Here is a 121896-nt window from a genome sequence, read left to right as displayed (position 1 = left end):
TTTGATTGGACCTAGGGATTTGACTTCAAGTCCCTCATTCACATCTCTTTCGTGGGCAGCCAGACCCTCCCATAGTGATCAGGCCTCTAGGAAACTCATTTCACTGTGAAGTTTCTCTTCCTCACTGCTGCCGCTGCAGCTTCTACAGCCCCTGACTAGATGGAGGGGGCCACAGTGTTCAGTCACCCAGGGTGGTGCACGAGGGCAGGAGCCCTCTTCCCCTGGAGCAAGCCCTGGAGGCTGCGGATGGTGAAATCTCACCATTGAAGCTGTGGTGGGCTCAGCAGGAACCTGTGATAAGATGCTTAGCAGTTAGGGTAGCCGCTTTCAGATTGGGAAGCTGGGAGACCACAGGAAGTGACTCAAGACAGAACTGATGCATCTTGGCCCCTGCATGCCTCCTGGGACAGAAGCTTTGGGCTGGCAAGGTGCAGGGCATGTCTGGGGAGTGCCAGGAGCCTGGGCCAGAGGGGCCTGAAGGCGGGTCCCCAGGGTCAGGTGGGTACTCTGGGGCCTTGGGCTCAGGTCAGTGTTCCCATCCAACCACGCCTGCCCCCTGGAGCCTGCCCCGCTGGAGAGCTTATGTGGCCGCGGGGGTGCTTTGCTACACCAACCTCCTGAACTACATGAACTGGTTCATCATCGCAGGTGAGGAAGGGGACAGGCATCCTGGGCGGCCCCTACCCACCCACCCACTGGCTGCCCTGCCACCACAGTGGCCTGCGGTCCAGCAAGCTTTCTTCTTTCAGAGCTTATCCCTGCTGTCCTGCCAATCTCATTTCCCAATCCAGCCCAAATTAGGAGTGTGTACATAGGTGTGGTGCATGGTGGTAGTGGGGTGGGTGAGGATGACAGGGGGGACTGAGTCTTCAGGCAAAGACCTGGAGGCTCTGGGTGGAATGCCAGGGTGAGGCTGTGGAGGACAGGGCAGCCTGGCCCAGCTCCCAAGCAAGAAACAGCTTGCTGGGTATTTGTGGGATAGCAGGCTGTGTGCAAACCTTGCACATTCTGCCTTCCTTCCTGCGGGCCCCAGGACTCAGTCTCCTCTGTCACTCACTCATTCACTTTTCATGTATTTATTCATTCATCCATTCATCAGGATTCAACATTGCCTCCATCACTAATTCATTCAAGATCAACTGAACACTAAATATGGGTAGGGCCCTCTGGGTGGGCCTTGTGGACCCAGGGGAGGGGAAGTCAGTCTTGTAGTTTCTGAACTCGGGAATGACCATCTCATAGGGAGGAAGGAGAAGAAGCTCATTAGCAAGACTCCTGCAAGGCAGGGAGATGCAGCCAGATGAGGGGGGTACCAGCTGGTCTGGGGAGCTCAGAGGTGGCACCTGTAGTCATTGGGCATCCCTGAGACCAGGATACTAAGTCATCAGTTGCCAGCACGGTACACTGGAGAGTGGCTGTGGAATGAATGGGAGTCAGGGGTTGCAGACAGCCCCGGGCCCAGCATCTGCCTTTGATGAGCTCAGAGGGACACAGAACACATGAACCAGTATCTCTAAGACAGGTAGAGTGGGGTGAGAGTCAGCTGAGCAGCCTGGGACCAATGACTGAGGGTTCTGGTAGAATCACAGGGGAGGGAGTATTTGATTTGGGCCTTTGAAGGCTGTTAAAGTTGGCAAGGTGGGGAAGGGGTAAGGCAAGAGCATTCAGACAGAGGGGTCAGCATGTGCCAGGGCACACGGGGCAAAAGGGCATGGTCTGATCAGGTATGGTGAGCAGGGAGAAAGCAGGAAATTATTCTAAAAGGGGGTTGGGGCCAACTCATAGAGTTTTGCTGAAGCAATGGAAAAGGCCAGGAAAATGGGGAGGTGGGGAAAGTGTTTATAAGTGGGGGCGTCTATAATCACATTTGAGGTATATGATGGAAGCACGGTGAAACAGGAGGTCAATACAGAGGCAGCTGCAGTGGACCAGGCCAAGGCTGGGGAGGACTGAATCTGAGTGTGGGAGGGGTGTGTGAAGAGGAGGGGACGGGCAGGCCACAGGCGACAGCAGGGTGATTGTGGGTATAGAGCTCTCTGAGCCCCACAGGCTCAGGTCCCTGCTCTCAACGCCACTTGTCCTGAGAGGCCTTTGGCTGAACCATCAGGCCCTGAGCTCTGTCTGCCTGAGGCCCCTTCTGTGTTGAGACTTCCCCTGGCTGTGGGAGAAGCAAGGCCATTATTGGGATGAAGGAGAAGTGAAACCAAGGACAGTGTGCGGGGACTGTTGGGGGAATGCAGGCAAGTCTCCCGGTGACTAGGGTTCTCCCATGGGAAGCCGGAATGACAGCTCACAGGCAAAGAACAAGGCTGTGCCCGAGCCCCCAGAGCGGCCCCGGCCTGGGAGCAGACCTGGTGTGGGGGTGGGTCCTCATTTCTGAACGTGGAAGGTGAGTGTGGTTAAAGGGAGTTTTTATCTAGCTATTTATTTTGCTTATCTGCTTGTCTGTTTTTTTCTCTTCAGTGAATATACCTTATTCATGTAATTAAAAGTATTAAAAGGGAAGGGAAGGACATATACATTGGTATGCCTAGATGCTCTGGCAACTGGGCCCAAAATAAACATCTGAACAAAAGTCTTACTTTGTTTCTCTGACTCTCTGATTTTTTTCCTCACCTGCTGACAGGTCTTGGAGGTGTGGATGAGGAAGAGGGTTTTATTCCTCTCCCCCCCACCCCATGGGTGATTCTGCAGGGCCCCACTGGGGCGCTTCTGCCCCCTCTGCGACACTGGGCAGGAAGGCAGCCTACCTCTGGCTGGGATTCTAGTTCCAGCTCCTCCATTTCCAGCTGTGCAGCCATGGCTGGCTGGAGCCTCTGTTTCTTCATTTGTGTCATAGAGACAGTGACAGTCCCCACCTCTGAGGGAAGCACTGAAACTTAGTCAGCTCAAGGCCTGGCCCTTGGGCGTCTCATAATTCAATGAGAGTAATGACTGTCCTTTATCATGGCAGGGCCAGAGCCTCACAGCTCAGATAAGCAGGTGCCTAGGACCTGACTAAGTTTTTCTAAAATACACCAGAGGGCTGAGGGGGTTTCAGGGAGCAGGACCTGCTGTCAGGAGGCCCGATTCTTCTCTGCGTTAGGCTGAGCGTGCACTGCACCAGCCCGTGGCCTAGCGAGGTCTTAGAGGGGCTTCAGAGACCTGGCTAGTGCAGAGCAAGAGCTTACCACCCTCAGGGAATCAGGGTCAAGGTCAGGCCTAAATAGAACCTATCACTGAAGCTTTCATGTGCACTTTCATGTCTGTGATCATGCTCCTAGAAGAACATGCAGGGCCATGTGTGCAGGCCAAGGTACACATGTCTTGCATGTACATACTTATGCATGTATAGGATGTCTATGAGTATCTGGAGTTTGTACACTAGCAGGGCTGCTGTGTTGCACAATCCCAGGGACTTCCATTTACACTGTAGTTTAAGCGAATGGCTGTGCATTGTGCAGCAACAGGGAGCTGCCAGTCACTCTGACTAGGATGTGAATGGGAGTCCTGCACACATGCATTTACATGCATGCCTGTGGGTGTGTCTTTATATGTACATCTCAGTGTATATGTGTATGTATGTGTGTCTGGCTGTGTGTGAGGCTGGGCTCACACATTTGTGAGTGCAGGCTCCTGTGTGTGTATATATATCTAGGCCTCTATGAGTATATATCCCTGGGCATTCCTGTTTGTATGTGTGTATGTATGTGGATCAGCATGTCTGTGTGTCCATGACTATGTCGATTCCTGGGAGAGCATGCAGTGTGTGAATGTGTGTGCACAAGTCAGGGCCTTTGGCATGCATGTTTCTGCATGTGTTTGATGTACACTCATCTCTATGTGCCTGCGTGTGTGTGCATGTGTAGGAGCGGGGGAAAGATCAGTGGCCCCCGGTGCCATGACCGTCCTGTGCTGTTCAGCTGTGGTCCTGTCCCAAATGTAGTGGCAGTGGTTTTAGAGGCCCAGTGGGCTACTTCCTGTTTCCTGAGTGCTGTCCGTCTGTCCACAGGAGTGCTGTTGGATGTACAGAAGTTTTTTCGCATCAGTGACAGCAGTGTTGGTTTGCTTCAGACGGGTAAGGAGCGAGTCCTGGCCCTGGAGCTGGGGTCCAGGCCTCCCACTGGGCTGGGGTCTTCTGGCAGGTCCTGTTCTGTGCCCAGCTACAGCTGCTGGGAAACAGGAGCCAGGCTGAGCCACTCTAAGTCCCCTGGCAGAGGAAGGGGCACTGCGGATGGTGGTGATGGGTGTGAAGGAGAGTCCGGGTAACAGGAGATCACATGGGCTGAGACCTCATGCTTGAATAGCCCCTTCAGGTCTGAGTGTAGGTGCTGCCCAAAGAGCAGGGGGAGCTGGGGCTGGGAAGGGCTCCTGAGCTTCTGATCATGGCTGTGGAGTTGCCACTCACTCCTTCCTGTTTGTTCAGCTCCCCTGGGTACCGGAGACTGGCAGGGGTTGAGAAATCCTGACACCTGCTTTCCTCTCGTGGACCTGAACAATCTGGCCATCAGGACAGCCAGAGCCCCCCCTACATGGGCTCAGAGGGGGTCTGGGCTCACATGCACCTTCAGTCCAGCTCTGGGGAGCAGCTATACTTCCTGTTCCAAGGAGGGGGCAGTGGGTCCATGAGCGCCTGCATGGTGACACATGTATTCACCACCTTCATATGTATGCACACACTGTCACAACATAGATACATGTGTGTGAACACACCTGGCCAGCCACTAGCACATGCATGGTTCCTCTTCCTAACAGTCCACTATCTTAACCCTTAGAACGAGGTTCTCAAACCGGGGTAAGAGGACTTCTGGGGAGACGTGAGAACTTTCCAGGGGCTACAGCCCTGGGTGTCAAAACCTCCAGGGTGCCAGACAGAGGGGCTCGGCTTTGGCTGGGGAGCAAGAGGAGCAGAGCAGACAGTCAGTAGAAACCCACTGGGGATGTTTTCTCCAGGCCGAAAACCCATGGCGAGATGCCAAGCCTTATCTAGCTGCCTTGCCGGTGTGTGACAGTCTGCTATTTATCTACGATTTAAAATTCAGAAGCGAGAAGGTTGTCTCCAGGAGAGGTGTCGGCACAGTTATTTCAATGAGAAATGAAGCCAACATTTTAACATCTTTCTTACAGACAACCAGTCTGATTTGTCTGATTGATTTGACAGAACTGCTTTCTTTTAAATCCTCATCCGAGGATGTTTATTGATTTGGGTGAGGGGAGAGAGAGAGATGTGAGAGAGAAACATTGATCAGTTGCTTTCCCTACTCGCTCTGACTGGAGATCAAACCCACGACTTTTTTTTTTGGTGTTTGGGACGATGCTCAACCCACTGAGCAACCTGGCCAGGGCAGGACTGGTTTTGTTCACTAGACTCTATGGCTGGCATTTCCCATAAATTGAATGAACCTGATCTGTAGCCTCAAGTATCTGAGTGAAAATATACTTAAAAATACGATAATGCTGGAAAGCACATCTTTTGCAACTGTTTAAACTGATGATAAAAATGTTTTAAATGTCAGCAGAAAACACGTGAAAGGGTGCATAGTTCTATAAACTTCTTTAGCAGGCACCAAGCAAAGGTGTTAGCAGAGCCCTGCTTTAGACCACGGGTCTTCCCGCTGCTCCTGTCTCAGGCTGGCTGGGGCTGCTCTCCCTTCGTAGGTAAATCTATGATCTTCCTTTGTAGCTAAAGAGAGACCATCTCAGCTCAATGCCTTCAAACTTCTAGATGAAACAGATAATGATAGTTGAGTCAACATTTCCCTTCCCCAGTTCTTACTATGGTGAGCAGGATTATTACTACAAGGTCGCTGATCTGTGAGATACTGTGGAGGGAGGAGGGTGTATGTGTGTGTGTGTGAGAGAGAGAGAGGCAGATAGACAGAAAGAGAAAGGGAGAGAGAAAAGAAAGAAGAAAGAGAGAGAGAGAGAGAGAGAAAGAAAGAAAGAAAGAAAGAAAGAAAGAAAGAAAGAAAGAAAGAAAGAAAGAAAGAAAGAAAGAAGGAAGGAAGGAAGGAAGGAAGGAAGGAAGGAAGGAAGGAAGGAAGGAAGGAAGGAAGAAGTGTGGATGTGGATATGTGAGTGTGTGTGTTTGGGAGTGAATGATGGGAAGGGTCATTTCTGCAGAAACTGTCGCAAAAGGCATATGGAAAGGTCAGTGCGCTGGAGGCCTGATGACCAGGCTTGTCTCCGGTGACCTAAGGTGAGTATTTTTACCTTTCTAAGTCTCCATGCAATGGCCCAAAGACCCGCCCTGCTCTGTGTCCACAGGGCTGCTGTATGAGCTAAGTGGGGGTCGGGTTATAAGAATGCGGTAGAGGGAAGTGGGAACCGGTGGTCAGACCCCCTCCCTCCCAACTGGAATCGAGAAACTGTTGGAGTTGGTTAATTGATTGATAATATTAAAACAAACTCTGGTGTGGCCCTTACCATGTTCCAGGCACTATTCTAAGTGCTTTATAATATTAACTCATTTAATCGTCACAACAGTCCCATGAGGCAGGTATTATTATTAGGCCTGTTTTACAAATGCCAAATCTGAGGTACAGAGTGGCTATGGGGCTTGCTGAAGGTCACACAGCTGGTGAGTGACGAAGCTGTGATCCAACTCCAGGCACTGCCTGCAGAGTCCTTCTCTCCTGGTGCCCCTGAATCTCTCTCTCCCACCTTGTCACAGAAAGTATTTGAATGTGCAGATGCCAGAAGGAAAGGAGTGCCGGTCTTCCCCTGAGGGGCAGGTCTCTTGTCTCAGGGCAACTGCACAGCTAAGCAGATTGTGTCCTTTTGAGGATCCCTGCCCCAGATCTTGTAAAAGTATTAGATTTGGCGAAATGTTTTTACAACCCTTGGGTAAAAAGGATAGGCATTAACAAGACCCAAACAACCTCCCTAGAGGAAGATTATAAATTTCACTACATCAAAGCTGAACTCTTCTGTATCAAGGTGATTGAAACTGGCAGTGCAATAATTAGTAACAAGTAACATTTATTAGGCATTTATATAAAGCCAGTCACTGCCTTTTATATGTTTTATTTTATTTAATCTTATGAGGCAAGCACTCTTACTATTTCCTTGTGCAGTTGGTGAAAGGAGGACAGGAGAGTTAAGGAATTTGCCCAGGGTCACACAACTAGGAAGTGGTAACGTCAGGATGGGAGCCCAGGTAGTTTAGTCTCAGAATCTGCATTTTAAATCCTTAAAACAAATATGAAGGACTGGAGACACTACCTCCAAACAACAAAAGGACCAGGAGAAAAATGGGCAGAGGATGCTCAGCTTCCCTGAGAATAGGCTGCAGATAAAAACATCAGCGAGACGCCATTTGTTTTCCAACCAGTAGATGAACAACAATAAAGGGATTGATCCTATCAAGTGTCACAAGGGTGCTGGCACACGCTTCCACGCAAGTGTAAATCGATACAGCTTTTTTTGGCGGCCTATTTTGGCAGTTAGCTATTAAAATTATAAATGCCATTGACACCAAAGACCATTCTCTGTGGAGTATTAGGTCGAACCATATTAAATTTTCGTTTTGTAGGTCAAAACTGCCCTAATTTCCGCAATTGCAAGAGGCTCCATCCAATACTGGAGGAGTGGGAGGGGCTGGAACCTGAGCTGAGAGGAATCTGGATACTCTTTGCGCTCAGGAAATGTCAATCATATGTGCTCAATGAATGGAGATCCAAGTGGTGGGCGGGACCCTCCAAAGCCTAAGGCCCTTGGATGGTGGGACCAGGTGGGGAGAGTCCAGACATCTCCCCTCGCCGCCTGCGGACTCACGGAGGCCTGGGACACGTCCTCCCGGGAGGGCAGAGGCGATTTATTTAAGGAACAGAAGCGGTGACGGTACCTATCCATGAGGTAGAGCCCGGCAAAAATGTGGCAGTTTCTTTGTCTTCGAAGAATAGCCTATGTATTCATTAATCCAGCTGCCAGTTCTTAAGGATTTACTTAAAAAAAAAAAAAAAAAAAGGTATGCATACATCTGACAGTGTCGGGGGAATGTTTTACCTACTTAGCAAAACCAGTGCATTTCCAGCCTCCAGGAATCGCTGTGCTCATTCTAAATGGCGCTCATCTGCCTTTCCATGAGGGCCCAAGCAGACCCTTTTGCCACCCTCTGCCACCCTCCACCCTCAGCAGGGGTGTGACAGCAAAGTCAGACCAGTCCCAGCATCGGGCTCCCAGAGGGCAGGAGTTCTGGTACAGCTAGGGCTCTGGTGTGCCCTGACCACTGTCCGCTCCATGCCTGGCTCCGAGGTCACTTCTATCTCACCTTTATGCAGCCTGCAAGGGCATATGGGAGTGGGCATGGGGGTTGTTGACTTCACCAGTGCTGGGGTGATGATCAGGGAGGTGGAGTTAGTAGCCCACGGCTGCACAGCCCAGCCCCCTGACTTTAGGCAATGGGTTATGTGCTAGGAGAGGATGGGGGGATTCACCTTATTGTTTCCTCTTTTTGGCCTCAATCCACTCACTGCCAAGGTGCCCTTCTGTGGGCCTGTGGGGCCCATCTGCCCACCTACCATTGGGGGAGATGCAAGGCTGCCCCTTGCCTGTCTCCTCCAGTCTTCACCGTCTGCCTGCTGCTGTCTGCACCTGTGTTTGGCTACCTGGGCGACCGACACAGCCGCAAAGCCACGCTGAGCTTTGGGATCCTCCTCTGGTCAGGAGCGGGCCTCTCCGGCTCCTTCATCTCCCCCCGGGTAGGTGCCCTCACCCCTGCGCAGGCCCCAGGGAACTGTCTCCTGCTGGCTCCATGACAGCTGGGTGGGGCTGCCGCTGTTCCAGTCAAGGCACCAGGCTTGCTGGGGATTGCCTTCCAGTCCGAGACAGGAGCCCATTAGGCTTGACTGATTGATTGATCGATTGATTTGAGAGACAGAAAAACATTGATATGTTGCTCCACTGACTCGTGCATTCATTGGTTGACTCTTCTATGTGCTCTGATGGGGATTGAACCTGCAGTTGTATTGGGACCATGGTCCAACCAAATGACTACCTGGCCAGGGCCGGCCGGTTAGGCTTTCTTAACAGGAAGGAGCCTTCCTCTCTTGCACCTCCCGCTGCTGCTGGTGGCTTCATTTCCGCCCACTGTGCTGGCGGTGGGGGAGGGGTAACAGCTGCGGTGTGGGGGAACTGGCCTGGTTAGCAAAGGCAATGCTCTGGAGAAGGGCTCCGGCCTGGGGGCCAGCGACAGCTGCAGGTGCCAGCAGGGGGCACCCGTGCGATTTCAGGGAACGAGGGCTGGGAGGATAGCGAGGTGCCTGTAGCTCGAGCCCCTCTGACAAATCCTTGAGTCCCTTGCCCTTGGGTGATTTCTGGAACCCACCCTGTTCTTGTGCCTGACTGCCCCAGTATTCCTGGCTCTTCTTCCTGTCCCGGGGAGTCGTGGGCGCTGGAACTGCCAGCTACTCCACCATCGCACCCACCATCCTGGGCGACCTCTTCGTGAGAGACCAGCGGACCCGAGTACTGGCCATCTTCTACATCTTTATTCCTGTTGGAAGGTTGGTATCACCCTGGGTCCACTTCCCGGGGTTGGTAAACCGAGGCCCAAAAGAGTCAGAACTGGGGCTGGGCTGGGGAAGACACATCAGACCAGAAGGGCTGGCATTTAAATCCCAACTGTACCCCTTCCTCACCAGCTCACTTTCCCTTTTTGCGCCTGAGTTCCTCATCTGTAAACGAGGACAGTAATACTGTGGGGCTGTGATGAGGATCAGAGAGAAGAAAGGTGCTCCCTACTTGCTAGTACACTTGGTGGGGGGTGGGGTGAGAAAGAGCAGCCTGGCAGTCTGCCTGTTGAGGGGGGGCCAGCTCTGGGAGATGAGGCAAGGGGGTGCATTAGGGCTAGGCAGTGCACCCCACAGAGGGGAGGACAGAGTGGGATTTACAGCGAGGCCCCCGAGCTCTGACCCTGGTTTCCTGAAATCTCTGACTCAGGTGGGGCTGAGCCTGGGGTGAGGGAGGGAGTCCTCATCCAGGGAGATGGGGGACAGGGGCACTGGGGATGGGCCAGGAGCCAGAGGTCACCGGTGACCTGACCAAGGGCAGTGGACATCTGGGCTTCACGTGGCTCACTTTTCCCAGCAAAAGGGCTATGAGCTGAAGAGAGCCAGCTGCCTGCGTTGAGGGCACCTTGTCCAGGCCAGCCTGAGGGCCCTGGGCCACCGCTCTGCCCTCACCGCCTGTCCCCCTTACCCCTCTGTTGCAGTGGCCTGGGCTACGTGCTGGGGTCGGCGGTGAAGGCGCTGACTGGGAGCTGGCACTGGGCCCTCCGAGTGAGTCCAGCTTCCTTCTCTTCCTTCTGCTTTGCCCCTGGGCCGACGGGGACTTTCCAGCCTCCCGTGGCCTTAGCCACTTGGCATGTCAACCGGCGCCATGGGAGGTGGTCAGACGTCACCAGCTTCAGACATTTGGGGCCTCACGTGGGACGTGGGTGTGGAAGTCATGGCCCTGGGTTCAAATCCTGCTGCTCAGTTTGCTGGCTGTGAGACCCGAAGCAGTCACCTCCCTCTTCGGAGCCTCACTTTGCCGACTTGTAAAATGAGGGAGTAAATGCTGCCTTGGGGACTCCTGAGGATTATTAATGAGACAAGAGATGGACAGATACTAGGGCAGGACCGCCGTGGCCGAGGGGGAGGCAAGGGGGCAGCTACGGCGACCGCAGGCACCCCGGTGCTCAGCCATGTCGGGCTCAGTGCTCAGACAGAGTGGTGTCTGTACTGGACAGACAGCTACTAAATCAGCTCCCGAGACGGCGCTGCTCCCCAGAGAGGCCGCGCTGTCGGAGGTGATGGGGGGAGACACGTGCTGGGTTAGGTTCTGTGTAACCAGCACCCAGGACAGGGCCTGTTTGCCTCCCCGCCCCCAGGGCACAGAGCACCCCAAGGACCCGGACCACAGAGTTCAGTCACCCTGGGATCTCTGGGTTACCGGGACACATGGCACTGAATTCCCTGGGGCCTCCTGTCCCTAGATTATGCCCTGCCTGGAAGCTGTGGCCTTGATTCTGCTCATCGTGCTGGTTCCAGACCCTCCGCGGGGAGCTGCTGAGAAGCAGAGGCAGGCGGCCCTGGGGGCCCTGAGGAGCAGCTGGTGGGCGGATGTCAAATACCTGGGGAGAAAGTGAGTGCTCCTGCTCCTTCCTGCCTGTCACCCCAAACTCCAGCGTCTGCCTCAACATCCCTGGCCTCCCGCTTTCTGTCTCCAGGGAGCACCCTGTGACCAGAGCCCCCTGTGACCGTCCAGCGTTCACTGCCCTCTTCCTCTTCTGAGCTCCCACTCACCAACTGAAGATGCCCCTCTCTCCCTCGGAGGCCCCCGTCCCCCAGCCACGTGACAGCAGCACAGAGCTGGGAGGGAGGCGGGGAGAAGGGAGGGAGGCAGCATGAGCTCCAGCTTTGGCTCTGCCACTGCCTTATCCCTAAGTGACCTGAGACTTGGAGCCTCACTTCCCTCATGTATTCAATGGACAGAGTCCCCCAGCTACGCCTGCTTCTCAGGGTCGCTGGGAGGATGCCTCTCTGAGCCTCACAGGAGTGCATCTATCCTCTGTTCCAGGCCTGGTGGGGGAGGCAGACAGGAGTCAACTGCACTCCCAGGCCTCATGACTTACCAAAATGTGGAGCACGAACAGCACCCAACTCTGTCTGTTCCAGAGCCGTGAGGCTGGTGGAGGGCAGCAGAGGAAGGTGGGGCAGCAGGTTCAGCCTCCTGGCGACTGTGATGCTGGATGTGGGCCTTTCAGGATCAGGGAGCTGGTCCCGCAGAGAGAAGGGAGGAAGGCAAAGCATGAGTAAAGGGGTGGAGATGGGGCGTGCAGGGCTCTCAGGGAATGTTGGGGAGGATGCGGGGCCTGGAGCCCAGGCGACCTCAGTGCCCAGGAGGTGGGAGCAGGGGAGCGCACACGGGCGGACACCCCCTGCGGCCCCGCCCTCTCCCGGCCTCAGCCAGGTGCTTTCTTTTGCAGCTGGAGTTTTGTGTGGTCCACCCTTGGAGTGACAGCCATGGCCTTTGTGACCGGAGCCCTGGGCTTCTGGGCCCCCAAGTTTCTGTTCGAGGCCCGTGTGGTGCATGGGCTGCAGCCTCCCTGCTTCAAGCAGCCGTGTGACAGCAAGGACAGGTGAGGGTCTTCTGGGAGCCCTGGGCACCTGCCCAGGTTAGGGGAGCGCTCCGTGGGGAAGTCTCAGGAGGTTCTGGGTGCTGAAACTCAATCTGTCTGGGCGCACGGTGCTCCGCGAAGAGACCGCGGAGCTGGGGAGCCGGCTGGCAGGCGGCAGGCCGCTTCTGGCTCTGGCTGAGCCCCTGCTGCTCTGGGTGTCCAGGGGCAGCTCCCTTGTCCTCCCTGGGCCCCTGTCCCTGTATCCCCCACTCTTGAGCTGCTGTGGAGGTCCAGAGGGTACTTGGGGTGGGGGCAAGAATGAGGGGACTCAGGCAACCTTCCTTCAAAGGGACCCATCGTGTGAGGTCATCCTATTTTGCAGATGGCACGCGGAGGCCCTGGAGGCCTTGTTACTATTCTGGCTTAGGGATTTCCCCGCGCCGGTGGAGGCACTGTGCGTCCGGGAAAGCTGCCGCGCTCAGAGAATGCCTGCCTCACTGCCTGCCCTCCCCACCCTGTTCTCCAGGGACTCAGTGACCTCCTGAATGACAGGGCACATCTCAGTCCTCTTTGACTTGCTCTATTCTTCTCCTCCGGACCCTTAATCCTCCTCGTTTCCCCCTCCTCTCCAGCAGATGCATCTCAGCCCCCTGTGGTGCCCTCCTTCTCCCTGCCCCGTGGGCTCCTCATGCTCGCTGAGGCTTCAGTGACACCAGTCCTCTTCCCGGAAGCACATGTACCTCCCTCCCCCAGCCTCCTTCTCACGCCCAGGCACCAAGAGTGAGAGCTTCGTGCGGTTTCCAGGATGTCCCATGCCCTCTCCCTTGTTTGTGCCTTTGTCCGAGCCATGCCCTCTGCTCGTAGCTCCCCTCCCTTTTCTCACCGTCACTTCCTAAGCTTCAGCTGTAGTTCAGGCCCTAAGCTATGCATTCTACATGAAGAAAACCCTCTGAGGTCCTACAAAAATTATTCCTGTATTACAGAGGAGGGGATGGAGGATCAGAGAGGTTAAGTGACTTGTCCACGGTCACACAGAGAACAAGTAGTAGAGGTGGGGTTCAAACCCATCTTACTCCAAAGTCAGTACTTCTAAGCTCCACATCCTATTGCCTCTGGCAACTGCCCATATTGCTGTGAACTGACTTGAACATCTCTCTACCTGGCTGGGAGCAGTTCCCTGGCACACATACCACGGGTGCTCCGGGAAAGCGTCCAGTGAGTGAGTGAATGGGGGCATTGGATGAGACTGTGGAGTCTGCCTTGGTGCCCCAGCTAGACTGTTATCCCCCTGGAGGCAAAGGTGGTCCGGAAAGCCCCCAGCAGCTTAAAAAAGTGGGGTTGGGGGGTGTGGAGGGAGAATAAGGCTCATTTCTACCTCAGGCATTAACTGGCTATGTATTCCCTGGGCAACTCTCTGCCCCTTTTCTCAGCTTCATTAGGCTTCCTAACTCATCTTCATAGAACCCGTGTGAGAAACTGACATGAGAGTTTGTGCTATTGTCCTAGGGCTGATGTAACGAATTACCACACTCTGTAGCTTAAAAGAACAGAACTTATTTTCTCATAGTTCGGGAGGTCAGAAGTCCAAAATGGTTTCCCTGGGCCAAAATCAAGTTCGGCAGGGCCACACTCTCTCTGGAGGCTGTACAGGAGAAAGAAGCAGCCTGTCTTGTCTCTTCCCACTTCTGGTGGCTGCAGGCATTGCCTGTGGCTGCATCTCTCCAGGTTTACATCTGCAGACACACGGCTCCTACTCTTCTGTCTCAGCTCTTCCTCTGCTTCCTAAACAAAGAAGAGTAATCTCTCCACCTCAAGATCCTTAGGGTAATCACATTTTGTCATATAAGGTGACATCGCAGGTTCCAGAGAATAGGATGAAGACATCTTAGGGCCATTACTCAGCCTACTACAGAGTGGGCAGAAGGTCCTGGTGTTGAGATTCTGCACAGACCTCAGCTATGCGCCCTCTGTGGTTAGGATAAGCCTTCAGGTTAGGGTGGGGTGAGGGCAGGAAGCCATAGGATGCAGGATTCTAGCTTGGCCAGAGGGAAAACTTCTAACACTCAGAGCTGGCCAAATGGAAGGGGTTGCATGGAGGTAGTGAGTTTCCTGCCACTGGGAGTGTGTAAGTGGAAGTTGGACAGCCGCTTGCTAAGATCATTGTGCAGAGAGTCAACATAGAACTTGCAGGTCTTTAAGGCCCCCCAGTCTTGGCTCTTAGAGTCTGATACTGGGAAGGTGCTGTGGAGGTAGAGGGGCTTGGTGGCTGGGTGTGTCCTTTGGCCACACGTTCTGCTCAGGGCTGTTGGGGGGATCTCCCCTGTCCACACTGCCTGTCTGGTAATCAATCCTAAGTCTCACAAAGGTCTCAAGAATCTGCCAAGAATGGCTCAGACCAAGGGCTCAGAAGTAGATATTACTCATCCAGGATTCTGGGTCACTTGACTGGGCTGAGCTGGAGCCTTGCACAGCTTGGAAGGGTGGGAAGATTCAGTGAATGCCTTTAAACTGCCTAAATACCCACGTGTTTCTGCAGGCAGAGGGCCAGGAGGCCTTGGCCCTGCCCATGGGGGCTGTGTGCCCTCAGGCCGGTTCCTGCCCTCTCGAGGCTCTCATACTCTCTCCCATGAGCCAGTGAGGTGGGGCAGAGGAGCAAACCCACTGGTACTCGGCCTGTGGAATGGACATTTTACAGGTGTTTACAGGAGAGGTGTTTCTGAGAGTGGCAGGTGGGATTCGAGGAGGGAGGGCGTGTGGAATCCCTAGGTAAGGGCTGAGCGTGTCACAGGAGCTCAGTAAATAAATGTCCCCTCGCCTCCATTCCCATTAGCATTAGGGGCCAGAATATTAGGAGGGTGGGGCCAGACTGGGAGCAGAGAATTGAGGTTTTTGAGGGGGACAGTTTTGTGTGGTAAGAGGTTGGAGGTTACTGGAGTTGAGGAAGGCTGGGAACTGGGGTGCTGAGCAGATCACCACCTGGCCAGCGGGATCCCCAGGATGAGGCAGGGAAGGGGATGGAGGAGGGAGAGCACCAGGTTTCCCGATCAGGCTCCCGAGCAGGCAGGGGACAGGGCCCACAGCCCCATTTTATTCGGGTGCCAGATCATACACGGGGGCAGGTGGCTGGGCCCCCTCCCGATCCCACCCACTGACCAACCCCTCTGGGCTCTTTCCCATCAGCCTGATTTTTGGGGCACTGACTGTCGTGACTGGCATCATTGGGGTTGTCCTGGGAGCAGAGGCTTCAAGGAGGTACAAGAAAGTCAACCCGCAGGCCGAGCCTCTCATCTGTGCCTCTAGTCTGCTCGCTGCAGCGCCCTGCCTGTACCTGGCTCTCACCCTGGCTCCGACCACTCTTCTGGCTTCCTACGTAAGTGAGGGCCCCATTGGAGGTGCGGTGGATGCAGTGGGTAGGGCACTCCTGCCTCAGGTAGGCTTGCACTGTGCCAGGTCTCTGCGTATGTCATGTGTATCAGTCCTTCTAGGTAGAGCTCGCTACCCCCATTTCACAGATGAGTAAACTGAGGCTTACCAAGAGTTACGCAGCTGGGAAGGAGAGGAACTGGGATTTAAGCCTAAGCTTTTCCGACTCGAAAGTGTATCCTCTGAGCCCCTGGTTGACTGGAGATAATGAGATTCAGTTATTCCTAGGACATGAAGAAATAGGGTGAGTCTTTCCAGGTTACAGATGAGGTAAGTGAGGCCCAGCTTGGTCCTAGCCAGTGCAGACGCTGCTTTAAATGTGACGTGTCTTCCAGATCCACGTCCCACACATCTCTTCATGCACATCACACTCTGACCGTACCATTGACAGGTGCACACAGCTGCCAGCCTTTGCTCCTGTCTACTCCCTCTGCCAGGGGCACCATTCTCTTCTGTGCGTCCCGAAGCCCCTCTCCTTCTGCAAGACCCAAATCAAAGGCCACCTCCTTCAAATGCCTTTCCAGACTACTCTGTCTACATTCGAATTCACCGTTCCCACTTGGGCTCAGTGCATGTTTGGGGTCCAGCCGACACCATGGCATAAGGGTGGGACTGTGTGGACACACACGTATGTGCGGCAGTGTCCCTGCCTCCCCACAGCCCCAGCCCTGACCGTCCCACCCAATGGGAAGGGGTCACTGATTCCGGGAAGATGGCTCCAGTCTAGCCCCAGCCAGACAGGCTTGAACTCCCCTCCCTTCCCGTCCCCTCTTTGACCCCCCCTCCTCTCCCCTCCCCTCCCCTGCTTCCAAGGCCCTGGGGACCCCCTGCTGTGAACACCACGCCTCTCACCTGTGTGCCGGTTCACTGAGCAGACCGGACTTGGAAAGCAAATCAGTAACAGCTTTATTGTTCTCCTACCAGTCTGGGTGGGTCTCCCGCCAGTGACCAGATCCCATAGCTTTTCCAGTTTCACTCATGGACTAAAAGCCAGTCCCATTTAGATAAAAACTTTGGTTCTATTTCCCTAAAGCTTCTATCCAGGCCCAGAAAATTACACTGGGGAGAGTGGGAGAGGGCTAGCACCAGTGGGTTCCGTTCTGCTTGTTCTATCCCCGTCCCTCATCCCCAACATGCCCCCCGCTAAGATCCTGACCCCTCCAGGGTTGGGCAGGTTAGGAAGGATGACGGAAGACGGGAGTCGTTTGTCAGAGTTGTTTTCGCTGACTGCCAGTGCCCTCCGTGTGGCAGATGCCCAGATGCCGGCTAACTCCTCTCTTGGGGTGTTTTTGCAGTTTTTCAGACCCCTGGCTCTGGCTTTAGCACATTCAAGTCCTTGATGCAGACGACACAGCCACCTCTGTCCTCCTGCATCTTCCCCTCTGCTCCTCTTCAGGCGCTGCCCTTCCAACCCTTTCTGCTATACCCTGTGTCTCCCAAGAGGCACCCTGTCCGGTTAACCCCCGGGGGAACTCAGGAAGTGCAGCTGCCCCCACTCCTCCCTCTCTCCTCACCCGACCCTGCAGGCTGCTCCCTCAGGCACCCCTCAGGCCACGTTCTCCCAGTGCTGGGTGGCTGTGCTTCAAGGAAGCCCCAGGGCTGCCCTTGGTGGATGCCCCTCAGGTGGCCCCAGTGCAGGAGGGTCAGCATTCCACTGGTGTCCAGTCAGGGAGAAAGGCCAGTCTCCTTCCTGGCAGGCACTGTCCTGTCCGTGAGTGGATTGCCCGAGGCCCTTCACTCAGTTCTCTCTGTCTTCAAACAAACCCTCCCAACCCAAGACTCCAGCCTTCCGTACAAGCTGGGGCCCACACAGGACAGTTCCCATCCTCTCTCTAAGCTCTGAGGGTGTCTGGCACCTCTCTTAGGGTTGGTGCTTCTCACCTGAGTCCTCAGCCTTGGTTGGGCTCCTGCTGACATTCTTGGAGAGCTGACAAGTCCCGTTAGCACTCTTTTCTGCCTCTGCTCTTGTTTGGTCTTTATGACACCGTTAGTGGAAGGGTTTTTCTCATGCCCACTTGACAGATCGTAACACTGAGGCCCAGAGACAGCAACATAAATGACAAAACAGACAAAACTCAAACTCAGCCCTGCAGACTATAAAGTCTGTGTCCTTCATGCTGTACTGACTCTTGTCACCCGCGTGGGAGAGACAGCGTTCATACACTAGGCGCCAATGAATGCCTTAATGTTTATTGGCTGAGAGTGCAGAAGAGTGACTGGGACTGTTACCTCCAGCCGGTGGGAGCTGAATGGGCCTGACCTTGCAGGCAGGCTGAGGCCCTGGCAGATGGAGGCCCCTTTGAAGGCTTGTCCCTGCTCATCTGCTGGGGCTGCGGACCCCCACCAGCTCTGCTTCTGCCACCGTCTTGGTTGGCTCTGGGAGGCGGCTCCTTGGCTGTATTTTGGGGACACAGCTGTCCCCCCCCCCCACAGCCTGGCACATTTCCAAGGCTGGATGGCTCATCTAGCAATGACATTGTGTCTTGGCTGACAAAGCCAGCTAGAGAAACTCTTCTCTAGGCCTGTTCCGGGGTGAGGCATGTGGGGCCAGGGCGCATCGGTCTTCCGGTGCTGGGAAGCCTCTCCTTCCTGTGGCTCGTGTTTGGCCCTGGCATGATGCCCAGTGCATGGAGCCCCTGCAGCCGGAACCCCAGCCTTCTAGAAGTGGGGGGCTCCTCTGGTCCTTCTAACAGGCACCCGCCTCCGTGGCTCTGTCTGTACTACCTGAATGTCTTCACTTGAGATTCAGGCTCCAGCTTCTTCCCCTCAACGTGGTCATAAAACTCTTAATACCTCCAACCTACCCTCTTCCCTCAGTCCTCTCTGTCCTTTCCTGGCTCATGGCTTACTGTCTTTCTCCGAGACTGTTCTGGGAGCCACCCACCTTTCTGGTTTTCTCGCCTTCCTGCTCACCCAGCAGTCTATTCTTCCCACAGTGCCAGAGTGACACCGTGGACCTTCCTTGCTCCACAGTCTTGTATGGCTCCCTGGTGCCTCTGGAACCAAGTTGAAATCTTTATCCTCGCAAGCTGTCTCGACCATCTCAGTAGCCTTACCCCCAGGCGGTCCTCCCATGTAGGTCCCCTCTCGATTCCCGGGACACGCCCCACGCTTCTCACACCTGGGGCCTCCCTCTCTTCCCTCTACCCCACCCCTTCTCTGTCTGCCTGAATCACTCTGGGCCTTCAAGGGCCAGGTTGAGCACCATCTCTCCATGGAGCCTTCCCTGATGGGCAGGCCTGACCCTCTCCCCATTCTCGAAGCTCCTTAGCATTGTCTTCCTTGGTTCATGGTTATTTACACTCGGGCCCCTCTCCCAGCAGGTCCAGGGTGGTCCTGATTTGTCTCAGCACTCCAGCCTGAGGCGAAACATCAGGCCCTTGGGGTGGGCGGGGTATCACTGCCTGCTGGGTGAGTGGTTGGGTGACCAGCTATTTTATTCATTTATTTAGCCAACAAATATTTATTGACTGCCTATAAAGTGGCATGCTAGTTAAATGCTATGGATGTAGCAGTGGATAAGACAGACTAAAACGGCCCTGGCCGGGTGGCTGAGTTGGTTGGAGTGCCGTCCCACACACCGAAAGGGCACATGTGGGAGGCAGCCGATCCAGGTCCCTCTCTCGTATTGGTACTCCTCTCCCCACCCCTCTCTCTCTCCCCCTTCCTCCCTCTGAAATCAATAAACATACCCTCAGATGAGGATGAAAAAAGACTACAATATCTCTGTCCTTAAGGAGTGTGCGTTCTAGTTGGGGGAGACAGACAACAGGTAAGCCACCTAAGTACATTTCACAATATTTTAGAGCATCACTAATGCTTAGAAGAAATAGAGTGGAGGAGGGAGATAGGGAATGTATCGGGCTGCGGGGAGAAGACTGAAATTTTATGTAATGTGACCAGAGAGGCCTCACTGAGAAGGCGGGTGTTGAGTAAGACCTACAGGAGGTGAAGCAGTGAGTTACGTGGCCGTCTGGTAGAAAAGTTTTCCAGGCACAAGGAACGGCAACTGTAAAGACCCGGAGGCAGGAGTGTATCCGGGGGATTCAAGGAACAGCAAGGACACTGTGGTTAGTGTGGGGATGGTGAGGAGAGAGGGGGAGAGAGGACAAAGAGGTGACGGGGGTTGGATCCTGTAGGGCCTCGTGGGCCTCAGGTGAGATCGGCTGTCACTGAGAGTGAGACAGGGTCTAGTGCTGGGAGCGGGAGAGCGAGCCTGCGACTTCTGCATCTGCTGAGACGAGCACGGGCCTGTCCTTTATTCTATTAACATGTGTGTTACACTGATTGATATCTGTGTTTAACCAACCTTGCATTCCTGGGATAAATCCTCTCTTGGCCATGGTGTGCAGTTGGCCCTCCTCCACATCCGTGAATTCAACCAATCTCAAATAGAAAATGTTTGGATATAAAAAACATGTACTATGTTAGACCTACAATGGTTGTGTCTACCCTGAACATGTACAGACTTTTTTTTCCGTCCTTATTCCCTAAACAATATAGTATAGCAAGTATTTACATAGCATTTCAGTTGTATTAGGTGTTATAAGTAATCTAGAGATGATTTAAAGTATATGATTTAAAGGACCCTGACTGGTGTAGCTCAGTGAGTGGGGCATCATCCTGCAAATTGAAAGGTCACTGGTTCGATTCCCAGTCAGGGCAGGTGCCCAGCTTGTGAGCCAGGTCCCCAGTTGGGGGCATGTGAGAGGCAACTGAACAGTGTTTCCTTCACACATCCATGTTTCTCCCCCTCTGCTCCTCCCTCCCTTCCCCTCTCTTTAAACCTAAATAAATAAAATCTTTTAAAAAATAAAGCATACACCATACATGGTGTAGCTTATATCCAAATATTACACCATTTTATGTAAGGAACCTGAGCATTCGTGGGTTCTGGTACCTGCAGGGGTCTTGGAACCAGTCCTCTCCTGGCATTGAGAGACAACTGGATAAATCATTTTTATGTGATGCTGAATTTGGCTTGCTAGTGTTTTCTGAAGGATTTTTGCATCTATATTTATTAGGAATGTTGGTCCGTAGTTTTCTGGGTGATGGCCTCATAGAATGAATTGACAAATGTGTTTTCTTATTCTACTTTTTGGAAGAGTTTGTGAAGCACTTGTGTTAATCCATCTTTAGATGTTTGTCAGAATCCATTGGTGAAGCCATCTGGGTCTGGGCTTTTGTTTGTGGGGAATTTTTGATTACTGACTAAGAATTTACTTAGTCGTAGGTCAATTAAGACTTTTAATTTCTTTTTGAGTCAGTTTTGTAGTTTGGGTCTTACTAGGAATTTGTGCATTTCACTTAGACTGTCTAACTTGTGGCATATACTTGTTCTCAGTATCCCTTTGTTCATCCTTTTCCTTTCTGTAAGGTCGGTAGTAATGTTCCTCCTTCTATTGTTCTTGATTTCAGTAATTTGAGTTTTCACTTCTTTATTCTTGGCCAGTTTAATTGAAGAGTTGTCAGTTTGGCTGCCAACTTTTGGTTTTATTGACTTTCCCTATTGTTTTTCTATTATTGGCTTATGTTTTGTAGAATCACTGTGGTGTCTTTGTTGGGAATAGACTCGGGGGGCAAGGACACAATCAGAGAGAAAGTCAGACTACTGCCATAGCCCAGGGGGGAAAGCTATGGGGCTTGGAAGCAGTGGAGGTGGTGAGAATATATTTTGAAGGCAGAGCAATCAGAATCTCCTGATGGATTCAATGTGGTGTGTGAAAGAAGAGCCCAAGGTGAGTTCTAGGATATTGGCCCAAGCAGGTGGAAGGAGGGAGACATCATTAACTGAAATAGCAAAGCAGGCGGGAACAGCAGGGTTTTTTGTTTTTGTTGTTTTTTTGAGGATCGACAGCATGGTTCTGTATGTTCTGAGTTTGTGCTAGGGGGTCAGCATCCAAGAGGAGGTGTGGTGGAGAGTTGGGTACCAGAGTCTAGGGCCCAAGAGATGCGCCATCACCCTCAAAACTTCAATGGGTGCAACTGGCTGCAGGCCGCCATGAAGGACATCACTAGGTTTGAAGAACCCATGAGGGTCAACACCAGAAAGGTGTCTAAAGGGGCTGAGGAACTGGCTTATGTTGAGCTTTAAAACAGGAGGAATCACTTGAGCTTCTTCCATCCATCCATTTAACCCTTCTCCTCCAATACCAGCAACCAGTTCTTACACAATCTTGGCAAGTCCTGGGAAGACTGATGGGGCCCAAGATCTCCTTGGGAAGAGCCCATGGGAATCTGGGCATGTGTGCTAGTGTGGGCGTGCATCTAAGTGTGAATACATTCAGGTCTGTGAGTAGGAGTGCAGATGTGTGCTCTTGTGTGTACTGGTGTAGTCAGTCATGCTCTGTGTATGTTGTATATTGTATGTACATGTATATTCATTCTATATGTACATGGTGTGTATGAGTGTGTGTGTGCCATTTTGTAAATATGTCTGTGGGTGAGTGTGTATCAGGGCATGCAGATAATTGTGTGGGATGTGTGTGCACACATGTGTCTGCAGCCGAGTACAGTTTTTCTTCCATTACTTTTGTGGCTGTAGCTGCACTGTATGGGAAGGAGGGGTTTTGGTGGCCAAATCGTGCTGCTTCTTTCAGGGCACTGAGGTTTCTTGAGCATAAAAAGTCTGCTTTGGGACCTTGCCTGGGGGAGCTTATGCCCTGTACCCCACCTGCCGGTGCAGGGGGGTTCTATCTCTTCCCTCCTTCCAGTCCCCTTGGCAGAGGAAGTGGACTTTTTGGCTGTTAATTGGGATCCAGACATGCACAGCAGGTCTTGGCTCACACCCTCTTCCTTGGCCTTCTTCCCAAAGCGGCTGTCCTTCAGAAGAGAAGGGGTTTGTACGCAGAGGAAGGATGGAGCCCAATGCAGGGGCTCCACTGTCCTGGCCTGGTTGCTGGAGGACATTGCTGAACTCTGGCAGTTGCCCCTTGGGTGGGCTTTGTGGTCCAGATGGGAGGGCAGGATTCGGGATGGGAGTGAGCACTCGCTGAGGTGTCTGCAAGACCCGGACATTGTTCCTGCTTTCTCATTTACTAGCTCTGTGAGCCAGAGTAAGATCTCGGCCCTGCTGGGCCTCGATTTGCTCAGCTATGAAATGGGAGTGCTAGTACTTACCTCCTGGTTTCCTTCAGGAACTAAATGAACTTTTGTGTTTGTTCTAGTTACTATGGATTAAACTTAGCAGTTTATAACTACAAAAACATGCATTTGCTCACAAATTTGCATCTTGGGCAAAGTTGGGGGTAGGAGTAACTTACCTTTTCCCACTGGGCGTTAACTGGGCAGGATGGGGGTGGGGGCTGGACCATCCAAGGCTGGGGGAAGTCTGAGATTAATGCTCTTGATGCTATGGGCCGAGACCCTAGCAGGAGCCGTTGGCTGGAACAGCTGCCTGTGGCCTTTCCACGTGGCCTTTCCAGGTGGCCCGGGCTTCCTCATAACATTGTGGCCGGATTCCAGGGACCAGCATCCCTGAGAGACAGTGCCAATCAAGCCCCGACCCAGCCATGTGCCCTGACTGGGAATTGAACCAGTGACCTTTTGGTTTGTGGGACCATGCCCAAACCACTGAGCCACACTGGCCAAGGGCTAGCCCACTTCCTTACATGACAATTTCAGAGCGGCGTGCCAAGAAAGCAGATGTGAAAGCTGCAGAGTCTCTTAAGACCTAGGTCAGGAACAGCACAGCATCACTTCCACCCTACCCATTGGTCCAAGCCAGGCGCAAGGCCAGTCCAGCTTCACCACCGAAGGGCCCTCCCTCTACAAGAGCGTGACTGACGAGAAGCACGATCCAGTAGGGGCCATTCTGTAACACCTACCACGAGGTGCAACGCGGTCTCTGGCTCCTGCGTGTTCCTGATAGACTGAAAGACAAAGACAGAAGCAGGGAAAACAATTAGGAGGCCTTCCTAAGTGCGGCCGGGACCAGGGCAGTTATGGAGGAAGTGTGGAGAAGTGGTCAGATTATAGGGATATTTTGGAGGTAGAATCAACAGGATTTCCTGCCACGTTGGGTGTGGTGTGCGAGTCAGAGGGGGGAGCGCGCACAGTCGGAAGGAAGCCCCCAGTCGGCGTCTACTGAGAGGGAGAAGGCTGAGGGAGGTGCAGGTTCTGTTGGTGGCGGTTTTTCAGAGGGGCAAAATGAGCAATTCAATTTTAGACATGTTAAATTTAAGATGCCTCTTAGGACAGCCAACTGGACATGTTAAGAGGTGGTTGGATCTAGATGAGTCTGGAGTTCAGGAGACAGGTCTGGGCTGGTTATTTAAAGCCGTGGGGTTGGAGGGGAGCAGGAGGGAGTGAGCACGGGGAGGGGAGGGGACCGAGGACTGAGCTCTGGGCGGCACTGAGACGGACCACCGAGTCCACCTACCACCCTGCACCAAATGCCCTTTCCATTTTCATCTGAGGAAGTTTTAAAAACAAAAGCAAAAGCAAAACAGCACTCAGAAGAGAACAACAATGATCCATTTTCTCATCTTTCAGAATTAATGTCTCTTAATATCTTGGCCTATTTGCATCCACTTTTATATAATCAGGTGATTGTCATTCTAGATTGTCACATAGATTTGTGTGTTTACAGATATTTTCATTAAACTGGGTCGTATGGCAGTGTAATTTTGAAAATGGATTTGTGGATCCGTAATTCACATACTGTACAATTTACCCATTTAAAGTGTACAATTCGGTGGGGTTTTGTGTATTCGTAGAGTTGTGCAGTGGTTGCCACAGCAGTCTGGGAGTAGATCCCCCGCAAAGGAACTTCACACCCACTGCCAGTGCCTCCCTGACTGGCCCTCATCCTGGCCTCAGGCAACCACCGATCTCATTCCTATCTTTACAGACTTGCCTGTTCCTGGTATTTCATATCGATGGACTCATATAATATGTTTAATTGGTTTCTATAGATTTACCTGAAGAAATTCAAGTGAAATCACAGGAATTATTTAGCTTCATATTAATTTGATAACTTGGGACTTACCGATGAACCCCAGCTGTGAAAGAGCATACCAGCCTTCTCATGCTGCCCCTTCTTCTCTTCCCAGCCTCCAGAGTTTTGTTAGTTATATTATTAGTTTTACTTTTTCTACATTTATAACATTCACAGTCTGCTCTCTAAGTACAATTCTTGTAGTTGTTTGACAGTAGTCCCAGACCGAAATGGATGCATGCTCGTCATCCATCTGTTTATGCAGATCCTCCATTCGTGAGTTCTTTATTTTGCTTCAGCTCCTAACCGGGTAGACTTTTGTGGTTAAGCAGTTTTATCCATCGCCTCCCCCCACCCCACGTGCCCCCAGGAAGGCTAGAGAGGTTGCATTCTTTCGGTTCATTCATGTCTGATATTGTCTTCTCTTCGATGCTTTACTGGAGCAACATCTAACTGGCTATAATATTCTTGGCTCACATTTTCTTTTCCTCATTACTTTGCAAACATTTGCTCTGTTGTCTTTGGGCATCAGATGCCGCCATGGAGAATAAAGTTAGCTTGATTTTTAAAAATCTTTCATGTTGAGTCACTTTTTCCATCTGGATACCTGAAGATTTTATTATTCATTTTTTTAAATTCAATAGCTTAGCTAGTGTGTAAGTTATCCCTTGCTATGTGACAAATCATCCTAAAACTTAGCTGTTTAGGACAACACACACTTATCACTTCTCAGTTTCTGTGGATCAGGAAGCCAGGCAGAGCCCCGCTGGGTCCTCGGCTTCAAGGTCTCTTACAGCAGCAGTTGAGGCTAGCTAGGCTGAGACAGCCAGAGGCAGGGGTCTCTGGAGCCCTGCGGGAAGGCGCTCCCCTAGCTAGGCTATGTCTCCGTGTTAAGTATTCTATATCACAGCAAAGTCTCTTCCGAGGAATGTTCTTACCTGCTGACTCGGTACTGAGTATCCTTCTTCCCCATTTCATCTCCGTGAATGTTTATGCTTGTTTATTTGGTTTTTATTTTTTCACTTGGGTTGGATCATCTTCAAGGCTGGGACTAGGGTGAGGCAAGCGGGGCACCGAGGGCACACATTTAAGGGGGCTCACTCTCTGGTACCAACTCTGCACTGGTGCACCCCGAGAGTAAGCAGGTCCTTCCATTTGCTGCCTCAGGTGCCTTGCTGCCGCACACCAGTCCCAGCCTGAACATCTTCATCTGTCTTCCATATCACTTACTTCTCTCTAATGTTTTCTTCTCTGTGTGTTTTTAAAAATCACCAGTCGGTGAGATTATACTAAGTCTTTTCTCTATATTAGTTAAGTCTACTTTCGTTAATACCTATTCTGTTTCTAGCTGTTTAGAATTTATTTGTTCTGTAATGTTGTTTGCTGTTTTGTCCCCCCCCACTTATTTCCTTAGGTTTTCGATATCCCTTTATATTTCATCCTATGTGAGTTCATTGTATCTTTGAGCTCTTACTTGTTTGAATTAACATTCAATGTAGTTTGAAGCAATTATAAGGCATGTTCTTCTGCTTCTGTCATCTATGTTCTAGGTTGGCGGCTTCTCCTCCTCCTCCTTCTTCCTCTCTTTCTTTCTCTTCCTTTTCCTTCCCTTCCCTTCCCTTCCCTTCTCTTTCTTCTCCTTTCTTCCTTCTTTTCCCAACCCTTCCTTCCTCCTCTCCTCTCCTCTCCCTCTCCCTCCCCCTCCCTCTCCCTCCCTCTCCCTCTCCCTCCCCCTCCCTCTCCCTATCCTCTCCCTTTTTCCCTTTCCTCCCTTCATCTCTCTCTTTTTCTCTTTCTCTGTTGAATGCTTTCCTCTGGCTTGGGCCTGGGCAGCTCTGCTCAGATACCAAATTTGCTTCGATGGAGTGTAGGTGACTCTGTTCTTGACTCTCTCCCAGTCTTCTTTGTGACCATTCTCTCCTCCAAAGGAGCTGCAGTTTGAGAGCTGAGCAGTAGGTTTTCTGTCGCCTGGGGGAATTGCAGGGCTCTGGCGAGGCAGTGAGGAGTCTTTGTTCCAACACCTGGGCTCTGCTCTCTTCTGGGATTTAGGTAAATGCTCTACCACATTGTACCTAATTACTGGGTACCTCTCCTGGGATGGGGGCTGTGAGTGGCGTCAGTAACTGGAGCCATTGTTCACTTTCTCCACTTGCACCCATTTTCCCCAGCCCCTTTTCCTACGGTGCTGTCAGGAAGGGGGACTACGGACTCTTCGGTTTTTCTCCCTCCAGTATGGGGCTTTTGGAGATTAGTTTCGGGGGGTGGGGAGCTGAGAAGGGCCATATGCTCTACTCTAGTCCTGAACTGTCTGGGTTTTTATCCTCCTTGTCTGCCAATATTTAATGTTTATCTCATTAAGTTTTGTTCTTTGGTGAAAAACAACTTCTTTCTGATATACTTTTTTTTTTTTTTTTTTTACTTTCGGGGGGAAGGGAAATCTATGTTGCAATTTCATTCTTTTATCTCAACACAGGCACTGTGCCAGATGATCTTTAAGGCCCCTTCCAGCCCAAACTAGATCATAACTCTGATCGAACTAACCAAACTCCGAGTCTCCTGCTTGCCCAAGGAGGAATAGGGCCACCCTCATACAGTGCAGAGCCGGCTCAGTTATCCCGAGGCCTTTACGTCCGGGGGAGGATGCTGCCCTTCTGAGCCTTGAAGGCTCCTGAGCAAGGACCAGGGATGGAGGCCCAGTGTCTGACCAGCCTGGTGCCCATGGGGGAGACTTGAGAGGTGGCTGGCAGGGATCGGCCAGGAGGTGTGCCCACCACAGCTGTAGATGGGCTCAGCTAGGGATTCTGCTCTCTGGCCCCTGGGTGGGGGGGCACAGGCAGTTGGGTTGTGCAGGTGCCCCCAGCTCTGGAGGCCTCTCCTACAACTCAGCCCTTTGGGGGTCTTCTTGAATAAGCTCCTTTTCTCTTGCATCTTGGGCTGGAGTAGCCAGAGCTGCCAGGGGCTGCCTCATAGAGACTGAGAGAGACCCGCCGCCCTTCCTCTGAAGGCCCCACTTCCCTGCCGAGATCTAGCAGGTGTCCCTTCTTGGATGCTCAGTGGAACCCACCCGGAGAGCCCACGGTCTCCGCCGAATTCTCCAGGAGGACCCCAGAGCTCTGCTCGCTCGCTGCCCCACTCTTCACCTGCCTGCCTGCCAGGCTGCTGGGCTGCTGCTGGCCCCTGGGAAACAGGTGGTGCCCTTGTGACCTGAAGCCAGTCCCCACAATTACAGGTTGGCAGGCCCAAAGTCAAAGCGTGCCAGTCATCACGGCAGCCTGCTGGCGGCCAGTCTGTGCCTGGGGCCTTTGTCTTGACCGGCCCAGCCGCACGGGGAGAGGAGTCGCTCCATGAGAGCAGAGGGTTGGCGCTTAGCTCTGCCCCAGTCTCCACGGGCACGTGGGGGGTGTTCGCCTCCCTCCTTACTGCCAGGCCCCGGACTCCATTCCTTGCAGGTCGGAGACCAGTTAGTGCCCAACTGGGAGACTTAGACGGACTGAGGGGAAGACACTGCCCGCTGCACTGCACAGAGGCCGGGCCTTTGTGCGCAGGGGCTTCATCTTCCCTCCTGCTCCTCCCGTGCCACCTGTGCCCGCAGGTGTGCCCAGGGAGAGGTGTGTCCGTGTGTGCCTGTGTGCACGAGTGTGAGGGCACCAGCATGTTCGTGCACATGTGCATGTGTGCACACACGTGATGGGTGTGCTGCCCATATTACGAGACAGCAAATGTGCCCGTGCACACACTAGGCTGTTTTTCACCACGTTCACCCCAACAAGCATGTGCCAGTGTTTACAGGCACTATCTCATTGGTTGGTGCTTTTGCCGCCCATGTTGTAACATTTCAAATGTCAAACATGTTTTCTGCACGTGTACATATTTGTGTTGTATGAGTTTTGTGTGTGCCTTAGGTTACGCGAGTGTCTGTGTGTACATGTGTGGCTGTGCACGTGTGTTGAAGCTCGTGTGCACGTGTGTGAGGGCGAGTGCCTGTGTCACAGTGTGAGCGGGTGTGTGTATGTGTGCCCCCTCTCTGGTCAGGGGTGACTGAGGCCAGGGGTAGTCATCGTCGCTGCCCCGGCTCGATGGGGAAATCCTCTGGAGTCCGAAGTGGAAAAGGCCAGAGGGTGAGGGGCAACACAGTTCTCAGGCTCCAGCCAGCGTTCCCAGGCCCTGTGGCCCAGGGGGACTGAGCCAGGGTGCAGGGGAGCGTGCACAGGCGCTAAGGGGACGAGGGCAGAATCAGATTTCCCGTTTGGAAGTCCCCTCCAGGGCTGGGGGGGTGCTGTGGGGCCTGGGAAACTGGTAAGAAGGACAGAGAAGGGGAGGCCCGGACCGGGCCAGCAGCAATGGAAGGGAGGAGCGGGCTGGCTGGAGGGACAGTCAGGATGCAGAATGGACAGGAGTCAGTGACTGGAGGGCTGTGGGGGGGAGCCAGGCACACAGGAGCTGCTGACTCCCCTGCCCTGCGTTTGGCCCCAGCGACGCTACTACAGGCTGTCCCAGAGAGGCAGCTTTGGCAGCTTGCTGGCAGGAGGTCTGTGCCTGGGGCCTGCGTCCCGGCTGGCTCAGCCACAGTAAGGACAGAGATGTGGGGGGACAGTGAGAGGTGCCTGCGGCCGTCCAGGAGAGGGTGCCCAGGAGGTGCCCGGTACAGTGGGTCTGAAGCAACCTTGCAGGCAAAGCTTTAAACAGGTGGCTAGATTCTTCACGGTGACTTTATTTCCAGCACAGCCCCTTTGGTTAGTTTGTTTCATTTGTAATTGAGGGACTCCAGTCTGAATTGGTCAGGGAAGCCACTGAACTTAAGACCCAATTTGCATGCAGCCCATGGGGAACACAAGGAGTGCCTACTGCTGGGTGAGGATCCTGGCTTTGGATGCACAGGCTGTTGGTGCTGGAGGCGCCTGTCAGAGCATCGCCACCGGATTGTCATGTCATATGATTGGGGAAACCAAGGCCCAGAGGGTGGTGACCTCCCCAGGGCAGCCCAGTATGGCGGGGGGGGGGGGGGGGGGGGGGGGGGGCAGGTCTGTCCACCCCTGGGGGTCACACCCCTTCGTTGGAGAGCCCCTCCCTGAGCAGCCATCTCAGGAGACTCTGTAATTATGGGGTCGGGAGGCTGCCTCTCCCCATTCAGGCCTTCGGCCCCTCAAAACTGCTGTGTGGTGGTGAGGATTTGGTGGCGTGGGGCCGGTTTCCAGGTGTGTCTGGGGAAACCTGGCATCCTCAGGCGGCTTGTTTTGCCTGAATGGCCCCATTGTGGCTGCAGTCTCCCTTTGATCAGCTCTATTTTGGGGTCAGGATCCACCCTGCCCCAGCCAGAGGAAGGAAAAGGTGTATTTCAGTGTGTGCTGGGGGTGGGAGGAAGCAGCACCAGCGGAGAGCTCAGTCGGTCCCCAGTCCCCGTGGCTGGCGCCCCATGGTTTGGGGGGAAGGCAGTAACAAACTGAAGGTGTAAAGAGGGGAGGGCCTGGCAGTCCAGGTGGAAGTGGCTGGAATGTGAGGGGAGGGTGGGTGCGAGCGCAGTCCAAGCTTTCTCATGGCCTCAGGAGGCTTGGAATATGGGTCTGGGGCCTGCCTGGGCCTCACCTGAGACCTACCTGCCAGCAGGTCTGATTCCCACCCCTGTGGGTGCTCGGCCGCTGTCCTAGGCCCAGAGAGAAAACTGCCCGGCCCTCAAAGGTTCCCAAGTTCGAGCTCAGAGGGCCAGGGACTGGTCAGGCTGAGAGAACACACACAGCTGCCCTCCCTCCCCCACACAGGCCACGTTTCTGCCCTGTCCAGCACAGTGGCTGCATTTCAGCCTTTTCCCCTCTGTTCTCATGGGTCCTCTGCCGGCACTGCCACGGGGCTCTTCCAGCCCATCCTGATCCTGCCCATCCTTCAGGGCTTTCCTTAGTACCACCTGCACTGGGAGGCCCATCCCATCCTCCGTTTTCCTCTGGCTTCCCTCCTGCCTGCGTCCCTGGACACTGTGGCTGCTGAGGCATCTATGGAGACTCCCCCTGCCCCCGCACCAGCTTACCGTCACTCACCTTGCCCAGGGCTAGTCACCAGGGTGAGGGGCTTACCAGAAAGTGGCTTGGTGTATGATCTTGGGCTTGAGTCTCCTCATCTGTGAAATGGGTGTAATGGTATCTACCTCCTGAGGTGCTAAGAGGTTAGACGGGTGACCAGATTGGACATGCTTGGCACAGAATAGGTGTGCAGGTGGTGTTCCCTCGGTTCCTCTGCCCTGGGTGCGTGGGCCTTAGGGAGCTAGAGCCTGGGCTGCCCGGGGCACAGCCCCGTGATTCCAGGAATGACTAAGACATTTTTTTCCTCCTCTTTGCTGCTTCATTAAATTCTTCTTGAGTGAGTGGAACGAGGATTGTCCTAATCCTCTGGCATGAGGAGGAGGGTTCAGGGAGCTGAAAGAGACAGGCCCCAAGTGGCCTCCAGTTACCGACAGACATCGGGGTAGGGAGGGGGCCGCACAGTAGGCACAGGCCTTAGGGGAACACAGGAATGATGAGCTTTTCTCTTCTCCGGGCCTGCTTCCCTACCTTTAAATGTGGCCCGGATGTCCTGGCTGCCTCCTACTGGGGCCCTGTGGGTGACCTCAAGCCCTGAACCCTGGGGGCTCTCCACCAGGGACAGTGCTGTTCCCAGGCTCAGGGCCGGCACTGTCCTCTGGGTTGTGGCTGCCGGCTGCCCCGGGAAAGTGTTCGCCCGCCCTGAACTGCCGGCCCAGTACGTCTTACCGGGGCCTTCCTCTGTGCAGTCCCGGCATCCCCATCCACCGTGTGGGGGGACATCGCTTGGAGGGGTCAGAGGTTGAGGCCCAGGGAGCCTCACCCCTGCTGCCCTCTCTCAACAGGTGTTCCTGGCCCTTGGGGAGCTGTTTCTGTCCTGCAACTGGGCGGTGGTTGCTGATATCCTGCTGGTAGGTGGGGGGAGGGTTGGAGTGGGGGGCTGGTCCTGGGGCCTTTTGAGCAGGGGGTGCTGGAGTCCGTCTAGCTCGAGGCTGGAGTTCTGCTATTTGGTGGCCTAGAAGTTGGGAGGGAGACCCTGGGGTCAGGGATCAAGGTCATTGAATAGTTGCCTTGGGCCACGGGCCTCCCTGACACTCCTAAATATCTCCTCTGACTTTCACCCCCATTTTGCAGATGAGCAAATGGAGGCTCAGAGAGGGCAGGTGCCTGGACAAAGGACACACAGCATGCAAAGGCACTGAGCCAGAACTGGAGCTTTTTGATTCCAGGGCTCCCTCCTTCCCACCCTCTTTCTTGACTCCACTTCTTCTCAGCAAGTGGGCCCCTTGGCCTCTACTCTGGGTGTATAGGCGGGGATGCCTGACTTTAGGGTTAAAGCTGCTGAGCCCAGGTGGATCCAGTCTGTACCAACTGCTGCGTCCTGGGCTGTAATGAGGCCTGTTGCTCTCCTGACCACATGACTCTGTTAGGTCCAGAGTCCAGCCTCCCTTCCTCCTTCTAGGAGACATGAAGGAAGGACTTTGAATACAGAAGGGCTGTGCCTTTGCAGATAACACAGAGTCCCAGACCTCAGAGCAACCCAAGAGCCCTCCTCCTGCCTTCTGGCAGCCTGGCAGCAGTGCGAGCCAAGGGAATTGGAGCAGCTTGGCAATTGGCTGAGGCCGGGCCTGAGGATGGTGTGGCAGGGCACGAACTTGGATTCAGGAAACAGACCTGAGTTTCAGCCTGCTTTTGTCACCTCAGCAAGTCACTTGGTGTTTCTGAGCCTCAGTTTCCCTGTGTGGCAAACGAGGATGGAAATGCCTTATGGGTTATTGTGAGGGTGAAATGAGATGACACGTGTGAAGCTGCGGCCCAGCGGCTGGCACAGATAGTGCTGGCTGCGATTCCAAAAGCAACGCAGAGGTTCCCGCTTCCTCGTTTTCCATTTCCCAGAGATACCCTGGTGTCCTAGAATCTGAGTTTGAAAGGGCCGTGGGGAAATGCAGTCGTTCAGTTAGCCAGCAAGGCCTGCTTGGATACCACTGTTGAAGGGACGCTCACCTTCTGCCCAGATGTTCTGTCTCCTCCCCATGGCTCAGCGGGCCCTGTAGACCGGCCTGCCCTGCCTTCGACTTCTGGGTGGGTGTTTCGGCTGCAGGGCTGGCAGGGCTTCTCTCCTCCTCCCTCCAGGCAGGAGACTTGGGTTCATGCCCAAACTCGGCTACAGACCTGCTGAATGGCCTTTGGGCCTCAGTTTCCTTGTCTCTGAAAAGGGAATAATTATACTGGCCTGGCAGGGTAAGCAAGAGAGACTACAGGAAAGCCCTGGGTCAAGGGGAAGGCAGGAAAGTGCTGGCAAACGTTTGCTCTGTAGACGTGCCCACTCTGAGGCGCCGGGAGTTACCCCCTGGCTCCGACATAGCTGTTCTCCCAGGCAGTTGAGGTCGAGCCGAAACCTGCCCCCGCCCCCCACAGCTTCCTCCGCCTGCCCCCCACTGCACTGTTCCCTTTTCCACGTGACAGCACCACAAATATGCGAAGCCTGCGCTTATGTTTCCCCCAGTGTCTGTGTTTGCAAGAATGATTAACCTGGCCAAGCCAGGTCCTTTGTAGAGCACTGTGTGTGTTGGGGGTAGTGGCAGCTGGGCAGCACGGGGGGGGGGAGGCGTGAGGAGGAGGGCCAAGAGGCTGTTCAGCCACACTTGACCCATCCAGCTCTGCTGGGGAGCTGGCTGGAGCTGCCCCACGGGGGTGCAGCTGGCCATAATCCAGACCACCTGGGGTTCCCAGGCTCCTCCCCTGGATCGGAGGCCTCCAGCTCCCAAAGCTTAGCAGGACCCACCACCCCAGGAAGACTTCATGCCTTTTCCTGCCTTCCTAAAGCCCCTTAGCAAAAGATTGCCATTGGACCCTTTGTTGGTGGGAACTGGACCTTGCAGTCCTTGGAGCTCAGTCCCCTGGCAGCGACAGGGGACACACAAAGAGAGAGTGGCCTCAGGGCAAACGCAGGTGAGGCTCAGTTCCCTAGCAGGCTGCGGGGACCCAGTCTGTGGAGTGGAGGGCCAGACGCCAGTGGGAGCAGGGTGAGGAAGGAGTGGGCGGTGAAGAAGGAGACCTGGAGTGCAGACAAGAAGCTGTGCCCAAGGAGAGAGGACAGGAGCTGGAGTTGGCTGTGGATTCTGGGAAGAGGGTGTTACTTTTCCAGAGATGAGGCAGGAGCGGCATCCTGAGCCAGGGAGGGAAGAAGGTGGAGTGAGGGCCAGTAGTGGTCGGGGGGGTGCTGGTGGGAAGCAGCCTGGAGAAGGGCAGGGACAGGAAGTGTGTGAGGACATGGGTGTGGCAGGAAGTGTGGCAGGGTCCCATCTTGCTCCTCAGGCACAGGGGGTCTCATTGGGCGAAACCCAGGGAGTGAGGAAGCTGTGAGGGCAGGTTAGCTAATACCTGCTCCCTGCATCGTGAATGTTCCCGAGGGCTCCACTGGCCTGTGGTTCAGTCCTGCCTCAGAAGCACTGCTGTCTTTGGTCTGTACACCCACAACTAAGAGAAGCCAGATTCACTCCGGTCCAGTGGTTCTCGAAGTTTATTGGTTCAGGTTTGGGGAGCTTGTTGAAAACTCAGATTCCAGGCTCTTTATCCTCAGAATCTGATTTAGTGAGCCTGTGCTGGGCCCAGGGATCTGTCTTTCCAATGAAATTTCCGTGTGATCCTAATACAGATGAGCCTCCGGTCGGAGACTGCTGGTCTGGTGCAGCCAGCTCCTCGGTCCCTGAACCATTCTGGCTCGTGCCGTCCCTCTCCTGGGTCACACAGCTGCTCAGGCAGGGGGCTCCCTCCCCGAACCCTGGGGAGCCCCTGTCTCCTGGAGGCTCTGTTGATGAAAATTTGGCTCCATCGCGGCCAAGTCCCACCTCAGACCCACCCAGGCAAGCTCCCCCTAGCTCAACTGGGCTCCCTGGAAGGCTGACGTTTTGTGTCCTCAGGTTGAGCTTCCTGCCTCCCTAAACCTACTGATGGAGTGGCCAGCTCCCTCCTAACCCTCCTGTCCGCCTGGGCCACACTCGGGGTGGCCCAGAGTCCGCTGGCTCCACTCCAGCAGTGGGGAGTAGAGCAGAAGGGGGGCTTCCCCCTCCCGGGTTTGTCCTCCGAGGCTCTGGAACCCCATCAGGCTCATCTCCCCTCCTCAGCAGATTTGCCCCTCACCCCGGGGGGTTAACACCTTCCTGTTCTGCTGACCCCATCTCAGTGCTTTCCTGCTCTGCCTCCTGCCCCCCAGGTAGCTGTCCACTCACACCCCCAGGGCCGTAAGGGCTGAGTGGGGAGCCCGGGAGGCAGACTGCTGGGGAGTCTGCACCAGGTGTTTGCCACTGTGAATTCTGCAGGCCCTTGGTTGGCTCTGGTTAGACCCCAGGCTATAAAGGGAACAGCTCTTTTAAGAAGGGAGAATAAAAAGAACAGCGGTGTATTTGTCTCAGAATAGAGCAAGCCTGGGTTTTGGGAACCCAAAAGCCTCTTACTTCTAAAATTACCAGCTGGGCTCTCCGGCTGCTGGCAGGCCCAGCCCTGGCCCTTTGCACGTATGGAGACAGTGGGGACCCTGAGTATGCTGGGGGAGACCTACCTCTCTCACCACTCCCAGCGGCGGCTTGGCTGGGGCCCAGCTGGCTGGGGTCCCTGAGAGAGGAGGATAGGGCCGGCTCTCCCAGCTTGCTGGACCTCACTCTGAGGGTCCAAGCAGCCCTGGCCCCCGAATGGACTTTTTTGGACCCTTAGAGCCCCGCCTCTAGGAGTCCCTGCCCTTTTCCCCCAAACTCCTAGTGAGTAATCGCATAATTATGGGGTGAGGAGGAAGCACTTGGGGAAGGTGCAGCGCTGTGGTCATTTCCTTCTCCGGCCTGTTGGCGGGTGCGGTGGTGGGTGGGCCCAGCTTTCTCAGCACCTGGAAAGAGTGGCTCAGCACCCGTGACCCCGGGACTGGCCGGTCACCCACCAGAGTGACCCCTGTTACTCTGTCTTGCCCACCCACAAGGCCCCTCTCACCAGCCCCCCTGTGGCTCCCTGGCCCTGGCCTCTGGCGCATCTTTGCTCTCACTGTCCCTGGCTGGAAAACCCCCTTCCCTAGTCTCTCTGCAGTTACCTGTTTGCAGGGCTTGGGAGGAACTTGTCCTTTTTATCCTTCTCTCCATTTCCCAAATGTTCTAGAACACACACATGGACATTGCTGGAAATATTCCTCCTTGCTCATACAGCAGAGCTGTCCAAAGGCCAGGCCCCGGAGGGAGAAGGCCTGGGATGGAGCTCAGCCTGCCGCTTCCTGGCCGGGCGATCCGGAGCAAGTTACTTACCTTCCCGGTGGAGGGTTTCCTCATCGATGAAATGTGGATAATAACCATTTCTCCCTCGTAGCTTGGTTGAATAGATATATTTATATATATAATATAAAATGCATATAAATTATATAAAATATAAACATACAGAATATAAAATAATGTTGGGAACTATTTTAATTATTATTACTCTCTAATAATAGAGAGGAATAGGGCTCAGATTAGGGACACCTTATGTCAGGAAGCTCCCCTGTGGCTGTCGGGGAGCTTGGGAAGTGTGGCTTCTGCTGGAAGCTCCTTCCTCCACACCTGCGCCCCGCCCACCCCGTCCTGGGTCGCTGGGTTCTGACCAGGTGTTTCCTGGGACCAGTCCCCCAGACAGTTCTACTCAATCTATTTAGCTGTCCAACTTTCAGCTGGCCTCCTCCGTGCCTGGTGCCTTGCCGCACCCCAGGGACCCCAAGAGAAATCAGCTTTGCTGCCCAGACAAGTGTAGGGGTGAGGGGAGGTGGACAGAGAAGGACCCGCCCCAACACGGGGGCTGTGCACACAGAAGGGCTGTGGGACCTCAGGGCAGGTCCCTGAGCTCTGAGAAGGCTTCTCAGAGGAGGCGGCCCAAAGGTCAGTCCTGAAGGACAAATAAGGATGCTCCAGCGGGACCAGAGAGGGCAGGCTGGCCAGACAGAAGGCACAGCATGCTCCAGAGCCCACAAGCATCATGGGATGTTTTTCCATCCGATGTCGCCAGAAGCCTCCAGGCACAATGAACATAACCTTCTTCTTTTTTCTTTTGCGTGTCCTAGGATAGAATGGACCACCTCAGTAGCTCCTGAAGCCAATACATTTCTATCACCACAATTACTTTAGCAAACCTGAACATAACCTTCTATGTAGGTACCACTGTTATCCTTATTTGGGGCTGAGGAGAATGAGGCACAGAAAGGTGAAGCAACTTGCCCAAAGTCACACAGCCAGTGAGTGGGGGATCTGGGACTGGAACCCAGACATTCTGACTCCAGAATTTGTATTTTTAACCTCTCTATCCTCCTCTGTGGAGTTACGTGAACCTTTCCAGCAAGGCTGCCTTTAGTCTCTGCTAAATGGGGCTTGAAGTTCCCTAGAGAAGGACTGAGTTGTCCGAACTCTCCTGCCCACGTGCCCACACACGCAGGCTCCTGGGTGCGTACCCACTCTTCACCCCGCCAGCCTGCACTACTGCCTCCTAAGTCTGTGATCTGCAAGGCCTCAGCCCCATCTCTGTTGTCACAGCCATGCCCTGTCCCTGATGAGTTTGAGAGCAAACCCTCAAGGAGGGCGGCCTAGTCAGGGGCATCGGCACCCCCATCCTGGAGGGTGGGGGGTCTTCCCATCCTCCGGGTGGGGCCTGATAGCTGGTGCTGGGGCTTCAGGCACTGAGATCACGGACTCCCTCTTATCCGATGCTCTTGGCATGCCTGTCCCACCTGCAGGCAGGTTCTTGGCAAGTGGGGAGCAGGGGGTGGGGGGCATCCTCTCGCTGCCCTCACCTGGGGAGCTCCCCTGGTGCTCCTGTGTTTTTCAGTCAGTGGTGGTGCCCAGATGCCGGGGGACAGCAGAGGCGCTTCAGATCACAGTTGGCCACATCCTGGGCGACGCCGGCAGCCCCTACCTTATTGGACTTGTAAGGCTGGGTGGGTGGGTGGCTGCAGTCATGCTTGAGTGTGTGTGAGGTGGGGCGGGGCTTGGGGAGGAACTGCACACGGTGAGGCCCGCAGGTTGGCCTGGCAGACCCAGCCTCCCTCCCCTGCAGATCTCCAGCGCTCTGCGGGCCAGGTACCCTGACTCCTACCTGCAGCGCTTCCTCAGCCTTCAGAAGAGCTTCCTGTGCTGTGCCTTTGTCATTGCCCTCGGAGGCGGCTGCTTCCTGCTGACGGCACTGCACCTGGAGAGAGACCAGGCCGAGGCCCAGCAGCCTGGCACAGGTAACCCCACCCCTCACACCCATGCCAGGTCCAGGCTGAACCCCACAGAAGCAAGGAGAACTGGCCACCCCCGAGCCCCTGGCCCATTTATTTATCTGTTCATTCATGCATTCAAAAATAGTTCTTATGCTCTTACCATGTGCCAGGCAAGGTTGCAGATGCTGGGGAAAGAATGCCACATCCAAGCTCCCATGGAGCTGACACTCTAGAAGGCAGAGGCATTCATGAAACAAACAAACAAAAGCAAAAGTTAGAGTATGTTTCAGGTGGTGGGTGCTATGGAGAGACATAAAGCAAAGATTTGGAGGAGGGGAAGGGGGAAGCCGTGTAGCTCTCTGTGGGGGGAGCAGCTCCTAAAGAGGCCCTGAGGTGAGACCGTGTTTGAGGGCTGGCAAGGAGGCTAGCAGGGCTGGAGTGGCAGTGAGGGAAAAGGGACGAGGTGGGCAGTAGCGGGGCCGGGGCACTGGGGGCTTCGAGGGGCCCTGGCTAGAACTGTGGCCTTAGCTCTGAGATGGGAGCCCTGTGGGGTTTCTTGCAAATGAGCCCTAAGGCAACTGGTTTACCCTGCAAAAGCACCACTCTGGCTGCTCTGTTGGGAACAGACTGCCGTGGCTTGAGGTCCAGGCAGAGAGGCCATAGGAAGCTCTGCACGATCAGGGGGAGCCACGGGGTGGGGCCATGACAGTGGCACTGAAGAAGGGGTTGGATCTGGAATTAATCTGGAAAATGGAAACCAGAGGATTTCCTGACAGACTGTGCCCAGGGCTGGTCCCAAGCCCCTTTTGCCGCCTCTGGGACTGGCCGAGCTGCTTTCCTCCCGCAGGGACCCTGGACAGCGAAAACATAGAGAGCCAACACCTGCTTTCCGGCACAGGGACCTCCACAGAGGACTTCTGAGGGCCCTGCCCTGCAGCCAGGAGGTCCCGTCCGCCCTGCCTGCAACCCTCCTGCTGGCCTCCATGGTGTCAGTGCCTCTGCTCGCCTTTGGCTGTGGCTCAGCGGCTCCGGCCGAGCTGCACCTGCCACAGCTCCGCGCCCAGCTAGGGAGCTGGCAGTGCCTGTGGTAGGGCTGGGAATTGAGCGATCAGCACCCTCCGTGGGAGGCCTGGGCCCGTGCCTGCACCCAGCACGAGGCTGCTGCGGCCTGAGGTTCTCAGTCTGTCTGCCAGTGGGCCCTGATTAAAGTAAAGCTGGTACAAAGTTCATGGATTTCAGGCCTTTGGACAATTTTGTTATTTATAGTCTCCCTAATACTCTGCTGGAGTGGGAGCAGGAGAGGAAGAAGAGGGCAGTCCTGGCCAAGGAAGCAGGGCTGTCCCTGAAGTGGGGAAACTGAAGGAGCTGCTCAGATGGGTCTCTAGGTGTCCCCTCCCTGGACCTCCCACTGTGACTCAGCTTCCCCACTCTCCAGGGTCAGGCGGGCACTGGACACCCCTCCTAGGGAATTCATCCTTTGAACAAAAAGTGGGGGCCAAATCTGTAGTCTCGGAGATAGAGGTCTACTAGGGCTCTGGGGTGGGGGTGCAGCTTCAAGTGTCAGGGAACTACCAGTGGGAGTGCCCAAGCCCGCCCAGAGCCTGCTGCCCCGAACCACAGCGCTCACACGGCTGTGCCTGAGTGCTCCTGGCTGTGCCTCGCCCTGCGCCCTGGCCCCGCCTCGCCCTGCGCCCTGGCCCCCCACTCCCTGTAGCCCATGCTCTTGCCCTAGCACAGCCCACGGGGAGGGCTGGCTCTGTGGGACTCACACTTGCCACTGGGTTCAGAGCAGCTGGGCACAGCAGGCCCTGCAGGAGATCAACAGCTTCCAGGCGGGCAGCAGTGGGGCGACATGTTCTTTCTGCCTGTGAGCATGAGTTCCTCTCCCCCTCCCCTGGTACCAGGCCAGGCGATCACTTGTTTACTTGCCAGTGGCCCCCTCACTGTGTGCCAGGCTGTGCCTGCCTCCCAGCAGCCGTGGGCAGAGCAGTGACCCAGCCCCATGCTCACCTCCTGACCCTTGCTTGCTCCATCTCTGCCCACTCTGGTGTCCTCCCTGGGTCTACTGATGGGTGGAACAAGCTCCAGGAGCCAGACTCTCCAGCTCAGCCCACGCCTGTTCCCAGAACCAGCCCTCCCTCAGGAGAGGCCATTGCCAGCCAGGTTGACTGGGCCCTCAGCCTACGATTCGACACTTGGAGCTCATGAAAAGGGGGGAGCTGCTATGTTATAAGAAACAGGGTTGATAAGGATATTCAGTAAGAGTTCTGTGCCCAATTACAATGTGTGTGTGTGTGGGGGGGTGGGTCCTACACTACCAAACAATTCTCTGACCCCAGCAGGGTGTCCTGTAATTCAACTCAACTGTGACAGTCTACCCAGAGAGAGTGTCAGATCTTACAGGTTGGGGGTTCAGGCCTACAAGCCTACCACCTCCCAAATTCGGACACCAACCCCAAGTCCAGCTTGGCACCTGTGCTTTGACCAACTGGTTATGAATCAGAGGTTCCCACGACCCCCTCCTTGGGTTCGATTTACCCACTGAAGTAGCTCACAGAACTCAGGATGCTCTCGTACAACTGGGCACAGCCAGGCAGAATGTGCATGGGGCAAGGTGCAGGAAGGGCAGGGAGCTGCCGTGTCCACTCCAGGGGCCACTCTCCCCAGTCACCGTGTGTGCATCAGCCTGAGCCCCCAAGTTCAGACTGTTGGGTTTTTATGGAGGCTTCATTACATAGGCACAATTGGTTAAATTATTGGCCATTGGCGATTGATCTGAACCGCCACACCTTTACCCTCCCCAGAGGCTGGGGGACTGGTGGGGCTCAAAGTTCTAACTCTCTAATCACATGATTGGTTCCCCTGGCAAGCAGCCCCCATCCTTAGGAGGGGTCCAAAAGTCACCTCATTAACAAGACACCTTTAGAGTTCTTATCACTGAGGAAATTCCAAGGGCTTTAGGAAAGCCCTTTAGACTGTGCTAGAAACATACTATAAATCACAATATCACACTTTGTTTCTCCTGAGAAGGAGGTGGCCAGTCTCTGGGCCATGATGCCATGGTCCCTTCAGCATTTACTGGCTATGTGACCTGGGCCCTTTCCTGTCCTCTCTGAGCTGCAGAGTCCCCAGATGTATTTAAGAGGCGTGTTGAGTGTGGCTTTCCCAGCCCAGGCCTTGTGTGGTTCTCATGGTCTGGGTCTAGGCCCCCAGAAACCCAGCAAAGGGTTCTGAACCTTCCTCCCCACAGCTCCTTGAGGCTCGGCTCTTAGAAAAGGGCTCCCCAAGACTCCCAACGCTAGCAGCCCACCCCTCCCCCAGCCCAGAGCCCAGTGGCTGGGGAGAAAGATCAGAAACCTCACTTGTGCCTGTTCCAGAACAGGTGCTGGTATCCGCAGACGCCCATCTTGGTGTCAGGTAGGGAACTAACTCCAGCCCTGCCCTGGACCTCACAGCCCAAGATAACACAGACACTCTGCTAGGTCTAGGGAGGCACACCTTTGGGCAGGGGAGGGGATTACATCCCTCAGAAGTCTTGGCGGGTGGGGGTGGGGTGGCCCAGGAGCTGGCAAATAGCAAGAGAAGGTATGGGGAAGGGAATTCCTAGCAGAAGGAACAGCCCAGGCCACGGTACAGGGGAATGGAGCAGATCTGTGGTGAATCACCGAGGGCCGGGGGTGAATGGAGAGGAAAGTGTGTGAGTGTTTTATGGGATGGAAAGGAGGCAGGGGAGACTGGCTGGGACCAGAGGGCCTCAGATGCCAGCTGAGGAGCTGGGGCTTGAATCCTGTAATCTGGGATAGTCTCTCCCGACTCCAGTACACTCCGGTGTTTGGGTCACTGGACAGGGCAGGTGGTGCTTGCTAGGACCGAGCTAGACAAAATGCTCAGCCAGGAGTGTATAGGATGTGAGGTCTAAAGTGTTTTGAGGCAAGGTGGGAGCTTTGGGGCCGGTGGACTCTGGAGGAGAGAGCAGTACCAGATCAGTCCCCAGGGGGCTGAGGTCACAGGTGTAAGTCTGTGAGAGCTCAGCCACTAGGCCTAGAGCGGGAGTGGCTACCTGAACACACCTGTCTGGCTCAAAGGGCCCTTGCTTTATAATCCCGGTCCCTGATATTCTGGACTTGTTTGTTGGGAATGTCATGAGAGAACATGCTGCTCAGCAGGTTTCGGTCCTCAAGCCTGGCCTGCTCACATAATGTACTAATTGCTCTTTTCAGAAACATGCTGCATTCCAGGTTCCAGGCGTCACGCTGGCAATGCCTATGTGCCTGTCAGTGTGTGTGTGTGCCCGTGCACGCTCACTTCTGCACTGGTGCACGAGCATGTGAGGGTGTGTTTGTGGGGTATTGATAAATGCTCTCCCACCACCCTGACCTCAGGCTTGGAAGGCTGAACACATGCATCGAGGTGATCCCCCAACCCTGACTTTTTCCCCTGCAGCACCAGACACCAGGCTGTCTGTTTTATTCCCTGAAGTGTCTATCTTTCCTCCATGCCTGGTGGGCCTGGGAGGTTGTTTGGTTTAATGAAAGGGCTGTCAGGAGGCAGCAGAGGTATGTGACTGCAGCTGCTCCTTCTGTGTGGCCTTATCTGTTAGAGTTGTAGGGTTGTGTGCCACAGAAATTGACTATCTTAAGTGAGAAAGAAATTTGTTGGAAACATATCAGAAGTTCATAGAATCCATGCAAAAACTGGAGATTCAGGAGCCAGGGTTTCTTGGGACCTCTTACTGGGGGGCCTTCCCCAAGCTCCAGACAATTTTTTCCTATTTCTTTTGCCACCCTACTCAAGACTTCAAACACTGGGCGAGAGGGTCTCGTTGGATCCTGTCCCATGCCTTGACTTATAACTCCATTAAGACCAGGAAACCAGGGTGCTATTAGGAAAGGGTATGGACTCTGAGCATCAGAGCAAGACAGCAGTGAAAGGGAAAAAAAGGCCAGAAAAAAACAAAACAAAACAAAACCAAAGCAAAGATGGCGTTCATTACAATGATCTTGGGCAGGCCACTGGTCCTCTGGCAGATGCATCTTCTCCATGGGAAAGGGGAGAGGCTGCACTCAATGTCCTTCAAGGGGTTCTTTATTTCTGATGGTCTGAGGCCATGATCAAAGGAGGCTGAAGCTTCTATAGTTTAGAAAGTGTTAAAAATGTCCAAATGACAAAACAGAAATGTCTGTTCATGGGGACTCAGAGCCATCTGTTCTGAGCAGGAGAGCGAGGCAGAGATGAAGCATTCTGAACAAAATTTGTGAGGCAGGCCTGGGCGGGGAGATGCAGGGTCTCCAACAAATCCCAGCCTGGCAACACCAGGAGCAGAGGGGAGGTGCCTGTGGGGTGGTGACCTGTGGAGAAGGCAATCAAAGGGTGGACGCAAATGGCATGTGGAAGCTAATGGAGGGTGGAGTCAATTAGGGAGAAAATGCCTTTTCCAGAGGGGCTGGGAGAGGAATCTGGCTGGTTTCTGAGTCACTCAGAGCAACAGACACATACACACGATACAAATCAACACATACTTCCCGAGCACCTACTAAATGTCATTTACTCATTCAACCAACAAACATTCTCCGAACACCTCCTCTGTACTGGTTTGCAGAGATGAATCAGACAGGGTATGGGCCCTCCAGGCTCACAGTCTATTGTGGTGTGGATGTGTGTGGGGGTGGAGGGGGAACTCCTGTACAAACATAGCACAGTGTGATTGGTGTAATGAAGGGATACACAGGTGGACCAGAGGACGAAATGACATTTGTTCAGGTGACTCAGAGAGGGCTTCCTGGAGGAGGTCATGTGTGTGCTGGGTTTCTATAGGACAGGTGGGAGGAGGGAACGAGGTAGAAAGCGTAGGCAGAGCGTGACTGAAGAGCCTGGGGTGAGGGCGTGGCCCATATGACGCTCTCCGTGGTACTGAACAATTATAGCATTAGTAGCACAAGGGCTTTTGTGTAGAGGGGGGAGCAGGAAATAATGAGGTCTGTACAGAAGGTATTCAGCCATGTAATATGAAAAATAGAGACATCTATTAAAGAATATACAGGATACAAGAAACATGGTACTTAGGACAATGACACCTCAGTCCCCTTCAAAGTAGGCACCTTGGGACCTCACACAGTTCTTCCAAATGCCATCAGCTACTCTGTGGTATTTGTCTGAATCTCATTGAGGGTCTAAAATCTCTTCCCTTTCAAAGGTGACTGTAGTTTTTGGAAAAGCCAGAAGTCAAAAGGCACCCAATCTGGGCTGTAGGGGGGCTGAGTCACCTGGGTGATTTGATGTTTCTCAAAAAAACTCAGCACAAGACATGACGCATGAGTGGAATATTGTTGTGATGAAGCTGTCAATCACCAGTTGCCTAAAAACATGCCTTCTGAATCATCTGAATAGTTTCTGCGGAGGAATGTTTCAGGTTAATGCAAAATTTGATGCAGATTAATTGATCTACTTGTTTGGTCATTTTGAATGTGATGGCCACACAGTACACATACTCATTCAATGGCAACTACCGCCCCCACTGACCAGTACAGTGTCATTATTCACACATGGGCAGTCCAGTCCACTCTCCTTGGCTGCCAGGTTACACTGATGTTGTGCAAACTGTCCTCATCGTATTAACAATGGCTGGACTTTTTCCAAACAGGCCTCACACACATGAGTGCCCCCAATTCCTGCCACTCCTCTAGGTTCCAGGAAGTATAACAACTGTGAGTGAGTTTAGGGAGCTCAGTTTTCACTGTGGTGGAATGTAATTTTGAGAGATGAGCAGTACCTGAGGCTGGAGATTGGCATGGGTCATAAAGAGTTATGAAGGGTCTTGGAGATCATGTTAAGGAACTTAGATACTTTTAATCCTGTAGGCAGCAAGGAGCCATGGAAATGTTTTGTACAAGGTAGAGATGGGGTCATATGTATGATTTAGAAAATTGCTGGCAAGAAATATGGAGAAAGACTGGAGGGGGATGTTGGGGCATGTGGTGTTGAGCTTTAAAAGGGTGAGACTGAGAGGTTTGTACTAAGTCGGTAAGCAATGGGGACGTTGGGAGATATTAAAGAAAAAATGGACAGGACCTAGGCATAGGAGTCGAGAGAGAAGAAGGAGCCCCAAATGGCTCCCTGCTAGGTGACAATGTGGATGATGGTGCTATTTGTCAAGGGATAAATGATTCTGGGGGAGAGAGATTTAGGGGAAAGATGAGGAGTTCCATTTTGGATGTGCAGAGTTCAAAGTGCTATGGGATGTCTAGGAGAGAGTGTGCAGAAGACTGCATATGGACCTAGTGCTTGGAGATGAGGCCGTGTCCTGAAATGGAGACTGGTGTGTCGCAGACAAGGGACAATTGCTGAGAACTCATGCGCAGGTGAGAGGCTGCCAAGGGAGAAGGGAAGAGACAGGCCCGAGCCCTGGAAACACTCTCATGTAGGAGGATGAGTAGATGAGAGGTGGACCGAGCTTCCACTTAACAGCCTTGGGGGAGCTGGTGTTCTTCAGACTGTGTTCTGCAAAGCTCTAGTCATCTTACAAGATGCTCTGTGGTCTAGCACACACGGGGCCATGGCAGCCTATACCTCCCCCTGGGAGACTTATAGTGTACACTCTCAGATTAAAGGCTCTGAAAAGTCCCTCAGTAAGGAAATCTACTTCTCTGTGTTTACCCCACCATTTTCCAAATGTGCTTCCCCTTGGAATACTGGTCACTAATGTCCTGTGCCCCATTTGTTTTGAAGTTATGGTCTAGACCTAATGAATGACTATCAGAAGGTCCTTGCACCATCATTGAGTTCAGCCTCACATTATGCCAATGAGCAAACTGAGGCTTGAAGAAGTTAAGAGCAGCATCGTGGGTCAGCAGATAAAATGCTGGCTTGGGGGTAGACACACCCGGGCTTAGTGCGAGCCTCATCGTTTACTACGTATGTGATCTTGGGCAGGTTGGTTCTTTTCCCTGGAACTCTGTTTCTTCTTTGGTCCTATGGAAGTAAGAACCTTAGCTGTCCTATGACCAGTGGTCCTGTGAGACTGCTAGAGGCTGTCAGGAGGCCCTTGTAACTTTCCTAGGACCACACAGCCAGAAAGGGCTGTGGTTGAAAAGATGAGGAGTGTGGGGGAGTGGGAAGGGCCCTTTAAGGCTAGGCTTAGAGTCATGGTTATGCCTCCTTCACAGTGGGACATCGTCTCACAGCCAGACCCTGCTGTAGCTGGCACCGTCACACATGAGAGCCATTGCCAGGGCCCAGCCCCAGCCCCATGGAGCTCTTGGGTCCGTCTTTGCCTTTTAGTCACTCATTACCCTAGGCCACCCATTGGAGCTTCTCCTGTCTGGCTAGGCAGGCTTGAGCTCAGCAAGCTGGAAAGAGGCAGCAAGGCAACTTTCAGAATGAAATCTGCTTTTCTAACCCTTCCGTCACAGCCATTCATACTCAACACGCCGAAGCCTATTTTTAGTCACCTCGTAGAATTTAAAATATACCTCAAGGGCGCCAAAACCCACCAGCTTGGGGATTAACTCTGCTCACAAGAGACAGTGGGGCGGGTGTGTGTGTGGGGGATGTCTCGTGCTGTGCCACTCATTTGCCATGTCATAACTCACTGTAGCCAACGCCCTGCCCATGGGCTTTGGGTCTGGAGGAGCCTGTAGTAGGAGCTGAGTCCCAACCCAGGGGTTTGGTACCAGACACATGGGTCATCACCATCCCTGCCACTGACTAGCCATATATCCATGATGGGGTTGCTTCTGGGGCCTGAGACCTGTCTTTGAAACACAGGGAATAATTCTGGTTTCCCAGGTTCTGTCTAGTCTCATATCATTCTGTCTTCAGTGCTTCGTTTGTACAGGATTTTCATTTCCATCAAAGCCTCAAACAGGTGAGTGAGGTGAGGGGGGTGGGGCACGGAACCGCAGCGCCTCTGAGACAGTGAGAGTGCTGACCGGTTCCGAACAGGAAGCTGCCCCTGGGAGACAGAACTCCTCCCTCCACTAACCACTTACTGACTTCCAGATTGTCTGCATCTTATCCTCCTACCTACCCCGGAGAGAAAAACTGAGACCCAGAGAGAAGAGTTAGGGCTCTAGTCCAGGGCCATGTCTCCTTCTGGGGCAAAGCGGGGCAAGGACCAGCCTCCTGTCTTCCATTCAGCTTTGTCCCTTACCTAGTGCACAGCTGGAAGCCTGAGGCTTGGGGATGTCACACCCTCAGAAGAGGAGGCCCCTTCTTAATGGCTTGTTTCTAGTGGGCTCCATTTAGTGCCCCAGCTCTCCCTGCCAGGGGCTGCCTGTCTATGAGACAGGGATAGGGTCTCAGTGCACACACGGGAAGGGGCCCAGGGAGAGCTCCCGTTGGAAGCTGATCTGGGCTTCCCTGGAGAGGTTGCCAACATAATCTTCTGTGTCTCTTGTAGTCCTGGGACCCAGGCACCCGGGTCACGCTTCTTGGTTCTTACGCAGCTCTCCCTGAATTGATTAAATCAGGGCGGGTGAACAACGACTAGAGCAGCCACGGGTTTTTCTACTGGAGCCCGAGACTTAACTGAGACGCTCTCTCCAGGAGGTGTATGTGCCTTGAGCTCGAGCCTTCTGCTGTCTCCCAGAGTCTCAGCCAAGAGCCCACTCTCGTGTTAGGGAGTGGCGGGGGGAGGGCATTGAGTTGGGTAGTGGGGAGTCCTTCCCGCACCCTGTTACTAGCTCCGTAGCTCCCACAAACCTCCTCCGGGTCCCAGTCCACCTCCACGGTCGCGCGGCTTCGGCGTGACTGCGCCCCCGTCGGGCAGAAGGGACTCTGCGGCTCCGCACCCCACCTCCCCGCCCCGGCCCCGCCACCTCCCACCACCCACCCCCCGGGGCAGCACGTGCGGGGCGGAGTTGTGGCTCTAACTTGGAGCTGATTGGGCGAGGCCTCGTGGGCGGAGCCGGACCTCAGCTGTCAGAGCCGCGGCGGCGAAGGCGCACGGTGCAGAACCTTCGCTGCGCTGCACCCGGGGCTGAAGAGCAGGAGCCGACGGGGCAGGGTCGGGATGGTGCAGCGGCGGCTCCGCGGCGCACACGCGCACTGAGTGGGCCCAAGCTGGGCCGCGCGCCCCCCGCGCCCCCCGCCGCCGCGATCCCGGCCGGCATGATGTGCCTGGAATGCGCCTCAGCGGCGGCGGGCGGCGCGGAGGAGGAGGAGGCGGACGCCGAGCGGCGCCGGCGCCGGGGGGCGCAGCTAGGGGTCAGCGGAGCCGGTTGCTGCGGGGCGCGGGCAGCGAGCGCTGCTGGAGTCGCGGCCGCCGACGATGAGGTGCAGACGCTGTCGGGGAGCGTGAGGCGGGCCCCGTCGGGACCTCCAAGCACCCCCAGCACCACCAGCTGCGCAGCCGCTGCCAAGGGCCCAGGCGCGCAGCAGCCCAAACCCGCCAGCTTGGGCCGCAGGCGAGGGGCAGCCGCCGCCATCCTCAGCTTGGGCAACGTGCTCAACTACCTGGACAGGTACACCGTAGTAGGTGAGCTAGTGCCCCACCCAGCCCAACAACCAGGACCCCCCGCCTCGAGGTACCCCGGGGAGCCTTTGGTCCAGACCCTCTATATCCAAGCCTACGTAGGGTCCCTAAGGGTTCTCATTTCAGGTACGGCTGGGCAAGTGATGCCCGGCGATCCGCGGGTCCAATCCAGGGACCGACCCCCACCCGGGGCCAGGGGTTGGGGGCGTCCCCACCCCTGGAATAGCCCACGCGTCCTCGCTAGCCCTTGACGTCCCATCCGTTGTCCTCTTTTCCAAGAGTCTCCTCTATGTTTCTCAGCCTTCTCGCCTCTGCGCCCCCTTCCGCCCCCGCCTCAGATTTTCGGGCCTCTCCTCCCCTTCCCCCCAGCCTAGGCGTTCTGTGGGTCCGTAGCCGGTCAGTTCCTTCCTTCCTCCGCCGCCTCCACTCCCCTTGCGTCCCTGCGGCGAGTGCGCGCGCCCCTTGCGGGTGTGCGCTAGGGGAGACCAAACGGGGGCAGCGCGGATGTGTGTGTGAGCGTGTGAGCGCGTGGCTGACAAAGGCTCTGGGCTGCGGGGAGAGGAGGGAGGGGAGGGGCGGGTCCGTGGCGCCTGGGGACCCAGGATGCGGTTTGCAGCTGGCTCCGGCCAGAGGCCTGTAGACGCCTCCCCCTGCTCTATGGCGCCTGGGGCCTGGGGTAGGACGCAGGCCACTGAGGCTAGGGAAGGGGTGTCTCACCCTCTGCGAGCATCTATAGGAACCAGCCTTTGGGATGGGTTGGGGGTCTGTAGAACAACCGGGTTCTAGTCCCCGGTTTGCCCCTCCTGTGCTTTATGTGTGACCTTGGGCCAGTCTCAGCTTGTGTTTAGGTCTGTTTCCCAGTTTGTGAGGTAGTTGATTCCTGGGCCCTTTGGGGATGGAATTCCAGTCTGCTCTCTCCCCTCCCCCAGTTCTCAGGATCTCCCAGGAGGGACTCTCCCTAGACTGAGCCGCCCTTAGGTGGGGATGGTGCAGCCTTGGAGGAAAGGACTCTGGCCAGACTGACATAGGTCGGGGCCCCTTGCTGGAGGAGAGCTGTGACGGTATCCCTGGCATTCTGATCCAGACCTGCCTAACCACAGCTTTGTAAATCTGGAACTACCAAAAAAAAAAAAAAAAAAAAAAGTAGGAGGAATTTTGGACAGACTTTAAAGAGAACTTTGTGGTGACAGAAAGAAGCGCCAGGGCAGAAAGCAGGTGCTGCCTGGGTCCCTTTCTCTGGGCCTCTGTCTCCGGCTCTGTGGATGGGGGTTTTGCGTCCAGTGGAAGGGAAGAACTCTAATGGGAGGGTTAGAGCTCTTCCCCTCCCCCACTCTTGCTTTCCAAACCTTTGGCTCTGTGGGGTGGACTCTCCCCAGGAGGCCTCTGTGCTCTTCGAGCAGGAATACTGAGTATGGCCCAAGTGTGCCAGCCTGTCACACATGTTCCTGCCTGGGACCTGGTAGATCAAGTGCCACCCTAAGGTGGCAGAAGTCTGAGAACACTGGGGCCCTACAGTCGGTGCAAAATAGACCTCTGTGTACGGCCCAGAGGTCGTACCAAGGCCCAGACGGCCGGAGAGCGCACGAGAGGATGGCATTACATCTACCAGTTAAACTCGCCCAGGACGAAGTTTTCCACCCTTTCTCAGCGGACCAATGGATGGTGCTCCTTCTGGCGCTGTAACACTTCCCAGCTTGTTGTTTCCCAGCCCCAGACCACCCCCTCTGATGTTCTTAAGGAAGCTGACTCTACCAGGGGCTGAGGGGGAGAGGGTGGGATCAGGGAGGTCTGGTGCTTATCTGCCCCCACCCCAACTTGGGTGGGCTGGGGTGACAGAGTCAGAATTTCAGAATGGGGGAAGAAGATAGGAAATTTCTGGTGACTCGGTAAGGGGGGATGGGGAGCAGTGGCCAAGAGGGGTGTGGGCAGTAGGGAGGAAGGCCCGGAAAGCCCTGTGCAAACAGCAGCCTGGGTTGTGCATCCCTCCCTTTCCCAGCCGGGCCAGAGCTTGTGCACCGCCCCGCCTACAACACACAACGTACACAATTTCCTCTCCGGATAGGCCTGGCTCTCTCTCCCTCGCTTTATGGTAGATTTCCCCCACACTCCTCTGGCCCTGAGTTCAGTTTTTAGGAAGATTTACTGTCTCTATGGCAACTACAAAGGCTTGATGGTCTTGGGGTGGGGCAGGGGCAGGCTCATTCCGGGCCAAATCCACCTGCTGCTGGCTGGCCCAGCTGAAGGAGAGGGAGGATGCTGACAGCCCACTGCTCAGTCACTTTGATGTTCTCACCCCCAAAAACCTCACACTCTGGTCCTGGGTGCCTCCTCATTAAAGGGAATCCCCTCTCTCTCCCTTTAAATCTGTCCTATGAATTTCCGTCTTTACGGTATAGATCAGCTCTGTCCAAAAGGAATAGAATGAATGCAAGCCCCATTTTTAATTAAACATTTCTAGTAGCCACATTAAAAAGGTAAAAAGAAATAAGTCAAGTGAATTAATAGGTATTATTCAACCCAATGTACCCAACATATTTCAACATGTAGTCGATATAAAAGTTATGAATGAGATATTTTGCCTTCTTTTCCACACTGAGTTCTGACTCTGTGTATGTTTGACATTTATAGCGCGTGTCAGTTCAGACAAATCGCATTTCAGGTGCTCAGCAGACACTGTGGGTTCACTGCAGTGGGCGGTCCAGCTCTAGAGTCTTTGATGCCAGAGTTTGGATCCAGGCTTTTCAGCTACCAGCTGTGTGACCTTGAGGGTGTTGCTTGAGCCTTCCAGGTGATCATTTCCTCCCTTCCACCTCCTGGGTTGTGTGGAGCAATTGGGACTCTTAGACCTTTGGGATAAGGCCAGACTCTTAGGAGAGCTTCACAAATGTCAGCTGCCTTCTCTTCCATGCCTTTGTTCAAGCCATGCCCGGCCACGACGCCCTGCCCACTTTTCTCTGTTTCGGACAGTCTCTCTGAGGACACCTTTCCGAACCTCTCCCTCCGCCACCAGGGCTGGTCTGCATCCTGGGAACGACAGTAGGTTCTGCCTCTGCCCTAGCATTCCCAGCGCCACCCAGTGATCCAGCTAATTAAGGCCTCTCCTCCCTGCCCTGAGAACCCCCTGCAGGCAGCAGGCCTTGGGGCAGGGGAGGAGGGCCAGGCTTCCGCTCCTGCTTTCCTTCCCGAACATTGCTTCGGTTGGATGAAATTGAGGTAGCCCAGAAACCAACCACCTCTGGACTCTTCCCCCCACCTCCTTGTGCGATGGGGGCACCGATGCCTGGAGAGTGCAGGCACTTGTCCAAGGTCACACGGCAGAGCGCAGTCGAACCAGAATCCCCCAGCACAGTGTTTTCTTGGTGGAAGAGGGGACATGACCCCTGCTTCTGGCCTAGACGCTCAGAAGCCAGACTGGCCATACTCTATATCTACGCTGATGAATTTCAGCTCAGTCTGACAGAGGCAGTCTGACCTCCTCTGGGGTGAGTGGCCTCTGCTCCCATGGCCCCTAGCAGCCTGGCAGCCAGCCTGTCTTCATTCTGCATCCACCTGTGGCTGCCAGGTTAGGAGAAGGAGGGAGCCCCTCAGGTGAATGACCCAGGTGCCCTCTTCCCAGCTCTGCTTCTTGGTGCCAGGGTTGCCTCTGCCCCTGGGCTCCCATTCTCCCATCTGTAAAATGGAAGCAGAGCTGAGGGTGTGGGTAGCCGCCTTCTGCTTCTGGAACCAGGCTCTGCAAGAGGGGGTTGGTGCTGGCCCTGTGCATGGTTGGAGAATGACTGTTTGAGAGCTGGGATCCTTCTCGAGCTTCTCTGGGTACCTGTTCCTTCCCAAGTTCTTTCCCTTTGACCCAGCCCATGGCAGATTGGCGCTTGAAACTGAGTGGGGCGGGGGCTGGTGCGGAGAGGCAGAACCCTGCCCTGGGGGAGTACTTGTCTGCCACAGAAGCTGAGACCGGTATCCGTGGCAACCACTCACTAACACAAACCCAGAAGGGTAGCTGAACATAGGGACCCAGCCAAGAACACAAGCCTGGCAGGGACTGGGGGCTTCCCCAGACACCTGAGCTGGGTACAGGAGAGGGCTGCCAGGCTGCGTGTTCTGGCTCCTTCTTTTCTGTTTGTCTGCCTGGTTGAGTCTGTACAGAGCTGACAGATGAGGAAATGGAGGCCCAGGGTCTTTTACAGGATCACCTGTGTGGGTAGAGGCCAAGTTAAATCTCACCTTTGCCGCTCTCTCTGGATAAGGATAGCCAATACCACCTCCATATCGTCCCCTCGGGTGGCCCTCCACATGGTAACTATCAAGAACGGTCTGCAGGGCAGGGTGTCCCAGGGCCGCATTCCAAAGCACCTGCCTGGCAGGTCAGCCCCCAGGTGAACCGCAGGCCAGCCTGGAGTGCCAGCACCCTAATGACTCACTGCCAGCTGCCCATTTCCTTGATCCTTGTTCCTCCTCAGGCATCTTGCAGTTGGTTTCGCCAGCCCCTCGGGCAGTGCTGTTGACCTATCCGAGGAAGTACCTTGAAACTCACTACTGGGCTGGGACCCAGGGCCATCTGATGTCCCAGCCCGTGCCTCAGTTTCCCATTTCATAAGCGCTGCGGGAAGGCTGCAAGGCTGTAGGTTACGGCCTGATCTGCGAGTAAGGTTGCCCAGTCAGAGCTGCTCAGACAGGAAGGAGCTCTGTATCCCTGCCCCAGAAAGGAAGTGGCTTTTGTTTCTGCCCAAGTGTGAACTCCTGAAATCCTGAGCGTAGAAAGCGAGTGATAGTAGGGAGGCAAAGAAGAAGCTGGTATGAGATCCCCAGGCTGGGGCGGGGGCTCCCTGCTGGGCTCCCTGTTGGGCTCTGACTGCCTCCTGGGCTGAGCGCCTGGCTTTGCCAAACTTGCTGTGTGACCCGATGCAGATGCTGACCCTCTCTGACCTCTGAATCCACAATAGGTGATTTTGCTTCTCTCTTTTTGCGGTCAGTGTCTTGCTCCTGAAGGTGGTGTGGGGCACTGCGTCTCAGGAACTTGTGCCTGCTGGCCCCTAGCTCAACCTGCACCTCCCTCCCCCAGCTCTGTGCCCCAGGGGCTGCAGCAGCTAACCTCAATTTCCCTGGGTGGTTCCCAGTGGTGTCTCCGCCCTCCTTCCAAGAAACCTTCCCCAGCTCTCTGGGCCGAGCCAGGCACCTAGCTCCTGCTTTTCAGCTGCCCTGTGTCCCATATCCACCACAGCACCTACCCTTGTGTGGTGTGGCCATCTCCCTCCAGCCTCGAGGAGCCGAGCCCGGTCATCTCTGTGATCTCAATATATGTGGGGGTTTGGCACAGCCTCGACCATTGTCGATGGACTTAAGTGGCAGAGTTGGGTTGACCCAGACCTGCCTGACCCCCAAAGTGCAGCCTTCTGAACTGGAGGGTCCTGGAAAGGTTTGGACAGCCCTAGGTAAGGACCAGGCCCCTGTTGCCGAAGCCAGGGCTTCTCTCAAGGTAGACGGTACTATCCTTTTGTTCTGACCGGGTCACAGCGAGCTGTGGGACCTTACATCCCAGGGAAGGAAATCGGAGAAGTGGTCAGCGTGGTCTGCCCAGCTCTCAGCCCCGGCATTGGGGCCCCCCTCACCCGCATGCTGGGCAGAGTGGCTTCTGTACGTTCAGGAGGTCACTGTGGTGGCTCGGCTCGGCCTCTTGTGCAGAGAGGGCCCTAGAGGCGAATGGCTGGCCCCAGGTCACACAGTGTGACAGTCTGCTCTGGGCCTGGCCCTCTGCTGGTAGCTACCTGGGAAGTTGGTGGAAGGAGCCTGGCAGAGACGTAGCAGTGGGCAGAAGCAGTTGCGTTAGAGCAAGAAGTAAGCAGGAACCACGTATTCACCACATCTTGGAGGCTCAGGTTGGGTCCCTGCTTCCTACCTCCCTTCCGTCCCCTGCCATCGTGGAGACCCATACTGGGGTCTCCCCGCGACCTGGTAGCTCCAGGAGGTCTTCGTGGTCCCTTCACTGTGAAGCATGGATTTTCCAGTGGGGTCCCAGGAGGCTAGGAGCATGGTTAGGCTTTGTAAACTGTGAAGGGCGGTGCCTGGGGAGGGCCGTGGTACTTGGTCGCTCACTGTTTCTTGTACCCATTTGAGGGCTGTGGATGTGTATGTCAAGAAGGGGCCGGTTGCAACCTCTTCTCTGGGTTTTGCTGTGGGGAGGCCAGGTCTGGAGCTTGGAGGCCAGCTCAGCCTCACTCCTGCCTGTCTTTTTGGCCTTTGTCCCCTCACCTTCTGAATCTCAATTTTTTTGTCCCAGAAGCGGGATCAGAAGTCACTGGTCCCTTGGCCACTGATGCAGTACACCAGAAGAAGCTAGGGGTTTGTGGACTTGAGCTGTGCCATTTGGGCGTCTCTTATCTCTCTCCCCACACTTCCCCTTATCTTATGTCCGTGATCATGCAGGCCATGCCCTCTGAGGATCATGATGAGGGTGTGGCCACCTTGTCCTTTGTCCTGGGAGCCCCTGAGGTAGGACAGGGCCAAGGATGCTGAGCTGGGAAAGGAGTGGCTGTGCAAAGCCCCCAAATTGCTAAGGCTGAGCCTGATTCCAGGAAAGCTGGCCCCAAATGATAGAGCAGAACCACAGGACAGAGGCCAGGCTGCCTGTCCCCACCCACTCTGGGCATAGAGACTTGGGGGGGAAGGGAGGGCTCTCTGAGCTCTGGGAGTGGCTCCTCTCCAGGGCTAGCAGGCTGGGCTCTTGGTAGGGAGGGGTGTTATGGCCTGCAGCTGGCGTGCTCTTTAGCGGACAAGTATGGAATCTAGATCCTCCAGGGAGGGCGTAGGACTGGGGCTGGGGTCCTGATACAGTCCCTGCAGAGATGACCACTAAGCTGTCCTGACATTAACGACCAGGTTCGTAGGGCAGCGCGGTGGTAGCAGGGTCAGCATACCTGTAGAACAAATGTGATTGAGATTTAGGCTGGACCTAGCAGGGGTGTATGGGGGTCCTGGGTCACTTTCATGGGCCACCTGAGGCTCAGAGCAGTTTGTTGAAGGTCACTCAGCTTGCCCTTGGTGGATGGCAGAAGGGGCAGGATCTTGCCCTAGGGAAGCTCTGGGGCAGGTAGAAGTGCATGTGCTTGAGAGCTTGGGTCCCCAGCTTGGGGACCACCTTGGCCAGTCCTCTCAGGCTAAAGGTGGGCTGGGGGAAGGTGTGTGGTCAGCAGGGCCAGGCTGTGGTTTCCCAGACTTAGCCATCCAGAGCCAGGTCAGCAGAGCCAGGCCCTTAGGCCCCTGTAATTACTGGGGTGGGAGCTATGGCCCAGTGTTGGAGCAGGGGTGAGACTTGAGAGTAAGCCAGCCCTGAGGCTCCACAGGGGCACCAGGGCCCCTCCTAGGGAGAACGACCTATGGCAGCCGTGACCCACCCCTTCAGGTCCCTAGGCTCTGTCTCTCTAGCCGTCCACCACCATGCTGGAGAAAAGATCCCTGAGGCAGGAGTTCCCATCGGTCTCAACCTGGCTAGGGCTCCTGCCCCATGAGTTATTGATCTGTGATAACTGTTACTGACTACCAACTATGTGCTAGTTAACGTTCTAAGCACTTTACGTGGATCATCCTCACAGCAACCATAGAAAGCAGATCTTAAAATGAAGAGGAAACTGGCACAGAGATGTTAAGTAACTTGCTTAGGGTCACACAGCAGGAAAGGTGGAGAAGCCAGGATTTGAATCGAGATGGTCTGGCTCCAGAGCCCATGTTCTTGGGAATTCAGCTCGGCTGCCTGCTGCTCTGAGAGACACAGGGTGAATGGGGTGCGATGACGGCTGTGTTGGGGGAGGGAGCTTGAGCAGCAGGTGGCCTGGCCGGGCTGATGAGGCAAGAAGAGACCTCGGGACTACAATGTCCCTCCCTTGCATCTGAAGCTGGTCTTAGCTGGGGGCTCCTGTGGTTATTGTGGGTTCCCTGGTACGCCTTGGCCTTTTCGAGGACTCTGTGATGTCAGCAGGTTGGGGTGTAGACCTGGCTCCACCAGGGCTACTGAGGGACTGGCAGTGAAGGGGGATCACCGTCAGTATCTGTGACCAGACGGCTGGGGCTGTCCTTAAGGTTATAAGCCCCCGGTCAACAAGACCCACAGAGCAGGGCTTGGGCGGGGGTGGGGCATCCTGGCAGATGTGATTTTGGATCCGGGCTCTGGATGAAGTGGATCATCTCTTTTTTTATTTTTTAAAAAGAGAAATCTACTTTTTAAAAAGTTTTTAAAAAGATTTTATTTATTTATTGTTAGAGTGAGGGGAAGGAGAAAGAGAGGGAGAGAAACATCAATGTGTGGTTGCCTCTTGTATACCCCCTACCAGGGACCTGGCCCAAAACCCAGGCAGGTGCCCTGACTGGGAATCCAGCCAGTGACCCTTTGTTTCTAAGGCCAGCGCTCAACGCTCTGAGCCACACCAGCCAGGGCTGGATAAGTGCATCTTAACAAGTGGACGTGGGCAGCATGACAGAGAAAGAGGTCATGGCTGTAGTCAAGACCTGGAGGTCCACAGGCTGTGATGTGCAACCGTAGCAGACTCGGATCAACCCCGCCAGTGGTTTCCGGTCACCTGCACTGCGTGCTAACAGATCCGTGCGTCTCACTCTAGACAGGGCCATTGTGCAGACAGAGGTGGGTCATCAGGGCCTCAACTGCTGGAAGAAATCTGGCCTTCACTGGGGCAAAGGGGAGACACTAAGCACTGTTGGGCTGTTACACAACTGAGCTAGGGCAGGTAACACTCTTCGAACAGTGTCTGGCTCATAGCAAGCACGAATATGTGTTAATATCCAGAGTATTATTGTTATTAGTAGCAGTATTACTGAGCCAGCAGTCTGGGCCAGTGCATTTTGGAGAACACAGGGGTTACTGTGAGTTCTACCCAGAGGTGACAACTCCTGGACCACTGGCATTAGATCCTTGAGTCACTGTCTATGGTCTCTGAAGCCCAGCCCAGGACTCAGCACACCAGTGAGGGCTTGTGAGATCAGGCTGCAGGAGGGATGTTGGCTGAGCCAGGAGCGGCTGGAAGCAGGGAGCCCAGAGAGCAGGCTGGGTGGTGAAGGAAAGGATCGTTGGGCCCATTCATGGGCCTGTGGGAGGTGAGGGCATGTCGTGGCCGACCCCACGGTGTCTGGCCTGGGTAGCACTATGGCACCACTCAGGGAATGGGGACCAGGCGGTGGAGCAGTGGACTCGGAATCCAGGTGGCTGGGTCACTCAGGGATAAGAGAGTCTGTTGGATTAAGCCACCAGGAGGTGGTTGGTTTCAGGGAGTGTTGGAGGTGAGGACATCTAGTTGGGGAGAGGTCAGAACTCTTGTAAGAACTTTAAGATTTTACTTATTTACTTTTTAGAGAGGGGAGAAGGGAGAGAGAAAGAGAGGGAGAGAAACATCAATGTGCGACAGATACATTGATCGGCTGCCTCTTGCACACTCTCACCCGAGGACCTGGCCCCTAACCCAGGCATGTGCCCTGACTGGGAATCAAACCAGTGACCTTTTGGTTCACGAATGGTCACTCATTCCACTGAGCCACACCAGCCAGGGCTCTTGTAAGAACTTTAGCTATGAAGAGGGAGAGGGCAGAAGCAGTTGGTAGAGACAAGTCAGGTGCTTTTACCACCAGGGTGAGAGAGGTGTGAGCACTTTTGCAGGCTGATGATGTGAAGGAGACAGCAGTGAGGGAGAGGCTGAGAGGACAGGCTCAAGCCAGGGGCAGGCCCCGGACCAGACCCCTGGGAGGCAGAGAGACTGCCAGCCCAGAGGGGACAGTTAGTCTTAGATAAGAGGCAAAACCCTTTCTGGCTGTGAAGTTGGGGTGGCGGCCTGGAGATGCCCGGAGTGGGACCTGTGGCCATAGGGCGGCTGGGGGCTGTGGGTGGGCTGGGAGCCCCACCTTGCCTGCCCCTGGCTGGTGGGGCTGGTGGAGTGGGCTTGGCCTGAGCTGTAGGAGGCTCCTCCTGGGCATGAGGCCCATCCTGTGACCCACCAAACCTCAGCCTCCAGGAAAGAGGCTAAAAATAAGGCTGTGGTGAAGAAGGGCGGGGGGTGTGGGTGCCCAAGCCAGGCTGGAGCCCAGAGGAAAGTCTGAGACGACCGGCTGGGCTACTGTGACACACGCTTCCCGTGCCAGTGGCCAGTGGGACCTCATCCACTTGTGGCCATGGCCCCTTCCAGGCCTGTGAGAGGGAAAACAACCCAGTGAGGCTCGGGCAGGGCCTGCATAGGCCCTGTTTCCTGGGAAGGTTCTCTCTGGCCTTCTGCCTGGAGCTGAGGCCTTGCACCTAAGCCTGGGCTCTGAGGGGCGCCGGGGGTATCCAACACTTCCTGTGTCTTGAGATCTAGGCTTCCTGGGAGCAGCCAGGGACCTGGGGTGCCATCTGGGTGTGGAGAAAGGTTTCTGCCCCCTACCAGGAGCTCGGTGAGGTGCGGTAGAGGAGGTCAGGGAGGTTGCCTGGAGGCAGAGGCAACTGTTGGGCTTTGAAGTCATGGGGTGGGGACCGTGCCCAGGCAGGTGGCTAGAATGTGCCTTGGGAGGAAGCAAGAGTGTTTTTATCAGTTGCGCACACAGGCCATCTTCATGGTGACCAGTGGGCCTGCAGTGACTCTGGATTCATGCCCTCCGTTTGGCTGGGGTGAGCACCCACTGTTCAGGGGCTCGGGGGTGCAGGGGGAGTTTTGTCCTCCCACCACTTCCCAGCCCCACCCGTCCTTACCCAGGACCTACACAGTCCCTGTTCTGGGCTCTGAAGACCCAGACTTGCCACGGCTCCAGCCTGCAAGGGGCTCCAGGTCGGGTCAGGGAGGAGGCAGACACTCACGAATTTGTCTGTGCGTCCACTCTGCACATAGTCACTGTGGGTGGGCTGTGTGCTGGGCCCCGGGCTGGGGGACGAGAGCCAACCCCACAGAAGCAGTGTGGCAGAAGGACAAGCTTCGGTTCTGGGAGTACACCTGGTTTCAGATCTCACCCCTGACACCATTCCCCTTCTCAGAGCCTCAGTTTCCTCAGATGGAAAATGGGGATAATCGTTGTAGTTAGTGGAATAGGCAGCAAGGCAATGATAATCACAGACATGGGCATACGTAGAAGTACCACCTGAAGGGCCTCACACAGTACCTGGAACTTAGCAGGAACCCAAAACTGCTGGCTCTTAGCTCCTGGCTACAAGGGGTCCAGGTCCCTATGTGTCTTCCCTGTAGGGCTAACGAATCCTGGTATGAAAAATGATGAAACAAGGATGAACAGGGGCGACTAACTTATTGAAGTTGGTGGGAGAGAAATCAGGAAAGACTTCCTAGAAGAGGAGGCACCTGAAGTTGGCTTGAAGGAGTGGCAGGAATTAGCAAAGCCAACATAGTTGTGCCAGGGTAGAAGAGGAAGCATGAGTAAATGGTGAGGGGCGGGGGCATGAGTAGTTTTAGGTGATTGGAGTACGGGGTGGAGGGATGAGGTCCTGAGGTGCGAGGCCAGAGGGCAGGGTGAGCAGGGCTGACGGGGATGAACCTGCAGCTGGTGATCTGGTGAAGGGGCTGTGTCCCCCTGCAGCCCTGGGGAGTCACGGTCAACAGTGACTATGCAAGGGATGTGATCAGACCCACACATCAGGAGGGAACAGGTCCTGGCTCCGGAGTGGAAGTAGATTATGGGGGTGGGAGCTGAGTGTGGGCGGTTCCCCAAAATAAGGCCCAACAGTGCCACCCGCAGCCCTGATGGAACTCTGAGCCTCTGAGGCCAAGTCGGGGCACCTCGGAGGTCCCACTTGGTGGCTCTTTGTTCCACAGGCCCAAGCCTGGCCTTTGGCTTCTGCTTCGGAGGCGAGATTACACAGCCCGCCCTGGTTATTAAGTCATTAACTGGGTCTCACATGGCCTCTTCATTACAGGTAATTATGGTAAATCCACTGCGGACATTAACAAGGAGGAAGACATTAACAAGCAGCTTTTCTCAGCTTTAGGCTGCTAGGACAGTGGCTGGGTGGACCCGCACCCCAGGAAACTGCCCAGCATCCCAGCCTTGGGTCCCAGGAGGAACAGTAACCTCCACTCGCACCGCTTACAGCCCCAGCCACCAGATGGGACCCTCATACTGTGCTTGGGGATTCCACTTTCACGCGGTAGAACTTTGAGCACGTGGCTTAACTTTCTGTGCCTCAGTTTCTTCATCTGTCCAGTGAAATAATAGTAGGGTTGTGTGAGGATTAAACTAGCAAAGCACTTACTGCTCAATAATTTAAACCATCATTTCAAATGCTGACATCATGTTCTTCTTCATCGTCATCTTCTTCATCATGAACAACCTGGGAATCCCCCAAAGGCAGGGTCCGGTCCCTTCCTCTGTCCCCAGCACAGGGAGCCCACGAGGCCCTGTCTCCTCCTTTCTTCCCTCCTTGCTCAGTGCAGGTGCGTGGTGGTCAGGGGAGTCTGTACTATGGCCCAGCTTCCTGGTGTTCTTAGAGATAAGCCGAGGTTGGAGCGGAGGTGCTGTGGGCCCCCGAGGCTGGGGCTGTACTCACTCAGGGCCCTGGTTGAGTGCTGCGAGAGGGGAGCAGGATCCAGGAGCTTGCTGGCCAGACCCGGAGAGAGAAGGCATGGCAGTCGCTATGATCCCTGGCAAGTGTGGTCCATGCCCCCCTGCAGCCATGGCTCAGTCTGTTCACAGTTAGGGGTGGTTTCTGGTTGCCTTTCCGGCCCCTATCCCACAATGCCCTAAAGGGAGAGAGAGGTGGCTGGATCTTGGGAAAAGGCTACCTCCTTCCCCTAGTTAAAGCCAGCCTGGAGCCCCACCTGCTTCCTTCGGCATCGGAAAATTGGGGGTCCTGGTTAGAATCCTGAGGACAACTGGCTGAGTGTATGTGCATGTGTGCACACATGCTGTGTGCAGGTGCTGCCGAGCAGGTCAGAACCCTGAGCCCCGTCCCAGCCAGAGAGCCCCCGTCGCAGCTCTCGGCGGCTGCCCACCCGCTCTCCGGGCTGCAGGCTCCGCGCGTGTTCCTCACTCAGTCTAGGTTTGTGCCGCAGGTGGGCAGATAGGAAGCCTGGCTGCCTCACTGGGCTGAGTGACCTCAGGAGAGCCTGGGTTGTGCCTCAGGCCCCTGCAGGGGCTGAGGGAGCACAGGAGGCACAGTGAGACAGGACGGAGCTTGGCTTCTGAGGTCCCCAGTGGCCTCTCAAACCTGGGTAGGGTGGAGTTGTGCAGATGGAGTCAGGCTGGGTCCTGCAATGTGGAAAGAGATCTGGGTTGGGAGTAGGGGTCACCTACGTGGGGTGGGGGATGGGGCACCAGGCATCAGGCACCTCTGGTAAGCACCGTCTGTCGTCTTCCCCTCCAGGCGTCCTTCTGGATATCCAGCAGCACTTCGGGGTCAAGGACCGAAGTGCCGGACTGCTGCAGTCAGGTGAGGCCCGTGACCCCTGGCCCCGTCTTGGTCCCCTCCTTCCTGGTGGGTCATTCTCTGCTGGCTCTTGTACTAGCCCTGACTGGTCGGTGAGAAGGTGGACTTTGTGTGCAAACCGCACTGTCGCCACTCACAAAGGCAGCCCTTCTCCAGCCTCTGCTTTTCTTCTTACAAAAGAAAACAAATCACACTTGCCCTGCCAGGCTGTGGGAGATATATCAGTGTATAGGCCGAGAGCCCAGGTCTCTGGAGGTGACTCCTGGGGCTTCATGGGGACCCAGGCGTCCAGGTTTCATCCAGAGGCTGGCAAAGGGGACTCCTCAGGTCAATAAGTTGGGCACTGTCAACGCAACCTTAGCAACCCCGTGTCCATTTCCTCCCCCACCCCCAGTTCCTTCCTCTGCCATCAACCTGGGAGTCATCGCTTAGATGTCAAATCAGGAAACCCCCTGGGCGGCCCAGAGCCGTTCCCAGACTCAGGGTGGGAGCCAAGTCCTGGGCCTGGGGTTCTCGGCCCTTCTCCCTCGGGCACCCCGGCATTCTGATGCTTGGGGTGCCAGGGTCCAAGCCCCCTGGGCCAGGGCATTTGGCAGGCCATTAAGCAATGATCCCAGCCTGTCTGCCCTTTCCACTAGGGTCCTTGTCTCCTTTGTCCCTGCCCTGCCCACTCCCTGGCCCTGGTGGGCCTGAGTCCCTGGCTTCCCCCCCTACTCACTCACTGTGGCCGGCTCTTCAGCAGGCCCCGTAGACCAGGGCAGAGCCAGCAGTGCCTGCCAGCCTTGCTGTGTGGCTGGGCCCAGTCCCCTTGACCCTGGTTCCCCTGGGTGCAGGAGTTCAGCTGAGTGTGAGGCCCAGTCAGGGGTAAAGGAGGAAGTCCTCGGTCTATATTCCGGTCTGGGGACCCTTCCCCTGCCTGGGCTCCCCAGGAGGGAAGGGTGGCGGGAACCGGCCCTCTCTAGGAACCTGCCTGACCTGTCTAGGTGGCATTCCAGTGTGAACAATGCCAGGCCTCCAGAATGAGCTCACAGAGCCAGGCCCCCTACGCTCACACCCCAGACAGGGCCTTGGGGCTCAGAGAGAGGCGCGTGATAATCGCTGGCATGTGACGGTTGACAGAACTAGGACCGGGGCAAGGTAGTGTGGTCCAGCCCCTCCTAAGGGTGGCCAGGTGCCTGCAGATGTCACCTCCACACAGAATGTGATCCCAAACCCTCCCCTGGCCCCTGCCGCCTTTCTGGGTGTCCCTGGCTGGGCCAGAGCAAGTTGGCCCGCCCTGGGGCCTGGGACAGGTCCCTCCAGCCTCCTGGGCTCTGTGCTTATAGAGGGGAAGAGAGTTCAAGCTAGATGGGAGCGTGGGAGGGGCAGGCCGCTGAGCTGGTGAGGAAAGGGCAGGAGAGAGCCTGACCACCCGCAGACCCCACCCGCTGCGGCCCGTGAGTCACTGGGGACCTGCCGAACCTCATCCCTTCTTGGTCTTGGCTTTGCTGACTGATAGACAGCAAGGCTGTGCCCTGGTCTCTGCCATTCAGCCGCCACTGAGTGAGGTCAGGGCCTGTGCAGCCAGCCACCCAGGGAGCGGGTGGGAGGTTGTACTGCTGCCGCGGCTATGTCTCAGGCTGCCTTGCTGGCTAAGAGAGAGAAGGCATGGCAGTCGCTATGATCCCTGGCAAGATGGCCAGAGGTGGACAAGTACTCCGTAGGCATCATCTCGTCTGATTATTCCTCCTCCGAGCTTCACTTTCTAGATGAAGGGACGGAGGTTAAGGGGGGAAATGACTTGCTTAGTCTCATGGTGAGAGAGTAGGAGGCCTGCAATTGGAACTCCTCATGTGCTGTCCTCTTGGCTTGGAGAGGGAGCCTGTGTGGCCACTGAATTGGTGAGTCGTGTCCCAGGTGTTTGAGGTCTGGCATCTGCATTTTCAGGGTGGGGGCCTCTGGGCCATGATGAGAGTCCCAGCACCCTGAGAGGTCCCCCAGTCTTACCTCCTGACACTCACCCTCCCACCTACTTCCAGCACAGCTGGAATGGCTTCCCAGAATGTCCTCACCCCTTTGGCCATCTGAGCCAAGAAGCCAGGTGAGCTAGACCAGGACGTGACCTATTGGGCACCCAGGCAAATTACCTAGTTGGCCCGGGCCCCAGGCACCTGCTTCCTTCCCAAGCCCTGATAAGGTCGGAGTCAGGTGGAGGGCGCCAGCCAGGTGTTGGTGCTTGCCCAGATCAAAGGGCCAGGGCTGAGAGCTCAGTTGTCTGCTTACTTCTGGGCACCAGGGGCTGCTGGGCCGGGAGGCAGGGTGGGAGGTGGCTGAGGGTTAGGCCTGGGCCTGCCCCAGCTGTTTCCCCTGGGACCAGAGCATGAACGCTGGCTTGGGAAGAGCTTACTTTCTGTAGCTGTAGCCCCTTGCAGACTGCTGCTAGCTCCCAGCTGACCCCTGCGTATTCTGAGGCAGCCATAGCTCAGCCTTCGTGAAAGCCCACAGCAGAATTATAGCAGTTGGCGCTCCGTGCTTTGGGAAATCAGGAGCCCCCACAACCCACACTTAAAGGGGCAGCTGCTTCTGATGCTCCTGCAGGGCACGCCCTGTGCTGGGCTCTGCCACACACCCAGTCAGTCCCTGCACTCAGGTAGATCCCCTGTGTTGACGGGAACAGGAAACGGATCCAGCCTCCACCCTGGCAGGGGGGTGCTGTGGGAGCCCCGGGGGAGACCTCGAGAGTGCACACCGCGCTCTGCCTCGTGGCAGGCGGTGGAGATTTCCTCAGGGAGGGGCTGCCGGAGTGGGGCTTTGGAGGACGCGTTAGAATTTATTCAGGGGAAAGCATTTGCAGTCAGTTCGTCAGACGGAGTGGATGTCAGGAGCCCTCCTTTTCCCCGTACACTGGATAAAATATGCCAAGAAACATTTGAATTACATAGCTGAGCCTGAAGGCTGGAGCTGGCAGGGAAGTTTCCAGGGGCCAGGAGCAAAGAATTGAGCTCAGAAACAGGGGTGGGAGCTGGCACCGAAGACAAGTGACGCAGGTGTGCAGGGACCAGTGTATGTCTTAGAAGCTCGTTACAGTGTTTTTATTTTGATTTTTTAATAGCTATTTTAAAAAGATTTTATTTATTTATCTTTAGAGGGGAAGGGAAGGAGAGAGGAAGAGAAATATCAATGTATGGTTGCCTCTTGTGTATCCCCTGCTGGGAACTGGCCCGCACCCCAGGCATGTGCCCTGACTGGGACTCAAACCTCGATCCTTTGGTCCACAGGCCCGCGCTCAATCCACTGAGCTACACCAGCCAGGGCTCATTACAGTATTTTTAATGTAAACGTTTTTCATGATGAAAATTTTAAATATACATAACATGTAAATAGAACAGTACAATGAACCTCCATATAGCCGTCACCCGATTCATCAGGTATCACCAGCCTGACCCAGGTGAGAGGTTCAGGGGTTTCTTTGTTCTGAGGACTGGGCGGTGCGGTTTGGGGGTCTAGTGTGACCTGCATGACTTGGTTTCTACTCAGAGCCCAGGGCGAGTGCCCTGGTTTCACTCTGTGCCCCCCCAGGCCAGTGGGCAGGGTTTCCATCTGTGACAGAACTTCTCAGCCTGGCTCTGGCTCTGTGCGGGGAGCCCGGCCCGGCCCTGCTCGGTGCGGGTCCGCGGTAGACCCGACGTTTCCAGGCACCTGGCAGAGGCGAATCCAAAACCGCGCCTGGGAAAGCCTAATGGTCTGGACGTTGCCTCGGACCCAGAGGACAATTCCCTCAGAAGACAAACTCATTCCAAGTGGATAGAGCAAGCAAGGAAGCCCACCTTTGTGGGAGGGAGTCACCTGGCCCCGAAAACGGGAGAACCGCCTGCCAGAGAGCGACAGCGCTCCCCAGGGCCTCTCACTCCTGTGCACCTCATCGTCGGAGCGCTCCGGGGAAGAGCAGAATGCGTAGGACAGGAGCATTTAAAAACAAACAGGGAGATGTCGCAAAGACCTAGGTTTTAAATTCTACCAGTGAAAAACATAATGTTTTAAAATGAAAAAGTATAAAAAATTAGAGTTGTGAACAGGTAGACTACACCCAGCTGAGGAAGAAGGGGGCACGTTACCCATCTGAGGGAATCAGCCAAATAGCGCTCAGGGGAAGGGGAGGGAGAAGGGAAGCTGTGATTCCGCCTGGCTCTGGTGGTGGTGGCCCCTCGGCACGTCAGCCCCGGCTGGAGCATGGGGAGAATGGGAGGGGAGGAGGCTGGGTAGTGCTGGAAAGCATCTGGATCTTGTTGTGGGGCAGTGGGGAGCCAGAGAGGGTTTCAGAGTAGGGCAGGTCCCTGTAAGGCGTGTGCATCGGGACTCCCTCTGGGGTCCAGTGTGGAAATGGCCGGAAGGCAGTTCAGAGCCAGGGAGCGTGGGGTCCTGAGGAAGTGCCAGGGTCCGGGGTGGGGTGGGGGTAGCGGGGGCTGAAGAAGAGCCAGGTCAGACCGAAACCAGACAGTGCTTCTGCTTCAGGGCTGAGGCTCCTTCTGGCCTTGCTCCCCTTCCCACCCCTGCCAACCTAGTAACATCCTCTGTTTGGGTTCTGAAGACAAGGCTGGGCAGCCCCTGTGGCTATTCCTGCAGGGCCCCCCTGAGGCCTGAGAGGCCAGCCTGGGCCTTATATCCGGAGCAGGCTGTACAGGAGCAGTGGTTCCTACAGGAAGTCTGGACGTGGTGGCTTTCAAGCACCGATGGGGCCAGGCTGGCCTGGGTCCTCCCTGTTCTTCTGGCGGGCCTGGGCTGCCGTCCTCCACATCCAGTGGGCAGGGAGGGTACCCAGGTAGAGCCCGGCCCGTGCCCACCATGGTCCTGCCCACAGGATGTGGAGGCTGACAGATCGATTCCAAATAACGGGTCAGCCAGATCTGGACTTTGTGAAAATGGTCCTGGTTCAGTCCAGGCCAAGGTGGGGGCTGGATGTGGGCTCCAAGGCCACAGTGTAGGGGCCCAGGGCTCCCCCAGCTCAGACCTCACCCACTCCTACTCCAGGACCCCTTCTGGGGGGGTCAAGTAGGACCACGGGTGCATGGAGGGTGGCCCAGCAGCTCCTTGGTGGGGGTTCTGCCAGTGCAAAGTCCTCAGTGAAGGCTGTTCTGAGCTCCCGGGTGCGGGTCCCTCTGAGGGGAGAGGGCCTTTGGCCGGCGCCCTGAGCCCTTGGACTGCCATGAGAGGCCGACAGCCCAGACGGATGTTGTCTAAGCCGTCTTCCTGATGACTCTCATCAGCCCTGGGAGGAGGGGCATGGCCCACCTCACTAGAAACGAGTGAAGCTCAGCCCAGGTTCTCAAGGGGAGCCAAAGGCCCTGACTTCTCCGCCCTGCCATCCGGGCTCTGCCCCGCCCCCACCCCACCCCCTGGCTCCCTGCCGGCCACTCCATTGTCCCAGACCTGTGGGCTCAGCACATGTGAGCTGAGCGAGGGCTTCCCCACACCCAGGCCACAGGATGTCCTCATGCGGGAGCTGCTGGGAAAGCCACCCCAGGGACAGCAGAGGTGGGGCCGCCAGGCTGCCCAGAAAGCTCTCCTCAGACAAACAAAGCCTGAGCGCTGGGGGGTGGGTACGCAGGGAAGCTTCTAGCCCTGCTGATCTTTATTTTCAGCAGAGCTGCCTGCTGGCCAGATTGGCCTCTGCGCCCCTGTCTGGGGCGGGTTCACATGTCCGTGCCTTTTGTCTGTGCTGTTCCTTCTGCCAGCAACATTTTCCTCCTCTTCCTACCACGATGGTGTTCAGCCCCCTCCTCAGGCCTGTGACATCCCCGAGGACCAGGAGAGTCCTCTCTAGCATGCCCCAAGCAGAGCAGAGGGGAGGGCTGCAAAGAAGGTCGCGTTTCCCACTTCACAGCGGAGGCCACTGAGGGACATTGGAGGGACAAGGGAGTCCAGGGTCAGGAGGGTCACCGTATCATCTCGGGCAAGCTCCCCTGTCAGTGGCCTCAGCTGTAAAATTGGACAGACATGGTGAAGCTCAGGGTGGAGCCCGGTGACCCTCAGCAGGCTGGACCCAGGGGTGTGGACAGGGTGTGCCTGCTCCGGGAGGAGCCCACCTGCAGTCCAGGATGCCCCTGCCCACCTGGAATAGCAGGCAGAGAGCCGGTCTGAGAAGCAGGGGCTGCCAGCCTCCCTGCTTCGATGTGGGCAGGCAGGTGGGCGTGCACCAGGAGGGTCGGGGTCTGGCCAAGGCGGGCTCACCTCCCTCAGCCCCTCTCCACCCACCCTGTGGGGGCTTTTCCAGCACATCCAGAGCATGCTGTGGTTCTCCACTGCCCTCTAACTAAACGCCAAACCTGGCCCTAGTGTTTCGGGCCCAACCTCCCTCCACAGCTTCCTCAGGCTGTAGCCTGAGCTCTTCTCTTGCTGTCCACAGCACACCCTGTGCTTTCTCTGACCTTGGGAACATCGGGGGGACAACCTCCTTCCCGGCTTCGCAGTCTGTAGCATGATTTAGAGCAAGGCCTCTGGGGTCTGACAGATTGGGGTTTAAATTCTGGCTCAGCCAAACACTAGTGGTGTGACGTCACTGCTTTCAGCCCCTGTTGTCCCCTCTGTAAGATGAAGATAACAGAGAATCGGAGGTCACCTCTGTGTGCTTATGGCCAGGCCACGCGCTTGGCCCTTGCCTGTAATAAATATTCCATACGTGATAACCGAGGTTATTATTAACAATAAGCATTGTGCTCCTTAACCATTACACAGTATTGCTTACAACACTGTAACTTACATTTTAGAATATATTCTTGATTTAAAATTGTTTATATTGATTGATTTTTAGAGAGGAAGAGAAGCAGCACCGACTTGCGTCCCACTGTGTGGATGGATCGCGTTGTGCTTATTGGTCCATCTGTTGACAGACATTTAGGCTGTCTCCTTCTTTGGCGGTTGTGGACAGTGGTGCTGTGGGTATGGGTGTGCAAGTAGCTAGCTGAGTCCTTCTTTCTTTCCTTAAAACACTTTTTCTAGATTGATTTTAGAGAGAGAGGAAGGAGGAGAGAGAGACAGAGAGACATCAGTTTGTTGTCCCACTCATTTATGCGCTCACTGGTTGATTCTTTTTGTATGTGCCCTGACTGGGGATCGAACCTGTAACCTCGGTGTATTGGGTGAGGCTCTAACTATCTGACTAGGGTTACTCTTGATTTTAATTGTTATCATCATGGTGGATTCCTGGGCATCTTTCCATGCCCAGCTCTGAAATCACCACCTCCAAGAAGCCTCCCTTCACCGTACTGGTAAGAATCGGCCTTCCTTGCTGATTCCCTGGCATTTTAGCCCTTTAAGCTGGTGCAGGTCCCACTGTGACGCTCTGATTCTTTTTGTTCGCTCCCCACCGAGCACGGACGAACACACAGGGAGCAATGCTCCCTCCCACCCCTGACGTGTGTACGTCCTAATGAGACCGAAATCTCTTTCCTGCCCACATCCTGGTCTGATCTCAGGCAGGTCCTGGGAGGCAGACCCAGCAGGAAAAATTCTTTTTCTAGATATGAGGAAGTGATTTCTGCCTTGATTAACACACAAGGGCCCAGTGTTGACTGAGGCCGACTCACCCTGGGCAGGGTGTGGCACTAAGCACCTCACACGCTCTCCCGTCTACTGCTCAGAACAACTGCAGAGCTGCTACTTTTACCTTCATTCTGCAGACGAGGAGGCTGGCTTGCTGGGAATGGCTCAGACCTGCTCATGGGAGTCAATTGTTAGATTTTCAGGAATTATGTGAGCTGGCTATTAAACACAACCATTATTAAAAACTAAATCATGTAAATGTAGGGTTAAGAACAAAGGTAATAAATACAATTCATTACTCCCTAATTATTTTACCAGGTTTCACTCTCATCTGTATTCACTCTCATCTTAGCACAGAATACAAGTGCTAAGGTTACGCACTTGTGTTCTATTTGTCTGGTAGGAGTACTGGGTACACGGCGCTGTGTGGGGCAGTCACGCCACAGTGGTGGTTTGAAATCAGCCAGGGCGAGAGTACTCACACCGTGGAAACGGGCAGACGCTGTGGGTCCGGAGAGCCGGTGACTTTCTCAGCCCGCCACACACAGGCGCAGAGGCCGTGACTGCCCAGGGTCACCCAGCTGGGAAGGAGCAGAGCTGACTTTGAGCCCAGGCAGTGTGTTGCCAGTGCCCACGTTTGTGCACCTCTGTGCTGATTCTGCCCAAGGTCCTAGTCGCACACCCACCTCACTGAGATAAGGGAGACAGTCGCACTCTTCCAGCCCATCCTGTCTCCTAGTGCCCCTCCTGCCCTCCTGCCTCCCGGGGGAGTCAGGTCTGCCCCGGAGCAGCCCAGCCCATGTGTACATTCAGCCTGGCAGTTGGAGGCCACTCACTGGCCACCTTGTCTGCCCACTCCCAGCCTTTGTCTGGCCATCTGCCCATCAGCTGTGGGGCTGCCTGGATGGGGGAGAAGTAGGGGCTGCCTTGCCTGTGACCCAGGCCTGCCCTTGCTTGCTGCCCTCTTTATCCCACCTGGGACCTCCAAGGCCCCTCCCATCACTGGCAGTGACACCCCCCGCAGAGTCCCCTGAGGCTTCCCTTGTGCTGCAAGAACAAAACCAGGTCAGGTCATTCCTCTACTCAGCACCCCCCACTGTCTTCCTTTCTCACCTGCAGAAGCCGGAGCATCACAATGGGCCACGAGGCCTACCCCATCTGGCCTCTCGCCCTCTGGCCTCTGTGCCTTTCCTCAAATATGCTAAGCACACTCCTGCCCCAGGACCTCTGTACTTGTTATTCTTGCCCCAATATTTATATGATTTGTTTCCTCACCTCCTTCAGGTCTTTGCTGAAATGTCACTTTCTCTGACCCTTCTATTTAAAATTATAGTATCTGGCCCTGGTTGGTGTAGCTCAGTGGATTGAGCGTGGGCCTGCGAACCAGACGCTTGTGATTCAATTCCCAGTCAGGGCACATGCCTGGGTTGCTAGCCAGTTCCCAGCAGGGGATGCATGAGAGGCAGCCATACATTGATATTTCTCTCCCTCTCTCCTTCCCTTCTCCTTTAAAGATAAATACATAAAATCTTTTAAAAAATAAAATAAAATTATAGTATCTGTTTCACACATTTCCTATCCCCTGTTTCCACCCTTTGGCCTCCTTAGCACTTGTCTCTGGTGCACTATAGTTTTATTGATTGTCTGTTTCTCCCCAGTAGAATGAGAGCACCAAGAGGGCAGGAATTTTTTTAATTGTATTGTATTGATTATGCTATTACTGTTGTCCCCCCTCCACCCAGCACCCCCCCTCCCTCAGGCAATCCCCCACCATGGTTCATGTCCATGGGTCATGCCTCTAAGTGACTTTTCATCCCCATGGCTATTCTGTAACTACCTGTTTGTACTTCTTAATCCCCTCACCTCTTCACCCATCTCCCCACATCCCGCTTCCCATCTGGCAACCATCAAAATGCTCCCTGTGTCCATGATTCTGTCTCTGTTCTTTTTGTTTGCTTAGTGTGTTTTTTAGATTCAGTTGTTAATAGATTTGTATTTGTTGCCATTTTATTGCTCATAGTTTTGATTTTCTTTTTCTTAAAAAAGTCCTTTTAACATTTCATGTAATAATGGTTTGGTGATGATGAACTCCTTTAGTTTTTCCTTGTCTGGGAAGTTCTTTATCTGCCCTTCAATTCTAAATAATGTCTGCTTGGTAGAGCAATCTTGGCTGTAGGTCTCTGCTTTTCATGACTTTGAATATGTCTTGCCAGTCCCTCTGGCCTGCAAAGTTTCTTTTGAGAAAGCAGCTGACAGTCTTATGGGAACTCCCCTGTACGTAACTAACTTCTTTTCTCTTGCTGCTTTTAAGATTCTCTCCTTATCTTTAACCTTTGGCATTTTGATTATGATGTGTCTTAGAGTGGACCTCTTTGCATGCATCTTGTTTTGAATTCCCTGTGCTTCCTGGACTTGCATGTCTATTTCCTTCACCAAATTAGGAAAGTTTTCTTTTATTATTTTTTCAAACAGATTTCCAATTTCTTACTCTTTCTCTGCCCCTTCTGGCACCCTTATGGTGCGAATGTTGGACCTCTTGAAGTTGTCTCAGAGGTTGCTTATACTATCCTCATTTTTTGGATTCTTTTTTCTTCTTGTTCTCATTGGTTGTTTTTTTTTCTTCCCTGTGTCCCAAGACAATGATTTGATTCTCGGCTTCATCCACTTTACTGTTGTTTTCCTATAAATGTTCTTTATTTCAATTAGCGTATCCTTCATTTCTGACTGGATCTTTTTATGCTGTTGAGGTCCTCACTAAGTTCCCTGAACATCCTTATAACCAGTGCTTTGAACTCTGCAGCTGATAGATTGCTCTTATCCATTTTGTTTAGCTCTTTTTCTGGAGTTTTGATCTGTTCTTTCATTTGGGCCTTATTTCTTTGTCTCCTCATTTTGGCAGCCTCTCTGTGTTTGCTTCTGTGTATTAGGTAGAGGTGCCTTGACTCTGTGTCTTCGTAGTGTGGCCTAATATAGTAGGTGTCTTGTAAGGTCCAGTGGCACAGCCTCCCCTATCACCCAGGCTGGATGCTCGAGGTACACCCTTTGTGTGGGCTGAATACCTGCTCCTCTTGTAGTTGAGCTTTGGTTGGCAAGTCAATGGGAAGAATTTACCCAGGCCAGTTACCTGCAAAGACTATCTGTGCCCACTGACCACCACCCTCCACCCTCCATGGAGGGTCAACTGTACTAGCGGCAGGGTGGTGGTGCTCCCAGGTCTGTGGCTCTCCACTGGGTGCACAGGCTCTGGGGTTTCCAGGTGGTTCAGGCCAAGGTCAGCCTCTGCCTGTGTTTTGCTCAGGGCTGCCCTTCCTGAGCTATAAAGCAGTCTGAGACGGCTACTGTGTGTGCTGGGCTTGGAGATTCCCAAATGAAGCCAAGCTGTGAATCTAGACTGGCTACTGCTAATGCTGGGCCTGGAGCTCACTGAGGCCAGCTGTTGCTTATTTGAGAGGATTTAGGAAGCTGTGCAGCAGGAGCCAAGACCAGCCATTCCTATGGAACAGCTGCTTGAGTGGGCCCTTAAGTCAGGTGGGGTGGAATCTCTGGGAATCTCCAAGGTGGGTCAAACCATGTTAGCCAGGTTGATGGAGTCTCAGATATGGCACTGTTTTGCTGGCCCCATTTGGATAGATGTGGCTTCTTTAACTCTAGTTGTCAGACTTCTATTCAACTTGATTTCTGATCGTTCTAAGTGATGGTTGTTCTATATTTTAGCTGTAATTATGATGTGGTTGTGTGAAGAGGCAAGCCATGTCTGCCTATGTTGCCATCTCGACCAGAAGCCAGGAATTTTTGTCTGTTTTGTTGAATGAATGGATGGGTGAATGGAGGGAGGGATGGATGGAGGGATGGATGGAGGGATGGATGAATGAATGAGTGAGTGCATGAAAGAAGGAAGGAGGGCACAAATGAACAAAATATTTCCAAATGTCAAGAAAGCCTTTGAGGTGCTGGAAGGGAGGGTGGCCATGTGATCTGTCAGGTATGAGGCCTGGAGATCCAGGCCCAGCTCTGCCCCAATTTACTGTGTGACCTTGGGTAGCCCCCTTCCCCTCTCTTTCCCAAGTCTAATGAGGAAAGCAGTGAGGCCAAGTATAAGGAACACTGGCTCTGGAGTCAGACAGGCAAAGCTCAAACTCCCCTGGGCCATTCCACTGCTGGTGGGGGCTTGGGGGGCCATCACTTCTCCCTGAGCTTGTCTCCCCATCTGTGAGGTGGGATGGGGTGGGAGGAAACATAAGATGCTTTGCGCAGCGCCCCAGCACAGCTCCTGGTACATAGAAACTCTTCAGTGAGTACATCTTTATTGTTTTAAACCAGTAAGAGGCTCCCCTACAGCTGGACAGATGGTGGGCCTGCATGAAAGAGGATGGCGTGGTGGGAGCATCGCCTGACCCCAGCCTGCCTGCCTTGGGCCCAGGCCTGGTGGAGGTTGCATCCTCATTATCATGAACATCTATCATTTACGTTTGCTTCCTCAGTGGGGTGGCTTCCTCGGTCCCTGGTGCAGGCCAAGCTTTGTCTCCTGGGCCCTCCGCCTCACGCTGGGGTGGTGTGGGCAGGTGGGCTCAGCCACAGGGACCCTGCACCACCCCTCATGCTCTCCTCCGCCTGCACAGTGTTCATCTGCAGCTTCATGGTGGCTGCCCCCGTTTTTGGCTACCTGGGTGACCGCTTCAACAGGAAGGTGATCCTCAGCTGTGGCATTTTCTTCTGGTCGGCGGTCACGTTCTCCAGCTCCTTCATCTCCCAGCAGGTGAGGCCTGTCCAGACTTCCTGGCCAGAAGCCCAGTGTCCCATCTGTTCCTCCAGTGGGTGACCAGTCAGGTTGACCAGCCCCTTTGCTTGAACCCCAGATTATGACTACCTTCCAAAGATAGTGGGATGAGGGGGGTCTTTGGGGATTTTTTATAAATTGGCCTTGCAAATAGAGCCTTCTCCACACCGGCCTGAACTGAGGGAGCTGCACCTCAGAGTGGCCCCCTGACTATTTCTAAGCTGCCTCTGATGTGGGGAGGATGCAAGGAGCAGGGTAACTAGTCGGGCCTAGGGGTCAGGACCCTCTGGTTCTAGTCCTGGCTTTGCCATCACATCTTGCTGTGTGACTGTAGGGAAGCCACTCCCCCTGTCTGGGCCTCCCACAGTTCGCTCTTCATTTGACAGCTCGCTAACTATGGGGGTCAAAGTCCTAGGGAGGCAAACATCCCTTCAACATAAGGAAGATGTTTTTTACTCTGCTCCCACAGCTCTGGGTTTGATTATCCCAACCCTGTTGCCCACTCAGCCCTGTGATCTGGAGAAATTTACTTAACCTTCTCTAAGCCTCAGTTTCTGCATCTTTCAAATGGAGATAATCCTTCTCAATGGAAAGATTTATTGTGAGAAATAACTGAGCTAATGAATATCCAGGCCTTAGAACATGGAAGGTGTTCAGCAAATCATTGTTACTATTCTCTCTTCCAAAAAGGGAATATGTTGCTTTGAGAGGTAGTGAGTATCCCATCACTAGGGATGTTCAAGTAGAGGAAGGACAATCACATGATGATTACGGTAGAGAGAGATAGAGAAAGAAGGGGAAAATACCAGGATCTGACCTCAAGGGGTTTTCAGCCTGGAGGACAAAAGAGGAGACCCCGGCACTGTCCTTGGGAGCACCAGGCTGGGGATGGGAGGATGCGGCAGTAGCCCTCAGTGCAGAGAGAGCAGCATTTTAAAATCCATGGGTCAGGGAAGGCCTCCTGGAGGAGGTGGCATTCGACCTGGGTAAGCAGGACAGGAAGATTGGGTGAGGAGAGCATGGGCAGAGGGAGCAAACTCATGGGTGCAGAAATGGTGGAGTGTGTTGAGAAATCGAGGAGGACAGTGGTTTAGCTGGAAAGAAAGGCAGGGACCCAGTCACGGAGAGCCTCACGGGGCAGATTCCAGGGCTCCGGCTGCCTCCTGAGGGCAGTGCAGGAACCCAGGAGAGTGTGAAGAAGGGAAAAGCTGGGTCAGGTTTACAATGATGGAGAGGAGATTGTAGGCGAGTGCAGAGCGAATCAGGAGGTTTGGGGTTTCAGCACTGCTTCATGGGGCAGCTTCCAAGGAGCATCAGGCTTGGGGAAGCTTTAAAGCCTGAAGGACCGTCAGCCCGGACACTCGCAGTAAAAACTGGGGCCTAGACCAGAAGCCCCTAGGGCCCCTCTAGGCCTTGTCCTGTCCCTGGCCAGGCCCCTGGTCTCCTGATCGCTGGTGCTTCTGGGGTTGACCAGTGAGTCCAGAACCGTGATGCCGGTGCTGGGTCCCACTCTGGGTGCATAGGCGGGAGGCAGGGGTAGGGAGAGAAGATGAGCAAAGGCAGAGAGAAAAAAACAGACAGATCACCCCAGTTGATGTATAAATTCATTGCAACCACAATCCAAGTCCCACAGGAGTTTTTGGTGGACCTTGGCAATGTGATTCTGAAATTAATTTGGCAGAGAAAATGGCTAGGAACAGCCAAGAGCATTGGGCAAACTAAAAGTGAAAGGGGACTTGCTCCATCAGCTCTTCCAACATGGCCGTTCTGACGGACGCAGCAGAGGGACAGATCAGTGAGACAGGCTCCTTCCCCGGGAACTGAGTGCAGGACGAAAGTTGCATCTCACGTGGTTTTGGGAGAATCGACTATCCATCTGGAGGAAAAATAAAGTTGAGTCTGTATTTCAAACCACATGTCAAAATAAATTCCAAATAGGTCAAAGTAAAGTAAAAAGCAAACAACAAAAACCTAGAACTATAACGCAATAAGAAAGAGACTAATAACACAGCAGAAAACCAGGCAGTGACAGGCAGTTCCAGAAGGTACCCCGTGGGCAACAGAGGAAGGAAGGGATGGCACTGTCTGGACTAAGCAGGGACATGCAAATGAAAACAAGAATGTGATACCATTTCACACCCATCAGATTGGCAACAATTAGAAAGGCTGGCAATACCAAGTGTTATTAAAGCTGCCAGGAGGAGTGTGAATTGATACTCTCAAAGAGCAAAAAACGGCAGGAATTTACAAAATTCTAGCTGTGTACATCTTATGGCCCAGCCTTCTACTTTTCAGTTAGATGCCCAAGACAGAAGCTTCAACTGGTGGACACAAGGTTGCGCGCAAGGACATTTGTTGCAGTCTTGAAATAGAAAAGGGGGAACAGCCCAGAGGAACATGGCTGAGGGAAGCCCGGATAAAATGGGGTGTCTTCACCCAGTGAGACTCTTGATCACAAAAAGAATGAACTAGATCTAATTAAAAGATAAGAATGGGAGGAAAAGCAAGTTGTGGGACAAGATGCATGGACCTGTCCTTTATAGTCAGTATGTAGATGTGCAAAAACAAATGCACAAGCTGGTGGGTGCTCAGGGGAGGAGGGGGCCACAGGGTCCCTTGTCTGAGAGGTCTGATCTGCCTGCTCTCGTACCAAGGGGAATGGCCGAGGACCGCCCTCCCACTCTCTTGCTCTCTCTCTAAAATATAACAAACATAAAATATTAGAGAAAAGTTTAATCTTTTTGTGATGGAATAGGCCCTCCTGAACGAGATGGGGAATCCAGAAGCCATTAAAGGAAAATGAACAGAATGGACGCCCCCAAATTAAACAACACGAATACAAAGTGGAAAGAAAGATGATGGGACGTATTTGTGATATACGTAATAAAGGATCAATAGCCATGATATATAAAAAGCTATTAGCAATCAAGGCAAGAAAGACAATCCAACAGAAAAATAGGCAAAGGCTGTAGGCAAACGATCCCCAGGAAAAGGAGCAGGGTCGAGGGGCTAGGGAGAGACTCGGAGACGGAGAGAGTGAATGAGCTGTAGAAACGAGACAGCTGAGTGGGGCCGGGGAAGAGCTGGGAAGAGGGAGAGAGGGAAGCAGAAAGCCCAGAGCAGGGCTGGATGTAGGCAGTGCTGGCCGGATGGGTGGTCAGGGTGTGGCCGGGGAAAGATGACCAGGCTGGGTTCTCAGGCTCTGGGCAGCTGGAGGGACAGAGGGGACCGGTCCACATCAAAGGCATAGTACCACTGGCAGCTGGCATGGCCCCACCCTTCCCAGCTCAGCGGGGCTTTGCTCTTTGATGTGTGTATGGGAGAGGGTCACTGAGCCACCAGGCTGCCCTGCACACTCTGCACTCACACTTGATCCTCAGTGCTGTCAGGGTCAGCCCAGCTGCCCTGCTTGGGGGTGGGACACAGAGTGGGGGTGACTCGAGGCTCCCAAGGTGGGGGCCAGAACACAGGGAGGAAGCCCCCCCAGTTGGAGGGGCGTGTGAAGACACAGGCTCATGTCCTCCATGCTCACGAGGACTGAGGCGCCTGTCTGGAACGGACCTACAGTTCTCAACTTGGTGAAGTCAAGTCCCATCCCAGCACTCCAGACCCAGGCAGACCCACTCTGTGGAGGGGGAAACTGAGGCCCGCAGTGGCCTGGCCGTGTAGTTGTTGCTGAGGCAGGGGTTAGGCTCCATCCTCTCCTCTAGATCCGGGACCCTGCTGAAGGGTGGAGCAAAGTGGGGACCGAGGACGAGCAGGCGGAGGGGGAGGACAGCCCCCCACATTCTCTGCCCCTCTCCCGCAGCACTTCTGGCTGCTGGTCCTGTCCCGGGGGCTGGTGGGCATCGGCGAGGCCAGCTACTCCACCATCGCGCCCACCATCATCGGCGACCTCTTCACCAAGAACACACGCACGCTCATGTTGTCTGTCTTCTACTTCGCCATCCCGCTGGGCAGGTGAGGATCTGGGCAGGGTCCATCTGGACTTCCGACCACCCCCTTTCCCTGAGGCTTGGCCCTCTGTGACCTGCACACGTGGGTGGTCAGCCTTGGAGAAATGCTGGACCTGCTCCCCCACCGGCTGGCTGGGGAGTGGGGCAGGTGGGTGGGTGCCCCGCCTCATAGGCGGTGAGCACCCCCTGCCCACCACGGCCACCTGTCCTCGTGACTGTGCCTGTGTTCTCTGCAGCGGCCTGGGCTACATCACTGGCTCCAGCGTGAAGCAGGCAGCCGGAGACTGGCACTGGGCCTTGCGGGTAAGGACGCCCCCAGATCAGTTTGTGCCTGCGGTCACCCAGAGTTTCAGGGACAGAACCCGGGCTAGGATGCAGGCCTCGGTCTCCGGGTTCCCCACATCGTGGGCCTGCAGTCTTCTAGGTTGGTCCCCGCTGTGGTGTCGGGGAGCCCAGGTGTGAGCAGACCCCAACAACCCCCCCACCCCAGGGGTCCCCTGGGGGCTGAGAGGACGAATTCTCCCACCATATCAGGAAATTCCAGGTCCGCGATGGCACTTCCTGCTTCGAGCCCTGGCACTGTGCTGGGGTGAGGCCGACAAGACCTCTGTGTAGGGGGGCCTCCCGGGGTCTGCAGCCACTTCCTGTCCCCGGCGAGGATTCGGGACAAGTATGCCAAGGCCCCGGGACAGTGCAATCAGAGGAAACAGAGATCCCCAGTCTTGCAGAGGAGAGGAAGCTTAAGACAAAGTGTTTTTTCCTCAAAAGCAGGAAGGAAGCAGCCTCCGTGGACTTTCTTAATGGGGGTAGGAGTAAATGGAGAGGAACATCCCAGCCCATTGGCTCCCAGGCCTGGTGGGGGTGGGAGCAGGTTTCCATGTCTCATCAGCTGGTGAAGGAACTGACATCTTGGAATCCAGGCTGCCAGGATGTCCCCCTGTCTGGAGAGAGGGCTGGGGCCTGGTACTTCTGTCCCTGACACTGGGCAGGCCACAGGAAAGACCCAAAGGGGGCCCTGAGCCTCTTCTCCTGGGGCCCGCATGGGCCTGTCGCGAGTGAAAACCTACCTGATCTGTTTGCTGATGCTTCACGCCCAGCCAGTCCCTTCCCAGCGCCCCCGGGTGAGGATCTGCCTTAGGAGACTTTCCCAGACCCGGGGCCCCTAAACCCTGTTAGCTGACTTCACTCCCAGTAGCTTTGCTCAGCAGTCCAATCAGAAAGGCTGGGCAGGTGTGAGCTCAGAGGAGGGACCCCGAGCCCAGGGAAGGCGTGACTTGCCTGCGCGCCCCAGCCGATGCAGCAGTTACGGAGCTGACTCGGTGCTGGGGTCCTGATGTGGTGTCCGTGCCCCACCAGGTGTCCCCCATCGTGGGCATGATCACAGGAACACTCATCCTGGTCCTGGTCCCAGCCACTAAGAGAGGCCATGCCGACCAGCTCGGGGGGCAGCTCAAGGCACGGACTTCGTGGATCCGAGACATGAAGGCCCTCATCCGCAAGTGAGTGCCGCTGGGAGGGGGCTGGTGGTTGAGTGGGGCGCCAAGATGAGAAGGCCCCCGATGCAGGGAGATCCACCCAGTACCCTCGCCCAGACCCCCTGCTGTCTCCGCTGCCAGCAGTGCTGGGAGTGACATTTTGGCCACTAGTGTTTTATTCTGCAGCCATAAGCTGTAAGGGAGGACATTAGAGGCCTTCTGGCCCCAGGGAAGGAGTCAGAGAGGAAAGGCCGCCGCCCGGGCCATCTGCAGGGCTCTGGCCCCGCTCAGCGCCGCTGCCCCGCCCTCTTCCCCAGCCGCAGCTACGTCTTCTCCTCCCTGGCCACGTCGGCTGTGTCCTTCGCCACAGGGGCCCTGGGCATGTGGATCCCGCTGTACCTGTACCGGGCCCAAGTCGTGCAGAAGACAGCAGAGACGTGCAGCAGCCCGCCCTGCGGGGCCAAGGACAGGTGGGGCCGGGCCGGGGAGCGCGGTGGGCGGCCGGGTGGCGAGGCACAACGGGCAGCAGTGCCAGCCCTCTGCCCCAGCGTCGTTCTTCCGTCAGCCCACACGCCACCGTCCTCTGTCCCCACAGCCTCATCTTCGGGGCCATCACCTGCTTTACGGGCTTCCTGGGTGTGGTGACGGGGGCAGGAGCCACGCGCTGGTGCCGCCTGCGGACCCAACGAGCCGACCCGCTGGTGTGCGCCGTGGGCATGCTGGGCTCCGCCATCTTCATCTGCCTCATCTTCGTGGCCGCCAAGAGCAGCATCGTGGGGGCCTATGTGAGTGCAGTGGGGGGTGCAGGGGGGTGGGGGACGTGGCCGGGCAGGAGATGCAGTCTGACTTATGGGGCCCTCTGTCCCCACGGGGAGGCTTCTATCTGCCTGCCCTGCTCTCTCCAGGCCCTGCCCAGGGCTCTGGTGCCCTTCGGGGCTGTGGGCCTGGTTTGATGAGCCACACGTTCCTCGAGACCCTGACTGCCAGGAGGTGTGGGCCGCAGGGGCAGGGGTGGGAGGCTTCTCTGCCAGCAGACAGAGGGCAGGGAGCAACCTGAGGCTGCTGGCGGGTGAGTGTCTCCTGACGGCTGTTCTGGTCTCTCCTGGGCAGATCTGCATCTTTGTCGGGGAGACACTGCTGTTTTCTAACTGGGCCATCACTGCGGACATCCTCATGGTGAGGCAGGCTGAAGTCGCCTCTGCTTGCTGACCAGGCCTCTAGACCTTTTGGGGCAGCTGGGAGGTGGAGGGAAGGGAAGGAAGAACTGGCAGGACTTGGTGGTGGGGTTGGGGGGTGGTGGGGTTGGGGGGCGGCAGGTTGGGAAGCTGAGCCAGGAGGTGGGGAGGGGATAAGCGCTGTTGGGGTCTGCGTGGGGCAGGGCCTGAAATCAGAGGGCTGAGCAGGAGTGGGTGTGGAGACTGGGGGTGTTTGTGGTGGGGGGCAGTCTGCAGGCTTAGGTTTGTGGCAGGGAGGCTGGCAGTGCCAGGCTGGCACCAAGGGGTGCTGCCCGCCAGCACTCCTCCCCCAGGGTCTGCAAGGCCATCCATCCAGCTCAGCCTGGGGCCCAAGCGCATCCATCTGCCCGAGTGCCCTCGGCTGTGGCCGGTGGACAGAGGCCGTCTTCACTGGACCAACAATGGGCTCCAGAGCAGCCGGCCAGGGACAAAGGGCTGTCTGAGCTCAGCAGGGGTTTGCGTTCCTGGGCGGGGTGTGGTGCAGCCTGGGAGGAGCTGGGAGGGGGCTGTGGACCTGGCGACTTGCAGCAGTCTGGAGGGTGGTGAGGGTTGAGGGTGGCACCAGGTCCTGTCCTCTGGGCCCCACCAAGTCAGTATCAGGAGAGGACTTGGAGGAGGGAGTGCAGGGACCAGCAGGGTGGGGGTGGGGGTAGGGTGGGGTGGGGACAGGGTCTGGGAGCTGACAGGGGGCAGGAGGCTGAAGGACTCCTCCTGGGCCACCCTCAGGACACTCAGCGTTTGGGGCCACAATATGGGGCAGCCCAGGAGATCTGAGTCCACCGGACAGTGGGGCCCCTGCCCGCTGTGCCCCTCCAGGAAGGCTGCTTTGCCTCACCAGAGTGTCCCTGCCTGTCCACTTCACCTGGGATGGTCACTCTCTTGCCCACACCAGTCCATGGGCTGGAGGAGGCACGAGTGGGGAGGGGGAGGTCTGACTCAGCTCTGTGCCTCAACATGGAGCCGGGGGGGGGCGGTCACTGCACATGCCTGGAGCGAAGGAATAGGAATCTGTTAGGATCAAGTGCCCTCGGTGCTGGACTGAACCCCCATCCCTGCCTCTGCCCCAGCAGCAGCCCCAGCTGCCGACAGGGCTTGGGTCCCAGGGAAACCGCGTCCTATTTTATTAAGTGTCCCAGCCATGTGACTACTGCTGGAAATGGGGCCACACATCCCATTGGATCTAGGTCTCCTCCCTGCCTCCTGTGATGGGTGGGGGGGGGGGCGCTCTCACAGACTGTCTGTCTGATGGCTGGCACTCTTAACTGGTTGAGGCAGCTAGAGCCCGGGGACCAGGGCCTCCGGGGGCACCCACTGCGCATGCTGCTACTGGCCCTGCACAGCTTTGGAGCTGTGCCCCTGTGGTTAGGGCCTAATGGGTCTGAGAAGGGTTCCTGGGGCCCAGCGGCTCCTGGCATTTGGTCCCGGGGGTGCCCATGGGTAAAAGTGGAGGCTCTCCAGACAGGGTCCTGCTGCCCACTCCCTTGTAGGCCAGCCTCACGGAGGGGACCAAGACGGATCTTTAACAGGTAGGTAGGTGAGGGTCGAAGGCTGAGAGGTCAGGGCTCCGAGCCCAGGGCTGCCTGACCCTGCGTGTAATCTGTGTCTCTCTGGGTCGCAGCTGGCTCTTCTGCAAGTGCCCAGTGACGAATCTAAGGCAGCCCGCTCTCGTGGGCAGCAGGGATCTGGCAGTGTGAGGGTTTCTGAAGTGTCCTGACTCTGGGGATGAGGCCAGGTGGGTGGCCCTGGCTCCTCTGGCCTCTGACCTGCCACCTCTTCCATAGTGTGTGGTCATCCCCACGAGACGGGCCACCGCCATGGCCCTGCAGAGCTTCACCTCTCACCTGCTGGGGGACGCTGGCAGCCCCTACCTCATCGGCTTTGTGAGTTCCTGGGGCAGGAGTGGCCATGGTGGGTGATGGGGTTCAGGTGGCGGGCCTGCCCTGACGCCCCCCACCATCCTCACAGATCTCCGACCTGATCCGCCAAAGCACCAAGGACTCCCCACTCTGGGAGTTCTTGAGTCTGGGCTACGCCCTCATGCTCTGCCCCTTCGTCGTGGTCCTGGGCGGCATGTTCTTCCTCGCCACTGCGCTCTTCTTCCTCAGTGACCGTGCCAAGGCTGAGCAGCAGTGAGTGGGGTAGGGTGGGCCTGCTGACCGTGCTCCACAAGCCTGTCTGGTGGCGGAGGGAACTCGGGTGGGCCACCCGGCCCCTGGGGTGCTGGCCCGGCTCCCAAGCCTCCCTGTCCTTGTCACGCGGCCCACAGCTCACAGGCCCCACCCCTCCCGGAGTGGGCTCGGGGGCTGGGGGAGCCCACAGTGAAGGGGCGGGGGTTCCTGGTGGTTCTAGAGTTGGGTTTCTCTGGAGTGATGGTGTTCAGAGCTGGGACCCCTCTGTTCTGTTCCTCTCATTTTCTGACTTCTTTCTCTTCTTTACTCTTCTCTCTCTTTCCTCTCCCACCCCTGGGCTCTCCCACCTCCCCCTGGGGCTGACGAGGTCCCTGCCCAGCACGTCCGGTCAGCCGGCCTCCGTGATGCGATGTGCCAGAGCAGTGCCCGGGCTCGGCCCCCGCTGATCCGCTGCCTTGACCCCTGCCCGTCTCTCCCCCAGGGCGAACGAGCTGGCAATGCCGCCGGCATCCATGAAGGTCTGAGGCGGTGAGTGCAGGCGGGGGGTGGGGTGGAGGTGGGGGCAGTTGGGGGGGACCCTCGTGGGAGGGGAAGGCAGGGTTAGGGGAGAGGAAGCACTTAGGCAGCCCTTCCTCCTGAAATGCTGCCCAAGTTGCCTGGAGGGCCCGTGGGCGGGGCGCAGGCTCCCTCTTCCAGTAAACCAGGTCCTCCTCCTTCCTCAGAAGAGCTGGGGGCATGGGTCAGGGCCGCAATAACCGGCTGAGACTCCCTGCTGTCCTGGAGTCTGTCACCCCGAAGTTTCCTAGAGGTGCCAGGGCCCGACTCCTACTTTGACCTTCCTCTGGGAGGGGCACTTCCCAGCAGTGCGAGACCCCAGGTCACCGCCCCACAGCCAGGCCCCAGGAGACACAGGAGATCCAGAGCCAGAGAAAGGCATTTCTCAGAACAGCAAGGAAAGTGAAGGAAACTCTAAATGACGCCTCCCAAAGCCCCACCTCTGACCTCTGACCCTCTTCCTTCTAGGTGCCTCTGGAACTATGAAGAACGCTCCCTCCCACCCAGCCTGGGAGGTGTCCTTCCGCATCCCAGCCCTGCGGGGCTGGCCAGCTTCCCACATGGCCCACGGCTGGACACTCACCATCTCTGGTCTGGGACTGCTGGGTGGCCATGGCTCCAAGAGGAGGCTATGTCCTCAGCGAACCTGGAGGGCTGTGTGTGCTGGGGCCACACAGCCGGACAGGCCCCCAGCTCTGGGTTAGGGCTGCAGGGCCCTCGGGACCCCAGGAGGCGGCAGCCCCCACTGGGTGTGTGGAGAGAGACTGGTCTGCCACCAGCTTACATGACCCTGGGCAAGGGCCTACCCTCTCTGGACCATGGGGCCAGGGAGCTGGACTTCCCTGTGGGGCTCGCTGGGCATGGCACTCGAGGAAGCTTTGAAGACCCAGCAGCTCCTGGACTGCACCCAGGGGCGGCCCAGGCCTCAGGGTGCCACTTCAGGCTCTGAGGCTCCCTGGTGTGTGGGACCATAGCCTTCCAGCTGGGCCTCTGACCTCAGAGACAGAGGATGGACTCAACCTGGCACCGAGAACTCCCTTGTCTCTGCTTCTTTGGGCTGGCTCCAGGGTGGGGACCTGGCATCACCAGGGGTGAAGGCCCTGGTGGCTGCTATATACCATCTGTGCCCCCAGACCTGGGATCTGGGGCCTGCCCGGAAGACAGGACTCCTTGTGGTCCCTGGAAAACCTGTTCCTATCCTCCTGGACCCCCAACACAAGCCAGAACCTGCTCCTGCCCCACAACAGGTTTTTTCCACAGGCAGAACCCAGGGGGATTCTTCCTGAAACCACAGGGAGCAACCAGGGCTCTGACAGCCAGAGGAAGCAGCCACCACCAAGCTCCTGACCCAAGGTAGAGCTGGTGCAGGCTGACACTTCAGAGCCACCTCCACCCACGTCAGCGCTGTTGCTCCCGTGCACTTCCACAGCCCATGACCACCTGTGGTCCCCCCTGCGCACACCATCCCACACTCACAGCCACGTGTGGGGCGCAGCTGCTGAACTTCACACCAGACCTTGGCGCCCACCGTGCAGCTCATCGCGTCCCCTCTGCTCCACACTCCCTCCCTGCACATTTGCTGGAATCAAGGTGGTTCTGGTCTGGGGCCCCTTGCAGCCAGGAGGAGACTCTAAGAGCCAGCTCCCTCTGTAGTTAGCAGCTGATGTGGCTTCAGTGGTGTGTAAGCTACTGGAATACCCACTCCCCACCAAACTCTGGGGCACCTTGGAGGGGGCCCAACAAGGGGGTGGGATCCCCAAAGACCAGCCTGGCCTCCACCCTCACCCCGGCCTCCACTGGGGCCCCAGCAATGTTTTCTTGTTGTACAAGAACCAGGTCCAAGTGTTGCCTCCTCTTCCTTCCGGAAGCCAAACTGCTCCTTTATTTTTTAGAGCTGCTGATTGTGAATCTCAGAGTCTTAAGAGAGAAGCCAAATATATTCCTCTTGTAAATGAAGAAATAAACCTATTTAAACCATGCCCTGGTGGCTCCTGCAGGAAGAGTAGCCTGGGGGGGGGGGGCATGCACAAGGAGTGGTCACACCTGGGCTCAGCCAGCATGATGGCTAGCACTGCACTGGTAGCATCTACCTGTGTCAACCGCCTGAACACCAGAACCCTGGACCTGGCCCACGTGGCTGGCAGCTGAGGTCCCAGCCCCAACAATTCAGATGTGCTCTGGCCTGAGAAACAGGGCGGCCAGAGCGCAGAGGCAGGGCCCGTGTCCCTGACTCCCCCAGGATCACGCAGACAAGGACTCAGGGCACGCTTGCTGCAGTGGGACCTGCAGGCAGGCTGGTGGCAGGGCCTCCACCCCAGTGCCAGAAGGCAGTACCTCACACAGTGGCTTGTTTATTAAAATCCCGGTGAAAAAATAGGGGTCTCTAGGGCTGACAGGGAGGGGCTAAGGGACAGGGCCCTTGCTCAGGGCTTTGCTGCCTTCTTTAGCTGTGCTTTCTTTCTCTTGGCCCCGCCCTGGAGGAGGAGGCTGGGGCTCCTGCTGGCCAAAGACAATCTTGCCTTTTTCCGTGGCAGTGCCAGCTGGGGCGATTTGCCTGAGACCCCCTTTTTGGGCAGCTCCTTCTGGTGCTGCTTTTTGCTAGCAGGCTCTGTGGGGGACACAGGAGGGGCTCCATTCACCTTGGACAGCTTCCGGTTTTTCTTCTGTAGTTTTGGGGTCTTGGCAGGGGTGCTGGGGCTCCAGGCAGGGGGCTCTGGGGCCAGACTCTTGGTGGCAGGGCTCTTGGCAATAGGCGTCCCATTCACCTGGGCCTGGGCTGCGACCTTAGCCTTCTTCCTTTTCCTCTTCTTGCCTGTGCTGGGGGGCTGGTCCCCACTGGTGGCCACGGGCTGGGCATCCTCCTTTTGTGTGATGCCCTCTGACTTGCGTTTCTTGCGCTTCTTGGTCTCTGGCAAGAATCCCTTTTTCTTCCGTTTCGTGCTAATGGGGCTCTGCGTGGCAGTGGAGACTTCCTTGGCATCCTTCTTCTCCAACTTGGGGCGCCTGGGAGGAAGTGAGCAAATGAGAAAGTGTCCAGCAAAGGCAGGTGTGCCCACCACCTCCATGGTCCCACGGGACCCAAGCTGCCCAAAGCTCCGACTCTGGAGCACGCACATCATGATGTGTGCAGCGTGAGGGTCTCTCTGGCCCCTCCCAAGGTATGGGCTGTTCCCAGGACCTACTGGACCCCGAGGACCTTCATGGCCTGCCAGTAGAGGTCGTAGAGGCGGCTGGACCCGGCTGAGTGCTCTGGCTGCTGCACCCTGTGCTGCAGTTTTGACTGCTGGCTCTGCAGCACGCCCTGGACGACTGTCAGGTCCATGGTCATCTTCTGTAAAGGGTGGCAAAGCTATGGCTACAGCGGAGACAGGAAGCAGGGCTTCTTCACAGCTCTTGGTCGCCGGTCCTCCCACCCTTGCCCAATTACTGCCTCTCCAGTGACCCCACACCCACTTCTGCACCCTCGGTCACTCCTTCTGGCTGTGAATCACCACCTCCACTTGCCTTGGGAAGAAAAAGGAGCCCCAGGGACGATGTCTCTTCCTTCGCCCCACAGCCAGAAGCCCCAATCTCTACGTCCTCACCTCCCACTCAGTCCTGCCTTGGGTGGCGCTGGCCGCCCACCTCTGAGGGCACCATGCAATGACGTCAGGGTGGCCGAAGCCATTCTCCCCCCCTCCCCACCACATCCGACTATTCCTTTAGACCCACTGGCTTCCAACGCACCCTTCTCTCCTGGCCTTTTACTGCCACTCTGGGCACCGATTCTCAGGCCCACCGGCTGTTCTGCAAAGCCCCAGCCCAGGCCCAGTCCCCTGCCTGAGGACCCTCTCAGCAAGCCTGCCCTGCATGTGGGTTGTGACTAGTGTCTACACTAGAGCTCCCAGACCTCTCCCTCTGGGCCAGACTGAGGGAGCCACTCGTCCTCAGCTGCCTCCTGCCCGTCCCACAGGCCTGGAGCCCTGGCTTCTTCTGGACAGCTGCCCACCAGGAGTGTCTCCAGCCCCGGCCCTCCCAGCCCCCACTCAGCTTTTTCTTACCACAGCACAAACAACAGTGTCCCCTCTCACCCCAGCCTGGCCAGGCTCCGGCATGGCTCTCTCTCCCCTCCCAAGCCAATCCCGTGTCCACGGCTCTCTAGCCCCGCAAACAATAACAGGCCAATTCCTCCCCTGGCATCCAGAACCTTCCCCACATGGGTACCCGCCTACCCCTAGGCCTTTGCTCAGACTAGTTCCTCTGCCTGCCTAGTGACCTCCTTTCGGAACTCGGGGCTTACCTCATGATGAACAATCCGCAGAACGGTGTTGAGCAGCTCCAAGGAGGACCGCTCCTTCAGTTGCTCTGACTTGGTCTGCGCTTCGCCCAGTGCCTTAAAGTTCTGAGGAGGTGGTGGCCATGCTGAGCTGCTCCACGCGCTTCCCGAAGCCCTTTCCCACATGCCTTCCTGGGGCAACCCCAAACCATCCAAGGGCTGGGTCCCAGTAATCCTCGCTCCCCATTTCTGAACCATTCCTGTGGGAGGGGACCGCCATGGCTGTTACCTCAGTGACCTTTGCCAGGATCTGGCCAATCAGCTGCTCCCACTCAGGGTCCTCAAAGCACAGCCTCAGCTCCCGAACAGGTAGGGCCTTCTGGAGCAGCAGGCAGGCCTGTGCCTGGGGAGGTGGAACATGGTCACCAGGAGACCTGGCATGCTGGGCCAGGCTTAGGATACCAGAGGGGACCCCAGGTCTGGCAGCCTGCTGAGCAGCTACTAAGGCCAAGACAACCCTGGTCTGTGTGAGGGGTGGCCTACTGCTCTGAATCCATCCTGCCTGGGTTGTTCCTGTGAAGCTCTGGGGTCTGTACCCATCCACTCTTGTCCCCTCTTCTCAGGCAGGTGAGGGAGCAGAGGCCTGGGGTGTGGGGCAGCAAGAGCTCTCAGCTGAACAGAGGTAGCAATCTGGACTGAAACAGTTCCTGACACCCTTTTACTGCTCAGTACTGTAGTCCTCCAGCCTCCCCAGGCCCCTCATCCCTGTCCCCACCCTGTCCCTGTCATCTAGACACCTGAGCAGATAGCTAAGGGGCTTCCCCTGTGCAGGTTGGAGTGTGAGCACTAAGGAGTCTGAGGGCTCCAGACATGTGGGAAGCGGAAGTGTCAGGGGCAGAGCTGCCCCACCCCTACAGCTACCCTGTGCCTATGGGGAGGGAGGGGCTGGCAGGGCAGGTTGGCCGGGTGGGGTGGGCCTGCTCACCCTCATTCGCCAGGCTGCCCTGCCGGGCCTCACCGACACCCAGCCAGAATGAGCCAAGTGGGGGGACTCAGGCCCTTACCTGATGGCGAGGCCGTGTCTGGCCCGTCATGTGCTGGATCACAACAGGGAGCAGGTTCTTACAGAGCAGCTAGGGAGGGAATGACAGGGCCGTGAGATGGGGCGCTGGGCTGCACAGGGGCTCCGTGGGGGCGGGCCGGCCCCACACTCACCGGGTGCCGGGAGAAGAGGCTGAGGAACATGGGAACAGTGAGCGGGCTGTTGCGCTTGGTCAGGAAGGAGCTCAGTGCTGATGAGTAGATCGGGGTCACGAGGCTCAAATCTAAGCAGCTGGTTGCCTGCGCCACCTGAGAAAAAGTCAGTGTGATGCCAGGAAGAGGGAAGGCGAAAGCTGGGTCCCTAAGGAGCTGTGGTCTCAACTCCCCACCCGTGAAACAGGCAAATGGTCCCGGCCCGCTGCTGGAATCTGCTCCTATCTATTGGCCCCGGACTTCCCAGGCTGAGCCTTTCTGGGCCAGGGTCTGCTCACCTCAGGGCCCTTGGGCTTGGCGCTGGTGTTAGTGCCTGCTTTCTCCTTCTTCTGGGTCTGGCGGACGGACTTTTCAGCAGTGTTACCCTTCAAGACCCGGAGCAGGTAGAGAGAGGCGTTGAAGTAGTAGAGGGAGACAGAGGAGTCGGCTTGGTGGCTGGCCTGCTGTACCAGCCGCTCCACCTGGGCATACAGAGTCTCCAGGCTGTTGCCCACATCACGGCAGTAATGCCGGGAGCGACACAGGTGGTGTCTGCAGGGCAGGAAGGGGAGGAGCTGGTCACAACATTCTCTTCCCGCCCAGGAGAGCCAAGCCTAAGTGTAGGGACCCTGAGTCCCACTTCACAGGCAGGGAGACACTTAAGAGAGGAAAATGGATCTGACTGAGGCTGCAGAGGGACGCCCGGGACCACCTGCAGATTTGCTCTGAGGACAAGCCAGAGGGGAAAACGGCTCCCTGAGCTAAGGCCGCACCACGGGCCGAACACAGTTCACATTCCCATCTATACTCGTCTCTGGTGAAAGACTGGCTCCAGTCCTTTGTGAGGCAAGATCAGGATCTGTGTGCCCAGAACCCTGCATGGCCCTGTAGGGCTGGGAACACAGCGGGGACCAGAGGCAGAGCACTGAACAGCCCAACACTGCCCAAACATGTGGCAGGGAGAACTAACAGAAAAGGTGGGGGCCCGAAGCCGGCATGAGAGATGAGTTAGGGGGGCACTGCCCATGTCCTTCTGCCCACCTGCTCTGCTCTGTGTGCTTGGCACCTCAAGACCCCAGGCCTTTGTGTCCCCAAGCTCCTCTGCACTCGGGAAGGCAGATCTATATCTGTCCCTTGCACCGTCCCTCTGGCTGGGCTCCCCGCTCTAGTGCAGCCCACACTGCCACTTTTTTCTTAAAAGACAAACCAGCCTCCATCCCCTGCCTATACTCCTGGTAAGAACACCTCTGTGGCTCCCGGCACTGTTAGGGTGGGGTCCACAGGGCTCTTACTTCCCAGCTGCAAACCTTCTGGACGTGCTCTGCCCTGCCAGTGGCCCCTGGGCTTGATGGAACCCTACAGCTCCCAACACTACTGACACCTTCCCAGGAGACCTTCCTGGCAGCTCCAGTGGGTTTGGTGCACCCACCACCTGTGTGCCTGCTGCTCCTTATCGGCTACCCTCCCCCCACCACAGCCCCAAGACACTGGATGACCAGGCTGGTTCCCTGACTGCAGTGAGGACTGCTGGTCTAGTGCAGAGCTGCTGCTAAGTATGGGAAGATGGAGAGGTGAATGAAGGCTCATGTGTGAGTTGCTGGGTCACATGTGCCCTCCAGGGACAGCAGTGAACCTTGAGAGCCATGGGGGCCCACTCTGGAAGCTTGGCTCCTCCCCTTTTTACTTAGGAAACCCAAAAGGCCTGGCACTCCTCTGAGCACTAGTGCCCCCACCCCACCCGCACTCACGTGAAGATGCGGGCTGTCTTGTGCAGGAGGTCCTGCTCCTGCTTGGTGCTGCTGGTGCGCATGCTGCGACGGATGATGTTCAGCAGTGGCTCGAGCAGCTCCAGGACCAGGGGGTTCTCGGGCTGCTTGGTCACCAGCACTTCTATCAGGTCCAGGACCTGAGGCGGGGATGGGTGGGCTCAGTCAGGTGTGGGAGGGCGCAGAGGGGCAAGGCCACTAAGCCGGAGAGGGCACTCGGGCCGGTTCTCAGGCTCACCCTGATCTGGAAGTCCCGCCGGAGCGCCTTCTCCTTCTGTAGCTTGTTCTTCTCGTCCCTCCGTGCCTGGATGCGCAGTTTCTGCTCGGCAAAGAGGCCGGCGAGGTTCTGGTCCAGAGCCATCATGGCCTCGTCATCCAGCTCGTCATCCTCGTCGTCACCCACTCCACCCTGAGGGACAGGTGCCCAGTGAGCAGCCTGGCATCTCGTGGGCACGTGCAGACACAGACCGGGACCGAATCCCCCAAGCCTCCGCTCACCAGCGCCTTCCCTGCCTGCAGCACCGCCATCAGCTGCTCCCGGAAGCCAGGGTCTACATCCCCGTCCCGATCCTCCTCCTCACTCTCCTCCTCGGTGCTCTCCTCCTCACTCTCGGAGTTCTTGTTGTTCTCGCCCTCCGAGCTCTTGTCCTGTGGGTGGCCAGCGTGTAGTACCTCCCCATTGCACACCATGCAACCGCCCACCCTGCGCTGCCCCTTGCTGTTAAGTACCTCTTCATCCTCTAGCTGCTTCTCGGAATCGTCTGTGATCACCACGTTGTCATCCTCATCCTGGCTCTGCTCGGGGTTTAGCACCTGCAGGGCATTCCCAGATGGCTGACCCTTTCTTTACCCTCCTCGGACCACTGGGCTGTCTTGACTAACTTCCCTGACCTTGCTCAGTCCAGTCTTGACCAAAAGGTCAAGGGAGGAAAATGAAGGCCAGGAGGCAAGGTGACATTACCCAACGGCCAGTGCCAGCACGCCTGACAGACATGATGACTGCTCAGCAGGCCCTGGGACAGGGCTGCACAGCAGCAGAGTGTGAGCGGGGCCCCCACCCACTCTGCAGGTGCAGCCTGGTGCTGGAACAGCCACATCCTGGGACCTGTTTCCCCAAAGGCCCCCAACTCACATCCAGAATTAGCTGCAGAGCACGTGGAGTCAGGTGGGAGCAGATGTGGCTAAACACGCTCCGGGCCACTTGGCGAATCAAATGGCTGGGCTGTGCCAGGAGGGCCAGGAGGACCTCCACCAGCACTTCCACCCATGGCGGCTCCTGGGGGTCTGCAAGTGGGAGGAGGTCTGAGTCAGAGCAGGGCACTGCTGCCCCGCTGCAGGTCTCCATTGTGCCCAGGATGTGCCCTGCCCCCCTACCCCAGGGGCAATGACCCACTGGCGGCCTTGGAGCGGGTCCGACGGGTCTTCTCCCCCAGGCTCTTCTTGATGCAGGTCTGGATGTCACCCAGGAGGTCGCAGCTTTCTGTGGGAGACTGTGTATGGGGCGGAAATCAGCAGCCAAGCCCCATTCCCAGCCTCCGCTGAGCTGGGGGAGGGGCTAGTCAAGTGGAGCATTCTCACCAGATGCTCAGAACACTCCAGCCTGCCTTAGCCAGTCACCCTTGCCACCCAGAACGGAGGACCCCAGCCAGACCCCAGGAGTAGCCCAGGAGGTGATGATATTTTACATCCAATGTACAGTTGCAGGATCGGAGGGCCCTTGGAGAGCCCAGCTCCTCAGAGGCAGGCAAATGCTGTGCTCGCCTCTTCCCAAGGCCACGTCACAATTACGACTACAGACTGCCTCTCATTCAGAGACGCTTGAAGCCTAGTTGAACAGAACAAAGGTCCTATAGCTAAGGACACAGAGAAGAAGCTATACTGGTGGGGGGCAGAGATGTGGAAGGGACCAGTCCCACACTCACATGTGGTGGTTAAAAATCAGGAGGGATATCTCAGCTGCTGGGGTCCTCCCTGTGAGCGAGGGGTCCCAGAACCACTGTGGGCTACTCAGCTCAGGGAAGACAAGTCTCCCCAAGTTCTGGCTGTGAAAACCGGTGGCGACTATGGGTAAGGGACGGAGGGCTGCTGCAGTCCCAGGCAAGAGTTTCTCTTAAAGGGCCTGAGAAGAGACCTACTGGACTTTCTTGCTCTGAGCTCGAGCACCTTGTAAGGTGCCAGGGATATATTTGTCTGGCCTCAGGGTAAGGGTTAGAAGGGCAGCTTTCTCCCAGACAGAGGTACTGGCAGAGGCTACTGTTCCCTCACGGAGCCCTCCACTCCAGAGCTGGCAGGTGGGGGCCATATCCAAGTCTCCATCAATCTGGGTAACACTCTTCGCCCAGTCCTGCTGACTCCGAGACCCCGCCCTACCCAACTTTTTGGTCTCATTCAAGCTGCTTCAAGTGACTTTTCCATACTAATAGCTTGTCTTGGCTTATACTACAGACCTTTCTAAAGTCTCTCAAAGGTTCACAAACCCCAAACAAGTAGCATCTGGCCTCGATGTGCCCTGACCGTCTTGCTAAGCAGCCCCAAGCACCGCACTACTGGCAGGAGGCCTCAGTTCGCAGCTTAGCCTCTCCCAAGCACCTCCAAGACCAGCACAAGCAGCAACCTCCTGCAGATCACTTTGTAGTTCATATCAGGTGACCCCAGGTAGAGCAAAGGCCAGTGCTGAACTTCGCCTGCATTGGAGCGCCTGCCCAGAGGCCCCAGAACTAACAGTGGCCGGCTTCAGACCACACGAGAGTACTACCCAGCCACCTGCACAAACAGCACACTCCAACGGCTGACCCAGCAGGCACCAGAGCCTGGCTGAAGTGGGTCCTGCTGTGTGGGGTCAGTCCCCACACAGCTCCTCCACTACAGCTGTGACCAGTCCCTATGGCCAATCAGCCAAAGGCTCAATCTCTCCCACTGATGTGCCAACACCAATCAAGGCTATAGCAGGAGGGCACATGCTGCCTGCATGAGGGACACATCTGGAGCCCCAGCTCAGGTGACCAGGGAGGCTGCACCCCTGGGCCCCACAGGACACCTACTACATTAGGCCACTCTATCAAGACCAGGAGACAGGGCAGCTCTATTTTTCTTTTAAGTTTTTACTTCTTTATTTTTAGAGAGAGGGGAAAGGGAAGGAGAAAGAGAGGGAGAAAAACATCAATGCGTGCTTGCCTCTCACATGTCCCCTACTGGGGACCTGGCCCACAACAAAGACTTGTGCCCTGACTGGGAATCGAACTGGTGACCCTTTGGGTCACAGCCCACGCTCAATCCACTGAGCCACACTAGCCAGGGTGGTAGCTCTATCTAATACACTGAAACAAACACAGGGAGGCTACCGAAATGAGTAGATAAAGAAACATGTCCCAAATGAAAGAACAAACAAAACCCCAAAAAAGAACTAAACAAAATGGAGATAAGCAATCTTCCAGATGAAGAGTTCAAAATACTGGTTATTAGGATGTTCAATGAACTCAGTGAGAACTCTAACAAAGAAATAGGACACATAAAAAAGGAGATAGAAAACATTTAAAAAAGTCAGAAATACAGCCCTGGCTGGTGTAGCTCAGTGGATTGAGGGCGGAGCCTGCGAATCAAAGGATAGCAGTTCGTTTCCCAGTCAGGGCACGTGCCTGGGTTGCAGGCCAGTTCCCTGCAGGCCAGTTCCCAGCAGGGGACGCACAAAAGGCAACCATACATTGATGTTTCTCTCCCTCTCTCCTTCCCTTCCACTCTAAAGAAAAATAAATAAAAATCTAAAAAAAATAAAAATAAAAACAAAAAGTCAGAAATAAAGAGTAGGATAACCGAAGTGAAAAACACACTAGAGGGAATCAAGAGTAGATTAATGAGCAGGGGTCCGAACCACAGAAGACAAGGCAGTGGAGAACACCTGAAAAGGCAAGAAACGTCAGAAAAGGCAAAAGGTCAGAAAGGCAGAAAGAAAAAGAATCCCCCAAATGAGGGCAGTTTAAGGGCCCCCTGGGACAACATTAAGCAAACTAACATTCGTATCATGGGGCTACTAGAAAAAGAATAGAGAGCAAGGGATTAAAAACCTATTTCAAGAAATACTCACAGAAAACTTCCCTAAACTGTTGAAAGAAATAGACATAAGCAAAATTCCAAGCAAGATGAACCCAAACAGGCCCACACCAAGATACACCATAATTAAAATGCCAAAGGTGAAAGACAAAGAGAGAATCTTAAAAGCAGCAAAAGAAAAGCAGTTAGTTACCTATAGGGGAGTTCCCATAAGACTGTCAGCTGATTTCTCACAAACACTCTGAAGGTCAGAAGGGACTAGCATGAAATATTCAAAGTGATTTTGCAAAGCAAGGACCTACCACCAAGACTACTTTGCCCAGCAAAGCTATCATTTAGAATCAAAGGACAGATAAAGAGCTTCCCAGAATATTACTCAGCTGGAAAAAAGAAGAAAGTTTTAACCTTTGCAATGGTATGGATGGACCTGGAGAACACTATGTTAAGTGAAATAAGGAGTCAAAGACAGACAAATATCATATGATTTCACTCACATGTGGAATCCAATGAACTAAACTAACAAGGAAAATGGAGACAGATTCATAGATGGAGAGCAAATGACAGCTAGTCGCGGGTGGGGGTTAGGAGGTGGAGGGATTGAGCACAAAGGAAAAAGGCCTTGTGGACACGGACAACAGTGTGGTGATTCCCGGGGGGTGGGGGGTATAATGGGACTAAATGGTAATGGGGAAAAATACAATAAAGTTTAAATTAAAAAAAAAAAAAAAAAAAGACCTTCTCAGACAAGAAGCTAAAAGAGATTATGGCACCAAACCAGTATTAAAGAAATGTTAAAGGAACTTCTTTAAAAAAGATAAAAAATATGAAGACGGTGGCAATAATTACATACTTACCAACAATTACTTTAAATGCAAATTGATTAGATGCTTCAATCAAAAGACACAGGATGGCTGAATGGGTAAGAAAACATGACCCTTACATATGTCGCCTGTAAGAGACCCACTTCAGATCAAAAGGCACACACACACTGAAAGTAAAGGGACAAGAAAATAAATTCATGAAAATGGAAACAGAACAAAATGAAAAGGCTAGAGTAGCAATACTTATATCAGACAGAAAATAAACTTTGAAACAAAGGCTACAAGAGACAAAGGGAGATCGAGCAACCCCACTTCTGGGTATCTCTCTGAAGAAATCCAAAACAGTCATGTGAAAAGACACGTGCCTCCTTATGTTTATTGCAGCGTTATCGACAACAACCAAGATATAGAAGCAACCCAAGTGCTTTATCAACAGATAAAGAGATGGTCCACATATACAACAGAATAGGAGGACTCATCCATGAGAGAGAATGAAATCTTGCCACTTACATGGACATGAATGAACCTAGAGGGAACTGTGCTGAGTGAAATAAGCCAGAGAGGGAAAGACAAATGCCACATGACTTCACTTGTAAGTGGAATCTAAAAAAAATAGTAAAAATAAATGACCAAACGAAACAGAAACTCACAGAAGCAGAGAATATTTTGATGGCTGCCAGATGGGAGGGGGTTGGGGGAAGCTGGGTGAAGAGGAGGAAGGGACTAAGAGCAAACTGCCAGCTGTAGAGTCAGGCGGATGTGAAGTACAGCACTGGGGACATAATCAGTAACACAATACCCGCGTAGGGCGTCGGATGAGTACTAGACTCGCTGGGGGGATCACTTTGTTAAGTTACAGAAATGTCTAATCGTCGTGTTGCATACCTGAAACTAATTTAATATTGCGTGTCAACTAGAATTGAAAAAAAAAATTATAAAAAAGGCTCAAAACAGCCTCATAAGAGCCACATGTGATACAAGAGGGAAATCTCTGGAGAAATGCAGTTCAGAGTCAAGAAGAAACCACAGGGCCAAAAGAGTCGCTGGCACTGAGCTCCCCCGGGACCAGCCGGCCTAGGAAGCCTGAGGAGTTCGGCTCCCCGGCGCCTCTCCTCGGAGAGCCCTCGAGCCCCCCAGGAAGGAGCCTGTAGCGACCCAGACCTCAGGTCCATAACCCCTCCTCCTTTCTAGGCTGCCATACCTTGAAGAGGTGGATGCCCACGAGGAGTAGCAAGTGCTGAAAGGCAGTGACCTTGGCCTTGGCCTCCGAGGAGCGCGCCTCCAGTTCCTTCAGAGTCTGTAGCATCCTGGTGTGAGGTGGGCATATTCTCAGGCCACTGCTGCCAGTGTCAGACCTCAGAGCGTCCCGCCCATTACCCCATGTAAATCAAACCCCTCACCGATCCCAGGCCTGGCGCTGCTGTGTAGTGAAGGGTGTCAGGGGGGCGACATTACGGTTGTGGTTCAACAGCACGTCTGCAAACTGTACCAGGCGGTAGGTCCAGGGCTGCCTGTCCTGGGTCTGCTCTGGCGTCTGCTTAAACTGTGTGCTGAGAGTCTGCAGCAGGCTGAATGAGGGTGGTGTCAAGGTCACAGGCAGGGTTAGTAAGCATGGCCATGTACCTCCCACCCCCACTGGAACTGAGTGGGAGGAGCTCTAAAATTTCTCCCAGAACTGGAGGGAGCAAGCATCCTTAAGACCGCCTTCCCACCCTGCTAGCCCACGCTTAGCTTCTCCCAGGCTGCCCATGGCCTACCTGAAGAAGGCATTGCCCACCACCTCTCGGATCCGGCCCTCCAAGGGGAAGGAGAACCGCTGCTCCGTTTCCGGGATCTGGGATGTGGGCTTCTTTGTTTCAAAGAATGAGTGGAAGAAACAAAACCTGGGGAGAGTGGGAGATCAAGCCATGTTGCCTCAGTGCCACCCATTTTCACCAGCCCCTCCTCATGGCATCACCAAAGACCTGGAGGAGAAAGAGGCAGCTGCTCTGGCTATGAGAGGGCGCGGACATTTCTCAGATCTGGGTCCAGCATCCTTCTCTCAGAGCCAAGACAGACTCGAGGCTGTGTGGCCTCACCCAAGTCACACCATCATCTCTGCCAACCCGGGCTGCCCCCCGGGGACTGCAGTGAGAGCTGAGTGAGCACCCAGCACAGATGGGGCCGCTGTGGAGGCAACCCTGACACAGCCTCTTGCCAACACACAGAGCCAGCCTGAGGCTGTGAGGGCCTTACAGCCTCACACTTTCGGGGTCCCGTCCTTTCACAGGCTCCCAAGGAAATGGTTTGTCTGCCTTTAATGGATAACTAGACCCCAACACTTCTGGCTCCAGAGGGACCGAAACTAGGACTAGGTAAGAGGCCCAATTCTTTGGCTGTCCCACCCACAGGGAACAGGGTTTGAGCGTATTATATACCTGGCCACCTCCTCAATCAAGGCCTCCTCCTTCTCTAGGTGCAGGCTGTCCACGATGCTGACCAAGCGGAGGATGACCCACTTCCGCAGCCGGAACACAGCTCGCTCAGGCCTGGAGAGCAGAAGCCAGGTCGCGGGTGCCACTTAGAGAGAGAGGCTTAGTTGCTCCCCTCCCCTTCCATGGACCCCAATGCTGTGGGAAGGAGGGCTCTGGTCTTCGGACTCAGCAGGCCCCACTCACCCGTGGAGTGAAGCATCCTGTGCTTTCTTCTGATTGCCGGTGCTGAAGTCCACCAAGGCATCCAGGTCAGGCTTGAGAAACATGTCCCGCAGCCAAGCGACATAGCCCTTGAGGGCAGAGCCACTCAGGAACCGCACAACCCGCCAAAAGGTAGGCACGATGGGGAGGCCCTGGTTGGTGACGGATGTGAAGGCCACCATCACAGCCAACTGCCTCTCGGGGTCATCCCGACAGCCTTCCAGGAAGGTTCCAACGTACTCGTTCATCTCTGGAGCAAACTTGAACTGACTTGGGAACTGCAAGTCAGGCACAGCAGTGACCAACAGCCCCGCCGGCCCCTTCCACAACAGGGTACACGAAGACTCAGGAGGCCTTCCTGCCCCGCAGTGCCGGGCCGAGTCGCCCCAGTGCTTCTGTCTTCCTCATAGCCTCCCTCCACAACTCTGGACCCAGAAGGAACCGCTTTCCACCCCTCTGTGGGTCAGGACAGGCTGTTCTCTGGTCTGAAGGCCCGGCAGAGCAGTGGTTGATTCCAGCCGGCCCACTGAATGGACTTGGGTTCAAACCCCATGTCTGCCAGCTCCTAGCTGTCAGTGAGGCTTACAATCTAACCCCTCTCGCAAGCTTACTGAGTGCAAGGCACCAGGAGATATGTTTCTGTGCCAAGTTTTGTTTAATCTTTGTAACAACTTTTTGCAGTGGGCCTCTTTGGTCATTTTATAGATTAGTACAGAAGTGCTGACAAGAGTTATCTCTGGAGGCTCCAAGTAACACACCTTGGACGCGAGCCCGCTCAGCCTGTGCCCTTCACTGCTCTCTACTCTCTGAGCTGTCTGTCCCTCCCCCAGAATCCCACGAGGAACGTGGCTCTCTGAAGCTGCCCATGGTGGCGAGTGAGCTGGTGAAGGGGCAGGCCCAGCTGCGCTTCCTGTGAAGTGCACAGTGCTTTAAGTGGCTCCGGGTATTGACGGGGTATCTTTGCAACTCCGAGGAAGCATCACTCCTCGTCTTACAGACAAGGAGAGGCGGGTCCAGGGCACGAAAACCACCCGCGCAAGGTCACGCAGCTAGTGTGCAGGGGAGGCAGGGCTGCGACCCGGTGTTCTGATCCCCCATCCCACGCTCTAAACCACCACCCGACTGTCCTGTTGAGCCCTCAGCTTGGTGTGGGAAGCACGGACAATGCTCGGAGCCACGCTGGGGTGGATGCAGGTCTGGAAAGACTGCTGGCTGTAATGCCTCTGCTGCGGGGCCTGAGGGCAGAAGGAGGGCTGACCTTGCCAAAACTCTGCTTGGAGGGAAAAGAGGTGGAGGGACTGAGGTAGTTGCTCTACCCAGAGGGAAGGGATGCCTTGGTCCCAGGCCCCTTCCAATAGCAACTGTGCTTGCCCATACCAGGCAGAACCAGAGGCAGGAAGAACTGATGCTGGAGCAAAGAGCGACCTTGTTTTCCAGAAGCTCACTGACCCCTGAGGCAGCCTGCCCCCCTTCCTGGCAGGAAGCCTGGCCGTTTCTGGCAGTGCTGGGCTGCAGGGGGAGGCACCCACCTTAGCAGTGACCATGTGTTCCCCGTAATGTCGGATCAGGTCTCCCCGCATCACCAGCTGCAGCTGTTCCTTGGATAGCAGGGGCAAGGATGCACCCAGCAGGCGGAAACACAGGTAGCTAAGGGGATGCATGACAGAGCCTGGTCAGAGCCGTCAGCTCCCCTATGTGCACTTTGGGACTGCCAACCCATCTCTGCTTAACAAAGGAAAGAGGGGTTGAGAGTGGACAAGCGCCACAGGCACCTGGCTGGCCAGAACTGCTTTTTCAGTAGCCCTTGTTCTACGACTTCCTTCCAGAACCGCGGGAACTTGTTTTCCTGAAGCGCCAGGCGGAGAAGGTCCAGAGCCACAGCGGGCAGTTTGCGCTCCTTCTTCACAGAGCTGGCAGCCATCTTTAGCACGTTCACCAGTCTGGGAAGGAGGGCAGAGGGGACTCAGGTGGCATCCAATGAACAGACAAGGGTCAGGGTGCCCAGGGAAGCAGGGACAGCCTCAGGCCATACGATAAATCTGTGGATGGCCAGATACAGCCCCTTGGCCCCAAGGAGCCCACCCACACGCATCCCTCATACCTGGGGATATTCTCATCTGAGAACAGGTTGACTGGTCCCATGAGCTGCTTGAGCTTCATGGGCACTTTCTGCTGGGCCAAGAGGAAGATCTCCAGATGCTCAGGGGAGCCAAGTACTGAATTCAAGTCAGCCTTGAGAACCTTCGGCAGGACCTCGTGCAACATGCTGTCTGGAACCTGGGATGAGGACATGCGGTGAGGAAGGGCGGCTCCCTCGCAGCGCCCTCATCTCTTCCCATGAAATGAGCCTGAGGGGCCCTGTTCTACCTGGCAGGTTCCCTTGAGGCCCCTGGCACAGTGCCAATCGGAGGTGGGACAGCCACAACCCACCTTGCTAGGCATAAGAATCACCAGAGAGTATTTATTATATAGCTCGAATTTCCAAGTGTCAGGAAGCTGTGTTTTAAATAAGCACCCCACTGATGCTAATTGGCCTGGGGTCACCATTTTAATTATTCCTCTTTTGGGATTTTTCAACTAGCTTATTTCTCATGTAAGGAGCTCCAAGTAGAGAGCTGGGTTCAACTTCAGGTCCTTGTGGCTCTGCGGCCAGAGCTGCAGAAAGCTGGGGCCCAGGACTTTGCTGTCCCTGACTTTTCCTTAGTAGCAGAAGATTCCAGGTACTAATCTACTACCATTTCCCAAGAAGGGCAGTGGGAAAGCCACTGAGAAGCCAGCTCTGTCCCAAAACAACAATGACAAATGTATTTAATATACTTGCCATTTGCCAGGTGCTACTCTAGGACTGTACTGTCCAATATGGCGGCCACAGGCCACAAGTGGCTACTGAGCACTTGGGATATGCTAGTCTGAACGCTGTCTTGCTGTAAGTGTAAAACACACAATGGCTTTCAAACACTTAATGTGACCCCCCCCAAATTACTTCTGCAACTTTTTCTTTTTTAAGATTTTTATTTCTTTTTAGAGAGGGGAAGAGAGGGAGAGAAACATTGATCCAGTGCCTCTTAAATGCACTCCTACTGGGACTGAACCCACACCCAGGCACGTGCCCTGACCAGGAATCGAACCACCAATTTTTCGTTTTGTGGGATGACGCCCAAAACCACTGAGCCACACAGATCAGGGCACTACAACTTTGTATATTGATTGCATGTTGAAATACTTCAGATTATTATTTAGGTAACCTAATAGGTGTATTAGGCTAATTATGTTATTAAACTACATTCGTTCCTTTTTACCTTTTTAATATAGCAACTAAAATGGTTCCATTACACACTTTTGTATTTCTATGGGATATTGCTGTTCTGAGCATTTCCATGTGTTAACTCGTGTCTTCGCCATGTTTCTGTAACCATTAGTGCTACCCAGGGTCCCACAGCTGGCAAGCCCATACCTCAGAGAGGATGTCCACCAGGGCCTTATGTGGCTGCTCGTGCAAGTGGTTGTAGTGCTGGGCCAGGACCTGCAGCAGCTTCACGGACTTCATCAGTGCTTCTGAGTCCTAGTACCCACGAAGGGGCAGAGGGTATGAGCAGGACATGCCACTGTCCCCTGACACTCCCAAGCCAGTCCACACATCCCTTCTTCCCCCAAAGCTCTTACCTTCACCAGCCTGCCTGACTGAAACAGGGCTAGCACCCCAAACAGGTTTGCAAAAAGAGCAGGTCTCATCATTACCTAGAAAAGGATTCCAGACACCGGTGAGGGCCCAAGTCTTCCCCCTCCCGGGACTGCTGACCTCCCGGGGACACTAGTTCTCACCTTCTTAACTTTCTGCAGGTCATGTTTCTCTTGTATCTGCTGTAGGATGCTGCACAAAGGGATGTCCTCAAAAGACTGTAACAGCTGCCAAGAGTTGTGGCAGGAGGAAGAGAGGGGCTCAGAGGAGTGACCCAACCACATCCCAACAGACCTCCCTCAACCTCCTTCCACTGCTCCCTTCTGCCCAAGGGCCTTGGGCCTCTGCTCCCACTCCCAAGAAGGCCCAGGAAGCTGCTCACGCCCCTCCAAGCAGCACTAACTACAGAACCCGCAGCTCCTGTGGAGCTGAATCTTGCCTCCCTACTCATGCTTACCCGGGTTGCAGAAAGTACTTCCTTTGGCCCCTAGATTCCCAGACACTCTATCCCCACAGCCTGCTTTGAGCTCCCCTCAGGCTGATCCTCGAGGACTGATCTTTATTGCCCTTCCAGCAGTTGAAGTTCCTCAGAGGTGGCCTATAATCTGCTGAGTGGCCCTTGTGGGGAGAGTACCCGAAACATTTCAGAGGTATGGGAACTCACTCCAAAGCTTACTACTCCCGGTAAAATGTACCTCAGCGGCCGGTCAAGCCATGTACCAAGAAGAAAACTCAACCTCCCACTCCATCCGCAGGGGCTTCTCTGACAGAGCTGGCTCACACTTTCTCCACCTCCACGTGGGGACGCCTCCCATCAGCTCAGATGTCACCCCTCCCAACCTCTCCCGCCGAACACCGTTTCTCCCCTGCAGCTGAAACGCTAGCCCTCCTCACTCCCCACCGTTTTGACCAGCATGGCCAGTTCCCTTCAGCAGTCACCACCTCACCTGGGCCAAGGCCAGACTGTAGCAGGGCCGGGCAGTTTCTCGCCCCATCCCGAGTCCAGTGATGAGGCGCTTCAGGGCATATTGCATCTCAGATCCCTGCGGAACCAAGTGCATTCCCGGGTCGACCAGTGACAAGAATCGCAACGCGCTCACTTGGGTATCCAGGTTCCGATCACGTGCCTCCTAATCCCCAATTCCTGTGGTCGGCCTCCCCACCTTTACTGAAATCTATGCAGTTCCCTGCCTCGGGCTCCCCGCTATACATACCTCTGGTCTTGCGCGCAGATACTCCAGCAACTTCTCGGTGGCCTCCAGGCGCGTCTCCTGTTCCGGCTTCGCAATGTCCCAGAAAAAGTCCAAGAACTCGCGGCTGTGCTTCAGCAGGCCATGACGGTCGGCAGGCCGAGCGCCACTCTTCGTCGCCTCTCCCGGAGACATAGCCTCAGCGACGTTTTCACTCTCCATCTCCACCACGCTCCACGACCACGTGGGACTTTGAAGGCTGCCTTTTCCGGGTCAGGTCGCAGCGCATGCGCACTGGATTGGGTCGGCTGGGGAAGAGCAAAGCCGGGGCGGGGCGGGGCATAGCCAGGGCGGGGCGGGGCATAGCCGGGGTGGGGCGGGGCGGGAACGGTCTGACGCTTTTGGTCTCGCTACAAAGAATCAAGAGTTTGAATTTTATTCTGAGCGTGATGGGGAGAACTGAGTGAGTTTAGAGGGCAAGCCCATAAAAATACTTGCATTTTTAAAAGATTATTCTGCAGCTCTGCTGGGGAGATGGATTGTAGGAGTGAACAGGCAGGAGCAGAAAGAACAAAGACGATGGTGGATTGAACCAGGATAATATGAGAACGGACAGCTCATATTCCAGCTGCTGGTAGGGGATGATGGACGTAGGGGGAGAAAAAGAGAGAGGCATGCCAGGTTTGGGGCTAAAATAAGTGGGTAGGTTGGGCTACCATTTACCGAGTAGGGGAGGAATTTTCTTTGCTGGGCAGGAGGAGATGGAGGTGGTGGGATTAAGAGGTCTATTAAGTCAGAGATACCTTTTACAATGTGGAGGTGCTACTGGTCACCCCTACTTGTTGACCTGAGAAGCCCTCTTTGGAGGATATAGTCCCGAGAGACACCAGCCCTCAGGGAGGTGGGGTGGTCAGGGCTTTTTTGTACCCAGCCCCCTGGGGAACCTCCTACTCACCCTCTAACCTCTTTCCTGCACTGTGAGTCTGTTTTAGAAAGTGAGACTAAGAGGTTTACATTGTACACATGGTGCCCTAGGAAGCGGGAGGTGAGCAGAGCAGGTGGGAGCTGAAAGACATCAGCCCGACTTATGCCTCTCTGGGTGAGAGTTTCTTGTGCTGCCCTTTGAGGAAGCCCTGACAGCAGACATCTCAAAGGCTTATGGGAAGTTAACCAAGAAGCAGGAATGGCACGTGGCATTCGTGGGACTTGACCTTTATTTTGTTTCCAGCCTCACCGAGGGAGATCAGCAGAAGGTGGCCTGAAGGGGAGGCCGGAGGTGCCAGCAGTCCCCCAGGCTCTGCCTGCCCTGCCCACGGGGCCCAGGTGGCATTCTTCCATCTTTCCTTCCCAGAACTGGATCAGAACACAGGGCTGGCCCCAGGCCCTGGTGCACTTTTCTTATTATCCTTCGTTTTCTTAGCTGAGAAGAGCCAGTCCAGGTAACTGACCAGACCAAAGTTCAAGGGCCTGAGCCAGCAGGCCCTGAGCACGTAGTCCATGCATTCTCTTTGTGCTCTCCATTGCTTGCTGCTGGGCCTGCTGTGTCCCTGTCCCCTTAGAACCCCTGGTAGGGACAGCAGCCACTAGGTACACTGGAGACGTGGGCGTGCTCTGCACGGGCTGCCACCTGGAGCACAATCCCTTGGCCACAAACACTGGGGTTCCCTGTTGGTCCTTGTTGGGCTTGGTGCTGGTGGTGGTGGTGGTGCTGGACCTGGTTTTGGGGCCTGGTTAGGTGGCTGACGAGGGCATGAGTTGTTACTCTGGCTACTGCAGGGGTCCCTGAAACCACCAGCCCTAACACGTCATCCTCTGTGTCGTCCGGGCTGCCACGAAGAATGAGGGGGCAGGCCCATGTACTAATTGCAGACTTGGCCACTAGGTTGCTGAGTAGAACCCCGGTGCTTGGGGACAGGTGTCGAGAGCCGAAGGAACTGTTGAGTGAGGAGATGAGAAGGAGCATAGAGCCACTGCTGTCCACAGTGGCCAGGACACTGCTTACAGGGGTCTCTGTAGCTTGTAGGCGTGGTGGGCAGGGGTCAGAGCTAGGTCCTCTAGACTGTAGGGCTGCCTGCAGCAGTGCCAGCAGTTCTGGGCCAGCCGAGGGGCTGGGGGTGGTGAATAAGATGCCCTGGGCCAAAGGCAGCTTCAGTGCTGGCTCCAAGGTGGGCCTGGGCTCTGCTGAGCGTCCCTGCAGCCCCAAGTCTTTGGCCAGCAGACTCAGTAGAGCAGTCCAAGCAAAGTCTGGGGTGGAGGCAAGTGCTGCCTTGTGTAGCACAGCTGCCAGTTTTGGGTTGGTGGCTCGGTCCCCAGGGCTCAGGGGGGTCCCATCGGAGTGGCAAAGTAGTGGACAGAGGCCCTTTGTGCCATGGGCTGCCAGAGCCTGGGCCAAGGGTGTGTCCACCAGGAAACCCTCTTGAGCCAGTGTGGTGGGGCCTGCCAGCAGCCGTGGCCAGGGCAGGCGGCCGAAGTGTGTATGCAGCAAGCGCAGGGCGGGCAGAGCCAAGGGCAGCCCCTGGCCGGGGACCAGGCTCTGGGCTGGGCCTGATGTCAGGGCAGTTGAATTGCCCGAGGAGCTATTGTGGAAGAGGCCCCAAAACATGGCACCTGGGGGAGATAAAGGTGTCACACAGGGTTGGGGATCTGGCTAGGGTCACTCGGAGCCTCAGATGAAGGGCTACTGATTTACTCTGGAGTTGGGAGTAATTGCCTGGACCTGGAGACCCACCGGGGGTTAAGATTACATGGGCCTAGAATCAAGGGTCACAGCCTAGGGTTGGGGCTGTTGGCCAAGTCTGAGGTCATACTCACTAACCAGCCTTGAGGACAGGGCCACTGACTACCTGGGTTCCAGGTCATCAATTGGGCCCAGGGGTGGGGTCACTGTCTAGGCTCGTGGGTCACTGACCTAGGCCGGTGGCATGAGGATGCACCACTGCCAGACACAAAGCTGCTCCGACTCCGGCGTCCACGACATTGCCCCCGGCAACAAGCAGCTCTTGGCCCAGGTGGGAGCACGTGGCTGCAGCAAGGACGGGACTGTCATGGGGAGGGGACTGGGACCAGGGACACCAACCCTTCCCCTCCCTTGAGCGCTCTCATCACTGACCTGCAGGGCTGATGATGGCACCATGGTGGTATACGCCGGGGCGGTGGGAGTGTCCACTGGGTGGAGGGGCCACAGAGCCCGAGGTTTCTGTAGCGCTACCCCTGGCGTGGAGTTGCCATGCGGCCAGGGAGAAGCCAAGGGCCAGCAGCAGCAAGGCGACAACTAGTTGGGCGCAGGCCCCTGGCCGAGCACCAACTTCTTTCCAACTTCTTCAAGAGAGAAGAGTATCCTGAGCCAGGGCCAAGGCAGGGGGGACACCCATGAACCCCAAGAAAATCCAGGGAATATTTCCCAAAAGGTCGATCTTGCTTGTAAGAGGAGTATCGGTCTGCCACGGAGAAGGTCTCCCTGGCAGACAGCTCAGTGTGAACAGAAACGTGAAGACTGGGGCAACTGGGGACAGCTAGAGAGGAAGTCTCTGGAGAGAAGATTAGACAGGCAGGGTTGAGCCAGCTGGGAGAGAAGCCTGACAAGGGCCCGGCCAGGTGTAGCCAGGCCCCAGCCTGTTCAGCAGGTGCCTCCTGCAGGAGGGGTGGGGGTTGGGAACCTTTGACAGAGCGGCAGGCAGGGCTGGCTTAGTACAAATGTCCCTTCAGACACACAGACCGTGAATTGTCTGGTTCAGGACAGGTCTGGGGTTCCTCCTATTCAACCAGAAAGTTCCTGGAGCTGAGCCAAGTAGAGGGTAGTCTGGCCCTGCTTAGGGGCCCCAGAGGGAGGGATTTACTGGCCTCAGTCCTGAGTTGCCAGGTGCCCAGACCCATCCCTGACTCACCTGGAGGAGTCCTGGGGCTTCCAGGGGTCAGGAACAAGTGGCTCTGATATCTCCTCCTCTTCGTCCTCAGACTCTAAGCTCTGGTCCCAGAGCAGCAGCTGCTGGTAGAGCACGGGCCTTGCTGTGGCTTCCATGGCCCCACAGCGCTGCCCTGGGCTCCCTGCCTGCCAGCCTTCCCAGCGGAGTCTCAGGAGGCCCTGCCCAAGCCAGGCAGGTGGGAGGTGGAGGCAGCCTTGGGGAAGGGTGTTGTGGAGTCTGGAACAGGTTTGGGCGGGCCATGGGGCCAGGGAGGCTGTGCCTGTCCCATTAGGGCACAGGGGCCTAGGGGCTCTCATGGCAGGGACTCTGTCAGGGGATATAGTTCAGGGAGGTAGCAGGAGCCCAATCCTCAGGCTACAGCCATAGGCTCTGAGATCCAGGATACTTGCTGGCTCCCTCTTTAGGGAATGTGGCTCCAGGCCCCCCAGGCCTGTTCAGGACATTACTCTAGGGACAGTGAAAGTTGCATTGAAACTGCAGTTACTTTGTTGCTTGGATTGGGGCTCAGCTTGTGACTAGGTTCTTTGTAGAGGTGTCTGGTGTCTGGTCTCTGGCTGGGGTCAGGGCTCAGCCTGAGGCCCCTCCAGGGGTCTGGGTTTCTCTATCCAGGGAGCATTCGCAGGTGAAGGTACAGTCATGTGGTTCTCTACCAGCAGGTGGCGCCACAGACCCCTCAGGACGCCACAGCCTGGAATGGTGTTTTGAAATTCCTTCACTCCCGCACTCCCACCAAGGACCTGTTCTGTGGCAAAAATCACAGAATCCCAAAAGAGTGTTGCAGGACAAGTTACGGACTCCAGTCTCATTTATTCTCTAGTCATGTCTCTGCTGACTGCTCTGCTATGACCACCTCAAACCTTCCTCTTTCCTGCCTCAAACCCCGAACCCCGTGACACAGCACTTTGGTCCACTCTCTTGTTTCGTGTGTCCAATGGCCAAATCGAGGCTGAAGCAAGAAGCCTCCCACATCCATCCCAACTACAAGCCCCCCTTCCACACTACTCTGTCCTCCCCGCCTCTTGCCACTCCTTGCCTCTGGCTCTGGCCCAACCCCTCCCACCTCTTGCCTCCTATTTCCCCAGGACCTTTCTCTCTCTTTGACCGCTTCTCTCCTGTAGCTTCTCATCTTCTCTCCTGGTTCACAACAATGTTTACAAAGGGTTGAGTTCTCTCCTCAGAAATTCCTCTCCTAGGTATGTACTTAACAGACATGTTCTAAAGTGTTCACAGCAGCACTGATAGGAACAGCCCCAAACTGGAAAGTGCCCACACACCCATCATCAGCAGTGTGAGCAGGGTGGTCTCCTAGTGGAATACCCCGCAGTCGTGCGAAGCAGGGATCTGCCAGTGTAGTGATAGTGCACCTGATTACAACAAACGACGAAGAGGAAACAGAGCCAGGCACCGAAGAGTACATGCTTTTTGCTTCCATTTCTATAAAGTACAAGAACAGGTAGAACTAGTTCCTGCCACTAGAAGTCAGATGGTGACGGGAGAAGGTGGGAGGGCTTCTGGGTTGCCGGTGAGGTTTTGTTTGTTCATCTGATGTGGGTGACGGGAGTGTGCTGATGGTGAAAGTGCATCCAGCTGTCCGTTTATGAAACATCCACCTTTATTTGTTTCAATAAGAAGTCTTTTTTTTTAATGCTCAAGAGTTTTCTACATTAAAACACGGACCACAAAAACCATCCTTTAATCCCACTCGGCTCCCCACCACGTGCCTTTCTCGCGGCCTCTGTGCAGACAGGTGGGGCTAGCCCTCTGACTTTGCGAGTCATGGGGATTGGAATCACCCCGGGAGCTCGTTAAGCCAGGCTGCTGGGCTCCACTCCCAGAGTCTGACTTTGTAGGTGTGGCGCAGGGACCAGCAATTTGCCTTCCTGACTCCCAGGTGATCCCACGCTTTGAGTAGCGGTGGATCCACAAGAAAATCGTCTGTACCTGCTGTCCCAGTTGCCTGGCTTCCCATCCCCTCCCACAGTCCACCGCAAGCTGCTTTCCATCCCTAACCCCCTAGACAGACCTTTGGTTTCCAGGTTTTCTGATTTTTTTTATGCCAATAAAAAAAGAAACAAACCAGCAGAGATAGCATAGGCTGTCTGTCACCTTTTCTTTCGGCCAAGGGGGGTGCAAAGTGGGGAGGGGGGGTCCACTGGATTCCTGATGGTGATCTGCTCTTGTTTAATAAAATAATTCGATTTCACTTCCTGTTAACACTCTGTGGGCGTTATAATGGCTCAGAATCAGGGTCAGTCCTTCTTCCTGAGAAAGCGCAGTTGGGAACCCAGTACGTCTGTGCCACTCCCCCGTCTCCTACCCCATCACCCGTTTGGCCTCGGGCTCCTAGGCCTGGCTCCATCTGTCCAGCAGACATGACCCTTTGGCCCCTGTCCAGCAAATATTCCTCTGCTCTTAGAGCTATGCCCCGACAAGCTCTTTGGGACCAAGGCCCCCACTGACTGGGTCATGGGGACCTCTCCCTACATGGTCTTTCTCACTCTGGCAGCTCTGGGCCTGGACAGCACTGCCCCACATTCCCGGAGACAACTGTTAGCTGAGCTGCAGTCAGACACCAGACAGGCTCTGGAGGTGGACGGTGGTCAGGCCGAGAGGGCCCCCGGGGCGCGTGGGGCCAGGCGCTCCAGCGACAGTCAGAGGTGGTACCGGCTTCAGGGCACCTGGGTCTCGTCTGGTTTCTGCCACCGACTCACTACGTGACTGCAAGCAACTTATTTAACCTCTGGGAGTCTTCAACTCCGTTAAAAAAAAAAAAGTCTAACAATATCTCTCGTCCCAGGGTTATTGTGAGGATTCAACAGGAGACACATTTAAAGCATGAGGTCACCGTTTGGGGCAGAGTGGCCCCTCTAAAATGCATGAATTCCTCGCTCTCTGTGCCATGAGCCTGAATACCACAGTGCTGAAATGATGTGGGTAATGCCCACGCCTGAACCCACACACACGAGCACACGCACCCCACTCGGGGTGGCTCTAAGCCTGAGTGCAGAACTGTGGAGTCACTCACGCCCTCACCTTATCTTTTACTCATTCTCTTATCTTATCCTGATGGTTCTCATTGCTCTTTCATCCCCTTATCCTAATAGTTTTCAATTTTATCCTAATGGCCCTGCACAGTAGAACCACCTGGTAAACTCCTAATACCCAGGCAGACCAATTAAATAATTAAATCTGACTTCTCAGGGTGCAGATTCATTGGTATTTCCGTTAAAGCTTCCCAGGTGTTCCTGGCCGGGAAGCTCAGTTGTTTAGAGCGTCGTCTCCATACACCAAGGCTTCGGTTTGATCCCTGGTCAGGGTACATACAAGACTCAACCAATGTCTAAGAACAACTGCCAGTAACCAGAGGGGAGGGGGGAGGAAGTCATTGGGGAAAGAAGGGAAAGGGTCGTCAATGAACATGTATAAAGGACCCATGGACAAAGCCAAAGGGGGCAGGATTGGGGGGGGGGGGGGGAGGGGGTGGGGCCGGGAAAATGGAGACAACTGTATTTGAACATTAATAAAAAATGATCTAAAGAAGACTAAGCCAATGAATGCACCAATAAGTGGAACAACAAATCGATATTTCTCTCTCTCCCTTCCACCCCCTTCTCTTTCTAAAAATCAATTAAAAAAAAAAAACTTCTCAGGTGTTTTCAGCGTCCAGTGATTTCTGCAGCTGGAATCACTACCAGGGATTAAAAAAATACCAATTTGCTGGTCCCTCCCTTTCCCCCACTCTCACGCCCAGAGCATCAGTATCTCTGGCAGTCAGGCTGGGTCATCGTGAGATTTTTTTTGTAATCCTTATCCTAGGATATGTTTATTGATTTTAGAGAAGAAGGGAGAGAAACAGAGAGGGGAAAAAAAACATCAATGTGAGAGACATTGATCAGTTGCCTCCTGCATGTGCCCTGACTGGGGATCGAACCTGTGACCTTTTGGTGTATGGGACAGCGCTCCAACGAACTTAGCCAACTGGCTAGAGCATCGTAAGAGTTTTTAAAGCTCTCCAGGTGATTCTAATGTGTAGCCAGGTTTGAGAATTGCTGCTTATAAATAATAATACCCTCACAGTTGCATTTCTCAGGCATTCACTGAGTACCTCTTCTGAGCTACGTGTGCTGGGGGAGGGCAGTGAGGAGCTTGGGGACAGCTAAAGTTGGCTGTCCAGCAGACCCGGCTGCTCCCTCCAACCAGAAGGGCCCCCACAGACCAGCGATCTGCTTTTGCCAGTCCCCTCAAGCTGACTTTCCTGCTCATCGCTGCTCTGGCTCAGACCTGCTATGTGTCAACCTTACAATTGGCCCCCTGAGACCTGCTGAGGTTTGACTCGGACTATAGATTTGGACCCATGCAGTTCCAGCCCGTGTTGTTCAAGGATCAGTCGCAGTAATAAGAGATAAGTCAAACTGCAGCTGACATTCCAGGTGTTTCTTTATTGGGGAAAATCGACACAGCCCCTGGCAAATGCTTTATTCTCTGTCCCAGTAAGCAGAGTATCCAGAAGTCATTTGTTTTTACCTGGTAGGAATAGCAGTACACCTTCAAAATCTTGCTTCAGAGTTACAGTGGCACGGTGCGCAATGTTCACACAAGGGGTCCGGCGCCCGGATGCGGTGGGAACAGCAGCGCCTCCCCCAGGCCTCTCTGCAGCATAACTCCGAGCATTGGTCCTTGCTGCATGTCCCCTGAGCTGGTACTCAGACAGCACCCCCCACACACACTTTCTGTGTGCACACGCACCTTTCGTAAACTTGCTTTCTGGTTAACTCGGGAGGAAGTGTGGCCTTGCTTACAGCTAGTAACGTCGACCCGTGCACCTACACCTAGGAGTCTCTGGAGGGCTCCTAGGTGGCGTCTCTGGAATATTTAGAAAATACTCTTTTCTGAATATTTCTAAACCAGAAAACCCGAATTAGGAAGTACCTTTGGTGTCCTTTTACTGGCAGCATCTAGCTCTTTAATCATTGCTTTTATCTTCTGTCAAAAGTGTTCCAGTTGCCTTGGGTACCAGTCCTATCCTCCTGCCAAGAGCCTTTTCAACAGTACCCACTGTAGTGGGTTTGTCAGGCTTTCAGCTGTCTACTCTCTATTCTCTTTCCCAATAGCATCCATATTTTCCACAGGGGAATTATTCCCCTCCCCCACTCCTCCCTATTGTGTGGAATCCTGTCAAGTTCCAACATTTGGGGGCTGATCAAGGGAAAGCAAAAGCATGACCACAAGATGGCAGTAGCACCCAGTGAGCTGTATTTGGGTGGTGCCCGGGCGGGACTGCGGCATAGAGGGGAAGTCTCCCACTGTCCAGAGGACCTCCTAGGGATAGCAGTGCTGGGTACCACCTGGAAGGGGAATGGGCAAGGGACCTCTTGGAGGAGAAGGGACTCAGGGAAGGGATTTACACATGTGTGTAAGTGAGGAGGGGTGTCTTTGGGTCTGAGAACTCTGAAGGGCAGCAGTGGCTTGGGGTCATATAGTCTCAGAGTTTGTCTTATCCGTGGGCAGCAGACGTGGGGGAGGGGGGAAAGTCATGCAAGGTATGCAAAGCAGGCAGGCTAAAAACACAGTTTTTGAGTTTGCCTCTGGTGGTCTTCTGAGCTATCAGGTCCCCACCTGCTATGAAGAAATAAACACCTTAGGGGCCAAGCTGTTGCCCACAGGGGTCCTGAGGGAGACAGGGGGAGACACATTGCTGTGTGAGGGAGGCATCGATTTGGCTGCCTCTCGTATATGCTGTGACTGGGGACGAAACCCATAGCCCAGGCATGTTCCCTGACTGCCACTCAAACCAGTGACCCTTCAGTTTGCAGGACGACGCCCGACCAGGTGAACCACACCAGGCAGGGACTTTGCTGTTTTTGTTCCTCCAGAGTTGAAATGGGAAAGAGAGAGGAAGACAGGCAAGAAAAGTCTTATTCAGACCGGGACTGTGTGAGCTGCCGTATGATCTCCCCAGGCTTGGTATGTGTTTAAGGCTGACCCCTCACCTGTTGGGGCTATTTTGTAAGTTCTCCCCAAACCCTCTGCCCAGTTCTCACGCACAGCTGGGGCCCTTGGTGCACGCACAGCTGGGGCCCTTGGTGCGGGCTGGTAGCTGACCTTTCCTAGGCTCACAGGCAGCTCGGAAGGCAGCTTCCTGCTGCTAAGGTCCCACGTTTCCTCCAGGTGGCACTCTTGGACAGGTTTTTATACAGCTCTGTGGCAGTATCTCCCACAGCTCACTTCCAGATCAGGGAAAGTCACACGTCCTTTTTTCCCCTGAACACACATTAGGGGACTGGTTTCCAATGCAGTAAACTACTTTCACTTCATTATCAGAACCACTGTAGGCCAGCAAGTTTGTCACGAATGCTATTTAAAAAACTAGATTTACTGAGGTATAATTTACATTAAGTAAAATTCACCAATTTTAATGTCTACAGACACAATCAAGATAAAGAACATTTCTATCACCCAAAAAGTTCCCTGTGTCCCTTTGCCTCACCTCCCACCTCTGACCCTTTGCCACCACCGATCTGATTCCCGGCCCTGTACACTTGCCTTAGACAAAGGAATCCTGTTTTGAGGCTTTACACGCTATAAAGGGAATAATGAAATGTAACTGTTCACAACCAGCTCCTTTCAAGTAGTATAAAACCTTCGAGAAACATGTACAAGTTGCAAGTGTTAGTAGGTTTTTCTTTTTACTGCTGAGTAGTGTTGGTTGTATCTATATACTGCCATCGATATACTCATTGATGGAGATTGGGTTATTTCAAATTTTTTATTGTTGTGAATAAAGCTGCTATAAACATTTGTGTACAAGTCTCTGTGTAAACACGGGTTTCCATTCTCAAGAGTGGGGTTTCTGGGTCACATGCTAAGTATGTGGTTGACTGATGAAAAACTACCCAACCGTCTTCCAAAGCAGCAGGGCCGCTTTGCATTCCCACCAGCAATGGATGAAGGTTTCAGATGCTCTGTGCTCTGGGTATCACTTGGTATCATCGGTGTTTGAAATTTTAGGTGTAGTGTGTGTACTATGTGTAGGAGTGTCTCACTGTGGTTTTAAGCTGCATTTCCTTAATGTCTAATGATGCTGAGCATCATCTTAGCTGCTTATTTTTTGTTCATATATCTTCTTTGGTGAAGTGTTTGTTCACATCTTTTGCCCATTAAAAAACAAGTTATTGAAGTTTTATTGAATTTTAAGAATTCCTTGTACATTCTAGATGTCCTTTACTGGACAAATATGTTTTATAAATATGTTTTCTCTGTCTGTGGCTTTTCTTTTCTTCCTTCCTTCCTCCCTCCCTCTCTTCCTCTCTCCTTTCCTTTCTTCCTTTTTTCTTTGTTGCAAAAAGCTTTATTGATTCCGTTTGGTCCAATGCATGGGACAGGGCTCTGGGGTGGTTAAAAGTCTTCTTAGTGCTTTCAGAGAGAGGCTCAGGCAAAAGCCAGATACCAGGGGGATGCAAAGGGGCCCCTCAAAGGCTTCAGGGCTCCAAAGGCTCCTGGTTGTGCCTGAGGGTGAGCCTTCTGAAGAGATGGGGCACAGCCGAGACTGTGAATCAGGCGGTCCCCAGCTTTTCGATGAGTCTCACCTCCTCATCCGGGAAGCCACCGAGCTGAGTGTCTGTGCATGTGGAGCCGGAAGCATGCAGATCCAAAAGGGCCCAGTCCGGGTTCTTTTACAGGACCACAGCAGCTTCCATGGTGTCTTGTCACCCACTCACTTTGGGAGCCGTCTGCCCTTCCTGGAAAAGGGTGCAGCCACAGCGTTGGTTTTGCATCTTTCAAAGATGCTGGACTCCCTTGTGCTGGCCAACCAGCCAACTCTCAGAAGTGACCCACGCACGCCCTCCAGAGCCACTTCATCCTGGTCAAAATGGACACCCAGAGAGAGGGAGGTGTGGGAGGCCCGCAGATGCAGGGGGACTGGGTGGCCCACAGAATTATTCCCCTGGATGGAATAATTCTGACAAATGTGGGAGCTCATAGTTGTTCAGCAATAAGGGAGTAAGGTAAGAAAACAGTGTTGGCTGGTCTCAGAGGCCAAGGATGGCTGAGGAGGTTCTGAAGGTAGAGTCTGGAAAAGAGGCTGGAGGCTGGAAGAAGGGGCGTGCCTGGGTGTGGGGTGTGCTCCATGAAGACACTGCTGAGGCAGGAGACCAGGGAGGGCTCTGCCTGCTGTTCGTTTTCGTACGGTATCCTTTGAAGATCAAAACTTTGATTTTGGTAAAATTCTATTTATCCTTTTGCTTTTGTTTAAGAAAGCTTTGCCTAACTCCAGGTCATAAAGATTTTGCTTTTTTGTTTTCTTCTAGAAGTATTATATTTTTAGCTTTTATAGTTAGGTCTAAGATTTATTTTGAATTAGTTTTGGGCTGCAGTGTGAAGTACAGGTCAAGGTTCATTTTATTTTTGCCTATAGGTGCCCAGTTATTCCATTGCAGCTCAGTTTTTAGGAAAGACGATCCCTTTCCCACTTTTCAACATTTCTTGAAAATCGATCAACTCTATACATGTGCGAGCTGATTTTTGGACCCTCGATCCTGTTCCCTTGACACTGGTGTCTGCCCTGAACTGGGGGGCTCTCGATGACTTCGATTACCGTAGCTTCAGAGGGAGTCTGAAAATCAAGTCCTTTGGATCCTCAGCATATATATTTTTTTAAATTTTGGGGTAAATTTTAGAAGGACCCTATCAATTTTTAAGAAAGAAAGCCTACAGGGATTTTGATGGGGACAGTGAGACTCTACAGATCTGATCAGGGCAAACTGACGGCAACATCGATTCCCAGGATTCGAGACCGTGGTGCAGCTGTCTGTCTATTTAGGGCCTCGTTCATTTGTCTCTGCGAGATCTTGTTGTTTTCCACGTGCAGGTCTGTTAAGTGTTTTGCTCAATATATTCTTAAATGGTATTGAATGTTCTGATATTGTAACTACTATGATAAATAGTATTTAAAAAATGTTAATGTCCCACTGTTTCTTGCTGATATAAAGAAATGCAACTGGCTTTTTAAAAAAGGATTTTATGCATTTACTTTTTAGAGACATAGGAAGGGAGGGAGAAAGAGAGGGGAGAAACATTGATGTGAGAGAGAAGCATTGATTGGTGGCCTCTCATATGTACCCCAACGGAGATTGAACCTGCAGCCCAGGCCTGTGCCCGGACCAGGAATCAAGTCAGCGACCTTTTGTTTTGCAGTACGATGCCCAACCAATGCACCATACTGGTCAGGGTGCAATTGGCTTTTGTATCTTGACCTTGATTCTTATATCCTGAGAACTTGCTAAACTCATTTATTAGTTGCAACATGGTAGATTTTAAAAATAGATTGCTTAAGATTTTCTGCATGAACAATCATGTTTTGTGAATAGAGTTTTACTTCCTATCCAACCTGTAAGCCTTTTTTTATCTTGCCTTATTGTTCTGGCTAAGGTCTCACATTTATGAGATTTAAAATAGGTGTTTTAGGCTGGAGTGGAGGGGGAGGGGCAGGGTTAATGTAGACAACTGTAATTGAACAACAATAAAATAATTTTAAAAATAAATAATATAGTCATTTTAGAGTCTTTATCTACTAATTCTATCATCTCTTTCATTCCTGGATCTGCTTATATACACATACACGTCATCTTTATCCATTAATCTGTTGATGAGCAATTAGGCTGTTTCCATATCTTGGCTGTCATGAATAATGCTGCGGTGCTTGCCGTATCACCAGGTCTCTCCATTCTGGCTGTGGAAACAGGGACCATTCTCACTTCTGTGTGAACTCCGGAAGTTGTTTGGTCTACTATTTTACAGCGGTTCTTTCCCTTGCCTTGGGTAATTTCCTCCCACACATGAATATATCAATTCTTACTCCAGACCTCTGGGAGTCCCGTCTGCAGATACCTGATGTTCCACAAATCTCTAGGAAACTCCTTCGTCCTCGGGACTTTGCCCTGAAAATTCTAGCTGCCTTGACCTCTGAACTCAGTGGGACTGCTGGGCTCTGGTTAGGATCCCGCTCCCTGTACTGTGGCCCAGAAACTGTCTCTGGGCTTTGAGCGAAGGGGTGAACATTGTTTCTCTTCTCTCAGGGATCACAGTCCTGTGCTACCTGTTCAGTGCCTGAAGTATCCTTTATATATCTTCTCCAGGTTTCTAATTGTTTACAGGAGGAGGGGCAATTCTCCAGGCAGGTAGCCCTTCACAGGCAGAAGCAGAAGTTACCTTATTAGATTTTTGAGGTATGGACCAGAGACCATTCCACTACGCTCTCTGAGTTACTGAGGAACTCCACTGCGTTCTCAGCTGAATCCCTAGTTCCTGGAGCCATCAACAGCTTCTTGAATGACTGACTGATACACATCAACCTTTTCCAGTGGTCCCGTTGAAGCCCCAGTCCCTAGACCTGTGGCAAGGGACAGACATAGCTCCACCCCACCTCTCCCCCTTAACTGGGGGCAGGTTGGCGGTGGGAATCATTCTGCAGATCTCTCCAAAGAAGTGCTACCTCTATTTTGTTAACCCCTCTTAGCTTCTCCAACTCCTTTGTGAGCTTGATGGGGCGTTCAGCTAGGGGTCAAAAACTGGTTGTCAACCACACCTTGGCAAGTCCTGCCTTGGTGGTGTCACCCCACTCTGCACCGTGGGGGCCATTGGCACCCATTGTCCTGGGGTCTTAGTCACCGAGACACGCTCTCATTTCCTGCCACACCGTTTGAATCACTGCAGGCAGGTGCCTGTCACAATTCCTAACTCATGTAAGCTCTGAGAGGAAAAAAGTACCTCCTGGGACACATGGATAATTCTGACCTAATTAGGGCAATTGAGTGGGACCGAGGTGGGAGAACGACAGATTCTGTTGGACGGGGGTGGTTATCATAGGGTCTGGGAGGGAGTGACTTGGAAGGGCTGTGGGGGCTGATAGAAACCGACAGACTTTAGGGACCCGGGGGAGTGGGAGTGAGAGTGGGTAGGGGGCTCAGAGGGGCTGGAGGTCACAGGAGGAATGGGGGAAATAAGAGGGATGGGGGAGCAGGGGAGGCTGGCAGGACCGGGGGATGTGGGGACGTCTGCTTTACAGGGGAAGAGATATGAAGCCCAATAGCAGCCAGAGGGAGCTAGAGAGGACTGGGTGGGGGCTGGGGGTGACCAGAGAAAAAATACTTAAATTTATTGTGGTAAAATATACATAATAGTTACCGATAAAACATTTTAATTGTACAGGTTAATTAAGTGCATTCACGATGTTGTGCAACCATTTCCCTAATCCATCCCCAGAACTTTCTCACCCTCCCAAACAGAAACCCGTTAAACAACAACCCGCTTACTCCCAGCAGTAAAATAATCTGAGAGTACTCCCAAACATCTGAGATTACCAGAATATCTATTCCGCTTTTTGTCTCAGACAAAGAAAATTTCAAACCAGAATTTCCTTGTCCCTAGACATCTTTCTTGCTGAGGTATGGGGACTAGGAGGCAGGGAGGGGCTGGTGGTCATGGGGGGTGAAGGAGAAGCCAGGAAGCCCTGTGGGGAATTGGAGGCACTGGGGGGATGGGTGGGGCTAAGAGGGCCTGGGAAAGGACTGGGGTGCCCCAGGGCTCACAGGGAGGCCAAGAGAGGCCTCAGCCTAGCGGCTGTGCCCAGCTTCTTGTCACCATGAGACGGAGAGATTCAGGGAAGCACAGCAGACTTGTTGAGATGACGCACTCAGGAAGGAGGGGAGTGCGGGAGAGCTCAGAGAACGAGTCACTCTGATGGCCGATGGGGACTTAGTTTTTATCAGCGATGGGCGAGGGGGTGGCTCACAGTCTCTGAGCAGAGGGGGTGGTCATCAGCGCAGCTCATCTCAGGGCCCGCTCTCCGATGGTGGCTCCTCCTTTGGTTTTCTTGGAAACGTCACTGTGGTCTAAGGGCAGAGTGGCCTCAAGCCATCAATGTAGGTTGACATGGCTGCCAGCCATGGCTGAGACTGGTCCTTATTTGTCTCAACTGCTTTTTACCCCAGGAAATTGGGAGCGGGGCGGCCACATCACATCCTCAGTGCTCTGACCCCCAAGTTCAGCAGTGGGGGAGCAGGCACCTCTGCAGTGACCTAACCTAGAAGTGGAGAGGAGCGGGGAGCCCGGGGCCCCTGCTCCTTGTGCTAACTTTCCTGCCTCAGCGGGGCTGAGAGGAGTTTGGAGGAACCGAGTGATGATGGAGGTCAAGGAGGGGAGCACAAGCCTGGTCGTCCTGATATATCATAGCCCCTCCTGAAACGGAGCCCTCCGATCCCCCGTATGAGACCACCTGCTGCGGCCGGCCCGTGCTCTCCCCGGCCTGTGCGGCGACAGCGTGTGTGGTGGCAGTGGCTGGGACCCTCCCCTGGCTGACCCGCAGCTGCCTGGCTGCTGGGACGGGCTCTGCCCTCACCCTGTGGTCAGCTCACTGGCATCCTGCCTGGGGTGGGAAATGAAAGGGGATCTGGGGGACCCCACCTTTCCTCCTTACTGGGTCTAGATGTGGCTGGAGGTGGCCTAAAACCTTGTTTGTGTTGTACTAATATCTGGCCAACTGAGGGTCTCCGTGTAACATCCCCCTGTGGGGAAGTGGGGAGTTTCTAACCAGGCTAGTAGACCGTGGGGCACAGTGGGGGTCCCAGAGTAATTCTGGGAAATGGGTGGAAGTTGGCAGGCCTGGGGGCCTGAGGTGTAAAGAGAATGAGTGTATTGGAAGGTCAGGAAGGGACTGGGTGGATGGATGAAACACAGTTGAAAGTGATTTTGGGATTGGAGCTGCCTATGAGGACAGGGACTGGAAGGAACCTAAGGAGATGGGAGGAGCTGGAATTTCAAATGGGGGGATGGAGTAAGAGAGATGGAGGGGAGGTTGAGTGTGGGGGGTGTGGAAGAGAAAGGGTGAATGAGGAGAGTGGAAGAGGCTGGGGAGGCAGGGAGGGTTTGGAAAGATGTTGCGGTGCCACGCAGGGACGAGGGGGGCTTGAAGACTCTGGGAAGAGAAGGGAGGCAATGGGAAGAAGTGGGGGTGAGGCGTGGGGAGGGACGGCCTCGAGGGCTTGGGAAAAGGTGGGACCCACAGGGCAACATGGGAGGGGCTGAGAGAGGTGCTCCTTTATCTAGAGGTAGAACTCCCCACTATGATTAATAGATTTCTCCACTTGTTGTCGTTCTACCAGTTTTGGCTTTTCCCGGCTTCAGGGATGAGTTATGTGCAAGCCTGACTGGAATCCCTACCTCCTTTCTGGTCCCATTAACATCCACCCTCCAAGTGACATTAAAGTAAATCAGGCCCTCCCCTTGCTTGAGACCTTTCAAAGCTCTCACGCCCTGCACCATGGCCCTTAAGAACACCCCTCCCCCTGCCCGCCCTTCGCCTGGTCCTGCTTTCCTCTCTGCCCAGGTCTGTGCAACCCTGTGGGCTCAGCGTTCTCTCTGTTCCTAAAAACTGCAAACTGGACCTCAGCTCAGGGTTTTGCTTCTGAAGCTGCTTCTGCCTGGAATGTGCTTCACCACACAGGTCTTAGCTACGTTCTTACACTTCAGGTCTCAATTCAAATTGTACCTTCTTTGGAGAGGCCTTCTCAGACCACGCTAGATGAAGCAGCCCCCAGCTCCCCAGTGTCTGCGGCTCGCAGGCCCATGCCCGCATTTCTCCTGGCACAGCCTGCGCCTGGTCCCATGACTGAGTCGCCTGTGCGCTCGTGGCCTGCCTGCCCCGGAATGTAAGCGCCTGAGGGCTGGGTGCTCTCTTTTCCATTGCTGTATTTCCTGCACCCGGGGTGGTGACGAGAAGGTGGTAAATGTTCAACAAACGACTTTTAGTTGACTATTGATCGACTCATTTATTCATATCCATGTTCACAGCAGCATTATTCGCAACAGCCCAAGGGTGGAAACAACCCAAGTATAGACCGCTGAATGGATAGATGACATGTGGTAAATCCACGCAACGGAGTTATCCATTAAAAAGGAAGGAAAGTCTGACACATGCTACAACATGGCCTTGAGGACATTACGTGGAGTGAAGTAAGCTGGTCAAAACCCAACAAGCACGGTATGATCCCATGTACATGAAGTACACAGAGCAGTCACATTCAGGGACAGGACATAGAACAGTGGTTGTTGGGGGCTGTGGGGAAGGGGAGGGGAGCTACTGTCTAATGGGGACAGAGTTTCAGTTCTGCAAGATGGAAAAGCCCTGAAACTGATGGTGGCTGGCAATGGCTGCACAACATGTGACTGTACTTGACGCTGCGGAACTGCCCACTTAGAAGCAACGAAGATGGGGAATTTTACATTTTGTGTTTTTTTACTACAACAAAAAGGGCATCGTTGTTACATTCACATTGCTGAATTTTATTGGTGGATTGTGCATTTCATGAGCATGAAATATCCATCTTAATCTTAATCTTAATGCCTTTTGGACTAAACTCAGCTTTGTCCGACATCATGACTGCCGCACCAGCTCTCCGTTTTCTCTGGGGGTTGCCTGCAAAGGGGATTTTGGGCCGTCCTTTACGTTTCAGTCTTCCTATATTGTAGTAGCTTCTTGGGCATGTCTCTTGTTCACAGACTGTAGTTGGATTTTATCCATTTTGAAAGGCTTAGTTTTCTTACTAAGTGAATTTAAGTCACTTAAATGTGTTGTAATTGATACGTTTGGGCTTATTTTGTATTTTCTCTTCACCATGCTTTCTTTCTTATTTTTCTTTTTCCATCAGTTACATATGCACATAGTTTAAGGCATTAATTTCTGTCAAGGTTTGTTTAGAAATATATCTGAATGTTGTTCCTTTCCATTACTTCTTCCCCACAGGCGACTACTATTTTAATTTCTTTCTTAGCTGACTTAAAAAAATGCTGCCATGTTTCTAAATAACATGTTTGTGTACCGTTTCCTGATTATTAAACTGTTATCTTGTTGCTAAACTCCATGTTTCCATGGCCGGCCCTGCCAGGCAGTGGGACCTCATTCAGCCATACGAAGGCATGAGAAGCACCGCAACGCACACCGCAGCCCACATGAGTGCTGGGGACGTCATGCTGAGTGAAAGAAGCCAGTCACTTAAAACCACAGAGCGTGTAATTCCATACGTACGTAATGCCCATTCTGGGCAAATCCGGAGACAGAGAGACTAGTGGTGGACTTGGGGCGT

The 121896-nt window shown here is 54.7% G+C and overlaps 4 protein-coding genes, 1 long non-coding RNA gene and 1 pseudogene across 9 annotated transcripts; 2 read left to right on the top strand and 4 right to left on the bottom strand.

Annotated features, from left to right (window-relative positions):
• The first annotated feature begins 437 nt into the window (after positions 1-437).
• Positions 438-38589, top strand: SPNS3 (SPNS lysolipid transporter 3, sphingosine-1-phosphate (putative)). The gene is made up of 12 exons (XM_037133068.2): positions 438-648; positions 3992-4057; positions 8545-8681; positions 9334-9485; positions 10193-10259; positions 10958-11106; positions 11951-12103; positions 15263-15452; positions 31297-31362; positions 37280-37378; positions 37508-37679; positions 38503-38589. The coding sequence occupies exons 1-12, from the start codon at positions 438-440 to the stop codon at positions 38574-38576; spliced, it is 1536 nt and encodes a 511-aa protein (XP_036988963.2). The 3' UTR covers positions 38577-38589.
• Positions 33967-35971, bottom strand: LOC119040188 (uncharacterized). Its single transcript, XR_008392872.1, has 3 exons — positions 35737-35971; positions 35529-35589; positions 33967-34262 (listed from the first exon to the last, which is right to left on the bottom strand). It is a non-coding gene; the product is annotated as an uncharacterized LOC119040188 (long non-coding RNA).
• LOC119040189 (uncharacterized) lies at positions 36511-36596 on the bottom strand (annotated as a pseudogene).
• A 9000-nt stretch (positions 38590-47589) lies between the features above and the next one.
• SPNS2 (SPNS lysolipid transporter 2, sphingosine-1-phosphate) lies at positions 47590-85146 on the top strand. 3 transcript variants are annotated; one of them, XM_053672586.1, is made up of 13 exons: positions 47590-48129; positions 61460-61525; positions 73660-73796; positions 77626-77777; positions 78010-78076; positions 79130-79272; positions 79566-79718; positions 79844-80033; positions 80359-80424; positions 82265-82363; positions 82449-82613; positions 82950-83140; positions 83636-85146. In XM_053672586.1, exons 1-13 carry the CDS (start codon positions 47763-47765, stop codon positions 84114-84116), a joined length of 2277 nt encoding a protein of 758 aa, XP_053528561.1. In that variant the 5' UTR covers positions 47590-47762; the 3' UTR covers positions 84117-85146. The 3 variants fall into 3 exon arrangements, with proteins under 3 accessions (XP_053528561.1, XP_036988915.1, XP_036988914.1); XM_037133020.2 differs by having other exon boundaries at positions 82449-82612; positions 83094-83140; positions 83636-83725; XM_037133019.2 differs by lacking the exon at positions 83636-85146 and having other exon boundaries at positions 47673-48129; positions 82449-82612; positions 82980-83137.
• MYBBP1A (MYB binding protein 1a) lies at positions 85013-103100 on the bottom strand. 2 transcript variants are annotated; one of them, XM_037133016.2, is made up of 26 exons: positions 102858-103100; positions 102591-102686; positions 101787-101870; positions 101628-101702; positions 101419-101526; positions 100066-100241; positions 99737-99904; positions 99494-99611; positions 97947-98242; positions 97707-97817; positions 97047-97172; positions 96690-96857; positions 96491-96596; positions 91815-91911; positions 91554-91705; positions 91151-91234; positions 90920-91069; positions 90660-90830; positions 90404-90561; positions 88955-89207; positions 88638-88772; positions 88487-88555; positions 87712-87825; positions 87447-87548; positions 86350-86498; positions 85013-86170 (listed from the first exon to the last, which is right to left on the bottom strand). In XM_037133016.2, exons 1-26 carry the CDS (start codon positions 103053-103055, stop codon positions 85591-85593), a joined length of 4044 nt encoding a protein of 1347 aa, XP_036988911.2. In that variant the 5' UTR covers positions 103056-103100; the 3' UTR covers positions 85013-85590. The 2 variants fall into 2 exon arrangements, with proteins under 2 accessions (XP_036988911.2, XP_036988912.2); XM_037133017.2 differs by lacking the exon at positions 85013-86170 and having other exon boundaries at positions 86441-86522.
• A 1254-nt stretch (positions 103101-104354) lies between these two features.
• On the bottom strand, positions 104355-106872 carry GGT6 (gamma-glutamyltransferase 6). 2 transcript variants are annotated; one of them, XM_037133012.2, is made up of 4 exons: positions 106718-106872; positions 105943-106151; positions 105742-105855; positions 104355-105440 (listed from the first exon to the last, which is right to left on the bottom strand). In XM_037133012.2, the coding sequence occupies exons 1-4, from the start codon at positions 106849-106851 to the stop codon at positions 104389-104391; spliced, it is 1509 nt and encodes a 502-aa protein (XP_036988907.2). In that variant the 5' UTR covers positions 106852-106872; the 3' UTR covers positions 104355-104388. The 2 variants fall into 2 exon arrangements, with proteins under 2 accessions (XP_036988907.2, XP_036988909.2); XM_037133014.2 differs by having other exon boundaries at positions 105943-106148.
• Between the last annotated feature and the right edge of the window lie 15024 nt (positions 106873-121896).

This window comes from Artibeus jamaicensis, unplaced genomic scaffold (assembly GCF_021234435.1).
Source record: "Artibeus jamaicensis isolate MK-2021 breed Jamaican fruit bat unplaced genomic scaffold, CSHL_Jam_final contig_777, whole genome shotgun sequence".
Lineage (NCBI taxonomy): Eukaryota > Metazoa > Chordata > Mammalia > Chiroptera > Phyllostomidae > Artibeus > Artibeus jamaicensis.
The sequence above is the reverse complement of the archived record's forward strand: the minus strand, read 5'-3'. Positions and strand labels throughout refer to the sequence as shown.

Bases quoted from the DNA above. Each gene is read 5' to 3' on its own strand.
- SPNS3 (XM_037133068.2), top strand. From the start codon at position 438: ATGTCTGGGGAGTGCCAGGAGCCTGGGCCAGAGGGGCCTGAAGGCGGG. The intron at 9,486-10,192 runs GTTGGTATCACC...CCTCTGTTGCAG, and splicing joins ATCTTTATTCCTGTTGGAAG to TGGCCTGGGCTACGTGCTGG. The intron at 37,379-37,507 runs GTAAGGCTGGGT...CCTCCCCTGCAG, and splicing joins GCCCCTACCTTATTGGACTT to ATCTCCAGCGCTCTGCGGGC.
- SPNS2 (XM_053672586.1), top strand. From the start codon at position 47,763: ATGATGTGCCTGGAATGCGCCTCAGCGGCGGCGGGCGGCGCGGAGGAG. The intron at 61,526-73,659 runs GTGAGGCCCGTG...CCGCCTGCACAG, and splicing joins TGCCGGACTGCTGCAGTCAG to TGTTCATCTGCAGCTTCATG. The intron at 79,719-79,843 runs GTGGGGCCGGGC...CTGTCCCCACAG, and splicing joins CCCTGCGGGGCCAAGGACAG to CCTCATCTTCGGGGCCATCA.
- MYBBP1A (XM_037133016.2), bottom strand. From the start codon at position 103,055: ATGGAGAGTGAAAACGTCGCTGAGGCTATGTCTCCGGGAGAGGCGACG. The intron at 101,527-101,627 runs GTAAGAGCTTTG...CGTGGGTACTAG, and splicing joins AGTCAGGCAGGCTGGTGAAG to GACTCAGAAGCACTGATGAA. The intron at 91,912-96,490 runs GTATGGCAGCCT...CCCCATACACAG, and splicing joins TGGGCATCCACCTCTTCAAG to TCTCCCACAGAAAGCTGCGA.
- GGT6 (XM_037133012.2), bottom strand. From the start codon at position 106,851: ATGGAAGCCACAGCAAGGCCCGTGCTCTACCAGCAGCTGCTGCTCTGG. The intron at 106,152-106,717 runs GTGAGTCAGGGA...TCTCTCTTGAAG, and splicing joins AAGCCCCAGGACTCCTCCAG to AAGTTGGAAAGAAGTTGGTG. The intron at 105,441-105,741 runs GTCAGTGACCCA...TATCTCCCCCAG, and splicing joins TCCTCATGCCACCGGCCTAG to GTGCCATGTTTTGGGGCCTC.